Source organism: Rhinopithecus bieti, unplaced genomic scaffold, assembly GCF_001698545.2.
Source record: "Rhinopithecus bieti isolate Rb0 unplaced genomic scaffold, ASM169854v2 scaffold_53, whole genome shotgun sequence".
Taxonomy (NCBI): Eukaryota; Metazoa; Chordata; class Mammalia; order Primates; family Cercopithecidae; genus Rhinopithecus; species Rhinopithecus bieti.
The window spans coordinates 81,037-185,192 of NW_016803161.1; the positions used below are offsets into that span (position 1 = coordinate 81,037).

Consider the following 104,156-nt stretch of genomic DNA (forward strand, 5'->3'; position numbering starts at 1 on the left):
CTATATTTTAAAATATAAATATATGTAAATAAAATTACTATAACATATGTAAGTAGCATATATTTTGTGTTCTTCCATAATTCCTTTTTTTAACCCAGAGTGAAGATTTTACATTTTTCACAATTCGATTATATTTTATGAGACTTCTTATGTTTTCAAAGCATAAAGAACTATTTGGAGCCTGTCTTTGTAATTTTATATTTTTGGTTAATATTCCAAACTCATATACCATTGCCAGGTCTTCCAGGTCTGAAGCAAAATACAGCAGCGTTTTACTTGTGTGGCCCTGGGGAAATTGCTTAACCTCTCTTTGCCTCTGCTTCCTATCACAGATGTTTATTGTAAGGATTAAATCAGCTAAACCAGGAAAAGCCCCAAACTGCACGCTGTTAATACATGTTACTGGACCCTTCTCCACACCTCCTTGCCACACTAAAGCAGAGAGAATTATCTCCTGAATCATGTTTGCAGACCTTCTGGACACAATGACTCAACTCCTATCTATTCTTGTCACGGATTTTATCTCTTGGAGTCAATCCAGCCATGGAGATCACTGGTCTTGTGATTTATTTTTTTCTCTTTCAGTATGAAATCATTAGAACTGAGAAAATGAAAACATTCTTGTTATTACTTCCTGAGAGAAAGAAACTGAGTAACATGTTTTGGTAGGAATTGTTCTTCTTTCTCCTGCTGTGACCCTCTTGCTGGTCCCATCAGGGCTCTTGGTCCTGAGCCTGATTTATACCAGGAGCATAATCTGATCAAAAAGAGGGAAACTGAAGAAAAGAGGCAGGATTATATGAGGGGTTCTCAAAATGGCAGTACATAATCCCTTATACCTCGCATTTATGTAGCCCTCTGTGTTTCCAAGTTACCTTTGTAATACAGGTAAGTGAGCATGAAACACTTAAAAAAAATACAAACAAAAACAAGAGGAGCACATTTACATAAGGAAAGAGTGCGGAGGGTTTCTTGTTTTTTGTTTTTTGTTTTTTTTAAAAAAAAACAACAACAGGCCGGGCGCGGTGGCTCAAGCCTGTAATCCCAGCACTTTGGGAGGCCGAGACGGGCGGATCACGAGGTCAGGAGATCGAGACCATCCTGGTGAACACGGTGAAACCCCGTCTCTACTAAAAAAATACAAAAAACTAGCCGGGCGAGGTGGCGGGCGCCTCCGGAGGCTGAGGCAGGAGAATGGCGTAAACCCGGGAGGCGGAGCTTGCAGTGAGCTGAGATCCGGCCACTGCACTCCAGCTTGGGCGACAGAGCAAGAATCTGTCTCAAAAAACAAAACAAAACAAAACAAAACAAAACAAAACAAAACAACAACAACAACAACATAGAGTAAAAGTCACTAGATAAGTTCAAATATAGTAGTACTTTGTTTTCTTGGAAGATGAATGAAAGAAGGCACCTTACTGCCTCCAATCCAGTCATATCTCTAAACCCAATCATGATCAGCAGAGGTTGTTCTAAATTGTTTCCTCCAATATAGAGATAATTGCCAATAATTTTTCAGTGGTTGTTCTCTCTGTGTTCTCTGTATTTTTCTGAATGACTGAGGAAAAATTTAGGGAAGCTGAACTCAGAAAACATACTTTGTCCATCCAGCCATCCATTTATCTTTATGGATCCATCTTTATTCATTCATTAATTCACTCAGTCAGTATATATTGAATTTCAACCATGTGTCAGACACTGTTCCATGCCTCTAATGTTCTGCGTATAATGCAAGTAAAAATAAAGATAGCTAACACTTATTGATCCCTACTGATGTGCCAGGAACTCTCTTAGGTATTCTACTTAAAATATGTGTTTAAACTCCGAAACAACTTTATGATATATATTGTGATTATCTCCTTTTTAAAGATGAGAAAACAGACTCAAAAGGATTATATAACTTGTATAAGATTGCACACTTGTAAGTAAAAATGCAGTAATGCAGAAATGCAATAATGCTATTTCCTCTTGTATTATAGCCACTCCACTCCCAGTGAACCTTCCTACTGCAGGCAGGCTTTATTCTTCCATCAGTTTCCTCCTCTGTTTCTAAATGACAGTTTCACCCCCATTTCCTTGATACTTTCTTGTTTTAATACACGGTAAGTTTATGTGACTGGTTTTGACATTCGTCTAATGAGACGGAGGGTTGAGACAGGGCTCTGGGGGCTAGGCTGCCTTCGTTCAACCCTAGACCTGCCACTCGCTAGCTCCTCTAGCCATTATTTAGTATTTCTGTTGCAGTTTCCTAATCTATCAAATGGGAATAATAATGGTAATTATTAATTAATTGACAATCTAATTTTCAATTAAAAATCTAATGGAGTTGTCAGGATTAAATGACTTTACACATGCAATCCACTTAGAATGACACTTTGCAGCCACTGAATATTAAATAACTGGCATATGTTATTATTATTAGATGGATCCTACCCTCAAATGCCTTACAGTTTAGTAGACAGAAAAATAAGTCTCTTCCAACAATACTGTTAAACTAATCAGAAACTTGGTTAAGGTCATTTGATCATCTAAGGCTCTATAGGAGTACAGTTTTACAGCTTTTATTTTAAAATGTTCCTGTCTAATCCATAAAGATATCTCAAGATAGGGCAATGACCTTCAGATGCCATTACTTGGTGTATTATAGTTAACCAATATTGTATGTGGAACGTAATGTGGTGTGATACTTTTGAATTAGTGTCTATCTGCTGTTAAAGAGCCCGGCTGCTAATTGAGTTTCTGGAAAAAGTTGAGCAATGTCTTAGCTCAGGCTGGTATAACAAAATAACAGAGGCTACAACTACAATCACAGTTGCAAGTAGAAGATCTTTGCTTCAAACCTAGTAGTCTGGCTCCAGAAATCAGGACTTGGATGAGGGTGAAGTGAGTGAGGGCCTAGGGCATAAAATTTAAGGAGACACTTATTCTGCGGTAATACAAGTGCTGACCCCACATTTGCAGGACATGATAGTGTCTCCTTAACGTGCATTAAGTGCCTTGCTTACCTTACCTATCTAGTCCCAGCCCTATCCAGAGCCTACCTTTTACAACTCTACCTTTTAAAGTTTAACATCCTCTACAAAATTACACTATGGAGTAGAAAGGTCATACTGTGACCTGAGCTGGCATTACTGTCACACAAGCTATGTACTTGAGCATCAAAGATAGTATAAAAATAGATGAAATCATAACATAATCTCTATACACTGCAGTTAGAAAGTTATTTATGAAGCATCTGGTATATCTGGACATGTAATCATCAAGTCACCTAATAGCCCTAGAGCTGGAATGAAATTTAAGAGAATCATTTGGTAAAAGGCATATACTTTAAAAAACTGAGGCTTAAAAAAGTAAAATAATTTTCACAAAGTGACAGAGCCAGAAGTGGCAGAAATGAAAGTAGATCACTAGTTTTCTAACTCTAGTTTCACTCAATATCTCTGATTATATATCAGTCAGGATTCAGCGACAGAAGCAGAACCACTGGAAGGAATATATACATGTTTCTTATGGGCATTTGATCTTACCCAATTGTGGGAACTGGCTAAGCAGGTTCTGTAAGGCTCTTATTTCATATCTGGTGCTGGAGCTTCAAGTACATCAGGCAGGTGGTAAAAATGGGAAGATGGATGGATGTCCAGTGAGCAGAACAAGGACAGGCTGGAACCACAATCATGAGCTGTAGTTCCACAAATATGGACTAGAACCCAAATCAGCTCTCACTGCCTCTAACCCTTCCTGCAGGAGAAGCAGGAGCCCTTCATCATGGAGCTAACTACATGCCTGGCCCAGGATTCAGAGATGCTGAAGGAGGATTCAGGGGAAGGTGGAATAGTTGCAGGTCTGATACACCAAGGAGTTAAGCCAGGAGATGGGCCATGGTGTTCTGTGAGTCACAAACACACCTGCTTGGACGTTCCAAGCATAAAAAGGCTAAATAGTTGCTTCTTTTCCACCCTCTAAATCACATGCATAAATGTCTACTGACTCATCCTGACTGGAAACACAAGAAAATTCTGGGAAATGCAGTTCAGCCTAATTGAGTTGACACAATATTTATTATAAAGCCCCTACAGTTTCAACTCTGCTTCTTTGCCTAGCTCAGACACTGTCATGCGAGCCTTTTGGCAGTGTCTCTTAAGATAGAATGCCTTTTCATTCTAAGAAAACATTAAAGAATAAAATGCATTCTTGACTTCTGCAATGATGGCAGAAGTCACAGCACCAGAACCCTCTTCTAATAATGCAGCAGCATCAATAAATTCATTCTGCATCTTTGTGTGTTCTAGGAGGAAGAAAACTCCAATAAAGTCTATCTCAACAGAGGTCACCTCCCTCCCATCAGACACAGAAATGCCAGTTCCTCCTGGGAGTCCTGGTGGCCATCCTTATCCCTAGTCTCTTGTCATTGTTCAAGGATTAGGGAAAATATCTCTCACTCTACTAGATTTCAGCAGCAATAAATGGGATTGTTTATTGGGTCAGTGGGCCCAGGATACTAAGGGACAGACATCAGTCAAAAGTATTTTCCCAAAAAAATCTTTTATATTCTAATCAAATCACTGTAAAGACATGATGTGTCCTAGTTTCTCAGATATTCAACACAGCAGTCTCTTTCTTTAACTTCTGGGCTGCCTTTCAGAACTGAGCAAAGTAGAGACTTGAAGATCTCCTCTTATAGGAGTATCCAACACAAAAGACTGCCTGGACTCAAGCACTGTAGACATACCCGGTCACTGCTTCTCTCCATTGAGGTAATCTGTTTCTTTCTCTAATCATCTCCAAATGATTGGTAATGTTGATATCCATGTATAAGCTTTTCTTTATCATTTGGATGTTAAAAGGTGAGTTTCCTGTGTTCCCTAAAAGAGACAATAGAAAGCAATCCTTTGCTCTACTTTAGACCTTTATTATTACTTAATTAAATTATATCTCACAGGAAATGTTGAATCATTTCAAATAACCAAAAAATCCCCCAGTGAGCTTTTGCACGTTTGTCCAAGGGTCCCTGGCACACAAACTCCAGTGGTTCCTATAGTTTCATGTGTTTCATGGATCCCAGAAGTGTGACTTATGTCTATAATGCTGTTCTATAGTGGAAGTGGCAAACTTTTTCTGTTAAGAGTTAAATAGTAAATATTTTCTTTGGCTTTGTGGGAAGTATGGTTTGTATATCAGCTACTCAACTCTGCTGTAAAAGTAGCATAAAAGCAATCATAGACAAAACAAATTCCAATAAAACTTTATTTACAAAAACAGGTGGCAGACTGGTTTAGGCCCATGAGCTATAGTGTGTTAACCTTTGCTCTCTGGCCCTATGAATTCTTCATGCTCACAGAGCATCTTGAAGAAATGAGGCCCAATAAAATACCTGGTTTTATTTCAAATCTGCCTTCTTGCTATAAATGACCGATAGGTCAGGAATATCTCAATGAATACCCACACATGCTATCTGTCTTTACATTGGCTAAATCCTTTGACTAGATTATGAGTAATGTCCTGTCAGCTGTGGCTTTCTTCTTTCCCTAGCAGGCTCCTCACAGTTCCCCACTTCACAATATTTTTCTCAGCACAACACTTTTCAGGGTGTCAAAAATGTTCTTAACCATCAGCTCTGTTTCCTCAGAGCCTTTGTTGATGCTTTACAGAAGCCTAGATAAATTGGGTTCCAGTCTCATGGTCTCCTGTGCTCCTGCTTCCCTGACTCTGTGTTTATGCTGCTTGTGTTGATCCAGATGTGAAATTAACTTCCCAGTACCCCCAAAATAGTCACACATAGTGCCACAAATGCTTCCTCTTTCTCATCCAGCTCCCCCTACCTCTGACTCCATTTTTCCAGAGGTCACCCAGCTCCTCCTCTCATCTTCTTCCTACAATGAGGGACAAAATGTTCCACTCTGACTCTAGAAAATGTATCAAGTTAATTTCTTTTACAAACAAAAAGAAAAATAAAAAAAGAATTCTTTATACTTCCCTCCCCTTCACCAAAAGAGGAATTCTGATGTTAACTGTTCAGTCTTCATTTCTGTGACAGGGCACAAGGTTGTAGCTAGTGTTTATAACTTCTTTCTTTTACCTATCTTCAGAGTGACCAGACAACCTACAGAATGGGAGAAACGTTTTGCAATCTATGCATCTGACAAAGGTCTAATATCCAGCATCTGTAAGGAACTTAAACAAATTTATAAGAAAAAACAACTCCATTAAAAAGTGGGCAAAGGACATGAACAAACACTTCTCAAAAGAAGACATACATGCAGACAACAGTCAAATGAAAAAAGTTCAACATTACTGTTCATTAGAGAAATGCAAATCAAAACCACAATGAAATGTCATCTCACACCAGTCAGAATGGCTGTTAATAAAAAGTCAAAAAATAATAGATGCTGGGGAGGTTGTAGAGAAAAAGGAAAACTTTTACACTGTTGGTGGGAGAGTAAATTAGTTTAGCTATTGTGGAAGACAGTGTGGTGATTCCTCAAAGACTTAAAGACAGAAATACCATTCAACCCAACATTCCCATTACCGGGTATGTACCCAGAGGAATATAAATCATTCTATTATAAAGACACATGCGCATATATGTTCATTGCAGTACTATTCACAATAGAAAAGACATGGAATCAACCTAAATGCCCATCTATCATAGATTAGATAAAGAAAATGTGGTAAACATACACTATAGAATACTATGCAGCGATAAAAAGGAATGTGATCATGTCTTTTGCAGGGACAAGGATGGAGCTGGAGGCCATTATCCTTAGCAAACTAACACAGGAATAGAAAACTAAATACCGCATGTTCTCACTTATAAGTGGGAGCTAAATGATGAGAACACATGGACGCATAGAGGGGAACAATGCACATTGGAGCTACTGGAGGGCAGGCGGTGGGAGGAGGGAGAGGATCAGGAAAAATAACTAATGGGTACTAGGCTTAATACCTGGGTGATGAAATAATCTGTACAACTAACCCCCATGACACACATTTACTTATGTAACAAACCTGAACATCGTGCACATGTGCCCCTGAACTTAAAACAAAAGTTTTTTTTGTTTTTTTTTTTTAATTTTCTTTTTTAAGACAGAGTCTCACTCTGTGTGCCCAGGCTGGAGTGCAGTGGTGCAGTCTTGGCTCACTGCAGCCTCAGCCTACCAGGCACAAGTGATCCTCCCACTCCAGCCTCCTGAGTAGCTGAGACTACAGGTGCATGCCAGTATATCTGGTTAGTTTTTGTGGGTTTTTTTTTTTTTTTTTTTTTTTTGTAGAGCTGGGGCTTCGATATGTTGCCCAGGCTGGTCTTGAACCCCTGAGGTTCAAATGATTTGCCTGCTTTGGCCTCCCAAACTGCTGGGATTACAAGTGTAAGCCACTGCGCCCAGCCTATAACTTCCTTCTTTTACTACCTATTCCATATTACACTAGCCCTTGGCAAACACCGCTTCTTGTCATGACTCCTTATCTGGTAAGTTGTCCCAGACCCTCATTCTTAAAGGGTCAGTGCCATTAGCAGTCCTCACTGCATTGAATTGTTTTCATTTTAATATTGATTTCAGGATATGGGAATACAAAGAGGCAGCCCAGAAGACCTCCTGCAAGCCACCATACTCCTTACACACACTGTGTGGTAGCAACCCCATTTTCCCTTCATAGCCAGGATAAATCACCCATCAGAACAATAATCACCTTTTCTAAACCTGTTGGTTAATTAGCATAAGGAGTACAAAGTGGCTGGGGACAGTTTTACCTTCCAGATTAATGGAGCCACAAATCAATGTAAATTCATCACTCTGGTCATCTCTCCTTCTAGGAACAATGAACATCCAGGTGAACCATTCAAAGCTCTTACCACTGGGGGAATGTCCCATAACCACTGTCTTCAGAACCATCCCTAAATGTGACAGGAGTACTGCATTGGCCATTTTTGGGTGATGCCAGTGTATTGTGCAGAACCATCTATAAAGTGTACCAAATAGTCTCTTCCTCAGTCAACTGGTTACATGGAACTCCCCATGAGAAGACAGATGAGAGGGAAGGGGCAATGTAGTATGCATAGGGGTCACGGGAATCGTGCTCATGTGACTTGTGCCTTCAGGACCTATGTAAGTCTAATTTAATTTACCACTTCCGTATGATGGAACGCTGCTGTGCACACTCAACTCTAAAGTTTGATGGGTCAGATAACATCCAATTCATAGCTCAGGTCTTGGGCCATCGTTAAACATTCAGTCTCTACTAGAGCCCCAAAGTAAGCTGACACTGTTCATCAAAAGAATAGTTATCTGCAGGGGATGACACAGCTGTGCTCTAAGATCCTAAGGGCATCTTCTGTGATTTACCTGCTAAAGGTGCCACAGAGATCCCTATCCATCCCTATCCATCACAGATACTTTGAGCACCATCAAATCTGTTGGGTCATATGATATGAGTAGCAGAGCAGCTTGCCTTTAGCTTACAGCTGTTGCATTCTCCTGTTCTGGGCTCTACTCAAAGCTGGCAGCCTTTCAGGTTATTCAGGAAGTGGGCTAGAGGAGCAGGCCCAAATGAGGTATATGTTGACCTCCAAAGAGGTCCACTAGCATTAGTGCCTCCTTTTCAGTGGTAGAAGAAAACAGATATAGAAATGTATCCTTCACATTGGAAAGGATATATCAACATGCTCCAGACAATGGATTTCTGGAAATCGCGATAAGGTGGCAGTCCTCTGAATTTATAAGGGGTTTATTTCCCTCCCACTTGTGTCTTGCCAAGGTGTCGAGAATGCATGCCATTTCCTGCTTACTTGGTCTAAATCAGCAAATACTATCAGTATCACATTGGACCACATGATGTATTGTGAAATGGAGAAGTGATAAGTTTTTGCAGGTAAAAATCTTTGTGGTTCTGGAGAATTACATATCCCTAAAACAGGACAATGAAGGTGGATTTCTGGCCCTGACTGGTGGAAGCAAACTGCTTCAGCTGATCTTTACCAACACAAATAGACAATATAACATTTGTCAAATATATTGTGGCACACCACATGCTAGGGAATGCGTCAATTATCTCCAAGAAAAAGACATTTAGAATAGTAGCTACATTGGAGTGACCACCTGATTCAGTTGATAATAATCCACAGCTATTCACCAAGATCCATCTGCACTTTGCACAGACATAACTGAGCAATCCTTCAAAGAGGAAGAAATTGGAGTAAAGGTCACACAACTTACGTCTGACCAAAAATCAAAGCAGTCTGTCTCCAAAGTCTAAGCCCACATACCCACAACTTAAGACCTTAGTGGCTCTGTAATCTCATCAAGTTGCCACCTACAAATCCGTACCTGCAGATTCATGGTTAAAATTAGTCTCACTTTTAGTAAAGAATAAAGTTTAAAAAAAAATTTCATCCTCCCCCAAATTTTAAATACAGCAAAGTATGGCGGGTCAGTTATAGGACATTAACCTTTGGTAAGGAAATTAATATTTTTGAAGCTACAATTGCATTGCTGTATTGTCAACGTATCACTTTATATTTCCCCAAAAGAGGAGCACGTAAGCTTCAGAAACTCCAGCCTCTCATGTACAAACTTTCATGTCATCTTAAAGGATTACATGATTGACTTCAGAGAAAAGTAATGATTATGTCATCAAAGTTTTATTTGTTGAATAAGTTGGAGCCTTTACACAATGTTGAAGAGAAGAATAAAATATTAATTAGAGCAAAAAAAAAATCTTTGAAGATATACCTATATTAGACCTACAAGTTTTGTTTTTAGGACATGATCCCAGTGAAATTACCATGGATATAGAGCTTATCCTGGCTTAAAAAATAGAAGTAAGCCAAACTTCTTAAAGTATTCTTTTTTTTTTTTTGTTGAGACGGAGTCTCGCTCTGTCGCCAGCTGGAGTGCAGTGGTGTGATCTTGGTTCACTGCAACCTCTGCTTCCTGGATTCAAGCGATTCTCCTGCTTCAGCCTCCTGAGTAGCTGGGACTACAGGCATGTGGCACCTACTTTTTTTGTATTTTTTAGTAGAGACGGGGTTTCACCGTGTTGGCCAGGATGGTCTTGATCTTTTGACCTCAGGTGATCCAACTGCCTCGGCCTCCCAAAGTGCCAGGATTAGAGGTGTGAACCACCATGCCTGACCCTAAGTATTTTGAAATAAAGTAAATCATTTAAAGTATTTTTACATAAAGTAAATCATTCAAATGATTTAAAGTATATCATTGTAACTCCAAATGACAAAATAATATATGCAACCATTAAAAATGATTTCAAAAAATGCTGAATGACATATTTAGATTTCTATTATTGAGTGGGAATAAAAGTGGATAACTAAATAATATATATAGCATGAGCCCATTTTTGTGAAATTAGGTATCAGAGGAAAACAAGTTTGAAAGTACATACCAAAATGGTAAGTATATTGAACCTACATAGTAACTAGAATCCATTAATAATCAGCAAATAATTTGGATTCATAAAAAAATTACTGTCAGGAAAAATATTTAAAAAAACACAATCAACTAACATTGATGGAGTGCAACGCACTATTCTAAGCACTTAACACATACTATCTTGTCCAAACTTTGAGATATCCCTAGACAATATTAATTCTATTTTACAGATGAGAAATCTGACTCAAGAAGAAGTTAAAAATCTTACACTAGTTTGCACAGCCAGCAAATTATAGATGTTGTCTTGAATGTGGGCAGCCTGACCCCTGAGTCTGCACTCCTAACTACAATCCTAGACCTCCTATTTTCCTCTTCCAAAGGAGAGTGAATAAAGATCATGTGAAGGATCTCTCACATGCAGCTGACATTGAGTATTTGGGGCACACATTACATGAACAGGAGGGTTGAAGATAATTTAAAAATAGATAATTTGTGGGAGTAGACTTGATGGTCATAAACAAAGATATTTTAAGCTTCATATTCATAGCCACCCACAGCTTATTCCCCATTTCTTATCTCCCCTGAGTTCCACTTTCCATCATTCTCCACCCTACCCTGTAAAGTGGGAGGCTTACAGCAGAGACTATACTTGCAGGTTCCAGTGTCCTCCAGCTACTGGTTGGGTTTTGTTCATAGGTGGCACCTGCAGGAGATTGAAAAGAAGGAAAAAGTGATGGTAGAGTATTTATTTCTTTGGTTCTCTCCCCGCTGGGACTGCCTGGAGCAGGCTGTGTCAGTCTACTGAGGAATACTTTTCCTTTCAAGGAGGCTTCTACGAGACTTTCTCCTTCCATTTTCCAGTAACAACCTCATCTTTTTGAGCCTAAGGGTGGTTAACAGCCGAACTGCTACTACCTGGGGCTACTGCATTATCTTATGATTCCCCTGCCCAACAACTGTTAAACAGTCTGTTTGCAAATCAGCTCTCTTTGAATCCTTCCATTTTGAATGCCTTGTTAGGATCCTGACATACAAGTTGTGATCCCTGTGTTCACAAAGCTGACGTTGAGTATTTTGGAAACACATCACATGAACAGGAGGGTTGAAGACAATATAAAAATAGATAATGTATGGGAGTAAACTTGATGGTTATAAACAAAGATATTTTATTTGACATTCATAGCCACCCACACCTTGTTCACCATTCCTGATTTCTCTGTCCTAGATAGGCTAGATACACTTTAGGAATGTTTGTAAAGCATGTTGCATGGTAATCTGGATGCACTCTACAGTTCTACAGATGCTGCTATCTCAGAATAATTACATAAAAGCAATTCTCTCTGCAGTTCTCAGGGCAATATACAGAGCTTCTGGCAAACACAGACATTAAGTCACAGAGCATTTTATAGACCACTCTTGCTCTGGAACATATTGACTCTCTTTAATTAGAAACTGGGAAATAGAAAATAGTCAGACATGAGTAAAACATTTTTTATAAAGTCCCTTTATTTTCTACTCAAGATAACATAAAGTACAGATTGAGTATCCCTTATCGCTTGGGACTAGAAGTGTATCAGATTTTGGAATATTTGCATATACATAATATTTCAGGCATGGGATCCAAGTCTAACTATGAAATTAATATGTATTTCATATACACCTTATACACATAGCCTGAAGGTAATTTTGTATAAGATTTTAGATAATTTTGTGCGTAAAACAAAGTTTCTGTACAGTGAACTATCATCAGAAAGTAAAGGTATCACTATCTCAGCCACACATGTGGACAATCTGTGGTTGTTTGGCATCACCATCATTCTTGACTCTGAATTTATATGTTACCAATACACAGTCATTTTCTTACATTAATTCACACATAAGAATTTTACAGTAAAAAGGATATATCATTAATACAGTGAGAAAGAATGTGTTTAGCGTAACTAAACAGCACCATAGCATCACTGGCATATCTGCATCAGCTGTTAAATGACAGCAACAACAAACAACAGCAGGCTTTCAGTCTCCACCAATGATGCTGTGTTTTGATCACAGCATCAAAGGTATTTTTTAATGTGAGAATTTTTTCTCACATTACTGTACAAGGTATTTTTTAATGTGAGAATCTGGGGATGTGTAGAAAACATATATCACAGCTGAAGCGGGCTGGGAGGTTGTTTCTTAGGGACGCTGAATAAACTGTCTGTTGTACACATGCATTTTGACTGCAGCCTGTCACATGAGGTCAGAAAGGAATTTTTCATGTTGGCCCAAAAATGCTTTGAATGCCAGAGCATTTTGGATTTGGGATTTTCAGATAATGAATGCTCCAACTGTAATAATAACATAGCATTTTCTTTGGTTTTTAGCCCTCTAATGTTGAGGTCTCTCTCATTAACTAGTGAGCTATTTTACAAGTCTGAACACAGCAAAGACTGGAGAACCTGCAATATAGGAGGAGCCAAAGAAAAGATTTGTCTATAGTCAAGCACCATGGACAACATCTTCTACGAGTTTCCAGTCTTTCCCAGTGGTAGACACTAGACTGCACATTATCAATACTCACTAGATATTAATTGGCCCTATGAGCAACGTTTAAAAATGGAAAAGAAAAGTAAAATAATTCCAATTCAAGTCCCAAAGAACAAAAGCATCTTTTCTGTATCACTTGTTTTATGTCGTTGAAAGCTACTTATACACTGTTCAAAAATGATTTTCCACAAAAGGATATGTTTACTGATTCTGATGGCAGCAGTGGCCCATCTGGAGTGGCCTCTGTGAAGATGCCAGCTGCACCAGGGGAGGTGTGACCAGGACTGTGTACTCCATGGAGCTGGTGGGAGCCCTGTCTCCTTCTGAGTTGGCAAGTCAGGGGCCCCACCCTCCCAGGCACAGCTACGGCTGCCCAGCTGTAGCTGCAGACCTGGTCATCCCTGCAGTTTGGGGGCCCAGGACCCCCAACCCTCCTGCATCCCACCCCTTGCCCCTTGCCCCTGAAGGCTCAGAAGTGCCTGCTCCTACTGCCTGGCCCCTCCCTGCTCCTGGCACCCACTCCAGAGCAACGTTGTGGCCAAGCCTGGGTGTTGTTGTGACCTGGTTAGATGTGGATGTGCTCAGGGTGGCACCAACATGCCAGCTCCCTGCTGCCTGGGCCTCCTCCAGAATTTGGGTGCCAATGAGCATGGGAGGGAGGCTGAGGAGGATGGTGCTGAGGGTTGCTTAGCATAGGCCTGCAGGGTCCCCTCAGTACAAACAACCCAGGTGCTGTGGATGACACGCAGATGGCAGCAGGAAGCAGATAGGCCCCTGGGCAGAAAGGAGCAGTCCCAGTGAAGCACCACCTTGAAGCCAGGAAGGACCTGAAGCCTGGGGGCCAACCTGTCAGTTCCAGGTGGTGTCCACAGCCCAGAGTTAGAACTTATGGTGCTTTTTCTGGGCCCACCCATGGCCACTCATGGGCCAATCAGCATGCACTTCCTCCCTTCTGAGCCCATAAAATTTCAGGACTCAGCAGGCTCAGACAGATGTCAGGATGACCTGCCTATGGATAGGAGCTACCCACTCTGGTGTCCTCTCTGCTGAGGGCTGCTGCCTACTTGTCAGGACAACCTGCCTGTGAATAGGAGCTAGCCACTCCAGGTTTCCTCCCTGCTGAGGGCTACACACTTGGGATTACCTGCTTGTGGATAGGAGCTACCCACTCCGGGTCTCCTCTCTACTGAGAGCTGCACAGTCATTGGGACAACCTGCCTGAAGATAGGAGCTACCCACGGGGGGTCTCCTCTCCACTGAGAGCTGATCACTTGTTGGGACGACCTACCTGTAGAAAGGAGCTACCCACTTTGGGTCTCCGAGAGCTGTACTGTTGCTCAGTAAAGGACCTCTTCACCTTGCTCACCCTCCAGTCGTCTGCATACCTCATTCTTCCTGGATGTGGGACAAGAACTCAGGATCCCCTGAATGGTGGGACTGAAAGAGCTATAACACAAATAGGGCTGAAACATGCCCCCACCACCCTGCCTGCTTGCCATGTTGCCGGCGATGAGGAGGAGAGAAGGGCAGCAGAGAAGAGCAGAGGCCCTTCCAGGAGCCCAAACCTAGGGGCTCCCCAAGCCAGGGCTGTGAGACCTTCTTTGGGGTTTTGTGGTTTCCGGCATCTCCAAGTTTCTGGAGGCCAGCACATTCCCCTCATCTAGACTTGGGTGCCCATAGCAGAAGCTGCTTGTGGTGCATCTTATCCAGCAGTAGGCTTGCACAGAGCTGGCATCTGTACTGGTGCCTGTAGCTGCCCACCCCACCAGAGCAACTGGCTTGCCTGACTCTCTGCAGTGGCTGGACCCCACACTCACTTGCTCATGCACCCCTTGCCACTGTACACCTGGCTTGCCCTTGGAAGGCACGGGATCTGGTCCGTTAGCATGAGCCAAGCACAGCCTGCCAGGCCGAGTGGGCAAAACAAGCCCAGCAGGCCTGAGTAAAGCTCAGGCAAAGATGCCAATAGCCACAAAGGCTTCTGGCTAGAAAAGTGACACCCTAAGTATTTTATGACAGTTCCATATGCTATCAGAACTTCTTTGAACTAAATCTATGCTTCTCAAGCAACTTTTGATTAATCATAACTTTCTGTGTAGGTTTTGTATTGCTTTTGCATGATACATTTGGTAGGGTTAGAGGATGAGAGAGTTTTTACCATGGCAAATAGAAAGGATCACAGAGATGAAGCTGTTTTCCTGAACATAAAACCAACCAAAGATGCAAGCATATTAAAAGTGTTATTTGTAGTTTTTGGTAGCAATCCACCAAAAGATCTCTGGTAATTTCCCACAAAATGGAGCACTTAGTAAGTAAAATCCAATACCACTAACACAACCTTCCATTGTTTTTATAATATTTCTAAAGTTGGAATAAGGTCACCAACCCTGGAGCAAGACCAAACCTGTTGTCATCCGGCAGGAATTCAGGATCTATTCATGGACCAATAGGCTTGCACTTCATTTAAGAAAGTTCACTGAGGGAGTCTTGGAGTTGGTGAAGGGCAATTAGGAGGAAGAGAAGTGAAAGTCAAAGCCAAATTGGCCCTGATACCCTGATATCTATTTTGTATGTGAAGAGAAGTTCCGGGAAGAAAGGAGTAAGGAATTCATGAAGACTTGATGGAATCTCTAGTTGCCGCTCCTCTTTGTTCTGCATCAGCTGCCAACAGCAACATGTTAGTATGTTTTAATAACTCCAACAACTGCACACGTGATTGGGCTTGGCAGTTTTTACTGTTCACTTCACAAAAAGTGATTGTCAACTGAGAGGAATCCTAGACAAGGGCCCACTAGGATTTCTGAGGAAACATGAGGAAAGGGTTTGGAATTGTTTTGATGAAATTTACTACAAATATGAAATATATAGAAGTAGAATCTTGTAAAGAGTGCTTCTCAAACATTCTTCATGGGAATCACCCCGGGATCTGAGAAATATGGGGACTCTGATTCAGTAGTTTGGAGGTGAGGCTGGAATTTTGGCATTTCTTACATACTCCCAGATGATCTCAAGGTGCTGGGCCAGGGACCATTCTTTGCATAACAAGGTTGTGAAAACGCTGGGATAGTCTGATGACATCTGCAGAGTGAAGATATAAAAATGTCAAGGTTTGCTTTGCAAAGCTGTGATTCAGACAGGAAGAAATATATTGAGTTTCCATGAATCTGTGCTCATTGTGGTGTCATTTAGGAGCCTTAGGTAGTAGGTATAGAGAGACAAAGAAAAGAGAGACGCCAACAAGTGCTGAATGGAAAACGTAGAGGCAAAGAGAAAGGTTTGTGAACAGACTCCAGGGATGACCTGTGGCCACTGAGGGAAGACTTACTAGACACTCAATGCTGTTTAATTCATGCCTCATTGCCCGCATAGTAGCTTGCCACTGTCAGATGTTATATTCTGATTTTTTGTTTTGGAAAGTTCAGTCCATTTGTGTGTGCTAAATGAGAGAACTAGGAATCGTATCCTTTCCCATAGGGAATACCAGCAGTTTACAAGTCCTCAGCACCAGTCAGGTGACAAGAAAAATCTCCTTTTCAATTGTCTCATCTTTCCCCAATACTAGCTTGAAGAAGCCAGCCGTAAGCATTGGGTAGGTGGGTAAGGAAAGACCTGGGAAAAGGGAAAGAACAGATCACATACCATTTCCCATGGCTGGACTTCATCTTAAGCAGGTCTGAAGTAAAAGAGGGGGAGCACTTTGAATTGAAAAATGAGATTGGAATTGGATTGGTTACGGCAAAAAATCAACAGGGCTGTTAAGGGACAGGGAGGGGAGCTCAGAAATAGCACATCGCAGGGCAGTCGTAGAGAGGCAGAATTTCTTAATGTATTCCAGCGAGTTCAGCCCATTCAATATAAACTAGTGTTAGATGCACAGGTCTGAACAAGGAAGAGGAAGAATAAACCACAGAAGGTACAGAATGAGACGAGTTCTATTCTCCTCTGCACTGACAGGGGGCTGGACTTGACCTATGCCAGTGAACTTTCCCACAGTTCTAAGACATTTATTTCATCTTGTAATCAAGAGCCAGCATTCTCTCTGTTTTTCAAGAGAAGCCAGGATTATATATTTTTATGTAAGCTCTTCTGATTTTTTAAATTTAAATATTTGTTTATTTATTTATTTATTTATTTATTGAGAAAGAGTCTCGCTCTGTCACCCCGGCTGGAGTGCAATGGCACGATCTCAGTTCACTGCAACCTCCGCCTCCCAGGTTCAAACGATTCTCCTGCCTCAGCCTCCCCAGTAGCTGGGATTACAGGCATCTGCCATCACACCTGGCTAATTTTTGCATTTTTAGTAGAGATGGGGTTTTGTCATGTTGGCCAGTCTGGTCTTGAGCTCTTCTGATTTTTAACTGTTGACAACTAATTCAAATTTCTAGAACACCCAGAGGGTCCAGCTATTTTGGCAAAGGATGCATATCTGAGGGCCTCTGGCTATGACTTCTGGACTAGGCATCACATCCAATTACTCACTTTATGTGGGAGGGCACTGAAAGCTTGGACTTAGTCATTTCTGTGTCCTCAGCTCCAGGCTAGTTCTTTAGTAGGTGTTCATACATGTTGTTAATAGGAATCAAAGGCTGGGGGCTGGAAATTGAAGACCCTTAGACAATAATTTCTAGAAATTCTTCTGGTGCTGGAATGTGTCACTACTAGCTACCTTTCACCTTTTGTGATGAAACTGACTGCGAAGCCCAGCATAGGAAGAGGAAGAGGAACCCTTGCTCACCATCGCGGGTCAAAGCCTGGAGCGTCCTGGATACCTGAACTCCATCTTCAAGTGCCTGTTAGTAAACCTTTTATCAACGCTTCCAAAGGAAACAAAACACAGTGGGACATGTTTAAATTGCCTTCCTTTGGGAGGCAGGGCAGTCTGCCCTGTAAAGCCTCCTTCCCTTTTACTGAACACATGGAGATGGAGGACCTTGGATTATTAAGTACTGAAACGTGTGTGGAGGTGGGGAAAACACAGCCAAAGGCCTTTGAGACTCAGAGGCCCCAAGTACCAGAATGTGTCGGCACCTCCCAGTAGGAGGCCCAAGCCTGCATGGGCCCAGACTCGGTCTTCCTGGGGAACTGCTGCCCCCTGCTGGCAATGAAGGGTGAGACAACATTCAGTTCTAATCGGCTCAGCCAATCTCCGCAGCTGCCCAACCTATTATCCACAAGCCAGGTGAGCTGGGCCTTCCTGTTTTGAGCCTCAGGTTCCCCATCTTCTTGCTTCCTCCACTAGGCACTGAGGGCAGGAGCCAGGTATCCTTGTTCAGCTCTGAATCTCCAACCTTCAAGAGAGTGGCCTGTCACTCAAAGAACTGCTGAATGAAAATGGGTTAAATTCTCGATAGTGAAGAAGAGCTGGATCTTTGGCGTTAAGCTACTTGAGTTTAAATATCATCTTCATGGCTTGAGTCTCTATATCATCACCTGAAGACAGGGAAAACACCTCTGTTGGGTGGTTACTGATTCAACAAGATAATGAATGTAAAGTACTAGGATTATATCTGTCGTATAGCGAAGGCTCAATAAATAGTGACTATTAGTATTTTTTAAAATAGGCTTATCAAAGTATGACAGATGAAGATTAAACTGCACATATTTATTTATTTATTTATTTTATTTTTTTCTTTTTTAATTTTTTTATTATACTTTAAGTTCTAGGGTACATGTGCATAACGAAACTGCACATATTTAAATTGTACATTTTGATGAGTTTTCACATCTGTATATACCTGTGAAACCATCACTACAGTGAAGACAGCAAATGTATTTATTCCCTCCAAGTTTCCCCATGCCTCTCTGTCATCCAGCCTCCTCTCCTTTCCAAAGAAAAATGTCCCCTCTCCAGGAAACCACTAATTTTCTATCACTGTAGATTAATTTACAATTTCTACATTTTTATGAAAATGAAATAAGACATGTACTGTTCTTGTCTGTCTTCATTCTCTCAGCATAATTATTTTGAGTCATTCATGTTGCTGTGTGCATCAGAAGATCACAATTCTTTTATTGCAGAGTAATATTCCATTGTATAGATATACAACAATTTGTTTATCCATTTACCTGTTGATGGACATTTGTGTTGTTTCCAGTTTATGGCTATTACAAATAAAACTGCTATGATCATTTGTGCACAAACACTTTCATTTCTCTTGAGTAAATACTTAAGAGTAGAATAGCTGGGTCATATGATAGATTTACTCATAATCTTTTATCTAAAGTGATTGTCCCATTTTACATTCCCATCAGCAACGAAAGAGATTCCCAGCTGCTTCACATCCTTGCCAACACTTTTTAATTTTAGCCATCCTGGTGGATAGAATAGTGTTATCTCATTGTGGCTTTCATTTGCATTTTCCTAATGATTAACGGTGTTGAGCATCTTTTCACATGTTTATTAATCATCCACATATCTTCTTTAGTGAAATGTCTGTCCAAATATTTTGCTAATTTTTGATTGGAGTTTTAGTTTTTAAGAAGCAGACCAAATCATTTTATAAAGTTAAAGAATACTTACTGAGATACAATCTGCATACCATTCAATTCACCATTTAAAGGGAAAAATGGCATTCAGTATATTTGCAGAACTGTGCAACTATCATCACAATTAACTTTAGAACATTTTCATCACCCTAACACCGTCTCCTCCCCATCTTTTAGCCATCAACCCACCATTATCCCTAGGTAACTGCTAATCTACTTTCTGTCTGCAGAGATTTGACTATTCTGTACATTCCTTGCAAGTGGAATGGTCTTTTGTGAGTGGCTTTTTAAATCTGGCATAATGTTTTCAAGATTCATCCATGTTGTAGTTTGTATCAGTACTTCATTTTTAAATTATGGAAGAATATTCCATTGTATGAACATATCAAATTTTATTTATTCATTTATTCATCAGTTGATGAACATACGGTTATTTCCACTTTTTGGCTATTCTGAGCGATGCTCCTATGAACATTCATGTACAAGTTTTTATGTAAACATCAGTTCTTATTTCTATTGGGTATATAGTTGAAAGTGCAGTTGATGGGTCATATGATAACTCTATGTTTACCCTTTTGAGGAACTTCCAGACAGACTGTTTTCCAAAGTGGCCACACCATTTCACATTTCCAGTAGCAGTGTGCAAGGGTTCACATTTCTCCACATCCTTATCAACACTTGTTATTACCTGTATTTTTTATTATAGCCATCCTAGTGGGTATGAAGTGGTATCTCATCATGGTTATAATGTGTCTTTTTTAGAGAAAAAAGTTATTTTACTTTGAAGGGGTCCAATTTGTTGATATTTTTTCTTTTATAGGTTATGCTTTTTGTGTTGTGTTTAAACAATCTTTGACAAAACACAAATTCCTTAAGATTTTCTTATCTTTTTTCTAGGAACTCCTGTAGTTTTAACTTTCAAATGTATGTATATAGTCCATTTTGAGTTAATTTTTCTATGACTTAAGGGTCTAGGTTCATTGTTTTGCATATACCTATTTAAGTGTTCTAGCACCATTGTTAAAAAGATTATTCTTTCCCCACTGAATTGTCATGGAACCTTGGTAAAAATCAGTTGGGGCTCTACTTCCCAGTATTCAGTATTCTTATTCTTATTCAGTATTCTTATTTTTAAAAGGCCAGCCTTAATTTAGGGCTGATCTTGCTCCAATACTGAGACAATAGTCTTATGAATTTTTTATTGAGTGAGTTGTGTATTACAATGTTTTCCCACTCTGGCTGGTTGTAACTGAAACCATTCCAAGTTCTATGTGAGCCTTGGGGATCTTACTGTTTGCAGGTGGTTTCTTTCACTAAACTGTGATCTAGCATTGTCTCTTCACATGCAGACTATTAGTTAAAGACCTGAAGGAACCCATCTGCAGCTTGCCACAGCCTCACTCTCTTCAGCTCTCTCTGCTCCAGTACTCTGCTCTGCAACTCTGCTGCCTTATGAGAATTCCTACTGCCAGATGAGAATGCCTTCTGAATTCTCATGTTTCTCCTCTATTCAGATCAACTGCTGGATTTTGCTTGGATTTGGCCTCCCTAAAGTACAGCCTGGAAAATCTCTCCAGGCAATTATCTGAGGCATTGCAGGGATCATTTCACTTGTTTTCCTCTTCTCAAGGATTGCTCTTTCTTTTGCACTATTTGTTGTCCAACGTCTGAAACTATTGTTTCATACTTTTTCCACCTTAGCTGTTTAAAGTAGGAGAGTAAATCAGGTCATTGTTACTCTATCTTTGCTGGAAGCAGAACTGCTATTAGTATTGTTTCTGTCTTTAATTCACCAGTCTGGCTTATGATATAAAGTGACCATCCCAAACACACATGTGCATATATGGACACACACACACGCCACTGCTACCTCCTGTTTTCTGTAAAACTTTCTTTTTATAGTTGTGAAAATTGTCAAAATCAAAATGAAGTCCTATATATTAAAGAACTGGCAAACGGACCCATGGAAGGCCATAAAGGGAGTGTTCTCACACATATACCTGAAAATCAGAACTATCACAAAAGACTGCCAAAAATGCAGCCTTGCACAGAAAATACTTCCGCAAGGATGTCCATTCAGCAACTGTCTGTCAGACCTTGGACCAATGCCACCCTTGTTATTGATCCTTGTAGCCAAGGACAATTGATTCAAAATAACTTACTTGTTCTTTCTCATTTTTCCTTTAAAAACTTCCCCTTGTCTTAACCTCTTTAAATATGCACATAGTATAATATGGCACACTTATTCCCATTGCAAACCTGAATCAATGTCATTTTCTTCTGTAGAGTCTCCTTTTCTCTTTCATTAAGTTTAACATGGAAAAGGTATGGGTCATCCACCAGTCATTGTGGATCACAATGACCCAAAGCAGGAAGTAGGAGAAATCTTCCCCTACCTGGGTGAAGGAACTTTGTGGTTATATTTTCATTCATTCACTCACAGATGACAACTTGGATTCAGTTTGCCTGGGTTGCATTTTGGGCTGCATCACTTTTTACTTTTGCGAAATTGTGCTAAGCCCTCTACATAGAGTGTCTCATTCAATCCTCAAAACTACCTTTATATCCCCATTTTACAAGTGAAGAAACTGAGGCTTAGAAAGGTTAACTATATTGCCCAATGTCTGACACACAGAAATGCTGCTCAATCTGTTGCTCATTTCTCGGTACTCACTTAACTTAAGCTATCATTGGCACTTGCCTGGGCTGATCATTTCCTCTTTCATGAAATTTCTTTCTTCACTTCATGTCAAGTACAACACACTCAGTTCTCCTCCAACCTCATTGTCTTCTCAGCTTTTATGTCTTCTGAATCTCTATGTGTGTTCTTTGCTACTTATGCTTGCTTTACAGGGGATCTCATCCAGCCTCATGTCTTTAAATACTGTTTCTAATATGATTAGTCACAAATCATATCTCTAGCCTGGAGCTTGAATACAACATCTATATTTCCTAGTCCCTACTCAACATCTCCATGTGGATGTTTTGCCAATCTTCTCCTTTTTGTCTCCAAATCCATTCCCTGTCATACCCCTGCTCTGTTCTGTCTTGTGGAGGATGGAGTGGTCTGACCTCTGCAAGCTCTTGTGTCAGCCAGCTTTAGCCCATCTAGGATCCTCAGAAGGGACTTGTGGAAGACTGAAGGAAGAAGGAAGGGAAGGTCCAGCTATTTCTAGCTCCTCTCTTTCTTGGCAAGGGGTGGTGTCTCTGACAGAGACTGCTGCTCAACTTCTGGTCTATGGTATGACACTTCCTTCATTCAATGATACTCCAGCTCTTCCCACTGTTGTTAATAATTTCTGCGGTGCCACCCGAACCCTGTTTGTCTTCTCAGCAATGCTGTCACCTGTGTAACCATGTCCTCTGTTTGCAATGCCTAGAGTGGCTTCTTTTTCCTGATATGGCCTGAGTTGATACAGGTCTCTAACAGGCATCTCAAAACCAACAAATCTAGAACAAACTCCTAATTTCCCTCTCAAGTTGCTCTTCCTGGTACTTTGTCCATTCAAATTCATGGCAACTCCATTAGTGCCATCCTTGATGCTACTGTCCCTCTCATATCTGTATTCAATCCACCAGCAAGTCCTGTTGGTTCAACGTTATAAACATACCTAGAGTTGACTATTTTTCTCCACTTTCACTGCTATCACCATCCTGGTCCAAGTTATTATTAACTCTCACTTGGACTATTGTGGTAGCCTTCTGATGTGGTTTGGCTGTGTCCCCACCCAAATCATTATCTTGAATTGTAGTTCCCATAATGCCCACATGTTGTGGGAGGGACCCAGTGGGAGATAATTAAATCATGGGGTCAGTTTTCCCCATACCTTTCCCGTGGTAGTGACTAGGTCTCATGAGATCCGATGGGTTTATAAGGGGAAACCCCTTTCACTTTGTTCTCATATCCTCTCACGTCTGCTGCCATGTAAGACATGCCTTTTGCCTTCTGCCATGATTGTGAGTCCACCCCAGCCATGTGGAACTGTGAGTCAATTAAATCTCTTTCCTTTACAAATTGCCTAGTCTTGGGTATGTCTTTATTAGCAGCATAAGAACTGACTGCAGTGAGCCAAGATCACGCCACTGTACACCAGCCTGGGTGACAGAGCAAGACTCCATCTCAAAAAAACAAAACAAAACAAAAAAACACAAGAACTGACTGACACAGTAAATTGATACCAGTAGAGTGGGGTGCTATTGTAAAGATACCTGAAAATGTGGAAGTGGCTTTGGAACTGGGTAACAGGCAGAGGTTGGAACAGTTTGGAGGGCTCAGAAGAAGACAGGAAGACATGGGAAAGTTTGGAACTTCTTAGAGAACTGTTGAATGACTTTGACCAAAATGCTGATGACATGGACAATGAAATTCAGGCTGAGATGGTCTCAGACAGAGATGAGGAACATGTTGGGAACCGTGGTAAAGGTGACTCTTGCTCTGTTTTAGCAAAGATACTGGGGGCATTTTGTCCCTGCCCTAGAGATTTGTGAAACTTTGAACTTGAGGGAGATGATTTAGGGTATCTGGGGGAAGAAATTTCTAAGCAGTAAAACATTGAGATGGTGACTTGGGTGCTGTTAAAAGAATTCAGTTTTAAAAGAGAAACAAAACATACAAGTTCAGAAAATTTGCAGCCTGACAACACGATAGAAAAGAAAAACCCATTTTCTGAGGAGAAATTCAAGCTGGCTGCAGACATTTGCATAAGTAATGAGGAGCCAAATGTTAATTGCCAAGACAATGGGGAAAATGTCTCCAGGGCATGTCAGAGACCTTTGAGGTAGCCCCTCTCATCACAGGCCTGGAGGCTTAGGAGGAAAAAATAGTTTCCTGGGTTGGCTCAGGTCCTCCCTGCTATGTGCAGCCTAGGGACTTGTGTCCCAGCCACTCTAACCATGGCTAAATGGGGTTAAAGTACAGCTCAGGCCATGACTTCAGAGGGTACAATCCCTAAGCCTTGGCAGTTTCCATGTAGTGTTGAGCCTGTGGGTGCACAGAAGTCAAGAACTGAGGTTTGAGAACCTCCACCTGTATTTCAGAGAGTGTATGGAAATGCCTGGATGTCCAGGCAGAAGTTTGCTGCAGGGGTGTGGCCCTTAACGAGAACCTGGGCTAGGGCATTGCAGAAGAGAAATGTGGGATTGGAGGCCCCACACAGAGTCCCCACTAGGGCACTGCCTAGTGGAGCTGTGAGAAGAGGACCACTGTCCTCCAGACCCCAGAATGGTAGATCCACTGACAGCTTGCTCTATGCACCTGGGAAAGCTGCAGACACTCAACACCAGCCTGTAAAAGCAGCCAGGAGGAAGGGTTGCCCCTGCAAAGCCACAGGGGCAGAGCTGCCCAAGACCATGGAAACCCACCTCTTGCATCAGTGTGACCTGGATGTGAGACATGGAGTCAAAGGAGATCATTTTGCAGCTTTAAGAATTGACTGCCTTGATGGATCTGGACTTGCATGGGGCTTTTAGCTCCTTCATTTTGGCCAGTTTCTCCCATTTGAAATGGGTGTATTTATCCCATGCCGGTATCTAAGAAGCAACTAACTTGCTTTTGATTTTACAGGCTAATAGGTGGAAGGGACTTGCCTTGTTTCACATGAGACTTTGGACTGTGGACTTTTGAGTTAATGCTGAAATGAGTTAAGACTTGGGGGGACTATTGGGACGGCATGATTGGTTTTTGAAATGTGAGGACATGAGATTTGGGAGTGGCCAGGGGCAGAACGATATGGTTTGGTTGTGTCCCCACCCAAATCTTATCTTGAATTTTAGCTCCCATAGTTCCCATGTGTTGTGGGAGGGAGCCGGTGGGAGATAATTGAATCATGGGGACAGTTTACCCCATACTGTTCTTGTGGTAGTAAATAAGTCTCACAAAGTCTGATGGTTTTATAAGAGGAAAACCCTTTCATTTGGTTCTTTCTCTCAGATCTGCCGCCATGTAAGACATGCCTTTTGCCTTCTGCCGTGATTGTGAGGCCTCCCCAGTCCTGTGGAACTGTGAGTCAATTAAACCTTTTTCCTTTATAAACTACCCAGTCTTGGGTATGTCTTTATTAGCAACATGAGAACAGACGAATACACCTTCTAATTAGTCTCCCTGCTTCTGTGGTTCAGAATGATCTTTCTAAACTAGATTATGCTGCCCTTCTATTGAAAATATTCCACTGGCTTCTCATCTTAGTCAGAAGATATGGTAAAATCTTGACAAGTGGCTCCCAAGGCACCAAACTTCTAGGACTTCATGTTCTACTACTTTCTACTATATACATTCTGTTTTAGCCTCAAAGACCTCACCACTCTGACTAGGACCCACCAGGAATATTCCTACCACAGGGCCTTTATACTTGCTATTTGCACCTGGAATGTGCTTTCTCCAGTATCTAAGGCTATTGACTACCTCCTTGCCTGTGCTTAGATGTCACTTCATCAGAGTCCTTTTCTGATTACCATATACATATCATCCTCCTTCTTATCCCTGTTTTGTTTTGTTTTGTTTTGTTTTTTTGAGATGGAGTCTCACTCTGTTGCCCAGGCTGGAGTGCAGTGGCATAATCTCCACTCACTGCAACCTCCACCTGCCTGGTTCAGGCAATTTTCCTACCTCAGCCTCCTAAGTAGCTGGGATTAAAGGCGCACACCACCACACCTGCTAATTTTGTATTTTTAGTAGAGGCGGAGTTTCCCCATGTTGGCCAGGCTGGTCTTGAACTCCTGTCCTCAGGTGATCTGCCCTCCTCAGCTTCCCAAAGTGCTGGGATTACAGGCATAAGCCATTGTGCCCAGCCCCTTGTTTTTTCTTTTGTTGTTGTTGTTTGTTTGTTTTTGTTGTTGTTCTTTATAGCACTTATCACCACCTCATGTATTATATAGTTATTCATGATGTGTCTCTTCCCATCAGAATATACACAAGAGAACAGGGACCTTGCTTAGTTCGTTTCTATATCTCCACTGTCTTACTACTGCCTGGCATTTAGTAGGTGCTCAATAAAATCTTTGTTTTAGAAAATGATTAATAAATAATATGTGCATATTGAATATTGTTTCCTCTTTTAACAAATCTTTAATAATAATAAAAAATTGAAAGCAGCAAGATTGCTTTGCATCAGGCACAATGATCAACCCTTTAAATAGAGCACATGATTCACTTTCATTTACAGAGCCCACATGCTCTCTGTCAGGCGCAGAGGGTGCCAGCCCTGCAGGAGCTTCGGGGGCGGAGCAGAAGGCCGCCTAAAAGAGCCTCTGCTAAGAGAGCATGCGTAGGCGGCGCGCTGGTAGAGCTGGGGACCTGCCAGCCTGGGAGGCGGAGGACGGGTCCCATCTTTTAGGACCGCCTACAGCGCATGCTCTGCAGGATCAACTGGTTAGCTGGCAAGCGGCCGAGCTGGGCTGGGGCGGAGTCTCCGCGGCACTTCCCGGTGGCTGGTGGCTGGCTGCTCTGATTGGCTGAACAAATAGCCCGAGGGTGGTGGGCACCCGCCCTCCCGACACTGCAGACCAGGCCCCCTGCAGGTACCCTATTCGTACCCCGGCCCCTGAGAGCCGGCACTGCGACTCGAGACAGCGGCCCGGCAGGACAGCTCTAGGTGAGTGTGCCGGCCCCGCGGCGCTGCCAGGTGCGGGTGCGGCGTGGAAGCTTGTGCCTCCACCAAGGGGAGGGTCGCGCCCTGAGGCTCTGCGTTTGGACCCGGCGAGTCTTGCCTGGGGTGCCTGCGGGTGCTTTTTCTGCGGGCGTTGGCTCAAGGCATCTGCCAGTCAACCTGGGCAACTTCAGAGAGCTGAAGTTGCCCATCTTCCCTGGGCGCTGTTCACTTTCCTGGACAGGCGCGGTCGCCGGTCAGTGAAGTTGCCCAGTGCTCCTGGACCGTGAGGACAGCAGGGATGTCTGAGTCCTCTCTCTGCATCCTCGTGCTCTCCTCCCATTAGCTCCTCCAGGCATCCCACCCTACCTCTCTTGTTAGCCAAAGGCGTGGTCGAAAGCAGACTTGGGCATCAATCCTGGTTAAAGTCCCAGCGATATTGCTTTTTAAACAGTTGACACTTTACTTCCAGTACTTAAGCTGGGTGAACCTCAGATTCCTGAAAAATGGAATTAATGGTACTGCCATAGGGTCGGTCGAGGAGTAATTGACATAGTAGATCAGAAGCGCTCCCTGCGGTGGCTGGCGCCTTGCGAGAGCTTAAATTTGAGTCGTAATAATTGTTGTTAGTAGAAAGCTAAATGGCGTGCTGCGTTGGGACCTTTTCTTCTGCCACTGAACTGTTGGACTGCTCCTATCTTTTTTCAGAATCTATGCTATGCATCTAATATATACATGACACTTCGCTTGGTTCTGGGGGTACAAAGCTGAGTCAGACTCAGGCTGTGCCCTGTGGCCTTGGGCTGGGGTGAAATGAGGGCAGACAAGTATCTAATTGGATTGTTACAAAGTCTAAAGAACTGAGATGAAGGTGTTAATAACAGCCCAGAAAAGCACACTGAATTCAGCCTGGAAGTTTTGTTTTTTTTTCCCCCCTCCTTCGAGATTTTCAGTTATCTCCTTTGTAAGAATTGCTTGGCTTTGTATGTTGAGAAAAATATACTAAGTATGTAGTGTTGTGTTGGAAGGAAAACTTAACTGGGTGAGATTTTCAGCTGAGTAGCTTTAGCTGTTACTCTCATGGACCTTCCTCTAGGCAGCTGGTGCAGGTTCTGTAGGAAAACTGCTGAATGAAAGCAGCGACTGCAGATGCTACTCTGTTTTAAATTGTGGTAATTCCTTTTATTTTTTCCCTTTCAGTTTACTCCTTATTCTCTAGTAATAATAGACTTTTGGGAGGTTGCGTTTATCATAAAAAATAGCCTGGGGCTGTACAATCCTTCCTATCATAAAGAAGTACAAAGTTGTAAGTAGAATCAGTGGCCTTGCTTTGCCAATGCACACTGAAGGGGATGACGTTTGCTCCTGTTTAGAATTTCAGAGTTCAAGGCCCGGCGCGGTGGCTCACGCCTGTAATCCTAGCATTTTTGGAGGCCGAGGCCAGCGGATCACGAGGTCAGGAGATCAAGACCATCCTGGCTAACACAGTGAAACCCCGTCTCTACTAAAATACAAAACAAAATTAGCCGGGCGTGGTGGCAGGCGCCTGTAGTTCCAGCTACTCGGGAGGCTGAGGCAGGAGAATGGCGTGAACTCATGAGGCGGAGCTTGCAGTGAGCCAAGATCTCACTATTGCACTCCAGCCTGGGCGACAAAGCAAGACTCTGTCTAAAAAAACAAAAAGAAAAAAAAAGAAAAAAAGAATTTCAGAGTTCACTACTTCTTGGAAAAAAATAATCCCAGGAGGAATTCCTTCAACAGAAGGGAGTCAGTTCACTTTTGCAATCTCCTGAGAATCAATTTCTTAAGACTTGTGGAATATTCAGTTTAAACACAAGACTAAAAACGAACAGCTGTAGTGGAGTATTATTGACATACGATAGCATGGCATATTTCAATTGTACAATTGTATAAGTTTTTACATGTGTACACACCTGTGAAACCATCAGTACATTCAATATTATGAACCTGTACATCACCCCCAAAAGATTCTTTGTGCATACTTCTTTGTAATCCTTTCTTACTGCCCCTTCTCTCCCCAGGAAACCACTGATCTGCTTTCTGTGAGTATAGATTAGACTGCATTTTGTGGAGTTTTATATGAAGGGAATCAGACAGTACTTTTTTTTTTCTTTATTTTGATCTGGCTTCTTTCAGCATAATTAGTTTGAGATTTATCTATATTGTTTTGTGTTCATTCTCTTTTATAGCTGAGTAGTAGGTATATACCATAATTTATCCAATCATCCATTTAAAGCATTTGGGTTTTTCCAGTTTTTGGCTATTACACCCAAAGCTGCTATAAACATTTATGTACAAGTCTTTGTATGGGCATACATGCCTGCATCTTTTTAAGTGATTCCATTTATTTTTTGAAAATACAGAAGTTCTGGACTATAGTCATAGGTTTTTCTCTAACCATTTGTGTTTTCTTAGGAGAGGCATTTAACTTTGCCTTCAGCATCCTCAAGGTCTTTGCTGTGATTTTGAGTCATCACTGCCAGAAACCAAGATGGTCTTTGTTGATTTGATGGTTAGAGAATTTCAGAAGGAGAGAAATGGGTCAAATTTTTCCTTTCTGTTTCTTTTGAAGGCTCTATTTTCTTTTGTTTCATTTTTTTCCCCATGAATGACAAATTTAATTGCTGACATATAATTGGGGCAAGAACAGAAGTGGTTGAATAAGTAGGAGAAAAGCTAATAGTGGCTGAACTTAAACATGTCTAAATCACAGGTGGAGGGCAAGAGGTGGGAAATAATCAAGCTCAGAAATTTTGTAGCTCTTTCTTTTTCTGAAACTATCCTCTTCTAAGTCTTGCCTTTTGTTATTTCTCCATGAACAATTTGTTTTTAACTTTGGGGTTAGGAGGTATGTGGGTATGCTGGACTCCAAAGGTCATATATTAATTGGAGGTGGTGGGTGGGAGGTTTCTTAGTTAAAAATAATTCCTTTGGGAGGTGGAGGCGGGCAGATCACTAGGTCAGGAGTTTGAGACCAGCCTTGCCAATATAGTGAAACCCCATCTCTACTAAAAATACAAAAATTAGCTGGGCATGGTGGCCCGCTCCTGTAGTCCCAGCTACTCTGGAGGCTGAGGCAGCAGAACCACTTGAACCCGGGAGGTGGAGGTTGTGGTGAGTGGAGATATCACGCCACTGCTCTCCAGCTTGGGTAACAGAGCAAGACTCAGTCTCAAAAAAAAAAAAAAAAAAAAAAAAAATTCCTGGCCAGGCACGGTGGCTCATGCCTGTAATCCCAGCACTTTGAGAATCTGAGGTGGGTGAATCATGAAGTCAGGAGTTTGAGACCAGTTTGGCCAATATGGTGAAACCCTGTCTCTACTAAAAATACAAAAATTAGCCTGGTGTGGTGGTGTGCGCCTGTTGTCCCAGCTACTCGGGAGGCTGAAGCAGAAGAATTGCTTGAACCCAGGAGGCGGAGGTTACAGTGAGCTGAGATTGCGCCACTACACTGCAGCCTGGGTGACAGAGTAAGACTCTGTCTCAAAAAAAAAAAAAAATAAAATAAAATAAAATAAAAATAAATAAAATAAAAAAATTCCTTATTTTCTCCTTTCAGATATGGCTGGAGTCATTTGTTTCATATTTTCCCTTCGCCTTTTACTTGCCCTAAATCTGGTTCAGAACTTTTTGTGGGAGCATTAATTTACCAGAATATTTTTGTGTAGTAAAATAAAAGCAAATAATAATAGACTGTTTTATTATACAGAATGAAAATGTGGTTCTTGGAGTTGGTGGTCTGTTTGGTTCTCTGGACCCTGCATTCTGAGGGGTCTGGAGGGAAACTGACAGCTGTGAATCCTGAAACAAACATGAATGTGGTAAGTTTCTCAAAGTTATGTACTTTTAAAATACATCTGTGACAAACGTTATTTTCTCAGATCCAGTTATGTGAGCTACATGAAACCATACTCATACATTCATCTCTTTATAACTCCTTTGCTTTTCAATTTCTCTGAATCTTTTTTTTTTGAGACAGAGTCTTACTCTGTCACCCGCCCACCCAGGCTGGAGTGCAGTGGTGCCATCTTGGCTCATTGCAATCTCTGCCTCAGGGGCTCACGCGATTCTCGAGCCTCAGCCTCCCAAGTAGCTGGGACTACAGGGATGCGTCACCACGCCTGGCTACCTTTTTTTGTATTTTAGTAGAGACAGGGTTTCACCATGTTGCCCAGGGTGGTCTTGAACTCCTAAGCTCAGGTAATCTGCCTGCCTCGGCCTCCCAAAGTGCTGGGATTACAGGCGTGAGCCATCACGATTGGCCCAATTTCTCTGAATCTTAGATTCAGTTTGCTAGCCTTTTCTTACCAGGTAATATGTAGTTAACAAACCTCAGTTTAATGTTATATATACTTCTTAATAAGCTAAATTATGATATTTATTAATTCATTTCATTTTTAAGTCTCAATAAGTTTGTTTAAACTATAAAAAAGTATTTAAACTTAACCGCTATTGAGTGCTGGTTTTAGAATACATGGAACAAAGATTGTGATTAAGAATGTCCGGGGAACATATTTCTATACAGAAGTCAAAGTATCTGAGCAAAATTTTGTTAGAACAAACATGCAAAAATAACCACTCGACTAATTAAAACGTCTGAAACTTATTAATCTTAAGTAAACAACAAAATCTGGAAATACCTCATTTAGGCACAAAATATCAGAAAAGTACAAATTATTAAAGAAAACAACAACTTTAAAATAGACGTTGCAGTGACCCAGCTGAAGAATCTGGCAAGCTTAGGGACTCGGAGAGAAATTCACAGTGAGCCAGGAGAGTATGACCTGATAGCAGGGTCTTACAGTTAAGTTTTACTTCTTAGCTCAAAGCTTTTCTTTTGCCTCCCAACTTTTCCAACTTTTAAAAGAATTTTTAAAATAAGAATGATAAAATTAAATTATTTCAAGTACTTACGGAAGAGAGGGTATGTGCGCTTATTTGCATTAAATCCTCTGGATACTTGAATTATCCATATCCCACTGAGCTCCTGATTAACAATTGTCCCATGCATCTTTTCCTATAGAGAAGTGAATGTGACCATAATTCCCTATTTTGTTCAACTTTTCTTCCATCCCACCTTGACATTCTATGTAATCTTTTTAGTCCATTGATAAAAACAGGTTAATATTTTTTATGCTTTATTGGCCAGGAGGGGATCTCTCAAAACAAAGGAAGTGTTTTATACCTTGACAGTTCTAGCTGGCATATTTAGAAAAGAAAGAAATAGCATTTATTTGTGCCTGGTAGGCAGGATGGAAACAAAGAGGCCCAAGCTGGGGTAAAGTTAGACACATTTGGTATAAACATGCTAGAATGATGAAACTGAAGTTTAACCAAACATCTGTAGGTAGAACACAAGCGTGAAGCAAGGGAGGATTTACTGTTGTGATGGGCTACTAGATTTAGCAGGCTAAAATTTCAATGACAAGTGCTTTCTTAAAGCCTGGAGAACATAGTTTATCTGCTCCTTTGCTTGTGAATGTGGGAGACTGTTTCAGATTCTGTCCACCCAATTTCCATTGTCCTTTTTCTCTACAGAGTGAAATTATCTCTTACTGGGGATTCCCTAGTGAGGAATACCTAGTTGAGACAGAAGATGGATATATTCTGTGCCTTAACCGAATTCCTCACGGGAGGAAGAACCATTCTGACAAAGGTATGGGAACGCTCTTAAAAGTAAAAACCAGAATTTGGCTGGGTTTTGTGTTAGTAACCAAGTTCAGATTTAACTTAAAAACATTGAAATGGGACTATTTTAGACCAAAGCACTAGCTGTGTTGCAGTTTTGCAGGCATAGACAAATAATTTTCTTTTAAAGAAGTAAGGACAAGAGTCATCCAATTTTTTGTTCAAAGGTCAGATTCATTTGAGGATATGCTGAAATCTCTGTGGCTTTGTTTTTTTAAGGAAGTATCTCGTTTAATGAAATGTTTTGAGCATTAAGTAGATGACTTTTGCTATCTAAAATTTATTTAATTTTTTTAAATTCATATAATCTAAAATCAGAGAATTAGAGGACATACAGTAAAATGCCTCCATTCTCGCTCACTCCCTACTTGCTGCTTTTTTGTATATCTTCCTAAAATAACTTCATTTTAAAATCTTTTATTTCCAAAATCTCATTAGAAATAAGTACAAACACAGCTTCTTATTTTTCCCTTGCCTCCATTTTAATGCAAAAGATGGCACTATTTTCTTCTTTGAATTTTTTACTTAGCACTTGGAGATCTTTCCATACAGTACATAAAGCACATCTTCCAGAGGTGCATGGTATTTCATTATATGGCTGTATCATGATTTATTTACCAAGTGTCCTATTAATGAGTATTTGTGCTATTTTCAGTCTTCTGTTAATAAATATTGCTGCTCTAAATAAGCCTTTGTGTATGCAAGTTTATGTATATGAGACATATCCAGAAATAGAATTTTTGGATCACAGGATATATGCATTTGTGATTTTGATATATATTGCCACGCTGATTTTCATGTGCACGTGTCCTGATAATAACTATCACTATGAATATATGAAAGTTCTTGTAGCTTTGGCTTAAAAAGTATATATGTACATGTATATGTATATCTTTTGTCTCTCATTTTATAACTCAAGCAAAACTGCAGTTTGCAGTACGGATAAAGGAATTTCTAGACAGACTGATTGAAATTATTAAGCAGGTATCAGAAGAAGGATCTAATCTTTATTCAATTAACTCTCCAAATGTAGCTTATTTATTTATTTATTTTTTTGAGACGGATTTTCGCTCTTGTTGCCCAGGCTGGAATGCAGTGGTGCAATCTTGGCTCACTGCAACCTCCGCCTCCCGGGTTCAAGTAAGATGTAGCTTATTCTATAACATTTTTTTGTTTCTGGAGACTTTTCTTAGGGAAAGTAAGGTTTAGATTAAGGTAGTTAGATAACTATTCTTTAACTTAAATGTTATACGGGCAGCAGAGCCATCTTTGCCTCAATTCCTGCCCAAATTGTTATTCAAAGCAAACTTAAAAACCCTCTGTGTTAGTGTGAGCATTGTATTATTATTTGCTTTGTTTTTTCTTAATTTATCCTAATTTAGCTTTTTTCTTCCATGTGTTCTAGCTATAATAAGATTTTAATAATGTTTAGGTGGCTATGACAGCTATTATTTTGAAATTTGATTTCTAACTCTTGAGATTTTATGGTTTACAGATATATACCATTAAGCTTCCTTTTTATAAATATGTTATAAAATGAGTGATAATTTATAGTGAGAGCTTTTAGTTTTTCCTGTGCTCAAAACACTCAAAACATATATTTTATGCTAGAGCAAGCATATAATCTTGGTTTCCTTCCTTTTTTCCCCCAAAGAATAACCTCTGTATACTGATTTCAGACACTGTATAAAGAAAAATGTTTTGTATTATCTTTCTTAAAATTATAGTTGATTAATTAGTAATGTGAATCACTGTTAAACGATGGTAAGAATTTCAATAAAACATGCTGAGAGCTCTCCTCCTATATCCACCTTAAGACTTCTTTCTCCATACAGTGGTTAAAACACTCAGAGTCACATGCTCTACCTGTGTGTATCACACTGTTGCAGGGGAAGGTGCAGTGCTCTGGAATATGAAGAAAGTGAGCATGAGTCTTGATATGCTCCCAGGTAATAGAAAGGAGACTTACGGGACCTTGGTGCTAGACCTGGGTCTGCCCCTGACTTCTTGTATGCTTTTGTTTTTCATTTTTTTGAACCTCTGTTGGATATATTATATATACTTTATTTTATTTTTGGCAGGAGGGTTGGGAATTGGGAGAGTGGAGAGTCTAGGTCTTTAGAATGGGGAATATAGACCGAAAGTACTTACTCTAAGCTAAATCTGTTCATAGCATTTGATCCTCATGTTCTTTCTGTATTCTGAAGAGGCCCTCCCTGTAGGGGATCACTGATAAGAATGTCATACCTGCCATGAGCTAACCTCAATGGGGAGTTTTCAAGGAAGTCTATGGTGAACAACTCAGTTCTCTAAAGGAATTGTGATTTTCCTAAGAACTGCATGGGTACTTTTCTGATGGTTTGCATTTCCACAGTCTAAAACAGAGCATGGACAGAGGCTCTTTACTGTCCTCCACTCGTATTCAAGAGCGAGGTTGTTGCCACTGGTGTTCTTTCGGCTGTTTAAAGACAAATAGATAAAAAGAATGGAGAAGGCCTTTCACACCCAAAGTGAAACGCGTCCTCTTCTCATGCATCCTACTTCCCCTCCTGACTTCCTCCTCTATTATTAATAGCACCAGCATCCTCCTAATGACCTAGCCTGGAATCTGCAGAATCATTCTTGACCACGGGTCCTCTCTAGGCCACCCACATTAAATTGCTTCAGTTCATATTTTTCTTCTGTTTCCCTGACCACCATCCTACATTAGGCTCTTGTTACCACTTAACTGGGTGCCTGAAATAAGCGCAGCAGCTGAGAGAGTCTTGAGCCATTTCCCTTTTCAAGGCTCCTTGTATGTTAACAAAAAGAAAGAATTTCCAAACAGGATTATGAAAATTCAGTTTGCTTATATAGTTTAAGAGATTAATGCTTTTAATACACACAAAAATACTGCTACACATTCATACTATTTCCAAGCAATTACAAAATATATTAAAACATTATTCATTTTTTGGTACCACATTCCTTGTGGAACCTGAGTCTACAGCTGAATGGTGAGCATCTTTCAGTCCTGTTGCCATGGGCCTCTTTGACTTACTGTGTAGCCTCACTTGGAGATTGGGTTTTTTTTATGAACACAGGGCTTGGCCACATGGCTTGTCTGCCCATGTTTGCTTAAAAGCTTTACCTAACTGCTCTTTTCTCTGCCAGCCTTCCTGTTCTCATTCATCCTACATGGTTTTGCAGGATTAAGTTTCTTAAAACTCAGCTATAATTATGTGAAATTGCCATTCAGCAAGCTTCAGAAGTCTCAGAAATGAAGATATACACTGTTCCGTAAATATTCCGTCCTAGCTGGTATTTGTACTTTTCACCTCCATTCTGTATAGTAGTGGCCCTTGGCTACTTGTGCAGTATGTGCATGTTGTTTCCCATCATTAAGCAACCTTCTTAGAAAGTGTTGAGTAACCCTTTGCTCCTGAAGGGAACTGAAATTCAGAAATTAATCCTTCACAGGGAAGTGGCTCTGTTTTCATCTGCTCAGCCTTATTTCAGAAAGTCATAGGGAGTTAGCACTAGAGGGATCTCAGATTCCTGCCTGGGCTAGGGATTTTTGGTTTTTTAACACACTTCACTGGTGGGTTCCTAGGTAGAATTCTTGGTTTTGGCAACCTGTGTTCTAGGTTGGATAAGACAGCCAGGTTCAAATAGGGAAAGGAATTTGCCGCAGGTCGGAGGGTCATGGGCTGGCCTGTCTAACTACAGATTCAGTGATCTTTGAACTGGAGAATGTGGCCTTACATACTAAATATTAACCAATTGATCCCATGATAGGCACAATATATATTTTATTAAGGAAATACATACTGGTCTTGCATTAAATACATAAAACAACAAGGCAGATTTACTTCTTGCCTGACTAGGAAATTGGCCAATCATCAAAACACCAAGAGTGGCACATTTGTATCTGAAAGGTACGCATCAGATTGCCAAGTAGACTGTGAAAGCCTGGAATGACTGCCTTCAGCATCCAAAAACAGGCTTTTCAACTGTGGCCTCAGCAAAGATTCCCCAGGGGTTGCCCATTGAGCTATCAAGAGTCATACCTGAAAATTCACAGCATGGCTTGTGAGTTAAGTCTTTAGAAGGAGACTATCAGCTTGTATTTTGCTTTGATTGTTTATTTTAGAATTCTGGTTGATTTCTAGATTTTTCTTTCTTTATAGAAAAATCCTTCACTTCTAAAGAAACTATTTTTTGAATCACTGCAGTGCTCTAACAGGCTATACATAGGCCTTGGTGATCGGGGATGTAATTCCTCACCCCTGATGGTGCTGAACAGATGTGGGTTCATTAATCAATGCCTGAGCTTGGTGACTTGAGCTGAGCTCAGGCTCATGTAGCACTCTGATGGTGCGTTGGGTAGGGGATTGCATTCAGAACCTTTGCCTAATGGAGCAGCATAAGTGAGGTCAGCCGTACAGTTTGTCTCATAGGCCCAGGATGGGATCAGAGCAGAGAGCCGAGTGGAAAGGAACACAGTGCTCTGCCCTGTCCCCTTCCCTCCTCTTCCTCCTGGTTACCGCTCTGACCTGTCCTCTGTCTTCAACCTAATTTTCACTCTTCAGGGAGGATTTCCTCAGCCTCTCACAACAGATCAGGCACCTGGCTACAGATTCTCATAGTTCTCTGTGTTTTTCTTCATTACAATTAAGACAATAAACAATATATTATTATGTAGATGATGATGTGTGTGACCTCTGTCATCCCCACCAGACTCTGTCGGGGTGAAGACTTTTCTGATTCTCTTTAAATGGTAAATTGCTTTAACTCCAGGCTGCAGTCTACCCAAGTATGCTCCTGCAACCCTCCTGTGACACTGCGATTTAATAGTGTCCCCTGCTCAAGGCCACACTGCATTAAGGATTTCCTACTCCTGGGCTCCTAGGAGTCCACGAACACAACTTGAAAGCTTCCTGTGGTGGGTAAAACTTGAAGCTGTATTGCCTCGTGATTAAGGTGAGCATGTGAAGAGCCACCAGTCATGGGTGTAAGTTCTGGCTCTACTATTTAACTAGCTGTGTGACTTGGCAATTTTCTTTACCTCTCGAAGTTTTGACTTATTCAATTATTAAACAGGAAGAATAATACTGGCTACTTCGTAGACTGTTGTGAAGATTTGATAAGGCCTGTGAAATATATTATAATAAGTGCAGGTGATACAGTTTCTTTTAAGACATTTATTTATTTAAAATATTTAAATGAATAAATAAATATTTTAAAAGTCTCGTCCTGTCTCCCAGGCTAGAGTGCAGTGGTACGATCATAGCTTACTGCAGCCTCAAATGATCCTCCCTCAGTCTCCCAAAGGGCTGGGATAACAGACATGAACCATGGTGCCCAGCCTCTGTTTTTAATTTTGAAATATCAATGTGGATTTGATGGTGGTCTTTGATATTGACTTCTTCAGGATTAAGCCCTCCATGACAGGGATGTATTCTAGATTGTATGCAAAGGAGGAAGATGCCTTTGTTTACAATGGACAGAAGTAAGAAAAGTAAGAAATGTCATAGAACTATGTCTGGGGGTCAGGTGACACGTGCTGTGTCATCTCTAGCCCTGTGTCCCCTGAAAGTGCTTTCTTCTGTGGACCCTCTGCTCCTTCTGTTGAGGGAGCATTTTGGATGAGAGCTGGATAATTTCCCAAAATTCAGTCAACTGTGAAACTCTGGAACTCAAGTTGCTGTGCTGCAAAGCTGTCTGAGGACAGGCCATGGTGACAGAGAGGGGCAGGGAAGACAGAAAGGCAATTTGGCATGGAGATGATGGGCACGTTTGTCACATGACCTGGGTTTGATTCCCAGCTCCATCATATACTAATTGTGTGTCCTGGGTCAAATGATTTATTCTCTCTAAGCCTCAGAGGCCCCAAAGGAGGAAGAATGATGTAGATGGCCCAGCACCATCCTGGGTGCATGGAAAACTCTAATTATGACAATGTCCTGGAAAGTTCTGCAGTGAACAAGACAGACCACATCACTGCTTTCATGTTGCCTGGTGATCAGAGTGACTATTGCTAGTGGTAGAGAAAACAGCATGGAACGGCATGGAACGGTTTTCTTCCCTGCTCTGTGATGCAGGGCGCTCCTGTTGTGTTCACTCTTGCAGGCCACCTGCTCCCTAGCAGGGTGACAGTGAAGTGTGAGTGCAGTGGACTGCACAGTGGCAAAGGCCATGTGACTCTCTGAATGTGTCCTGTGGACTGGTCAAGCGCTGTGCTCTGTGTGAATCATCAGGTGAACTCTCATACAATTCTAGGGTGTAAGAACTCCTATTACCTCCTGTTTTACAGATGAGGAAACCAAGGTTTATAGGGGTTAATTAACTTGCCCAAGATAAAGCAGCTGATGGGTAGTGAAGGTGGGAGTCACACAGCCGGTGACTGTTCCTGCCCACTTGGTCCTCTTCTCAGGCCAGAGAACAGCTATGATGTCCGTGATAAAGTCACACTATGGAAAGTATCTGACTTAGATGTCCTGTATCTGCTAGATGTCCTGCTTCTGCCTACTACACCAACTCAGAGAGCTGTTAGGTGACTTATTTGAGATAATACATGTAAAGCGCTTAAGTGCTTAGCATGGTGCCTGACACATTTTCAACATTTAGTACAGTCTTGCTGTTACTATGATTATATTACCTGGGCCAAAGAATACCACTTCACTTTATCCTTCTTCATAGTGGTTGTGTTCTAATAATATTTTATTACATTTACAGTTGACTCTTTAACAACATGGGGGTTAGGGGTGCTGGCCTCCAGAGCTATTGAAAACTGTATATAACTTTTACATTCCTGAAAATTTAACTAATAACCTACTGTTGACCGGAGGGCTTACCTATAATGTACCTAGCCGATTAACATATATTTTGTATGTTATATGTATTATATACTATATTCTTACAATAAGTAAACTAGAGAAAGAAAATGTTATAAGGAAATCATAAGGAAAAGAAAATGTATTTACTATTCATTAAGTGGAAGTGGATCATCATAAATGTCTTCATTCTCATGTTGGAACAGGCTAAGGAAGAGGAGGAAGAGGAGGAAGAGGAAGAGTTGGTCTTGGTGTCGTATAGCAGAGGTGGAAGAAGGGGAGGAAGTGGAAGGGCAGACAGGAGAAGTAGGCACATTCAGGGTAACTTTATAAAAATACATTGTAATTTCTGACCTTTTTTCATTTCCCTAGAAATGTTTCTATAGAATAGCAACTCTTCCATCATTCGCTTTAGTTTCAGTGCCTGTGTCGTAGAAGCGTCAATGTTGTAAAGGAAGTCTTGAATAATTGCAATTGCCACCCTTCTTCTGAACTGTCTAATATCAGTTTGTTTTCTGGCACTGCATCTCCCATGTCTTCTTCCCCATAGTCTGGTGCTGTTTTAGAAGCACTCATCTCCATCAAGTTATCTTCTGTAAATTCCTCTGGTGTGTATATTAGCTCTTGACTTTATTTAAGATGCATATCTTGAAACTCTACCTGCTCCCACCCTCCACCTTTTTGCCATATCCACAATCTTTTTCTTGATTTCCTTGATTGGCTAAGTCATGGTATGGATTCTGTGAAGTCATGTACAACATCTGGACACAATTTTCTCCAGCAGGAATTTATTGTTTCAGGCTTGATAACTTTAACAGCTTTTTCTGTAACAGCAGTGGCATCTTCAGTGGTATAATTCTTCCAGACCTTCATGATGTTCTCTCTGTTGGGGTTCTCCTCCATAACATTGTCCATCCTTTCCATAGTGTATGTGTGTAATGAGCCTTAAAGGACCTTATGACCTCCTGATTTAGAGACTGAATTAAAGATGTGTTTAGGGGCAAGTTGACCACTTTGATGACTTTGATATTGAATTCATGGGGTTCTGTGTGGCCAGAGGCATTGTCCAATATCAAAAGAACTTTGAAAGGCAGTCCCTTACTGGCAAGGTACTTCCTGACTTCAGGAAAAAAGCATCAATGGAACCAATCTGGAAAAATAGTTCTCATTGTGCAGACCTTCTTATTGTACAGCCAAAAGACTGACAGCTGATGTCTATATTTTCCCTTCAAGGCTCAGGGATTAGCAGATTTATAGATAGTGGCAGACCTGACCATCAACCCTACTGCATTTGCACAGAACAGTAGAGTTAGCCTATCCCTTCCTGCCTTAAGTCCTGGTGCTTGCTTCTCTTCCTTACTAATAAATGTCTTTTGTGGGATTTGTTTTTTTTCCAGAATGGAACACTTTCATCTGCATTAAAAACCTGTTCAGGCAGATACATTTTCCTCCAGGAGCTTATATGTGGCCTCTTGGCTGGCAGAAGCTGTTGCTTCTGTTATCTTGGCATATTTTTAAAGTTTTAAAATTTTAATTCTTAAAATTAATTAATTTTTGGCTTTTTAGAGATGACATCTTGCTCTGTCACCCAGCTGGAGTGCAGTGGCATCATTATAGCTCACTGTAACCTCAAACTCCTAGGCTCAAGCAGTCTTCTTACTTCAGCCTTCTAAGTAACTGGGACTACAAACACGTGCCAAACATAGTCGGCTAATTTTTAAAACAATTTTTGATAGAGATGGGATCTCATTGTGTTTTTCAGGCTGGTTTTGAACTCCTGGCCTCAAGACATCCTCCCACTTTGGCCTCCCAAAGTCTGGGATTACAAACATAAGCCACTGTGCCTGGTCTGTCTTGGCATTTTAAAAGCCAAACAAACCTCTTTGTAAAATTATCAAAGCATCTTTTATTGGCATTAAATTCTCCAACTTTAGATTCTTCGCCTTCTTTTTTCTTTAAGTTGTCATACAATGACTTTGCTTTTTCTGAATCTTAGAGTCTAGAATCTATTCTTGCTTTATCTTGAATATAAGAGTCTAGAATCATATTAGGGCAATTCTGCACCCACATAAAAGCTGCATTTTCAATATGAGATCAAAGGTATTTCAGAAAAAGTGCAAGGTTTTGGCACTTCCTGTCATAGCTACAATGACAAATGGCTTCACAAATTTTCTTTCCCTTTTTTTAACAGTTGTCTTTATGTGTCATTTATCTTGAAATGAAGATAATTGAAGCAGCAGACCTTAATCTATGACACATATCAAGCAATCCAACTTTTTCTTGTCTGGACTTTTCTCTGCTTTTTGGGGGCACTCCCAGACCACTATTAGTTCTTCGTATGGGTCCCATGGTGTTACTCAAGTTTTGTGATATTGCACTAAACATGATGGAAAGCATATGAGAACTGCAAGAGATCACTGTTTACTGCAATATGCATTTATTGGAGAGACGAACTGCTCACGTGGAGATGATTAGTGTCATGGGAAAAATTTAAGCAGATATTTACGACACTTGAGCTCACCACAAGAGCAACAGGAGGCGGCTACAAAATTATTATAGTAGTACACAATATACTCTAGTTAATTTTATGCAGTTATGATTTAATACCACATCTTTACATTTGTTTACATTTCTCTTAACTGTCAATGGCACCGTGTGTGGTCTGTAAGTGAGTGTCTAAGTTTCGAAAATATTAACTTTTTATACTTTGTGTATATTTATGGTAATAAATAAAAAATAGGCCAATATCTAAATATATTTTATATATTCATGACATACCTAACCTTTTAGTAACTTTTTATTATTTCTAGACTAGAGTTGGTCTGTTTTTCTCAAATTGTTGCAAATCTCCAACAAATCTTTCAATGTTTATTGAAAAAAAAATTCATGTATGAGTGGACCTGTGCAGTTCAAACCTGTATTGTTTAAGGACCAACTGTATAGATTTATTATTGTTACTATCAGGGGCCATTATTTATTCAGCTTTACTATGTATTAACTACTTCATCATTCTCACTTTAGAAAAGAACACCTATATTTCAGAGAGTCGAGCAAATCCTACGAAGTTTTGTAGCCAGTAAGAACTGAGGTCTGCTTCATGCTAATGCCGTGGTGTCTGACCTCCTCCTTGTTCTCTGTTTTGGTTCTGCCCTGGACCTCAGCTGGTTTCTCACATGTGTTTTGGAGTGTGACAGAGTCCTATTCGGACTCAGCATCCTGGCAGAGAAGGCCAGTGCCTTGGGAGGCAGGAGGAACTTCCCCACCCACCCGGTCATCTTCCTCCTGCGGAACTGTGGACTCAGCACATTCAGTTTCGGAGCCTGAGTAATCCCCTCCTGGCTTCCACCCACACTGGGAAGGCAGCGTCATGGTGGACTGGCACTGGGCTGCTTCTTTGTCAGTTTTGTCCTATAGGGCCATGATGAAATCACTTGCCATCTTCAGGCTGAGAAATGGTCCTTTAGTCTTTTCCCTTAATCCCCAGCCCTCCTAGAGCCACCCGTAGGGCACAGCTGGGGAAGGGAGTCCTTGATCTGTCATGCTGGTTTGTCACTCAGACAAACAGGGCTTCAGGGTGCCTGAGTGCATTGAGCAGGTTGGGCCTTGGAGGAGCTGCCTGAGCAGGCGAGGCTGAGTGGGTGCCTCTCCTTTCATTCCCTATCCCGTCCATCTACTAGAGATTACTTTCTTCAAGCACTTTGTCCATATCCTCTCAAAAATAGCTTCCTGCCTTCAGCCAGAAGCCCTCAGTGTGTTCTAGAGACTTCTGTCTTGTTAACCTTCTATCCCTAGCAAAGCAGTGAAAAGCATGGCCTGTGGTGTCAGACACACCTTGTTAGACTCCAACTCCCCCGCTTCCTAGCTCTTGTTCAGCCTTGGGCAAGTTACTTGACTTCTCTGCCACAATTCCCTGTTCTGTTAAATGGCAGTAGTGCCAACTTCAAAAGATTTTCAGTACAGTACCTACAGCATATAAGCATGCAGTCGGCGCTAGCTATCATTTCAATCAGCTATTCTCAGCAAGGTGAAGTGAAATCTGAAATAGTTCACTGGAAGATGTGAGCGGCAATAGATTTTACCTTCCCAGAGAGAAACATCCTTTGCCAGTAAATCCTTAAATCCTTGTTTGGTGGTGGGATGGGAAAGAACCACGTTGTACCTTCCTTTCTTCCCCCTGCTGGGAGCAGGTGAGAGAAGTTGGCAGACAGTTGGCTGGGCCTGCTTCCAGCGTCCAGTCAATTCCATTCCCTTTTGTATTCACCCAGTGCCAGAGGGAAGGGGCAAGCAGTTTAGCAGCCATTTTTAAAGGTTTCCCATGCTAAGATTTGATACTATTTTCTTTGTTGAGGATGCCTAATGGAACCGCCGTCTCTGGAAACTCAGTAAGTTATGTCCTCTGTATCTCCCTCCTCAGAAGAGACTTTTTTGTTCTCGGATGAAAGGAAACTGGCCCAGCCTGGAAAGATGTGCATCCCATGAAGTCCTTCCTATTCCCTGTGTTCCCAGGTCAGACAAGGCACTGGACTTTTCCTAGTTGTTCCCCAGACTGGCCGCGCATCAGAATCAGGCAGGGAGGCTTTCATGTGCGCACTGGTCCCACCTGGCCAAGGCCTGGGTGCAGTGTCAGCTCTCTATTCATCTGGCTCCTATGTTTTCTCCAGAACCCTTTGTGGAAACATCTGTCTCTTACTTAGAATCCAGGTCAAATGTTTGTCCCTCTGGCCAAGTAACTTTCTCCTCCTTCTGGGCCTTCCTGAGTGGTGTTCTAGCCTTCTTCTTCCTGGGCTAGACAGTCATTGTGTGTCTGTCTCCCTAGAGGATGCAGCTCCCTGTGGGAGGGAGCAGGGTTACCCATCTTTGCATTCCTAGCATCTATTAGGTTGGGGCAAAAGTATTTGTGGTTTTTGCCTTCCTTTTTTATGTCATGGGGGTGGGGGCTAATGGAATCCCTCTCTGTCACCTAGGCTAAAGTCCAGTGGTGCGATCTTGGCTGACCACAACCTCCACCTCTTGGGTTCCAACAATTCTCCTGCCTCAGCCTCCTGAGTAGCTGGGATTACAGGCACCCACCACTGAGGTTTTGCCATGTTGGCTAGGCAGGCCTCAAACTCTTGACCTCAGGTGATCCGCTCGCCTTGGCCTCCCAAAGTGCTGGGATTACAGGCGAGCCACCGCGCCCGGGACTGCCATTGCTTTTTAGGGGCAAAAACCGCAATGACTTTTGCAACAACCTAATAGCAGTGGCTGCTACTCAGTAGGCACCACTAAAGGTTTGCACAAAACGTAATGTGTGTTTTCAAGTCACCTCTTGATATTTTACCTTCTAGTGCACTGCTTAAGATATAGCAGATTTCCATTAAAAACTTTTCACCTGAATGTGGAGGACACAGCTGAGTGGCCTCCATTGCTCTAAAGCCATGCCATTTGTCAGACATTTACCTTTCTTCATCAGTCCCTTTCCTCATCTGCCAGCATTTCCCATGAGAAAACAGTGTGGTCTGCAGTACCCTTTGCAGTGCTTGGCCCTGATTCTCCAGATTTGAAAACATTTAGCTTGTAAAGAATAGATTCACTGTTTCCTTCCCATCTGGTGCATCTTTTGTGTCTGTTGTTAATTGAGCTTTTGTATTCAGCTTGAAGTAGGGGATGGAAGAACCCAAACAAACAAAAAAGGACAATTAGAAAAATAGTGGCTTTGACTTGTTCTTTAGAAGGCTCCTTCAAAGGATAAAGTAATTCCCTGAGAAAAGTGTTGTGCAGGTGTGAATTAGGTCTGGTGGAACAAGGTTATATACAGATGTTCTTAGAAGCTGCTCAGCTACCCTAGGCATGGTCTCCTGGGTAGCACATGCTCCAGCTGTCCACATGCCATTCCTTGCTTCACACTCACCTCCCAGGAAAACTGCAGTAGCTCCTCATTGCCCTTGGGAATCCAGGAGTTATTTACTGGGGATGTTTAAAGACTTTCCTGATATGTCTTCAACTTGTCAACTTCCACATTTCCCCATTCAAAGTTCCTGGAGGTTAGAGAGGGAAGTACAGGGACTTCATGGAAATTTTGAACATTCCCCATCGAGAGAAGGTGGGGAGCTGAGTCCTGGTCCCGTGCATTGGCCAACATCTCCCCTCCCAGCCTCTGTCCTGTCCTGGCCTGGCTGCCACACATCACCCTCCTCCTCCTCTCGCAATTATCCTTGCCCCAGGGCCCTCTCTGGTTTCAAACCATTCCTGCCTTTCTCTGGACACTCTCCCCTGAGGAGTGGACTAGGCAGCCCCGGGTTTTCCATGTTAACTGCAGAGGCACAGATTGGAACAAGTGCCAAGGAATTAGGCCACCTACCGAGCCTTCCTCTTGCCTCACTCTGACTCTCCATCCTGAGAGAAGACGATTGCAGTTGTTTTTGTTGGAAATGACCTGACCTGTGGGAGCATCCCGTTCCTGGCCTTTGAAAGTCAAGTCGCCTTCCTCATGACCTAGCCCCCGATCACTCTTGGTGGGTGAAAAGTGTCTCAACATACCTAAGGAGCTGTGGCGTGAGCAGGAAAGCCCCTCTTTCTAGAAAGTATTAGGCGCCATCAGTAGGGCAGAGCCACTGCATCGTACACCTCCCAGTCACCATTCTCACTGCATTGTACAGTTACCATGAGATGATGCTGCTGCCTGCAGTTACACATTTTTCAACTATAATTTAGTAATGAATTAATTTTGGTAATTATTATTGTCACACTGACTTTTATAATTTTGAATTTTTAATGATCATTTTACATATTTTCCCAGCTGGATTATCATCTTCTTCATTGAAGCCAAGAAGCCTGTGCATAAGATGCTGTATCTACCACAGTGCCTTCCACATACACTTTCATAGTAAATTTAGTCTTGTTACTATCACATTAAAATGAACCTTTGAAGGCAAAGATGAGCACATAAAGCAGCCTTAATATTGTCCTATTTGCTTTCTATTTTCTCCCCATGGGTAGAAGTTCATCTACATGGCCCTGGCATTTCTATTTTGTCATTAGAAAATCACAGCAGCCAGACATGATGGCTCACTTCTGTAATCCCCACACTTTGAGATGCCAAGGCAAGAGAATCACTTGAGGCCAGGAGTTTGAGACCAGCCCGGGCAACATAGTAAGACCTCACCTCTATGAAAATTTTTTTAAAAGATTGGCTGGATGTTGTGGTACACGCCTGTAATCCCAGTTCTTCAGGGACCTGAGGTGGGAGGATCACTTGAGTCCAGGAGTTTGAGGCTGCAGTGAGCAGTCATGCCACTGCACTCCCGTCTAGGTGATAAGACGAGACCTTGTCTCTCTTAAAAAAAAAAAAAAAAGTTGTAGGAATCATTTTATACTCTTGGCCTGGGGTCCTGCTATTTTAACAACATGAGGGTACAGCACCCCTAGGTTGTACAACTCCAGGGAGTACCATGTATATTTTCATGTATGTGAGCAGTGCCTTCCGGAATGGTCTACAGAAGCTACCTTGCAGCAGAACTGTCATTTAAAAACAATTTGCTAGTTACCAAATCTATATTAGGGCATTAGCAGAAATGAACGTTTGTCAATTCACTTATAGTCTTATCATCCAGACAAATCATTCTTCTCATTTTTCCTTGGTATTTTACACTCCTCTTTGGTGTACATTATTTTTGCATAGCTGTAATTCAGAGTAGTCTATAATTTTGGATTTTGCTTTCTCTTTTACCTTTTACAAGGTATGTTATAAGCTTTTCTATGCTGTCACTGTCCTTGTCATGGTTGATGGACAATTATTGTACCAAGTGGATTTCAATGAATTATTTGACCACTTGACAATTAGCTTATTTCCAGTTTTTCACTATTGTAAAGAATGAGCAGGGGACAAAGAAGCTCTCATTTCTTCACTGTGACCTGTGTGTCAGTCACTATGCTGGATACTTACTCACCTCACTTATTCCTCTTAATAATTATTTTTGGAACTGAGACGCAGACTGGTTAAGCAACTTAATTATATGAGTTGATGTATAGTCAACTCTTACTGTGTGTCAGACACTTTGCTACCTACTTTTCATATAATATCTCATATCTCACTATGTCCTATAAAATGTGTGTTGTCATTTCTACTCTTCAGGGAGTGATATTAATTTTAGGAGAAGTTTCCCCAAGGTGTCACGTCAGAACTTGGAGAGGACAGAGTTGAGCCTAGGTTTGTCTGAGCTGTCTAAAACTCATGGTCAGGCTGGGCGTGGTGGCTCACACCTGGGTGTAATCCCAGCATTTTGGGAAGCCGAGGTAGGCAGATCGCTTGAGTCAGGAGTTTAAGAACAGCCTGGGAACATGGTACTGTCTCTACAAAAAACACAAAAATTAGCTGGGTGTGGTGGTGCATGCCCAAAATCCCAGCTACTCAGGAGGTTGAGATGGAAGGATCAGTTGAGCCTAGGAGGTGGAGGTTGCTGTGAGGGGAGATCATGCCACTGCACTCCATCCTGGGCCACAGAGCAAGACCCTATCTCAATCAATCAATCAATCAATCAAATAAGTGAATAAAACTCATGGTCAGTATAATGTCAGCTCCATAGGGGTATTTTTCTTCCCTCTGTTTTTGTTCTCTGCTGTGTTCTCAGTGCTGAGAAGAATGCCTGGCACATAGTTGGTACTCAGTAAAGGCTTGTTTTGAATAACTGAATGGTCTCAGCATTAGGTAAGCAGCTTGAGGTCAGGTTTCTTTGGCTCCCACATCTTTGTTTTTTCTGCTGTATCACTGTCTCAGGTATAGGTGAGTAGAAAATAAATCCTCACAGGCAGACACAGACACATATATTTATGAATGTGTGTGTGTGAGTCTTTTTATCTATTTAACTTTTCTTCAGCTTTAAAAATTTTTATTAAATTTTATTTTTTAAAGCAGTTTTAAGTTCACAGCAAAATTGAGTGGAAGGTACAGAGATTTCCCATATACCTGCTGGTCCCCACACTCCCGTTATGAACATCCCCCACAGAGTGGAATTGTAATTGTTACAGCTGATGAACCTACATTCACACAAAGTCCATAGTTTATATTAGGGTTCACTTTTTTTTTTTTGAGACTGAGTCTCGCTCTGTTCCCTAGGCTGGAGTGCAGCGGTGCAATCTTGGCTCACTGCAACCTCTGCCTCCTGGGTTCAAGCAATTCTCCTGCCTCAGCTTCCTGAATAGCTGGGATTACAGGCATGCACCACCACACCCAGCTATTTTTTTGTATTTTTAGTAGAGACAGGATTTTGCCATGTTGGCCAGGCTAATCTCAAACTACTGACCTCAAGTGATCCACCCGCCTCAGCCTCCCAAAGTGCTGGGATTACAGACGTGAGCCACCATACCCGGCCATTACAGTTCACTCTTGATGCTATATGTTCTATAGTTTTGGACAAATGTATGATGGCATGTATCTACCACTATAGTATCATACAGAGTAGTCTCACTGACCTAAAAAATCCTCTTTGCTCTGTCTATGAATGCCTTCCTCCCTCCTAACCCCTGGCAACCAGGATCTTTTTTACTGTCTCTATAGTTTTGTCTTTTCCAGCATGTCATGTAGAATGCAGCCTTTACAGATCTTAGTAATATGTATTTAAGGTGCCTCTATGTCTTTTGGTGACTTGATAGCTCAATTCCTTTTAGGGCTGAGTAACACTCCATTATCTGGATGTAGCACAGTTTAGTTACCCATTCATTTACTGGAGCACATCTTGGTTGCTTCTAAATTTTGGCAATTATAAGTAAAGCTACTATAGACATCTCTATGCAGGTTTTTGTGTAGATGTAAGTTTTCAACTCCTTTGGGTAAAATACCAAGGAACGTGATTGCTGAATTATGTGGTAAGAGTATGTTTAGTTTTGTAAGAAACTGCCAAACTTTTCCAATGTGATGCTACCAGTTTGCATTTCCACCAACAATGAATGAGACTTCCTATTCCTTCCCATCCTGTTCAGCAGTTGGTGTTTTCAGTGTTTTTAGATGTTGCTCATTCTGATACATGTATAGTGGTGTCTCATTATGTGTGATCTTTTTCTTTACTTTGGTTTAATTTGTTAGGAATTATTGTGAGAAATGCAATTATGAAAGCAAATTGTAAAAACATTTTACAAGTTCTTTTTGTTTTTTTTTTATTTTTTTTTTTGAGACGGGAGTCTCGCTCTGTCACGGCCAGACTGGAGTGCAGTGCAGATCTCAGGCTCCGACGCAAGCTCGCCTCGCCGGGTCTCACAGCCAGTTGCTCCTGCCTCAGCCTCCGAGGTAGCTGGACCTACAGGCGCCCGCACTCTGCCACCCGGCTAGTTTTTTTTTGGGTCTTTTTTAGTAGAGACGGTTCCACAGTTGAGCCAGGATTGTTCCTCGATTCTCGCCTGACTCGTGATCCGGCCGTGTCTCAGGGCCTCCTGCTGGGATTACAGGCTTGAGCCACCGCGCCCGGCCTTACAAGTTCTTAAAATATATTATATTGATTTTTGTTTTTGCTGCTTACATAAGTGTGTCTTATTAGTGGATATGCAAAAAATGGTCCAGTTTCACTGCTACCTTGCCAGTGCTGTTTTAAAAAAATTCTTTGCTAATGTTATATGGGAATACATCAACACCTCAATCTTTCAATTTATTTCTAGTTCATTATTTGCTTATGGATCTTTTACGAATGTTCTATTTAGCAAGATATCATATTTCTTTTGAAGCCTGGTGCCACTGCCTCCTAAACGTTGAATGTTTTTCAGGTCCCAAACCAGTTGTCTTCCTGCAACATGGCTTGCTGGCGGATTCTAGTAACTGGGTCACAAACCTTGCCAACAGCAGCCTGGGCTTCATTCTTGCTGATGCTGGTTTTGACGTGTGGATGGGCAACAGCCGAGGAAATACCTGGTCTCGGAAACATAAGACACTCTCAGTTACTCAGGATGAATTCTGGGCTTTCAGGTATATTTGAATTGATAATGGCATGGATGTATGTCCTTAGTACTCTTAAAGCAGGCAACAGGATTCCAGCAGAAGAGGCAGATAGGTGGGTAACTCTGAAGTTGTAGGAGAGGGGAAGTTGGTGTCTTTTGAAAAGTTTTAAACGTTGCTAGGAATTTAATGACTAGCAGTAAGGTAAATTTTAAGCAAATGATTACATTAAGATTTACATTTAGTTAGGAATTCTTAAGTTATTTTGGCATTTCTGGTGGTGTGGATGCTGCTGGGTAAATGTTGCTCCATAACTTTCCTCTTTTCTCCATAAATATATAATCCAGATGTTCACGTTTCTTCTTTCCAGAAATTATCCTTTCCTCCCTCTTACTTCTGCCTCTGCCAATTAATTGCTATATGACGTTGGACATCTTACATAAGTCTCCTGTGTCTCGGTTTCCTCATTTGTAAAATGGAGCATAAGAAACACCTACCTCGTAAGGTCACTGGGGGCTAAAGGAGAGGATGCAGAGAAGGAGCCTCCACAGAACCTGGCACATTGTATGAACTTGCTAGGGGTTGGCTCTTCTCCTGCCATGGCAACATGAGCACGCCTATACCCATATACACACTTGGCTTTTGGTCTATGTTTTGATACCAGGTATCAGAGAAAGTCTGCAGCACTATAGCAGCCTTCAGGCTGGCTTCCCATTTTTAAAACCAGAGGCACCCCTAAGGACATGAAATACAAGAATGAGAGCTTTTACCAAAAGGCATATACAAGAATAGGTTTATGGTCACGCTATTTGTAACAGTGGAAAACAGGAAACTACCCACATGCATGTCAGCAGTGAATGGATAAAGTGTTGTATATTTTTATAGTAGAATAAGAATGAACAACTTACAATTATATGCAGCAAAAAATGGATGAAGCCAGATACAGAAGAATACACGCTGTATAATTCTACTTACAGAAATATTTAAAAACAGGTGAAACTAATTTCTGGTGTGAAAAATGAGGACAATAGTTACCTTTGGTAGACACAACTGGAAGAGAGCCCAGGGGGGCTTCTGCGGTCCTGCTAGTGGTGTTTCCTGGACTCACTGCTGGTTTTCCCAGCTGTGTTTAGTTTGTGATAACTCATCAAACTGCGTACTCAGTATGGGTGTGCTATTCTATTTTATGTACTATTTCAATGAAAGAGTTCCTTCCTTGGATTACAGTTACGATGAGATGGCAAAATATGACCTACCAGCTTCCATTAACTTCATTCTGAATAAAACTGGCCAAGAACAAGTGTATTATGTGGGTCATTCTCAAGGCACCACAATAGGTATGTATGTAAATACAACTAGAAGTTGATATAAATTCTTCATTACAGAGTTTGTACTTTCCTTAAAAGTGACATATAAAAAGATGTTAGTTCAAATTCCATTTGTTTTTAAATGCCAAGCAGAAATAATGAATAAGATACGGAATTTTGGTAGCATTTAGTCTTCTGTGAAAATTCATGGTATATGGTTCTCTTGAAATTGAAGAAATTAATGTAAGCCACAATACATTATATGTTTTCCTAGATAAAGCAAGATAGGGATGTGAGAGGGTAGAAAACAAATAGTTTCTAAATTCAGAGGCTTATATAAAGAAAACAAGAAAATATACTGCCTTCTGAAGTTAAGTAGAATATAACTACAGTTACATTTGGTTTACAAAAAATTTTGAAAAGTTATATGATTTTAATTTATGCTGATTATATAAGTAATGCATATTCACTGTAGAAAAGCAGAAGAACAGAAGATTTAGCAAAATGAAAGAAAATAAAAATTGCCCATAATTCTAGCAAGCAAGAGTTTTTGTAATTAGGGGCTAGGAACCTATCCTATAATTTATTTAATTTCCCTTTTAATGTTTACTATGACTAACACCTTAGTGTTCCCATCACATGCTTTCCTTAGAACATTCCTAGAAGGAGCCTTACTATATGAAAGATACGAATGTTTTTAAGGGTCTCAAAACATGTGGTTATATTGCCAGAAAAGATGGAGTTAGGCATTTTCTTTATTTATATTTCTTCTTTCATGATTTGCCTGCTTGAGCCCTTTGCCCCACTGCTTCCTAAAGTGACATTCTGGGACCAGGTGGCAAGACGTCAGAGAGGGTTGTATTAATTCGTTCTCATGCTGCTAATAAAGACATACCCGAGACTGCGTAATATATAAAGAAAAAGAGGTTTAATGGACTCACAGTTTAATGGATTGTGAGCTAGGGAGGTCTTACAATCATGGCAGAAGAGCAAGGGCAGACAAGAGAGTGAGAGCCAAGCGAAAAGGGGTTTCCCCTTATAAAACCATCAAACCTCCGCTGGGCGCAGTGGCTCATGGCTGTAATCCCAGCACTTTGGGAGGCCGAAGCGGGCGGATCATGAGGTCTGGAGATCGAGACCATCCTGGCTAACACAGTGAAACCCCGTCTCTACTAAAAATACAAAAAATTAGCCGGGCGCAGTGGCGGGTGCCTGTAGTCCCAGCTACTCGGGAGGCTGAGGCAAGAGAATGGCATGAACCCGGGAGGCGGAGTTTGCAGTGAGCCGAGATCGCGCCACTGCACTCCGGCCTGGGCGACAGAGCCAGACTCCGTCTGAAAATAAAAAACACAAAAAACAAAAAAACAACAAAAAATCACAATCAAATCTCTTGAGACTTATTCACTACCACAAGAACAGTACTGGGGAAACCGCCTCCATGGTTCAATTATCTCCCACCAGGTCCCTCCCACAACACATGGGAATTATGGGAACTACAATTAGAGATGAGATTTGGTTGGGGACACAGTCAAACCACAGCAAGGGTTAAAATATATTTTAAAGCTAGGGGATTCTAAATGTGTGAGTTCCTTTGAAATCATTGGTGGTTTATTTGAAAGTGGTGTCTGTAAATTGTTCTTTGGAGGAGGGGCATGGGGGGATAAAGGTGATGGGGTGAGGCTCTTGGAAATACAGTCTGTTATTTACATTGTAAAAGGAACTGGGAAGATTTTCTGGTTCCCCCAGCCTGGATTTCTTACAGTGCTTATCTAGGTTGAGATTTGGAACAAGCATTAACAAATGCTTGATTTACTAGTATAACCAAATTCAGTGTTAGGGCACACGGCAGTTCAGAGGGCCCCATGTCAAGTGTTTTGCCTCCTGCCGGTGGTGGTGCTTGCGTGGGTCTCAGGCCGCCACGAGAGGGCGGGCCTTTGTGTTTTCTGAGAAGGAAATCCCAGAAGATGGAATTCCTGTTTTCTTCCCTTTGTTCTCACAGGTTTTATAGCATTTTCACAGATCCCTGAGCTGGCCAAAAGGATTAAAATATTTTTTGCCCTGGCTCCTGTGGTTTCAGTCGACTTCTGTACTAGCCCTATGGCCAAATTAGGGCGATTTCCAGATCTTCTCATTAAGGTACTTGGACCCCTCCCATCCCTCTCCTCTCCCCACAGATTTCCTCCTAGATCTGAAGAACTGGCAAGTGGAGGGAGAATCTCTGCCTTCTTCTCCTGCATTTTTTTTTTTTTTTTTTTTTTTTTTTGAGATGGAGTCTCGCTCTGTAGCCCGGGCTGGAGTGCAGTGGCCGGATCTCAGCTCACTGCAAGCTCCGCCTCCCGGGTTTACGCCATTCTCCTGCCTCAGCCTCCCGAGTAGCTGGGACTACAGGCGCCCGCCACCTCGCCCGGCTAGATTTTGTATTTTTTAGTAGAGACGGGGTTTCACCGTGTTAGCCAGGATGGTCTCGATCTCCTGACCTCGTGATCCGCCTGTCTCGGCCTCCCAAAGTGCTGGGATTACAGGCTTGAGCCACCGCGCCCGGCCTTTCTCCTGCATTTTGATATCAGTGGAGCAGTGGGCTTTTCTTCTTCCGTTTACCCCTCCTTCCAGACCCGAGGAGGCCGGGGACGCCTGTCGTTCCCTGCACACTGGTGCCACGTGTACTCATGGTTAGCATGTGTCAGTACAGCTCTGCCCACCTCACAGGGAGAGCAAGGAGAGTCTGGGAGAAAATAATTTAAGCATTGGTGGAGTTGCCCTTTATCCCATGAGGGGAGCCTGTGCACAGAGGATGTAGGAGGTGGCAGGTAGGAAATGTTCCCAAAAGCCCATCCCTAGCTACACTCAGGGTGACCTAACAACACTATCATTATTGTATTTTATAATACGGCTCCTAAACACAGCCAGTAACTTTGTCAGGGCTCTGCCCTAAAGCTGTGGCACCTGAACCTCTGTTCAAGGAGGAAATAGATTTCATGAAAAAGAGTTTTAAGCCAGGTAAGAGCAGATGGTCTATTATGCATGCATTATATGTCTTTTATGAAATATATGTTTGCACACACACATATGAAATCCTGTATAGAAATATATATATGAAATCAGTATAACATCTCTCATGGGCCACTTAGAAGACTTTGATAGGAAAGATGGAAACTCAAGGCAGTCCTCCTGCCTTGGCCTCCCAAAGTGCTGGGATTACAGGTGTGAGCCACCATGCCTGGCCAATAAAAAAAATTTTTAAAACAAAATGAAACAAAAAACAAGTGATGGGCTGGATTTGGCCTGCTGGCCAATAGCATTGAATTAGATGGACACACCTCCAGCAGACATTACTGATCAATCATAGTCTTGACTGTTTCTTAGAAGTAACCACCGATCCATCAGTCACATGAAAACTACTTGGGATGGCCCTGGGAAGGGTGATCATTAAGGCTCTTTCCCATTGTAGAAGTCTGCTGTAAACTTATTTTTCTCCCTCCATCTCTTCATTTGGAGAATTTAAATACACCTCTGTAGTGTGTGAATTTTGCTTTGGTAAACTTCTGCAAAAGCATCCTGGTTTGATGTCCACTGGCTGCCATTCTCTCCTGAGACCATTTGTGGAGACATTGGGTACTTGTCTCTGCTTCTGAGGTGAGTCATGGAGACCTATGCACCAGCATGAAATGCTGAAATGTTCTTGGGTTTCTTTTTATTTTGTAGGACTTATTTGGAGACAAAGAATTTCTTCCCCAGAGTGCGTTTTTGAAGTGGCTGGGTACCCACGTTTGCACTCATGTCATACTGAAGGAGCTCTGTGGAAATCTCTGTTTTCTTCTGTGTGGATTTAATGAGAGAAATTTAAATATGGTATGCATGTTTATAGTAAGACTTGATTTTCTTTTATCTGTGAATGTGCTTATTTGTGTTGAATGATGTGGGAGAGGCAGGAATGACCTCATCAGAACTCTGACGGGTCTTTCATTTGAGAGGCACAAGCATGAACTTCGGCCAATGCCTAGAATATGGTACCACCTGCTGCTATCCTCAGGCTGGCTGTGGTCACCTTCTTATGTTGTACCTAGATGGAGTCTATTGAATGAGGAGATCTGTCACAAATTAAGTTGTAATATTTGTATTTACTCTAGTGATTTGTTTCTTTTAGAAATTATTATAAGTGGTAGACTTAAAGATGGGAACAGTAGACACCGGGGACTCCAAAAGGAAGGAGGGAGAGGGACAAGGGCTGAAGAACTTCCAGTTGAGTACTATAGCCAATATTGAGTACTGTGGTTATGGGATCAATAGAAGCCTGCATCTCAACATCATGCAAGCTATACTTGTAACAAACCTGCACATGTACCCCCCGAAAAAAAATTACTCTAAGTATTTAAATTTCGAATGGCCATTTACATACACATATGTGTATGCTTGCAGTGTGTGTGTATTTATAAAAATACATTTTATAAAATGTAAATCCATTTTATTTTATAAAATGTAAACCCTTGGCCCCGGGCGCGGTGGGTGGCTCAAGCCCTGTTAATCCCAGCACTTTGGGAAGGGCGAGGACGGGCGGATCACGAGGTCAGGAGATCGAGGACCATCCTGGCTAACATGGTGAAACCCCGTCTCTATAAAAATTACAAAAACTAGCCGGCGAAGGTGGCAGGCGCCTGTTAGTCCCCCAAGGCTACTCGGAGGCTGAGGCAGAGAGAAATGGCGTAACCCAGGAGGCGGCAGATTGCAGTGAGGCTGAGATACGGGCCTGCACTCCAGCCACCAGCACTGGGCGACAGAGCGAGACTCCGTCTCAAAAAAAAAAAAAAAAAAAAAAAAAATGTAAACCCTTGGCCGATACTATGCTCGTGTTTCTAAATGTATTTGTTTGTCATGTGGCATTTTGAAAAAAAAGGGTTACAATCCTGGAATAAAGGCCCTAAGGAATTTAAGTGCCATTTTTCTTTTGTCTGATAATTAAAGCAAGGTGTGATTGTTATATGAAATTTGGGAAATTCAGGAAAGCGTGAAGAAGAAAATGAAAATGCTCTGTAAACGCAACCCACGCAGTCCCGTGCTTACCATATTGTTGCACCTCCTCCTTATGGACTCTGTGTGTGGTTGTATGTATTTTTATAGGACAGATTTTTAGTCAAATCATTTTTTTCTACCTCTGATCTCATATACTTGAGATTATGGCTCTAGTTTTTAGTGCTTTGAAGGGCAAAATACAATGTTTATTATCAATGTCACCTTAATGCTGTTTTCATTCTTCATTTCAATGTATTTATTTTGCAGTCTAGAGTGGATGTATATACAACACATTCTCCTGCTGGAACTTCTGTGCAAAACATGTTACACTGGAGCCAGGTAGGCATTCCGGGAGTGCATTTGGGGCTCATGTAAAATCAACATCAGAAAGGTCTGGGCATGAAAACCCTTCCCAAATAGAAAGACAACCTGCTTACAAATCTGATCCGGTTTTCTTCCGCAGAGTCCTGGGTTTTTGTCATCGTACTTGTGTTGCTTTTGATACCTGTAGTGGGGCACACTGTGTTATATGTGGGTTCACAAATAGCTACTGGGGTTGACATTTTTCTTTTCCCTCCTCTCCCTTCCTCAAATCTCAGGTTAATATATTCTCTCCCTTTCCCTCTCCCCGCCTTTCTTTTCTTCCCCGTTTCCTCCCCTCCATCTTTTTCTCATTGAGTCCTAGATTTGTTTTATTTCTGTGTTGCTTCATAAAGAGTGATTTTAAAGCCGTTTCGAAGATAGAAACCGCTGTTTCAACATTAACCCCTGATCGCAATATGCTTGGAACAGCAGTGAATAAACTGGAGCTAAACCAATGATAGATGTGAATGGGGGCCCCTGACTTTTGAAATGCAGTTTTGATTATTTTGTCACTTAAATAAGTCATGTTCATTCTAGAAAATTTAGAAACTGCATGTAGAAAAAAATTATCTTAAAATAAAAATAGAATCATTCTATAACCCTAGACAGAGAGGAAATGCATATCCATAGATATTGAATGTCTCTGCATTCTATTCTATACCTCTTTTCAAAAAGATGCTGTTAAAGACATGGATAGAAATAGTAGATGTAGAAAGAGATTGATTTTTCTTCTGCTTACTGTTTTATAGCTTGCTTTTGTTTTTTCACCTGACAATATGTCAGGGACTTCTTTCTACCTCAGGACATAATTTTGTGCCATTTATTTTTCAGCTAACTTCATTTTGAATATGAAACAACTCACCATTTAAGCCCCAAACCAAGATACTGTAGGTGTCTTGAATAGTAATTTCAAAAAACACCTGGCAGTCACTGCTTGCATCAGAATCACCAAATTGCTTTAGAAAGTACACCCTTTAATAAATCATTGCTTAAAAAAGTAATGGGAGTTGGGATTATAGTGGAACTCTTGGATTGGCTACCCTCCAGGCTTATAAAACAAAGACTTCTGTGTCCCAATCATTTGGACTAGAGAATCTGTACTTTTTTTTTTTGTTTTATTTTAATTTTTTGAGACGGAGTCTCACTCTGTCGCTAGGCTGGAGTGTAGTGGTGCGATCTCGGCTCACTGCAACCTCCGCCTCCTAGGTTCATGTAATTCTCCTGCCTCAGCCTCCCGAGTAGTTTTATTATTTTTTTAAAAAAAATTTTATTGAGGTATAAGTGACACACAGTATTTAAAGTGTACAATTTGATATATTTCAGTGTTTATATACACCTGTGAAACCATCACCATAATCGACACAGCAAATATATCATCATCCTAAAAGGTCCCTGCTGCCCCTTTGTGACACCTCCCCCATCCCTCCCCTCCATCCCACTGATCTGCTTCCTGTCGCTGTAGCTTAGTTTGCATTTCCTAGAGCTTGTAGGAGAACAGTCATGCAGTTTATACTTGTTTTTGTCCAGCTTCTTCCACTCAGAATACTTGTTTTGAAATTTACCTGTGTTGTGTATGTCAGTATTCATTCCTTTTTATTTCTGAGAATCTGTACTTTTAAAAAATCTGCCTGGTAGATTCTTTTGCTCAACCAGGTTTGGGAGCAAACCTGGTCGGCACATCCTGATACTTTCATCTCCTTCTTCAGTTGCCCCAGGAACTCTGACGGTGCTATAGTTCTCCTCTCCCTGGGGCTCATCGCTAAGGAACTAGGAAGAGCCTGGCCTTAGGCTCTTGGCCCTTTATAGTAACTAGAAGGCTGAGAGTTAAATGTCAGTCCCTCAGGGGCAGTTTGTTGTGGCCTAAAAGAGGGGCATCTGGAATGCAAATAGTTCATGACATGCTGAACAGCACACGCTTACCACTTATGGAATGCCCCCAAACCTTCAAAAATCCTCAAATTCACAGAGATTGAGGATTTGGGTTCTTGGTTCAGGTCTCTGCTTTTCTCCTTGGTCACATTTATGCTTATAGTCACTTGTTTTCTTCATATACCCTGTCACTAGAATCCCCTACATTTTGAGGATTCCTAGAACCTCTTACCTAATGGACATTTTCCTAAAAGGCCCAATGTCTGTCACCTCAGCAGTTTTTGCATCCCCAGAGATGATGGAGGGTGACTGAGCTGCCTGGAGGCAGATCCTGAGCTTTCCCACCGCTTAGTGACTGCCAGCAGCCCACGTGCAGTACACGCCAGGCCGCAGCAAAGGACAAATGGCCACCAGACCTGGGATGTCAGAGGCCCTTGGGAATGTTGAAACCAAGGCTGTCCTAGACCAACTCTATTTTATATTACAGACCTGTGTTGCTTCGCCCTTCTGTGTCTTGGGCCTCCACTGAACATGGGGCTTGCAGTAGAGACGTTGGATTGGCTATCATCCAGGCTACTGCTCTTGTTCCAGCCCTCTTATCCAGCAGCTAGCCAGGGTCAAAGGCTGCAGGCTAAGGACCGAGCACTGCTCTGTGCCCCATTTGTGACCTGGTAACTTTAGATTCTAGATACCATGGAATATACCTCCAGAATATTTGCAAAGCCCAGATTTGCGGTAGGAGGCAGCCTGGTCCTTTGCTCTTCTGCCCACTGTACCATCTTTTGTCAATAAAATGGTTGGTTGCTTTGTGCAGCCGTTGTGTCAGATCTTCCCTTTGGCCCTCCCTCCTCTGGGCTGTTGACTAGGGGCTGCCACTGGTGCAGGCTGCAGGCTCCAAGAGGCAGTGCAGGAAAGGGCTTCTGTGGAAGGTAAGCAGGCCTGGATGCCGGGCAGGCTGGGGCTAGAATTCAGATGTGGCATTAGAGGGCTCTTATGGTATGAGTTTGGGGTTGACCTTAAAGGCCATTTTGTTTACAGTACATTCAGAAATTTTTGTTTAAATAATTAGTATTAACTTGTTAATAAATTCCATACCTCATTCTTTAGTGGGCTTTTAAATTTAGTGTACGCATCTTTCCATTCTCCTTATAAACCTGATGAATATCAAAGCTCCCCAGGGCGAAGGCTTGATATTACTGCTCACTTTCTCACTGGCCCTGCCCAGAGCCCAGGTACTCTTGCCTGTGTGAAGAAGGCCATCCCAACATAGCTTTCCAGTGTTGTGCTGAACTACCTAAGGTGCTACTAAAAATACAGGTTCTTGGCCGGGCGTGGTGGCTCAAGCCTGTAATCCCAGCACTTTGGGAGGCCAAGACGGGCGGATCACGGGGTCAGGAGATCGAGACCATCCTGGCTAACATGGTGAAACCCCTTCTCCACTAAAAAATTCAGAAAACTAGCCGGGCGAGGTGGCGGGCGCCTGTAGTCCCAGCTACTCGGGAGGCTGAGGCAGGAGAATGGCGTGAACCTGGGAGGCGGAGCTTGCAGTGAGCTGAGATCCGGCCACTGCACTCCAGCCTGGGCGACAGAGTGAAACTCCGTCTCAAAAAAAAAAAAAAAAAAAAAAAAAAAAATACAGGTTCTTGGGCCTGCCTGAGACCCGTGGAGACTCTGAATTCCTAGGACTGTGACCCTGGGATCTATGTTTGAATAAGTACCTTAGATGATTATGATGTGCTCTTGTTTTTTTGTTTTCTTTAAAGGGAAAAAACATACTTTTGGTAGGCTTTTAAAGAACACTGTAAAAGGATATTCATTATTATTTTGTTATACATGTAATATGTTTTATGAAATTTTAGAAAATATGTGAGTGAAAGAAAATGACTTGTACATCTAGCACCCAGGAATAGCCACTATTAATATTTTGGTATAATCTTACAATTTTGTAATATGATCATTTCCATTACAAAAATCAGATCATACTACATCTGCTTTTAAGTAAATTATCATTTAATGAAATGCCATTATATTTGTTAGATACACATTTAGCTGTTGTATTAGAGACCCCAAAATACAGCTGATAAATAAAGAGTTTCTTTCTTTCTCATAATAAAGTTCAGAGAGCGGTGGCCCAGACTGATGACAGTGGGGGTTTTGGCTATGTTCCATGAGGCCGTGCACGGACCCAGTTCCCTCCAGACTATAGCTCTGCCATCCTTGGGGTGCTGTCCTCTTCTGCCTGGTTGCACCTGGGTCACCTCCATGTCCCTTCCAACTCACAGGAAGGCAGGGGAGAGGGAGCTCAGGGCAAGTGACTTTGTGTGAAGGAGACAGCTCAGAAGTGAGCGTTATGGCCATAGCCTGGCTGCTCGCAGGAGGATGAGGATGTGGTTTCTATCCTGGCAGCCATGTGCTTAGGGAAAGCTTTGGGGATTGTTACTGAAAATAAGAAGGCAAGAATGGGCATGGGGACAGTCTCTGCCACAATTAAAAATGCCTTTCCAGGTCAGTAACTAAATTTTTAAAATATTTGTCATAAACGGCAGTTTTCTGTTGCTTGAATTTTATTATCTTTTTTTTTTTTTACAGCGATAGTTGTTTTGCAGTCATAAGTCATCTGTCCTTATATGTTAGTCAGAATATTTTCTTAGGATGATACATTCATAGTAGTAGACTTAGTAGGGAGAGGGTAGGCATAGCTTTAACACTTCTGATACATATTGTACTTTAGAAAAGTTGAACCTGTTTACATTTTTATTGCCATTCAAGACCTAAATATAATTTTTTAAATTTCATTTTAAAAGCATTTGTCCTAATACTATTAAGTGTTTCCTCCTGATCATTATCTACATATACTCTGTGATATGATGATCACAGAAGTATAACCTTAGTGTATATTCAGTTTCATTTTCTTTTTCCACTTAGTCTTGTTTATGAGATTATTTATAAGCCATTTTGTTTCTATGTTATTTATATTTATGACAGTGGCATACTCCTTGTATATATTTATGTAACATATTTACCCAAACATCTATTATTGGGCTTTAGTTTATTTCCAGGTTTTTGTTACTGTAAATCATCTTAATACTTTTCTTTTGAAATACCCTTTCAAGTGGATAGCTTGATGTCCTAAGTGACTCTGAGCACAAAGTCAAATTTAGAACTACAGTCTGAGCTATAGGCAAGTTTCAGCTTTGTATTCTGTGCTCTCGCTGGTGCTTCATATAAATGCTGAAGGACATGTGACAAAGTGATGAACTGCTGTCTGTGTTCAGTGGCAGAATAGTTTGCATCAATATATTTTCACTGACAAAGATGGGGAACAGATGTACCAACAGGTGCTGTGAATCCAAATTTTGTTTTGCTTGTTAAATATGCCACAGGTATTTAATATCTGTCATTTGCAAAGGCAAAAACAGATGCCAAATATTTCTCCTGTAACAATCCCTGTAGTATATCATCTCACTCTGTCTTTTATTACATCAAACAGTAGAATTGTATGTAGTTGATAAGAACAGACTTCACATAAATCAAAAGCAGTTTTGACAAGGAATGTCTGGGCATTTTTTTTTACCAGGCGCCACCTTGTGACCAAAACTTACTATTTCCAATTCATTAGGCTTGCCAATTTTTGGGTTTAATTCTTGACATACATTTAATTTGAGAGTGTAGAGGAAATATGGATTTGCACTGTTTTGAATTTTAAAAATAAGTGACTTTTGCTAATATTTTATATTATACTGTTTTAAATATGAATAAATGTAAATTTCAATACAATTTCAATTTCATGGCTCTTGTATTCCTAACTAGTTAGAATTGTGCTGGCATGCAGTACTACTTGGTGATTATACTGGTACCAATGCTCAAGAAAAAGTGTTTAATCAATACGATCATTAAAATTTGACTAAGTAATATAACTAGACAAGTAGAATAGGTACATAGAAAATATACAGTTGTCCCTCAAGTATCTTTGGGGACTGGCTGCAGACATCACCCCTAAACCAAAATTCAGAGATACTCAAGTCCCTTATATAAAATGGTGTAGTATTTGCATATAGCCTATGCACATCCTTTCATGTGCTTTAAATCATCTCTAGATTACTTATGATGCTTAATACAATGTAAATGCTATGTAAGTAGGTGTTATACTATGTTTTAAAATTTGTATTTTTTATTGTTTTATTGTTATCTTTTATTGTTTTTTTCTAAATATTTTCAATCTGCAAAATATCACTTGGTTGAATCCACAGATGCAAAACTGTGGATATGGAGGGCCAATTGTATATTACAATTATTTTATCTATATATATCCATCTCTCTCTCTATATATATATATGTATATAGATATGTATCTATCTATCTGTCTACCTATATTTCTCAAGTAAAATCACTAACTCTTTGAAAAAGCTTAGGATGCAAATTTCAGCAGAAAATGTCAGCCTAAAGTTCCCCTAGCAGGAGCAACTGTTGATCTAGTATAATTGACAGCATATGTGCATAGCTGCTTTCTTGTGTCAGGTGGTAGCTGCTTAACAACCCTATAATGAGAAATTGAGTCAATTCAGTAAAGCAGAACAAAACCATGCCATTTCATTTAAAATAATGCCTTGGAAATCAAGAGTAAATCTGGATATTGGTATAAAGTTGATTTCCGAGGTCGTGGCTAGCTCCAGCGACCTAGGATGTTATCTCTAACTTCGGTGTCAGATAACTCTTTCCTAAATTATCTTCTTTTTAGGCTGTTAAATTCCAAAAGTTTCAAGCCTTTGACTGGGGAAGCAGTGCCAAGAATTATTTTCATTACAACCAGGTAAAGTTTTTAGTCTTTTCGTTAAAGGGGGCCCAGAAAACTCATCAAGAAAGCCAACCTGGCCTATCAGGATTCTGGCTAGGCTTGGGTGCTGTGGGAAATGTTTGGGGGAGTTGACTAGTGTTTGTTTTTCATCAGTCCATTCAGAACAATCCTAGCTTTGTAGCTGATATTGTGGACTGGGCCTCCTCTCTGTCTTGTCCCCAGCTCTAAATAAGAGTCATCACTGTTATGCATTATTCAGAGTAATCACGAACACAGCCTGTAGAGTCAGACAGCCCTAGGTCTGTTATCTGGTAGCTGTGGGGCCTTGGCCAGATTACATTGCTTAAGCCTCTTCTTCCCTGTACTAATAAAGTTAGCATTTTTGAGCACACTAAATGCACGGAAGTGTGAGACACTTCGCTCTGTTTTTTAAATTTAATTCCCAGAACATCTCTGTGACATAAACATGATTATCTCTGACTTAAACATGAGGACAATGAGGCTTAGAGAATTTGTGTGCCTTGTCTTACACCCAAAGGGAGGAAGTAGGAGGGCATGACTCCAAACTCTTTCTAGCCACTTGGTTCTGTTGCCTTGCGTCTACTACCTGTGGAGTACAACACCTTCCTTGCCGGGGATTAAACACTCATTTTGGTGCCCAGCCTAGGGTAGCAGCTCCACAGCTAGTGGCGATTATAATTAGCATTCTTTCATTTGGGGTTAGATTTCTTTTTTTTGTGCTGGTAATGGTAACTTGAAAAGATACTCAAAGGGATTTTAAAAATTTAGTTTGTTATTCTTAGTCAAACTTATTAGACAATGTTTAATGGAGATTGTGCTTATTGTCATTTTGAAAATTAACAACAACGAGGCTTTCTGTGGTTCCTTTTCATTGTAGAGTTACCCTCCCACATACAACGTGAAGGACATGCTTGTGCCGACTGCAGTCTGGAGTGGGGGTCACGACTGGCTTGCGGATGTCTACGACGTCAATATCTTACTGACTCAGATCACCAACTTGGTGTTCCATGAGAGCATTCCGGAGTGGGAGCATCTTGACTTCATCTGGGGCCTGGATGCCCCTTGGAGGCTTTATAATAAAATTATTAATCTAATGAGGAAATATCAGTGAAAGCTGAATGTGAGCTGTGTACCACCAAGTCAATGATTATGTCTTGTGAAAATGTGTTTGCTTAATTTCTGTAAAACACTCGTTTTTCTTTCCCAGGCCTTTTGTATTTTTATATCCGAGAAAATGATAACTTTGAAGATGCCCAGTTCTCTCTAGTTACAGTTAGACACATACTAGCTATTTTTTCTTTGATTAGGACTGGAATAGGAAGTCAGTGTCTGAACCATAGTATTGTCTCTTTAAGTCTTTTAAATATCATTGATGTATGAAAAGGTCATTATATCCATTCTATTTTAAAAATTTAAAATATACTATATTGACTTTTTGCCCTTCATAGGACAAAGTAATACAAGTGTTGGAATTTTAAAATTGTGTTATTGGTAAATCTGTCACTGACTTGAGCTAGGTGTAAAATTATGCAGTTTTCATGTCCTTGCCTTAAAGAGTGCTCCAGTCTAATGGTCTTGTAGTTAGAGAGCTAAATGACGTATTATTATGTTTTCCTGCAGTAGGTGCATAGTCAAATCCAGAAATATCACAGCTGTGCCAGTAATAAGGATTCTACAATTAATTTTATCAAACCTAACTGTGACAGCTGTGATTTGACACGTTTTAATTGCTCAGGTTAAATGAAATAGTTTTCTGGAGTCTTCAAAAACAAATTGCACTGACAAAAAACCAAAAAACTATGTTTGAAATGCTTGAAGACTGATACACTCAACCATCTATGCTCATGAACTCTCAATTTCATGGCAGGCCATAATTCTACTTATCTGAGAAGCAAATCCCTGTGGAGACTATACCACTATTTTTTCTGAGATTAATGTACTCTTGGAGCCGGCTACTGTCATTACTGATCACATCTGTGTGAAACCAAAGCCCCGTGGTTGCCCATGAGAAGTGTCCTAGTTCATTTTCACCCAAATGAAGTGTGAACGTGATGTTTTCAGATGAAAGCTCAGCTCAGGGATTCATTTTGTGTCTTAGTTTTATATGTGTCCTTATTTTTAATACCCCTGCTTCACGTCTCTATGTTGGGAAGTCCATATTTGTCTGCTTTTCTTGCAGCATCATTTCCTTACAATAATGTCCAGTGGACAAAATGACAATTAATATGTTTTTCTGATACAGTTACTTTGGCTGCAGTGACAATACAGTGCTTGTTATTGGCTAATATAGGCAGGCAGAATACTACTTTGTAACTTTTAAAGTCTTACTTAAACTTTTCAATAAAATTGAGTGAGCCTTATAGGCCCAAAGAATTGTGTGTATGTTTTTTCTCTTTTATTTAATAGCCGTCTAGTTCTCCCCTTTCTCTCGTGGCAGGACTTGGAACTCTTCTCTAAGTTAATGTGTTTACTCCGGGAAATGAAGGGCTACCAAGTAACTAGTGATTTTTAAGAATCATTTTTTTGTTTGCCACAAGAGGGCACTCTTGGCTTTGCTTGCAAATCTTCCCATGCTCCCTTCCCTCACTATTTCTAAGATTTTCTCCAGCGTTTTTCCTCTAGGAAAGGTAGAGGACTTTGTTGCTTTATGAGCTGGTAGGTAATTTAATGGCCAGCCATGGTAGTATTATTTCTGTTCAGGAGTATGATTAACTATTGCCTAGTGGATAACATCTGGCAAACGTTCTCAAGGAATAGTTGCCCCTCAAATGTAAACTGAAAATAAAAATTTGCCTAATAGGTAAATGAGTGATCAGAACTTTAGATGTGGTTGGGGGATGGGTGGCAGGAAAAGGTTTTAACTCAGGCCTCACACATATATAGGACTGAAATTTAGACTAGTGACATCCCCAAATAATGATTATTTTGTGTTTGTGGGTATTAAAGGTGTTAATCTGTTAAATGTAAACATTAAAAATATACTGTAATTTGATCTTTTGTCATTTATTTTTTAATGTATTAAGAGATTTTCAAAAGATAAGTCACCCTGATCTGTTGTGACACTAAAAGTCACCTTTGAATAGTAATTCTGATTTTTTAAAAGTTACTCAACCAGTACTTCATTATGTTGTCCCAGGTGCAGATTTCAAGTTCAATTCCAAATTAAGTAAGCAAAACTCTTTCTCTGTCAAATTGTCTTAGCACTACTAAAAATAATACTTTGTATTTTCCATTATGCCTTGCAGGGTTTCAAAGCCTTTTCATAAGGCTTTGATATTTGCAATAACCCCTTTGACAGGTGAGGCGAGTATTTGCTTCTCTACAGGCAAGGGAATGCCTTTTTAATGGGGATGATTTTATATGCCTTAAATGTTTCAGAGAGGTTGATGAGAGTTTCAACAGTATAAGTGAGTAGAAGCGTCCACTTATATGCGACATGTAAATGGATCAAAATATGAAGTGTTTAAAACCAAATATGCACCAGTATTTGGACTAATAGGAGCATCAAGGGAGTGTCTGGAGGAAGCTGACATCCCCATGTTCTTCATCAGCATCTCCTATTGTTTTTGGCATGGCTAATTAATGTTTTCTGAGTCTTTTGTAAGGTGTCACACAAAAGCAGCTTCAATGACCCCTTCCAACACCAAACTCCTCCTGAAGAGATACTTACCTTGGAACCAACACTGGCCCTTCTCTGCTCCGTTTGGCTGTAACTTGCTTTTTAACCCTAGTTAGTCTTGTCTTGACTTTTCCAAGACTGCATTTTTAATCTTTGGTCCTTAAAATGAAGGATTAGATTTTGATATTTGAGATCATTCCACCTCTATGAGTCTTCCCTGTTACACAACACTATACATCTCTAATCTCCAGGAACAGTTTTGGTTAGACAGATGCCCAAATGACTTTACCTAATCTGAGAAAGAAAAAGAAATCATAAAGGTCATTTTAAAAAAGGGATGATGTGATTGGTGACAGGCTTTGCTACCTACATGTTCTATTTGCTGGGGGAAGGGGAGCAGTATCCACAGTCTTTTGGTAAGTTGGTGCCATATAACTTTGAGATTGTGATTAGTGTGCACAGACTTGATTGTGGTACTCTCAGAAAAGTGATTTGACTCCTGTGATAAGCAGAAAATAAAGGATTCCTGTCCTCCAACCCTGCCAGAAAAACCATGCCAATACAAAAATGATATGCAGGAAGCCATGATCAACTGGAGAAGAGATGGCATGGCCAAAGTTCTAATGCTACCTGTCAGAAAACACCCCCTTTTGTGGAAAACCATCAGTTGGACAAGAAATGGTGTGGGCCAAAGTTCTAATCAGAAAACACCCTGTTTTAGGGAAGACCATCTTTATAGGTGAGTAGATCCAAACTACATCAAGCAGTACTCCAGAAAAAAAAAAAAAAGATTTTATTTTTTAATCTCAATTTACAGCTAATATCCTTTAAAATGAGTCCACAAATATCTTTTGAACACTCATTATATAAAAGATGCAATGCTTGGCACTGTGAGAAGTCCTAGAAGATACACCCTGTGCTCTAAAAAGACCTATTCATCTAGCAAGCTATTACATGTTTGTGCAAATAAAAACTGTTCAAAGGTGCAAGTGTGCCAAATTCAAGAAATGATACCATCTTTGTCAGCACTTGATAGTGTTCAATTTTATTTTGGTCCATTAAGTGATACTGTTTTTGGTTACCTGACATATTGTTCAGCATTCCACCTGATATAGAGTGGAGAACTAATACGACTGTAATTCACCAATTCCCCCAGGACGTTTGCGTTTGTGTGTTAGACAAAACTTCTGTCCTGGTCAGCTGCAAGTGCAGAGATGGCAGAGAAACTTAGTTGCAATTCTTCAAAATGCCACAAAGTCAGTGGGAAGAGTCCGGACAAAGCAGGCTGAAGCCAGAGCTCTCAAGTTTTACTGCCCACAGCTTTCTGTAATCAGCACATGGACACTATTCTAACAGCAATAGATGATGGATGCACCAAAGCAGAAAATGAATGGGTTGGTTCGGGCTGGGGGCTCAAAGGAGACAGTCTTGACAGCAAATCTAGCAGCTAAATCCAAATTAAGCAAACCTGCCAATCCCACTCACTTAAAAAAAATCTGCAAGAGCAACCAAAGCACCCAAGCATGATAACTGAGACCACAAGAAAAGGACAATGTGTGCTGAAAGGAAATTTGAGGGCTAACTTCCGTTGAGGGTAAATTTGAGTGACATTTTACTTATGAGCAGAAACCCAATTTTAAGGCTGAGAAAGTGAGCTCTAATCGTCCCTTTGGAGCAGTGAGAAGGACGCTCTTCTCTGAAACACTGCATCAAGGACAAGACCACATCTAGCAGGAATGAGAAAGAAAAGCTTCTGGGTTGCCCTAAAAGTGAACTGAAAACAGAACTGGGGAAGGGAGAGGATGGGGTGGTGGTGGTGCGGTGGAGGTGGACAGCCTAGCAAGGACAGGTTGTTTAATTGGAAGAAACCAGGGGCCTACATTATACCTATTTTCTGCTATCATATAGAAATCAAAGCAGCAGCATTAGCAAAATTCATCCTCGTTCCCTTTTTGCATTGACAGTCAAGAAACTCAATGCTGCTTCTGGACCTTTATCTCATCAACAGCAAATATGTCAGCAGAATATAATAATATTTTCATGGCACACTGGGTTAAATAAAAAGGCTGCTGTAGGGCTGGAGGCTACTGCTGAGGGCTCCTGGGAATGAGCATCTAAGGAATGTCAGTATTCCATCAGTGGCAGTTGGTGGACACACACCAGTTAGGAGATTCTGAATTGCAAATTGGCCTATTATATGTATCTATATCCTATATATTATATATTATGAATTGGCCTATTATATATATCATACGTATGCATATATACCATCTATTATCATAGTTTTAGGTCCATATATGGGTTCATATTTTTGTAGTATTTGTTCTTTCCTCATAATAGATTGCTTTATATCTTTTATTTCTCTTTACGTAATCTTACTTGATTTTAATTTCAAATTTCTCAGTTATTCTTTAGGTAACGTGTGGAGTACAAATTTAAAATACCATGCATATTACTTCGTGTGTTTTCTGTGTGCTAGTGCCTATGATTTTACTCCTGTAAACCCACAGCAATGACAATAATCCTACTTCTTGGCAGGGTGGGGAAGCCAGCTCTTTTGAGGATTGGATACAATCTATTCAAATAAAACATTCAGCCAATCTGTGGCACCTAGTAGGTGGGTTTTACACGGTAGACATTATTTTTCCATTTAATACTCTCAATTTCCCTTTGTGGGGAATCGGGGAGAATAAGAAAATGCAAGCTTCAAGGAGTGAAGGGCTGGACCCAACCACATAGATACAAGACACTAAGCAAGAATCAGGAGTGCTCCTCGGCTTCAAAGCTGGTGTCCAAAACATCTATCCTCTAAGGCACCCTTGTGTCCTGTCATGTGTCAGACCCTGGGTTGAACGCGACGATTTTTGTGCTGTTCCCAGGGTCTCCCAGGAGCTCTCCATGTACCGACCTCCTTGTGCTGGGTGGCCCCTGGCCCGAGGACCCCAGTTGGGTGGCGGAGAAACGCCCGGGATAGAGGCGAGCCCCGTAGCCCGGCTCTGTGGGCCCGGAGTGGACTCAAGGAAGGGAGGCGGAGGGCGAGGGCCAGTTGGCCCCGCAAAGCCAACAAGGGGAAGGGCAGGGTAGTGGCGACATCACCTGTTCCTTCAACAGCCTCCCGGGAGGCTTCAGTAACGCACATCTCTTTCCCTTGACGAACAACGCAGGTGGTTTGCTGAATTAAGTGTTCCCACTCCAAATTGAGATACAACGGCTTTTTAGCCAGATTGGCGCAGACTGGGCATTAAATCCAGCATTTGGGCGTTAAATCCAGCTTTTCCCCGGCAAAGCGGAGCCTGGCTGCCGCGAAGCCCTCTTTCCGCTGTGTGGTGCCTCCCGGCTCCGATCGTTGGCCTAGCGCCCCGGAACGCGCCGCCCAGGGTAGCTCAGCGGCCGGGCTGCGGCCCCTCGAGGAGAGCCTGTGTGCGGGGTCTCTCCAGCTTGCTGCCCGCCGGCCAGGAAAACTCTCCGGAGAAGATAGAGCTGGTGGAGGTTCCCATCTGGCCACCCGTCACGTCTGATTTCCTGAGCTGACGGCCACCTCCGGCGGTCGGGAACCAGCGGTTCCCTGTGCGAAGGGCTTGTTTCCCGATCGCCGCTAGACAGACCGCAACCAGGTTCGCAGACAGAAAACACCCGAGCTACAGACTGCATGTCGTTTTAAAGTTTTTAAAAATGCGATTATGCTTGCGTCTTTATGAAAGCACATGGATGCAGTTATACGTATGCATTAAAAAATACAAACTATTCTGCACTGATTGCAAAGGAGCGCTTTCTGGTGGCAATGGAAACGGTCTAGCTTGGGACCTGTGATGATACACGTGAACTGAGTTGCCAAACTCATAGAAACTCCACAGGGCAAATCTGTACATTAACATATTATCATGTGTTAATTGTAGTCAACTGAAAAATCAGAACTTACGTGAAAAGTACTAAGTGCCACTGCATACACGCACATCTAAAACCCGATAAGATGTCGTTATAGATGAGCATATTTACAGCAATCAAGCGCCACTCTGCCGGGTTGCTTTCTTATTCAAGCTTCGCATCGCCGGGAAAGGCATGGAAAGACAGCTGACATCACTTGGGGCGGGGCCGCGAGTCTTGTGAAAAGTCGGTGGAACGCGATCAGCAGCCGCAGCTGCCTGCACAGCCTCGCCATGAGCTACCAGAACTCCTCCGACCCCCAGGTCCTTTGCAGCTCCGAGCAGCTGTTCCTGCAGCCCCTGTGGGACCACCTGAGGAGCTGGGAGGCTCTCATACAGTCGCCCTTCTTCCCGGTCATCTTCTCCATCACCACATACGTGGCCTTTTGCCTGCCCTTCGTGGTCCTGGACATCCTGTGCTCCTGGGTGCCCGCCCTGCGGCGCTACAAGATCCACCCCGACTTCTCGCCGTCAGCGAGGCAGCTGCTACCCTGCCTGGGGCAGACCCTCTACCAGCATGTGATGTTTGTGTTCCCCGTGACGCTGCTGCATTGGGCCAGCAGGCCGGCCCTCCTGCCCCACGAAGCCCCCGAGCTGCTCCTGCTGCTGAACCACATCCTGTTCTGCCTGCTACTCTTCGACACGGAGTTCTTCGTGTGGCACCTGCTGCACCACAAGGTGCCCTGGCTGTACCGCACCTTCCACAAAGTGCACCACCAGAACCCGTCCTCGTTCGCGCTGGCCACGCAGTATATGAGCGTCTGGGAACTGTTTTCTTTGGGCTTCTTCGACATGATGAACGTCACGCTGCTCGGGTGCCATCCGCTCACCTCCCTGACCTTCCACGTGGTCAACATCTGGCTGTCCGTGGAGGACCACTCCGGCTACAACTTCCCTTGGTCCACTCACAGACTGGTGCCGTTCGGGTGGTACGGGGGTGTGGTGCACCACGACCTGCATCACTCTCACTTTAACTGCAACTTCGCTCCGTACTTTACACACTGGGACAAAATATTGGGAACGCTGCGGACTGCATCTGTCCCAGCGCGGTGATGTGGCTGCGGTGGGTGCCCCTAAGACATGGGACTGCTGTGCCTTTCACACTTGAATCAAGAGAAATGCCTGAGCTATATATATTTTTTTACGGCAACTAACTTATTAACCGATGAAAACCATAGATAAAACTTGATGTATTTTTGTAATCTGACAAAGTAATTTACATACTGTTTATGTATCAATACAATTTTGTGTTCTTGGTATTCTTAGTCTAGCTCACCTCAATAGCCTTGAATCCTGGATATGAATTAGACATTCATCACTGGCATATTTAGAGTATCTCTAAAAGGACTTGTTTGTAGAATAAGGAATTTTCTATGTTTCAAAGTGTTCTAAAACCTGGTTTAAAGAACGTATTTTTATGGATGGTGTTGACTTCTAACTCTAAAAACAATCAAACATGTTTCTGCTGGACAGTGACCAAGATTATAGTACCTTTTATATTTTTTATAGAACTGTATAGTTATTTTGAAAGAAATGTTTTCGTGCTTCAAAAAAGAAAAAAAAAAAGAACGTGAATCAAATAAGTATTGACCCCATTTCACTGGCATTTTGACTGACAAAAAGGGAAGAGGGAGTGGGCATACCAAATGTGCTTCTAGGCCTCCATCAGCCTTACCATGGAAAGAGAGGAATCTGGTTGTAGGGTGTTCTGTTGGGGGTTATTGGAGAAAAGGAGGCAGGAGAAGGGGATCTGTTTGTCGTTGTTCTCTAGCAATTTCATGGAGAAAAAAACGCTAATGCTCTTAATGCTTTTCAGCTGATTTCTGCATAATGGGCAAATGATAGGATTACTCTGTAAAGTTTCATAAAGAGATTAACACTAAACAATCAATCATTTTATTATTTGTAGGAAAGGACTGGGGGAGGAACAGAATTGGAGGTGTGCCTTGCTTTGCAGAACTGGTGAGTCAATTGCATACACTAGAGCAGCTGATAGATGCAGAAGGCGATTCTGAGGAGGCTCCTGTTTTGTGAAGCCATCCGTAGCTACTGCAAATGAACCTCAAAGCATTGCTTCTGAAATCTGGAATTTTTGTATATTCAGTTTTCTTAATTAAAACACACATGCAGCAGGTACAGCCCTTTCTAAAAGAAAGATAAAGTGAAATTTGGCCCTGGATCCCTGGTTCCTCATCTGGAAAAGGAGGAGGTGTCCCAGATGTTCTTGCAGATGACAGTAAATATTCCTATTACTAACCACACATCCATCACCCATCACGTGCCCCATCTAACTCCTGCCTATTCATTTTAATTTTGTTTTTGGAGTATAGTTTATATAAAGTTAAAAATTAAGGCAAGTTAGACAAAATATAAAGAATGGCAGCTTTGTGTATAATTCTTGGCTCATTATTTTTGAATCAAACTGTCATGTTTAAAGGTAAAACATCTATTTAGAGACCTGGTCTCCACAGTCTGCCAAATGAGACTCCCAAGAAATATGGTTAGGCCCTCCAAATGTTTGGCAGAATGCCCCATTGTGTGGAGTCTCACAACCAGTTTTCCCGTGTTCCCTTCAACGTGTGTATTCCTTTAGCTTCTTGACTGAAGTTACCTCCTCCTCTGTCTGTATCAGGACCAGATCGGGATTTAAAGATGGTATTGATTTATAAAAGTGAAATCCATGAAAAGAGTAAGTGAGATGTGAGGAGAAACTGCTACATTGACGGTAGTATATTATTATCATGATGCACGTGGCGCCTGGAGTAAGAAGAGAAGAATAAACAGGCAGGTGTGGAGTCTGTGGTGCAACTATTAGTCGTAAGCAGCTGTAGGCATGCAAAAGCTGTCCTGTAAATCATGGATAATGACAATTTATCACAGCTTATCCTCAGAGAATTGTAAAAATGTATCATGTTGCATCACTGCATAAGGGAATTTTAGATTTGGGTCAAATTATACACATGGAAAGTGCACAATTTGGATTTAGAAACACTTTCTCACAATCGAATGTCTTAACAGTTTTTAATGCCTTGGAAGGTAGAACTGGGGAAGTGGAGAGGGTGAGCAGTTTTTCAGATAGCTTGAGAACCTGTTAATAAAAATAGTAAAGAAAAAGTTCATATGCATGTGAGCTTTCACACAATTTCTCACTTGCTCCATACAACAACACCATAGGGATGTAGAATAATAATAATTATTATTCTCATCATCACCCCATGTTACGGATAGAGGATTGGTACCCACACAGGTTAAGTACATTTTTCCAGGTTACAAAATACGAGGAGTGGGAGCCAGTTCTACTAAACTTAGGTCTGGTAGTGTATACTGTGCATCTCTTCTAATAACATAACTGCCAGAGAGCTGCAAACCCTGCAACACCAACAAAGGGCCTCCCTCTGTTGTTCCTCCTTTGTTACTACCCCTAAAACAGTGTCACCCTGGCCCACTACTTCACTTCCACAAGGCTGCCAAAGCCTGTGCCTGGGTAGGGGAGAAAGCCAGGGGAGGTAGATCAAGGCCAGTCTAAGCAGGCACTGGGAGAGCAGGAGGCAGGTCAATGACTGTGTTTTCTGCATCCTTCATTGCACCTGTGCTACAAACGCAACTACTGCAGCCAGATTACCTGGGTGGTAATCTGGGTTCTGGGACTCACTAGCTGAGTGACTTTGGATAAGTTGCTTAACCTCTCTGTGCCTTAGCTTCCTTATCTGTTGATCATAGACCGTCCCTTGCTGAGTTGTTGTGAAGGATTTTTGAGTTACTAGACGCAAAGTGCTAGATGAATCCAAAATCCTGGCTGTAGTCGTGTTTGCAGTGACTGATGCTTCCCAACGTGAGTGCTAGGACTGCAGTTCAGAATGCTAAAAGCTTTTGTTCACAAACATGCTTGTGCTCTCTCATCTTCGGGGAATCAAATAAAGCCAAGTTGTTGGTTCTGCTTCCATCACGAGGTACTTCTCCCATCATCCTTTCAAGGCAAAAGTTTTAGAAAGAGACAGAAATCTAAGTTTGTTTGATTCTACTTCCTTACCTCTGAGTCATTCTACTCCCACTCCTCCGGAAACTTTTGCTCTGGGTTGCCTACTAATTTCCTAATTATCAAATCCAGTGACATTTCCCCCCTTGGGTTTCCATTTCCTTGGCTTTCTTTCTTCTTCTTCTTCTTTGTTTTTTTCTGAGGAATTTGATTTTTAAACCAGTTCATCTTAGAATGTGGTTCTTGCTTGGCTTTAATGAGGTTTCTCTCAACTCCTTTCTATTTTCATTCTCCAGCTGTTTCTTCTCTCTTCAATGGCTCCTCTTTCGCCACAATAGAGAGGCAAGCCTCAAGGTGCTTCTCATTTTACTAAAATACACCTGTATTGTTTATAATTAATATCCTCCCTACCATCTCCTAATATACTCTATAAATGTCCTACTGCATTGCATTCTAGTAGATACACACAATGTGTGTACGCATGTATATTCACATACACCGTGTATATGTGCATATGCATGTAACATGTAAAAGCGCTGTATATGTACACATTATACAACAAAAAACTCTATGCCCTATGTGCTATATGTGGTAGCAGCCATAGATACTGTGTACATATGCTGTATATATGCACACAGGTATAAACACACTATATACTATATATGTGTATACATTATATGTACACACACTATATATGTAAACATGTACAAACTTGCTATTTTGTACTAGATGTGTACACACACACGCTATTTCTCCTCTTCTCTCTCTCTTCACATACATAAACATAAACACACAACTATTTTTGCCCTATCTACTATTTATCTCTGCCTCTTATGCCTAGTTCTTAATAAACATTGGTTCAGTGTTGCATGAATCCTGGAAGAACTAGAAACACACCTTTGCCATTAATCATGCATTTCTCAAACATTCCTTCTTGTTCTTCTCCATCTTCCATCACTAGTCAATCCCAGATTTCTAACTCAGGCCATGATCACCACTCATAATCTCTGTTCTAGAGGAGGTCACAGTCTATTGGGAGAGAGAGTCAGGCAAGCGAATGCATTTAATCTAATGTGGCCAGTGCTGTAATGGAGGATGTTAACAGGTTATCAAGGGAGTTCAAAAAGAGATGGGACATTTGAGCTAAATCCTGAAGGATTTTTGTGTCTTCACTAAGCAGGGTAAAGGCATACCTGGCAGAAGAAACAGCAGTTGCAAAATTTGAGAGGGATGAAAGAATTTGACATTCTTGAAACATGGCAGGAAGCTCTGAGCACTGAATGAACAAGGAAGAAATGTGTCTGACACTCAAGGCATATGTCTAACAAGGCAGTTAGGGCCTGGGATTGGGTCCCAGCAACAAACATTTGCTGTCTTGCCTATTCACGAGCCATTGAAACTTTTTAGAACTGTTGACTCACCTGCTTATGTCCCAGGGTTTTTGAGAGATGTAAAATTGCTTTGAAACAAACATTACAGCTTCTTGTTATCTGTTGATTTATAATGAATAGACAGATAAATACATTGAAACCTGAACTTGGGCAATTGAGGGACTGGGAAGGGTGGTCCACAGATTTCAAGCAAGGAAGTGATATTAGATCTGGTTCAAGAAGTTCACTGGCAGCAGCGAACAGCAGCAGTGATTCCAGTTAGGCGACTGTTGCAAGTTCTGCCTGGATTCCAATCCTGGCTCCACTGCTTATAAACTTTTTGACCCTGAACAAGTTACTTACTGTCTCTTGCTGAGTATTAAGAATGCAGTTGTGGGACACTACTTAGAAAATGCTGCAATCAATATTCTTTGCTAATCATTTGCATAAACCCAATATAAATAGCTCTGCCGACCTGTAGCAACTTAAGTGAAGTGTTTATTTCCAAGTTTGCTAAGATCTACCCTGCCACATATTTTTGTGGGTACTTAGTGTGAACTTTTTTTTATATCTGTGAACTCTGAAAAGTTTTGTTTAAAAAATGTTTAAAAAAGCATTCACACAGTGGAATATGACTCAGTAATAAACAGAAAAAGATGATTAATACATGCGGTAATAAGGTTGTGTCCTAATTATGCTGAGTAAAAGAAGCCAGACAAAAAAGATTATTTACTATATAGTTCAATTAATATAAAACTCCAGAAAATGCAAATGAATTAATAGGGACAGAAAGTAGACCAGTAGTTGTCTGGTGAAGGGAAGGGCAGCAAACATGAATTACCTAATGGGTCTGAGAAAACATAGTAATGAGGGATATGTTCACTATCTTGATTGTGGGGATGGTTTTACAGGTGTACGCAAATGCCAATAATTACCGAATTGTATACTTTAAATATGTGTGGTATATAGTATGTCAATTAGACCAAATGTTGATGGTGATGACAATTTAATCTAGGACCTCATGTTCTGAGTTTTAGCTTTAAAGCTAGTTTACCATGAACACACACACACATACACAAACACTCATACACACACACACACACACACATACACGGAGTCTATAATCCATCCTTTGCTCATCCTTTCTCCTGACCTACTGGAGAAAGCCTCTCAGGAAGAAGAAGGTATGCATGTCTGGGAGCCTGCAAAACCCAGATCCCTTTCTTTAATAACTTCCTCAACCCCCATTATGCACATGCACAAACACAGATTGGGTCCCTGTATCTATTGTTATATTATATGATCCCTACATCATGGCCACAGCTTTCTGTACCATAGTTGGAAATCTGATCCACCTAGGAAGAATTAGGCTGTTTTCCAGGCATTTAGGATATGTAAACCAGCAGTTCCAGGTGACCATTTTGGGGCTGCCATTCGTACTGTGTGAATAATGATGCCAAGAAAGCCCATCTGTACAGAGAATGAAAGGAGGATGAGCAGATTTTCAGGGAAGGGGAAATGAGAGACAGATACCCCTAGAAGGAGTGGAAAGGGGAATGGCAGTTCTGGGAGTAGACCACTGACCTGGTTTCTGGAAGAAGCTCTATAGGCCCAGGTTCTCGACCCTAAACCTGCTACACTTTTTGCCTTTGGGTTCCGTGACTTTCTAATAGATTCCTCTTCTCGGGCTCGTTAAATACCTTTCTGTTTCTTGTATGTAAAGAGGACATTGGTTAAAACCTAAGGGTTCTGTGGTGTCCTTTTGCCTTTAGATTGTAGGAGGAAACCCTTTAGCGCAAACCACTGTAGGAGGTTTTTTGTGGTTGTCATCAGTGGACAATGAATAGCCACATCCTAATTGACAGGCAGAGTCTGTGGTGCCCCACAGGCCAGGAAGGGAAACTGACTATGTGTGGTTGTTAGGGGCCAATGTGAAGAACAAAATGAGTGTTCTGACATGATTTAGTACCAGCCAACCCCATCTTGACCCTCTATTACCCAAGGTGAGCAAGTGCTATTTTATAGCAATTTGAGTACAGAGTTTATTCCAAATGTTTGCTAAAGACATCTCAAGTCTCATAAAAAAGACTTTGAACCAAAGCCTAATTGGAAGCCCAAACTTTACCTCAATCCTCTCCTTCCTATAGAAGGCATATCCTTATTTCCTAACAGGCCTCTTATGGGTAACGGGTCCTATAGTGCCACATTGTGTTCCCCATGGATTTGAGGTCCCGGCTGATGCTAGCAGCTTCCTAACACACACCTTGACCTCCTCTGTTGGGCTAACTTTCCATTTGACACATCTTGATGCTGCTTGGTATTTTTCCTATCTCTGTGTGTTTGTTTCCAGCTGTGTCTCTTTTGCTGCCTTGTTCTTTTGTTTTGTTCTTGGCTGACATTTATCAAATGCTTACTAGGTATGAGATTCTCTCAACTCATTTTATGTCTAGTAACTCATTTAATTCCTAACAGCAACCCATGAATGACAAAGAGACATTCAGAAACTCATCTCGTATCTTTTAGCTAGTAAGTGGCCGAGCCATGGTACACACCAGGCTCATCCTTCTAGAACCTGCCTTTATCACTTGTCATCACTGGACTCTGCCATCCCCTCAGAAGCTCAGTTTTTCTTTGTCTCATTTTCTTCTCATGATCTCATAGAAAAATGAGCCAAAGTTTGCTTAGAAGAGTTTTGTCTTTGAGAACTTGTTCCTTTTCTGCAAGGAAAAGGTGAGTTGCTACAAGCGCAGATTATATTTTCATAAAAAGAAGCTAGACTGTGAATCAATCCATTCAAGGGGATATGTCCATAGGCAGCTTTTTCCATATAACCCACTATGTACTTGCTCATGGGGATTTTATGAGATTGGATGGAAGGACTAGTGTTCATTAATGAAAGAAAAAAGTGGACCATAAATAAAAAACGTTTGCAAAGAACAATTTGTATACAGTGCAGGTATAACATGCATTATTCTGGTGAGATGGGGTGGAGACCTCCTGAAGGGCAATGAAGAGGTATGGAAAAGGGACTGCAGAGGTGGGTTTCAGATCTGGTAGCTGAGCAGCCAGCCAGTTGTGCATCCAGCCAGGAGCTGTGGTCTGGTTGTCAAAGGTTGGGACTTCTTTCTGGTTTGACCCTCCTAGTAGGCTGCTCTGATTGAGGCTTTGACCACGTTACCAGCACAGAGCTCAGCACATCAGTCTACTCAAGACTACTCTATGTTGCCTCCCTGGCATAATACTCAGCAAAATCATAATGGCGTGATTTTGGCTCACTGCAACCTCCGCCTCACAGGTTCAAGTGATTCTCCTGTCTCAGCCTGCCAAGTAGTTGGGGATTACAGGTGCCCAAAACCACACCTGTCTAATTTTTGTATTTTTAGTAAAGACAGGGTTTCACCAGGTTGGCCAGCCTGGTATCAAACTCCTGACCTCAGAGGATCCACCCGCCTAGGCCTCCCAAAGTGCTGGAATTACAGGCATGAACCACTGCCTATTTATGTTCTTACTGATAAAATAGTGTGGAACTTCAAATATAATGTAGAATAGAAGTGATGAGATTAGACATCCTTGTCTTATTATTAGGGAGAGCACTTACAGTCTTTCACCATGGAGTGTGATGTTATCTGTGGGGTCAATTTAACCAACAGCTTAATGAGCACCTACAGTGTGATAATAAATAATCATGATAACCGTAACAAGAATAATGATAATAATGGCTATTATATAACAATTGCTGACTATGGCTCAGGTGTTGTGCTAAATGCTTTGCACGTATGATTCCTTTCTATCCTTAAAGCAACCTTTTTTTCCTTTTTTTTTTTTTTTGAGATAGAATCTTACTCTGTCAACCAGGCTGGAGTGCAGTGTCATGATCTTGGCTTACTGCAACCTCTGCCTTCTGGGTTCAAGCAATTCTCCTGCCTCAGTCTCCTAAGTAGCTGGGATTACAGACATGCACCACCACGCCCGACTAATTTTTGTATTTTTAGTAGAGATGGGGTTTCACTATATTGGCCAGGGTGGTCTTGACCTCCTGATTTCAGGTGATCTGCCTGCCTTGGCCTCCCAAAATGTTGGGATTACAGGTGTGAGCCACCGTGCCCGGCCAAAACAACCTCATTTTCAAAGCCAACAATCTGCTTGGTTAAGTAATACCTTTATTAACTCACCTCAAAGATCCACCTCAGATGATAAACAAATACATAAATTAATTTCAGATTATGTTAATCCTATGAAAAACAATGAACTGGTTTGATATGACAGAGAGGACCTGGGAGGTGGGGAGGGTTCCTGCAGAAGGGGGATAAGGGAAGGCCTCTTTGAGAAAGTGATGTTTAAGAGGAGACCTGAATGACAAGAGGGAGCCAGCCAGGTGAAGTACGTTGTGTGTTCATTCCTATTTCACAGACAAGAAGGAAAGTTTAAAGTAATTGCCTAAGATCAAATAGCTGTATGGTAAAACCCAGAGTTGGGGCCCAGGCTGGTCCTATCATTTTGCTCCAGTCTCTTCCAATGTGTCCACTCAGCATGTCATGCTCTCTTTCAGCTGCCATTGTTTCACCTGTCCAAGGGTTCTTCATTGTTTCTGACTCTTGCCATTCAAATTCCTTTCCTGTTATCCATTTCTCTCTGACCTCTGATTTTCCAGGTTCAAGCTCATTAGCCAGTTGTTAAGGCAGGTTTTAACCTTAGATAAAGATTATCTTCTAAAGTGGTATCCGGCCTCCGTAGTAATTGTGGGCTAGGGTTGTACATGCCTTGTGCAGAGGCAGTGTGTCTGTAGGATGCCCTTGGGGCTGAAGAGTTTCCATTCCATCCCAGATCCCAGCCTGCAGAATAAAGATAACTAAACTCTGACAGGTTGGGATATGGAATGGAGTGGAAGTAAATGGGATATGGAGTGCAAATAAAGTGTATATGCAGATAACGACATTTTACTCTTCCTTTTCGAACTAGATGCTCTTTTTTTTTTTTTTTTTTTTTTTCCTTTTCTTGTTTTCTTGCTCTGGCTAGAAGGCTAGAACCTACAGTAAAAATTGAATAGAAGTAACATAAGAGAGGATATCCTTGCCTTGTTCTTAATCTTAGAGAAAAAACACTCATGGTTTCACTGTTATGTATGAAATTATCTCTAAATTTTTTGTACATGCCCTCCATCAGATTGAAGAATTCCCTTTTATTCCTAGCTTTCTGAGAGTTTCAAATAAAAAATGGATATAATGTTAAAAATAAAATTTTCTTATTATCCTTGTAGTATCTGTAGAATGTATGTTTATCTCACCTACCCACACCTAACATAGATAAGTTGTGTCTTTTTTCACTCATCACTTTAAATAGAGGCTTATCAATTTTACTGGTCTTCTCAAAGAACGTGCTTTTGCTTTCATTTACTTTTTATATTGTTTTTCTTTTTATACTTCACTTATTTCTATTTTCATCTATAGTATTCCCTGCATTCAGCTTACTTTGAGTTGAATTTGCTCTTCTTTCTGTAGGTTCTTAAAACATGNATGGATATAATGTTAAAATAAAATTTTCTTATTATCCTTGTAGTATCTGTAGAATGTATGTTTATCTCACCTACCCACACCTAACATAGATAAGTTGTGTCTTTTTTCACTCATCACTTTAAATAGAGGCTTATCAATTTTACTGGTCTTCTCAAAGAACGTGCTTTTGCTTTCATTTACTTTTATATTGTTTTCTTTTATACTTCACTTATTTCTATTTTCATCTATAGTATTCCCTGCATTCAGCTTACTTTGAGTTGAATTTGCTCTTCTTTCTGTAGGTTCTTAAAACATGAACTGGGTTGATGTATGGAGAAGAATTGGGAGGTTAGGGAGAGTTCCTGCCCAAAGGGTAAGAGGGAAGTCCTCTTCCAGGAAGTGCTATTTAAGAGAAGAGTGAAAGTTGATGTCATTGCTTTAATATTTTCTTTTCTAATGATATAGATATTTTAATGCTATAAAGTTTCCTACAAGCACTGCTTTGGCTATAATGTAAAAATTTTGTTACGTTAATTTAATATAATTTTGTTACGTTGTGTTTTCATTTTAATATGATTTCATTTTAATATAATTCATTTTAATATAATATAATATGTAAAAATTTAATATAATTTCACTTTTTTTTGGTCCCATAACCATGTCAAGAATGTTATTTAGTTTCCAACATTTGGAGAGCTTCCAAATATCTTTCTGTTACTGATTTCTAATTTAATTCCATTTTGTTCAGAGACCATACTTTGTATGTTTTTTTAAAAAAATGAGATAAAATTTACATAACATAAAATTCACCATTTCAATTACTTTAACGTGCCCAACTCAGTAGATGTTAGTATATTCACAAAGTTGTGTAACTGTCACCACTATCGAATTCCAGAGGATTTTCATCACTCCCACCCAAAAATCGTACTCCTTACCAGTTACTCCTCATTCACTGCTCCTGATAGTTTCTAGTAGGGAACACGAATCTACTTCCTATCTCTATTGCTTTATTTTCCTGCCATTTTATTAAAAATATTATAATTTAAATATTATAGCTATTTTGATGGGGCAATAGTATCTCATTGTGATTTTGATTTGCATTTTCTAATGACTAATGATGTTGAGCATCTATTGTGTGTTTTTTTTTTTTTTGAGACGGAGTTTCGCTCTGTCATCCAGGCTGGAGTGCAATGGCGTGATTTTGGCTCACTGCAACCTCCGCCTCACAGGTTCAAGTGATTCTCCTGTCTCAGCCTGCCAAGTAGTTGGGGATTACAGGTGCCCAAAACCACACCTGTCTAATTTTTGTATTTTTAGTAAAGACAGGGTTTCACCAGGTTGGCCAGCCTGGTATCGAACTCCTGACCTCAGAGGATCCACCCGCCTAGGCCTCCCAAAGTGCTGGAATTACAGGCATGAACCACTGCCTATTTATGTTCTTACTGATAAAATAGTGTGGAACTTCAAATATAATGTAGAATAGAAGTGATGAGATTAGACATCCTTGTCTTATTATTAGGGAGAGCACTTACAGTCTTTCGCCATGGAGTGTGATGTTATCTGTGGGGTTTTTATGCTACTTATCATGGTGAAGAAGGTCCCTCTGTTCCTAATTTGTTGTGTGTTTTTGACAGGAAAGGGTGTTTGATTTTTGCCAAATGCTTTCTCTGTATATATGGAGATGATCATGTAGGATTTTTCCCTTTTATTCTATCAATTTAATCTGATTGAGGTTGAAGTACACTGGAATAAATCCCACTTTGTCATGATGCATAATCATCCTTTTAATATGCTGCTGGATTTGGTTACTTAGTATTTTGTGGTGTATGTTTACATCTATACTTTTAAGGGATTTTGACTTGCAGTTTTCTGTATTGACTTTGGTATCAGGGTAATTATGCTGTCTTTCTAGATTGAGTTAGAACATGTTCTCTCCTCATCTATGTTTCGGAATAGTTTGAGAAGGTTTGGTGTTAATTATTCTCTGAATGTTTGATAGAATTCACAAGTGAAGCAATTAGAACCTGGACTTTTCTTTATTGGGGTATTTTGATTACTAATTCATTATCTTCACTTGTTAAAGGTTTATTCAGATTTTCTATTTCTTCTTGAGTTAGTTTTGGTAGTTTGTATGATTCTAGAACATAGTTCATGTCATCTAGGTCATCTAATTTGTTGTCATAAAATTTTTCATTGTATTCTCCTATAATCATTTTATTTCTGTAAGGTTGGCTGTAATATCTTCATTTTATTTCTTATTTTACTTATTTTAGTCTTCTCTTTTTTATTGATCAACAGAGCTCAAGATTTTCAATTTTATTAATTTTCAAAGATTCATCTTTTGGTTTCATCAGTTTCCATTTTTTTTGTTCTTTTTTAATTCTCTATTTCATTTACCTCTATTCTAATTTTTATTACTTCTTGTCTTCTGCTGGCTTTGAGTTTTGTTTGCTCCTCTTTTTCTTGTTCTTGAAGGTGTAAAGTTCTTGATTTGAAGTCTTTCTCCTTTTATTTTATTTTCTATTTTTTTATTTTTGGAGACAGAGTCTTTTTCTGTCACCCTGGCTGGAGTGCAGTGACACGATCTCGGCTCACTGCAACCTCCACCTCCTGGGTTCAAGCAATTCTCCTGCCTCAGCCTCCCAAGTAGCTGGGACTACAAGCGCATACCACCATGCCCGGCTAGTCTTTCTATTTTTAAAATGTAGAAACTTACAGGTATAATTTTCCCTATGAGCACTCTTGCTGCCTCTGATAACTTTGGCATGTCATGTTTCCATTTTTTTTTTTTCCATCTCAATTAATTTTCTAGTTCCCATGTGGTTTTTTCTTTGACCTACTGGTAATTTATAAACATTATTTAATTTCCACATATTTGTGAATTTTTAAATTTTTTTGTTATTGGTTTCTAATTTAATTCTTTTGTGGGGAGAAAATATATTTCACATAACTTTAATCCTTGGAAGGTAGAGGGAGGGAAAGAGACATTCTATGCAAATGTACACCAAAAGCGAGCAGGAGTAGCTCTTCTTAGACGAAACAAACTTCAAAGCAACAGCAGTTAAAAAAGACAAAGAGAGACATTATATAATGATAAAAGGCCTTGTCCAACACAAAAATATCACAATCCTAAATATATATGCACCTAACACTGGAGCTCCCAAATTTATAAAACAATTACTACTAGACCTAAGAAATGAGATTGACAGCAACCTAATAACAGTGGGGGACTTTAATACTCTACTGACAGCACTAGACAGGTCATCAATACAAAAAGTCAACAAAGAAACAATGGATTTAAACTACAACCTGAAACAAATGGACTTAACAGATATTTACAGAACATTCTACCCAACAACTGAAGAATATCCATTCTATTCATCAGTGCATGGAACTTTCTCCAAGATAGACTATATGATAGGCCACAAAATAAACCTCAATAAATTTAAGAAAATTGAAATTACATCAAATACTCTCTCAGACCACAGGGAATAAAACTGAAAATCAACTCCAGAAGGAACCTCCAAAACCATGCTAATACATGGAAATTAAATAACCTGTTCCTGAATGATCATTGGGTCAACAATGAAACCCAGATGGAAATTAAAAAATTCTTCCAGCTGAACAATAATAGTGACAAAACCTATCAAAACCTCTGGGATACAGCAAAGCAGTGCTAAGAGGAATGTTCATAGCCTTACATGCCTACATCAAAAAGTCTGAAAGAGCACAAATAGACAATCTAAGGTCACATCACAAGGAACTAGAGAAACAAAAACAAACCAAACTCAAACCCAGCAGAAGAAAGGAAATAACCAACATCAGAACATAACTAAATGAAACGGAAACAAACAAACAAATACAAAAGACAAATGAAACAAAAAGCTGGTTCTTTGAAAAGATAACGAAAATTGATAGACCATTAGCAAGGTTAGCCAAGAAAAGAAGAGAGAAGATCCAAATAAGCTCAATTAGAAATGAAACGGGAGATATTACAACTGACACCACAGAAATACAAAATATCATTTAAGGCTACTATGAACAACTTTATGCACCTAAGCTAAAAAACTTAGAGGTGATGGATAAATTCTTGGAAAGATACAATCCTCCTAGCTTAAATCAGGAAGAGTTAGAAATCTTGAACAAACCAACAACTAGCAGTGAGATTGAAATGGTAATAAAAAAATTACCAACAAAAAAAGTTCAGGACCAGATAGATTCACAGCTAAATTCTACTAGACATTCAACGATGAATTGCTACCAATACTACTGACACTACTCCACAAGATAGAGAAAGAAGGAATTCTCCCTAAATTATTCTATGAAGCCAGTATCACCCTAATGCCTAAGGACATAGCAAAAAAAGAAAACTACAGACCAATATCCCTGATGAACATAGATGCACAAATTCTTAACAAAATGCTAGCTAACTGAATCCAGCAGCATATCAAAAAGATAATCCACCATGATCAAGTGGATTTCATACCAGAGATGCAGGGATGGTTTAACGTACACAAGTCAATCATTGTGATATACCACATAAACAGAATTAAAAACAAAAATCACATGATCATCTCAATAGATACGGAAAAAGTATTAGACAAAATCTAGCATCCTTTTCTCTAGAGGGACAGAACTAATATATATGTTAGTTTATATATAAACTTCCCTTTATATATATACACACACACACATATATACATATACACATATATGTACTTTATATACATATATACAAAGATAAGTAAAATTGATAGACCATTAGCAAGATTAACCAAGAAAAGAAGAGAGAAGATCCAAATAAGCTCAATTAGAAAAGAAACAGGAGACATTATAAGATATTACAACGGGAGAAAGATGTAGGCTGAGAGGCTAAGCCAGTCTAGTTTTTTCACATTCTTCTGCCTGCGTTTTATTCTGGCTGTGCTGGCAGCTGATTAGATTGTGCCCACTCAGATTAAGGTTAGATCTGCTTTTCCCAGCCCACTGACTCAAATGTTAATCTCCTTTGGCAATACCCTCAAAGACACACCCAGGATCAACATGTTGTATCCTTCAATCCAATCAAGTTGACGCTCAGTATTAACTATCACAGTTTATGACTGAAATCCTCAGCAAAATCAGCATACAAGGGACATCCCTCAATGTAATAAATGCCATCTATGACAAACCAATAGCCAACATAATACTGAATGGGAAAAAGTTAAAATCATTCCTTCTGAGAACAGGAACAAGACAAGGATGCCCACTCTCACCACTTCTATTCAACATCATACTGGAAGTCCTAGCCAGAGCAATCAGACAAGAGAAAGAAATCAGGGGTATCCAAATCAGTAAAGAGGAAGTCAAATTGTCGCTGTTTGCTGATTATATGATTGTATACCTAGAAAACCCTGAAGACTCCTCCAAAAAGCTCCTTGAACAGATAAATAAATTCAGTAAAGTTTCAGGATACAAAATTAATATACAAATCAGTACAAATCAGTATCTCTGCTACACACCAACAGCAACCAAGCTGAGAATCAAATCAAGAACTCAACCCCTTTTACAATAGCTGCAAAAGAATAAAATACTTAGGAATATACCTAACCAAGGAGGTGGAAGACCTCTACAAGGAAAATTACAAAACACTGCTGAAAGAAATCATAGATGACACAAACAAATGGAAACACATCCAATACTCATTGATGGGTAGAATCGATATTGTGAAAATGATCATACTGCCAAAAGCAAGCTACAAATTCAATGCAATTCCCATCAAAATACCACTATCATTCTTCACAGAACTAGAAAAAACAATACCAAAATTCATATGGAAGCACAAAAGATGTTGCATAACCAAAGCAAGATTTAGCAAAAAGAACAAATCTGGATGCCGAGACCAGCTCGGTCGGGGAGACCCTAACCCAGTGGCACTAGAGGAATTAAAGACACACACAGAAATATAGAGATGTGAAGTAGGGAATCAGGGGTCTCACAGCCTTCAGAGCTGAGAGCCCCAAACAGNACACTGCTGAAAGAAATCATAGATGACACAAACAAATGGAAACACATCCAATACTCATTGATGGGTAGAATCGATATTGTGAAAATGATCATACTGCCAAAAGCAAGCTACAAATTCAATGCAATTCCCATCAAAATACCACTATCATTCTTCACAGAACTAGAAAAAACAATACCAAAATTCATATGGAAGCACAAAAGATGTTGCATAACCAAAGCAAGATTTAGCAAAAGAACAAATCTGGATGCCGAGACCAGCTCGGTCGGGGAGACCCTAACCCAGTGGCACTAGAGGAATTAAAGACACACACAGAAATATAGAGATGTGAAGTAGGGAATCAGGGGTCTCACAGCCTTCAGAGCTGAGAGCCCCAAACAGAGATTTACCCATATATTTATTAACAGTAAACCAGTCATTAGCATTGTTTCTATAGATATTAAATTAACTAAAAGTATCCCTGATGGGAAATGAAGGGATGGGCTGAATTAACTGCAGCAGGAACATGCCCTTAAGACACAGATTGCTCATGCTAATTGTTTGTGGCTTAAGAATGTCTTTAAGCATCTTCCACCCTGGGCAGGCCAGGTGTTCCTTGCCCTCATTCCTGTAAACCCACAACCTTCCAGCTTGGGCGTTAGGACCATTAAGAACAGGTTATAGTGCTGCAGAGATTTTATTTATGGCCAGTTTTGGGGCCAGTTTATGGCCAGACTTGGGGGGCTTGCTCCCAACATCTGGAGGCATCACATTACCCAATTTCAAATTATACTATAAGGGCATAGTCACCAAACAGCATGGTACTGGCATAAAAATAGGCACATAGGCCAATGGAACAAAATAAGAGAATCCAGAAATAAACGCAAATATTTACAGCCAACTGATCTTTGACAAAGCAAGCAAAAACAAAATAGGGAAAGGACACCCTAGTCAACAAATAGTGCTGAGATAATTGGCAAGCCACATGTAGGGAATGAAACTGGATCCTCATCTCTCACCTTAAAAAAAATCAACTGAAGATGGATCAAGGACTTAAATTTGAGGCCTGAAACTATAAACATTCTAGAAGATAACATGGAAAAACCCTTCTAGACATTGGCTTAGGCAAAGATTTCATGATGAAGAACCCAAAAACAAATGCAATAAAAACAAAGATAAATAGGTGCAACTTAATTAAACTAAAGAGCTTCTGCATGGCCAAAGGAACAGTCATCAGAGTCAATGGACAACCCACAGAGTGGGGGAAAATTTATTCATAATCTATACATCCGACAAAGGACTAATATCCAGAATCTACAAGGAACTCAAATAAGCAAGAAAAAAACAAACAATCCCATCAAAAAGTGGGCTAAGGACATAGACAATTCTCAAAAGAAGATATACAAATGGCCAACAAACATGAAAACATGCTCAGCATCAGGAATGATCAGTGAAAAGCAAGTCAAAACCATAATGCAATACCACCTTACTTCTGCAAAGATGGCCATAATAAAAATAAAAAAAAAGAAAAAAAAGATGCTAGCATGAATGAGGTGAAAAAGGAACACTTCTGCATTGCTGGTGGGAATGTAGACTAGTACAACAACGAACTAAAAGTAGAACTACCATTTGATTCAGCAGTCCCACTACTGGTTATCTGCCCAGAGGACAAGAAGTCATGCAGAAAAGATACTTGCACATGCATGTTTATAGCAGTACAATTGCAAAAATGTGGAACAAGCCCAAATGCCCATCAATCAATTAGTGGATAAAGAAACTGTGATATATATATATATATGTGTGTGTGTGTGTGTGTGTGTGTATCTATATATAGATATAGATATATTTAATGGAACACTACTCAGCCAGAAAAAAGAATGAGTTAATGACATTCACAGCAACTTGGATGGCATTGGAGACTGTTATTCTAAGTAAAGTAACTCAGGAATGGAAAACCCAGCATTGTATGTTCTCACTCATAAGTGGGTGCTAAGCTATGGGAATGCAAAGGCATAAGACTGATACAAGGGACTTTGGGGACTGTGGGAGGGGGAAAGGGTGGGAAGGGGGTGAGGGATAAAAGACTACAAATTGGGTTCAGTGTATACTGTTCAGGTGATGGGTGTATCAAAATCTCATAAATCACCACTAAAGAACTTAGTCATGTAACCAAATACCACCTTTTCCCCCCAAAACCTATGGAAATAATTTTTTTTTACAAGGTAATAAACCCTGCAACATATTAAAAAAGTCTTCTATTTCCTTGCTGATCTTCCTTCTAATTATTCCGTCCATTATCTAAAGTGGGGTTTTGAAGTTATTGCTAAACTGTTTCTCTCTTCAATTCTGTCAGTTTTTGCTTCACACGTTTTGGGGATCTGTGCTAGGTGCATATGTGTGCTGAATAGCTATATCTTCTTGATAAATTGAATCTTTTATCACAATACAATCATTTTGTCTCTTATAAAATATTTGTGTGTGTTTGTTTTTTGAGACAGCTTCTCCTAAGCTTTTCCTTTCAATTCTTTCCTCCCAAGGTTTTGGTTAGTTAATTGCTTGCCCAATTGCTATCTAATGCCCAAGCAGCAGCACTGGGTGAGTTCAAATCAGATTACATAAAGGTAGGTTTTTTGGGCTTATCCTCCAGGTGGACACCAAAGTGGTCATAACAAATGACCAAAGTTCTTTGGAAACGAAGTGCATTCTGCTCCTGCCAGTACCAGTACCTGTAATAGGAATGCAGAATGTTATCTTTAAGGCAACTGTTGAGACAGGAAGTGGGGCATGAAGCCAGGGTAAATTAAAAAGACAAAAAGTTCTCTGTTCTTACTGAGAGTCAGCCAAATTTTATTCATTAAGCATTTTCGTGGTTCTTGCAAGCTTTTGTTTAGTTTCCAATGTTCCAATAAGAGTTGATTCTGATAGTTTTTGATAGTTTTTCCGGTACCTTTAAGAAGGGATAATTTTTTCAAGTTTCTTACCCTCCATTTCAACTCCTACTTTGTATGTTTTGAATAATTTAAAATTTCTGAAGGCTGTTTGTGGTTGAGAATATGATCTATCTTGGAAAATGTTTCACATGTGCCTGTATGAGTCAGCTTGGGCTGCTATAACAAGATACTACAGACTGGCTGGCTTAAACAACAGACATTTATTTCTCATAGTTCTGGAGGCTATGAGGTGCTAGACAATTCAGTTTCTGGTGAGGGTCCCCTTCCTGGCTTGCAGACAACCACTCTCTCACATGATGCTGAGATGGCAAGCAATGGTCACTCTTCCTCTTCTTAGAACACAAATTCCATCATGGGAGCCCCACTCTCATGACCTCATCTAAACCTAATTATTTCCCAGAGGTCCCACCTCCAAATACTATCACACTGGGGGTTAGCACTTCAATATTTAGGGTTCCAAAATAATTATTTTTTTGTAGTGGAAACAAACATTCAATCTATAATAATATTTGCAAAGAATATGCATTCTCTTCTTGGATGATGTGTTCTATAGTTGTTAAGTACATCAAGTTGATTGAAGTGTATTCCACATTTCTTATATCCATATTTTCTTTCTACTTGTTCTATCAATTATTGAAAGTGGGTTTTGGAAATCTCTGATTATAATTGTAGATGTGTCTGTTTCTTCTTTTAGTTTTATCAATTTTTGCTTCATTTATTTTGAACTCTATAAGGTATATTTTATATGAGGCATACAAAATTTAGGATCATAATGCACTCCTGATTTACCAAGCAACTACTGTGTGACAAACATTCTTCTACTTGCTTTTTACATGTAAACTCCTTCACTGTTAAAAGCTTATTCAGTAAATGCCATCTTATTTTTAAAGAGGAGAAAAAAACGGAGGCACAAAGTGGTGAAGAACCTCACACAAAGTTTTATATAGCAGAATAAAAACCTAAACATGAGGCTGCAGTGCTCTCAATTTAAACTAGTATGTTATTTTAGGTGTGGAGGGGGGATTTGAACTTAGAGTAAGATCAAGCAGAGGAATATGATTAAATTGCAAGCTTCCCTGGAAACTGAGTCTTTGTTGTAGTAGTTGTTGAACTGGTTCAAATCATAGCATATCAAGTACTTCTATTACTAGATGAAATCACAAAACATATTTTCTTGCAAAATAAAAGTAATTTAGCTTGGGGCCATCATTTAAATTTCACATGTTTCTGTTTCTCTTTTGGTAGGTACATGTGATCTTAGAGCTGATCTCTCCCTTCCTATCCCTGGGTTATACCAAAGCAGTCCCAAGGTGGCCGATGAGAAGAAAGGATATATCTTAAAAAAATTTTAGCCCTGTAAAAGCCATTGTCAAGGAAGCTCAGTAGTCAACCCCAGTTGGCCAATAGGGCTTTATTCAAATGCCTCCCACAACCTCCTCTGTTTCTTGCTAAATCATTTAGAGATAGGACACTGGACTTCTAATGAAAATAAGAGATTTGAGTTTTAGCTTTTTCACCTACTAACTTTGTGACTATGAAAAAGTGACTTAACTAATCTCTACCATCAATCTACTATAGCACCTACAAACAAAATGGTTATTTTGATGGTAATACATAAAGCACTATTTAAATATGGGGCATTTTCCTTATTCTTATTTTTCTTCTTTTAAATAAAGGATGCCTGCTTCCTCCAGTATCTGCTTGGTGGTCTGTAAGTCATTACAAATAAATATTATTTAATAAGTTCCTTCCATTTATCAGGCACTTTCATCTACATCACCTCATTTAGCCCTCATTAACCCATCAACCTTATAGAATCTTTTTCGCAATGCCAGAGGAGGAAATTGAGGTTCAGAGAGATTACATGACTTACCCATAACCACCCAGAGTGTATGTGGAAAACCAGGATACAAATTCAGTTTGTAAGTAAAGCCTTTTTCCCCCACCCATTCCCTTCTCTCCCCTCCCTCCAATAATATGCTCTCTGGGTCAGCCATGTACAGCCATACAGGTTGTACATTGAACAGCTCCAGGGAGTGTCATTTCTTTAGGTGGTAACGTGAATGCCACCCCCTAGAGGTGTGGAGTGCTCAACTTGCAGAGCTGTATAAGGAGGCCCTGGAGCCTGTAGTGTGTTTTGTTCAGAGTTAAGATTTTATTGACAACCATATCTTTACCCCAGCCTTCTTTCAATCATTCTGGAGTTGCTTTCAACGCTTTTATAAGTCTGAGTAAATAACCTAAAGGAATCTATCTGATCACACCACCTCTCACTATGTGGTGGGACTTTGTCAATGTTGCGGTAATTCATATGCCTGCATTTGTTCTATTATTTGAGTATTTGCTTTCCACATGTTTCTACCTGCCTGCCAGCTTCCAAAAATTACCGTGAAAGAAATTGGCTAGATTTGGCAGGAAGAGGCCAAAACAGGCAAAAAGTGAACTATTGCCTTTGAGTTTGTTTTGACAGGTTGCCTTAATGCACTTGTGAGTGTTTAAACCATTAAAAGACTTAGAGGCACTGTTCAAAAAAAGAAGCCCTTTCATGTTTTATTTTCCAGAAAATGCAGATTAGCACCACTCTGTGCTTTTGGCTGTGAGATATGACTTCATCTATATATGAGAGGAAATATGAATTAAGGGATAAATTAGAGAACATGAATACTTATCATCTGGGCATATTTCTTTCCTTTCTAGGACAGCTCCCTAAATATTGTGGTATAGAGGCCCTTCCTACCAGCTAGGTTTTAATAAAGGTGTTTGTACTCAAGGGAGTGCAGGCAGTAGAAACACTTTTGGTGCAACTGAGAAGGGTCTAGGGTCTGGGTTGGGCCCAGTTAATGATTTGATTTAATTACCTCAGTAGTAGTTACAGAAATATTATATTTCCCTTACCTTTGTAAAGGGTTTTATAGAATGCTTTCCAGTCAGGAATGTTTATATATATTATAACCTTGTGAGTTGGGATTGATAGACAGTTTTTCATCTAGCAAACAAGTCATCTGGAGCCTGAAGCTGGAGATGTCAAACAAGATGTCCAAGTTCACAAAACATTTTCACTTTCTCTCCAGGATCCCCATAGCAACTGCTGTATCCATTTGGAGGTTATGGAGATTTAAATCCTTTGCTTTCTCTAGTCCTAAACCCAAAGATGGATAACGTTTAAAACCTCTCCAAATTATTACAGTGATTCTAGACTAATTACAGTTGAGTGACCATAACAGCATAAATCCATAACAGCGTAAGCAGCTTTATCCAGAAACAGCCTCTTCTATAATAACAGCCCTTTATCTCAACAGCAAGTGCCAACACAAACAGTAAGTGGGAGGAACTCCAGTCATTGTCTATTAATAATTGCTTCAACAAGGACTACCTCAAGACCAAGCAGATATTCATACCCCAATGTAAACATGGGGTGTTTACATTGTTACCCTGGGATATAAATAGAGGTGTGATAGGAGCCCAATGTAAACTTTACATTGCACTCCTGTAAACTTTACATTGGCCTCCTATTGGCCTATGGAGTTACAGGTAGCTAGAATGAAGACAGCCCAGCCTGTTGGTTGTCATGCAGCCAGATTATGATGCTATTTTCATCCACTGGGATTTGGAAATAACCATCCTCTCCAGGAAACCTGTGTTTACAACCCCGATTGGTCTCCTCTACTACTCCTATCTTAAACTGTGGTCTCCCAGGAAGCACGGGTCTTCTGTGTCTAAATGTGTATGTTGATAGAAGCATACATATTTATACATGATTCATTGATGCCAAAGAGGCTTTCATTCTTTTTCAACATCTAGGTTCCTGTGAACAGTTGAACAAACTTGAAGCTAGGCTCTTGATGTGAAAGGCAAACATTATTTTGGAAAATGGAAGTTGGTGTTGATTCACAGTTCAATACAGAGTTAAGCAAAGAGATTGGCCTAGAAGTTGGAAGGAGAGAAATAATTCAGGACATGGGAAAATTAACGTTGGTAGCTTCAAATATCATCTGTGTGGCTTGACATGGTTCCAAAAACAACTTCTTCCAAGTAATGTAACATAGGACAGTCTTTTCCCTGAAAGTTAAGATTTCTATTGTTTCCAGCTCACTCAAGGGCAAATACCTTTATAAAGCTTAGCTGGTGGGGAAAGAGGTTTTGCACGTAAGCACCAATTTGAGGCATATTTTCTCCGATTTGCCAGAAACACTGAAAGAAGGCAAGAAGGGGAGGGCTGAATACAGAGTTGGAAACTTTGTTGGAGATAAATATTTGAAAATGTGTCAATTCTACACTGTTGTTTTATAAACTTTTTATCTTGTCTTAGCTGAAATCTTGTGTGGAAATGTAATAAAAATAAATCTAGAAAACCGGAGCTGTTGTGGTTGAATGGGAAGTAGTTGTACAGAGTCTGCTTGACCTGCCACCCACACATCCCCAGGGGAACATTGAGGCTCCTCAGAACTCTAAGGAACACAGTGAAAAACCAGTGAACTAGGAGATTTCTAGAATTTCTTTGTTTGGAATAAAGTGCTTGTTGTCCAGCCATTGCTGGAGTGGGGACCAGGAAGAAAGGATCTGATTCTAAACTCTTTGATGGGAAGCATCCAATTTCATTAATCTCTATGCTGTTGTTGACAAGTGCAAGATCCAGGTCTTGTCAGGGAAATTCTGAATTATTTCAAGCATCAGAAATTTCCTTCACATTTTACCATCTTATTCCTCTTTTTTTCAACCTAGAATATCAAGAGATTAATCTTTTGAGCAAATGACAAGAAAATGATTCTCAGATTCATTCTCATTTGTCAGGACTTTTAGATGGCCTAAGAGGCTGGCTGAAAATTAATGAATGTGACAAAATTAGTTATTTTCCCAAACATTTTTATTTTGAGTTTTCTTGTGAGTTACCTCTCCCTTTCTAAAAGGAGAGAACTCACATACTTTTCATTGAATAACAGTTCTTTTGACATGTTCTGTTTAATGGAAGCCTTATTATATTTCTTACGGGAGAGAAGTCAATGAGATATTTATACACAAAGGTGATATTAAAAATATCTAACATCAAACACAGCATAGGTACTAAGCAATCAGAATGGTGGTCTTCCACATTTTAGAGGCCCCTCCTGGGCCTTCAGCTGATAGACAATGGAGAGGTCTAGGAGGGTGCATGGCTAGAAGGCAGAGGATAGGGCAGCCAAGGCAATGGGAAGACACTCATCATGGGTAGGACTAGTAGCTACTTACTAAGGAGCGTGGAAGTACATTTGGTTATTGTTATTCATAATGGTATGTTCTATAAAGTTGCTACAAGCACTGAATTAGTAAATCCTGAACCATTGCTCCTAGGGGAAATACAGGATTGGGTTCCTGAGAGCTTCTGATTAGAAGATTTTTATGTCAACTGATCAATAGATAACATTGTTTTATGTGTGTTTCTGTTTAAAACCACCTTAGTTGGGACATTTTATTGATTAGTTAACATTAAACATAGCCAATAGCACTATAACTCATATCTGAAGTAAGCTTTTCTAATACATGTATTTTTTCCATAAGGCAGAGCATAGCCTCCTTGTGTTTAGGATCACCAGAAAGCACTTCGGCATTATGCTTGGGGCAATTTTTAAACAGCAAAATCACCAGCAAAAACACAAAAGTGTGAAAAACATGGCACTACATAGACCATAGCAAGGACATGTGTTTACAGAAAGAGAGCTAATGCAAGAAGATAGAACATTGCTTTGTTTGACCTCAGCTGGGAATGTGCCCAGTGGGTGACTCAAACATTTTGCTGCTCTGAGCGTGTCCACAAATGACAATGAACATGCCACAATTATTGATTTTTGAGGTTACATATACATTTCAGCAAGTATGTGAAGAATGAGAATGACTGATTTCAATATTTTAATATCCAGTAAAGCCATACTTGTGTACTGAGCTAAAGATCAGCCATGGCATAGGATTCCATGGCCTTAGACAGTTTAGCTGTGCTCTGTGAGGCTGACTTTCACCCTCAGACCTTAGACCATCATCTATGCCTCCAGTCTGGCAAATTACTCCTTCCTTTTCCCCATTTAAACTAATCTTAAAAGCCCGTCAAAAATTAAACTTCCTCCATCAGGTCACCCTTGAAAATTTCATTTTAACCCTCTAACTCCCATCATAAATACCACTCTAAAGATATTTTGCTTCTTAGCACTGGAACTCCTTCTTCTATGTCTACTCAAGGGTTACTCAGTAGAGTTAATTTTTGGGGACTGTTAATTTTTGGCCTCTCATTTCATGTCTCCCTTACCCCCACCAAAATTCACCCTTCTTCCACAAAGTTCAGTAAAACAAATTTTTAGGCAGCCATAGAATGCAAAAGCTCTTATAGGCTGCTGGGTTAAAACTTACATTCATAGATTAAAGCTTCATTGAGTTCATTTAGCATAAAACTTTAATCCATAAATCTCTTTCTTTTCTTTTCTTTTCTTTTCTTTTCTTTTCTTTTTTTTTTTGAGACGGAGTTTTGCTCTTGTTGCCCAGGCTGGAGTGCAATGGTGCAATCTCGGCTCACTGCAACCTCCACATCGCGGGTTTGAGCGATTCTCTTGCCTCAGCCTCCCGAGTAGCTGGGATTACAGTCATGCGTCACTATGCCCGGCTAATTTTGAATTTCTAGTAGAGACGGGGTTTCTCCATGTTGATTAGACTGGTCTCGAACTCCCGACTTCAGGTGATCCTCCCACCTCGGCATCCCAAAGTGCTGGGATTACAGGTGTGAGCCACCACACCCGGTCTCATAAATCTTTCTTAACAGATTTAATTGAATTCTGCTGCCGACTTCATAGTTCCTTAAACTCTGAATTTTAATTTGGATGCTTACATTGACATCTCGAATCCACTTCAAAACCACTTTTCTCTCTAACTTGGCTGTAAACCTCATTGTAGGGGAAGGACCATGTGTGCCATCTTTACCATGGAATCTCCAGCGACTTGTACAAAACAAACGAATGTAGTCACTTAAACTTCAGTGTAAAGATTCTATTCTCAGGTCATTCCCAGACTGGTTAAGCAAATCTGAATCTGCCTTCCTTGACACAAAGTGGTTACTCGTCACACATTCTGAGTCTTCTCAATCCAATCCACCTTGAGATTTTTATTATTCCCTGTCCGCCCCTTGTCATAGCACTTAATACACAATGTTTTGTGTTATTGTGATTTGTGTTCACTTAGCATCTCCTCTTCAGTACTATTAACACCTCAAAGGCAGGAATCGTGTTTCAGTGGCCTTCCACTCCCATGATAGTCTTCAATGCCTAGAATGTATGTAGGTATATTTTCACTAATTTATTAATTCATTCACCAAATCAGCACCTACCATGGGCCAGACACTGTTCTAAACACTGTAATATAGTTGTGAATTAAAAAACATTCCAGCCTTCACAGAACTTACATCATAGTGGGGGAGACAGGCAATAACCAAGATGAATGTGTACATTTCACACTGTGTTACAGACTACCTAGTGTTAAGGGGAATAAATAGCAAGGGAGGAGTAGAGGACTGGTTGGCCACGGTGGTGGGGTAGTCACGCAATTTCATGTAAGGAGCGAGGGAGGGAAAGCTTCCCTAAGCAGGTAATATTTAAATAATACCTAAAAGAAGTGAGGGAACCATGAAATTACAGGAGGAAATCCTAGTTAGAGGGATCCCAAGGGTAATAGTTTCTGAGGGGAACACATGCTCAGTGGTGTGAGGAACAGAAAGGCTGAAGTACACAGAAGGGGTGTACAGAAGAAGAGTTCAGAGAGGCCAGATCATATAGATCCTTGTAGATATTATGAGGACATTAAGGTTCATCCTTGAAAAGCCATGGAGGGGTTTATGCAAAGACATGTCATACTCTGACTCTTTAACATGCTCACTCTGGCTGCTGGGTGGAGAATAGACTACAGAGGCAAGGTTGGAATTAAGTAGAGAGTTGGGAGATGGCTTGCACCAGGGTATAGCTGTGAAGATGGTGAGAAATATTGTGATTCTAGATAAAATTTGAAGGTAGAACAAACAGAATTACAGGGTAGACTGAATGTAAGGTATGAGCGAAATTGACGAGTTTGTCATGAGAAGGTGGAAGAATAGGATTTTGGGTTACTAAGATGGGAACATCTATAGAAGGAACAGAATTTGGGAGAGGTGAAGATACAGAAGCTCAGCTTTTGATATATTAGGTTTAAGATGTCTGTAGAAACCCAGATGAAGATTTCATTTAGGCAGATGAATACATAAATCTAGGATTCAAGGGAGAAGTGTAGACACAGAAATACAAATTTGAGACTAATTAACATATAGAAAGCATTAGAATCTATGAAACTCAATGTGATTCACAAAGGAAAGAACATAAATAGAAAAGAGAAGACTTCATTTTAATATTTACTTGAGGAATGAACAAAAGAAACTGAAAAGGAATAGATGGAGAGGCGGGAAGAAAACCAGGCGTGAGTGGTATCTTCAAAGCCAAGTGAAGAGAAAGTTGCCAGAAGGAGTAGGGGAGCTGACAGCCAAATGCTACTGATAGTTTGAGAAGGAAGGCAATTGAGCACTGACTGGATTTCATGGTATTGAGACTCTGGTGATCAGCAAGAGCCATTTTGGCTGAGTGGTCAGAGTGAAATTCTGATTGGAGTGAGTCCAAAGGATAAGAGGAGAAGACAAATTACAGACAATTTTCACAGACACTTTTCCTGTAAAAGGAGAGAAATGAGAAAAGTGAAGTGACAATTTTTTAAAAGATAGGTAAAGCAACAGCAGATGGCACGGTGATGGGAATTGTTGGTGGAGGAAAGTGAAGAGTTGTTAGAGCTGTATCCGTGAGGAGATGGGACGAGGTGGGACCCAGTGCACTAGTGGATGTGCTGGTCTTTGCTAGAAGCATGGGAAATTCTTCCCACAATAACGGGGAGAAGGAAGCAGTATGTATATCCATGCAGATCAGTGGGTAGAGGTGGTAGTGGGTACTTGTGGAAGTTTATGATTGCTCCTATTTTCTCAGTGAAATAGCAATCAAAATTATTAGCTGAAGGAGAACATAAGGGAAAAGGGATTGGGAGTTCAGGGAAAGAGGAGAGGGAATAAAATAATCATCTAGGAGAGTGGGAAAATGAATGAACTATGGGAATAAAAGAGTGTGAGTGCCAAGCAACATTACAGTCCCACCTAGAGTGAGTGGCCATGAGTTTAAAGCATAGGCAGTCAGCATGATTGTGTTTTTTCTTCAGTTCAAGCAGTTGTGTGGGGGCAGGTACAAAATAGGTGGAGAGCTGGATTTAACAAGGCTTAGGGTTTTGCCAAGCAGCTATATCAAACAATAGAGGGTAATAAAGATGGGGGAATAATTATAATAACTAACCATGACATTCAACCTTGGAAAGGAGGAAAGTGAGAATACAACTAGTGAGGCCACTGAAAAGTGAGAAGAATCTATGAGTTATAGGTTCTGGTGGGGGTGAGAAGATTGATGAAGCTGGAATATTAGGGAGAATGAGGTGCAAAGATAGGTAGTGAGGTGGTCAAAAGTGAAATGGTTAAAATAATATTCTGGTTGGAAGCAGTTATTGATAATGACAATATCTTGGTACGACTATGAGAGTGAGTGACTCAGATTGATCTTGTGGTGGACAAGATCATTGGAGCACAGCAAGTAATAAAATTCAAAGATCCGGGAATTGGAAAGATCTTTTTTTGGTGAATATTAAAATCATCAAGAATTTCTGAGAGAATGACAGTAAGCCGGGAGCTAAAATCTTCAAGCAATGAGAGGAATACTAACTCAGGCATCTTTAGAAGACTGAAACAAGGATGGATGGAGAATGTTATAATCTGATGACATGATAATCAAAGCTAGGAGATTTTAAGGAGGAGGAAGGGAAAATGGTTGGAAGAAGCATTAAAGAGCAAGAAAGACTCCTACTTACTCATCTTCAGATCCAGTGTACAGTGTGGGTGAGACAGGATGGCATTTAAGAGGCCTATGGGGGAAGCAGTATCCTCAGTAGGGAGCCAAGTTTCAGGTAGGACATGGAGGTGAAAGGAATCCTCACAAAAATATTGCAGATAGGGGAGATTTTGCTGATCTGTCTTAGACAATGAGTCTGGGAGCTGATTTTCATTTTGGTTACCGGAGATGGAGGGAGGTAGGAGATGGGATCAGAATAGGCAGTGGGGATTAGAGCACATCATTTTTTTTTTTTTTTTGAGACGGAGTCTCGCTCTGTTGCCCAGCCTGGAGTGCAGTGGCCGGATCTCGGCTCACTGCAAGCTCCGCCTCCCAGGTTTACGCCATTCTCCTGCCTCAGACTCTCCAGCAGCTGGGACTACAGGCGCCCGCCACCTCGCCCGGCTAGTTTTTTTGTATTTTTTAAGTAGAGACGGGGTTTCACCGTGTTCGCCAGGATGGTCTCGATCTCCTGACCTCATGATCCGCCCGTCTCGGCCTCCCAAAGTGCTGGGATTACAGGCTTGAGCCACCGCGCCCAGCCGAGCACATCATTTTTAAGGCATGAGTAACTTGCTTCTTTTTGGATTATCCCTAAAGTTCTCCATCTTGCAACATACCATTTAGTCCTGTTTTGATCAAAGTCTCCTGCTGCCTATTCAGCACACAAAGCTAGAACTTCAGTCTCTACATTAACAAGGTAGCCATCAGAAACAGCACGAGGGAGTTGTGGCTGCAACGCTTTTCCTCTACCCCGAATCTATGTTCTAAATTTCCCCTCTGTGGGAGGAGACTTCTGCTTTCTGACGTGATAAGATACTCATTCAATTCAAATATTAGTATGTTTTGACTACCACCAAGTGTCAGGCACTCAGTTAGACACCATGTGGGATGCACACCAGCCAAGGACACTTATATTTTATACTTAAATGATACGCTTTCTAGAAAATTACCCATTTCGTATTTTCTTAGAATTCTACTAATTTTGGCGACAGTTGCAAATTTACTTGCACAAAATTTAGCAAAAGTCTCTCATGATTGTTTTAATTTATTGTTTCTGAGTTTATTTTCTCTTATTTTATATTTTGTCTATTACATATGAATTTGTCTATTAAACACTCCTTTTCCCTATGCCCATACTTTTTGTAGAGTAGATTTGTTGGTGGTTTATTTTATTTATTTTTCCTATTTTCCTAAAATAACTAGCTTATATATTTATTATTTCTATCTTTTTTGGTTTTCTAATTTATAGATTTCTGGATTTATCTTTATTATTTCCTCCTGCTTTCCTTTGATTTATTATGTTGTTATTTTTTCTAAACTTTTATGGTAGAGGCTTTATTTGGTCTGATTTTTTACTATTTTGTGTTTTGGAAATTTGGGGTTTTGGCAATAGTAAATTGTGACTATCCTAAGGACTCTTGAAAATAAAGAATGTTCTCTAATTTTAGAATATATGTATATACAATCAACATTATTGGTTACTGTTTAGATCTTATACATGTTGTCTTACTTTGTATCCACTTATTTCTCATGTACTGAAAGAGATGAATTAATGTTTCTCACATCTATCAAATTCCTATTTCTTATATTTCCTATATCTTTGATTTATGAATGTTCCTATATTACTTACAGATATTTGTGATTATTATATATTAATTATGAATTATACTTTTTAGCATTATAAAGTATTATTTTAGTGTCTCCTTTTGTATTTTTCTTTTTTTTTTTTTTTTTTTTTTGAGGCGGAGTCTCGCTCTGTCGCCCGGACTGGAGTGCCGTGGCCGGATCTCAGCTCACTGCAAGCTCTGGTTCCTGGGTTCACGCGATTCTGCTGCCTTAGCCTCCCGAGTAGCTGGGACTACAGGCGTCCGCCACCTCGCCCGGCTAGTTTTGTATTTTAGTAGAGACGGGGTTTCACCGTGTTAGCCAGGATGGTCTCGATCTCCTGACCTCGTGATCCGCCCGTCTCGGCCTCCCAAAGTGCTGGGATTACAGGCTTGAGCCACCGCGCCCGGCCTTTAGTATTTTTCAACCTGAATTCCACCAGGCTTGATATTAAAATAATTACCTCTACTTTCTTTTCATTTACATTTCCTTGGTATTACATGGTTCATATACTTATTTTCAGTCTTTCTTTTTTTTTTTGATCCTTCCCTCCCTGCCCCCTCCCCACAATAGGCCCCAATGTGTGATGTTCCCCTTCCTGTGTCCAAGTGATCTCATTGTTCAATTCCCATCTATGAGTGAGAACATGCGGTGTTTGGTTTTCTGTTCTTGCGATAGTTTGCTGAGAATGATGGTTTCCAGCTGCATCCATGCCCCTACAAAGGACATGAACTCATCCTTTTTTATGACTGCATAGTATTCCATGGTGTATATTTGCCACATTTTCTTAATCCAGTCTGTCACTGATGGACATTTGGGTTGATTCGAAGTCTTTGCTATTGTGAATAGTGCCACAATAAACATACGTGCGCATGTGTCTTTATAGCAGCATGATTTATAATCCTTTGGGTATATACCCAGTAATGGGATGGCCGGGTCAAATGGTATTTCTAGTTCTAGATCCTTGAGGAATTGCCACACTGTCTCCACAATGGTTGAACTACTTTACAGTTCCACCAACAATGTAAAAGTGTTCCTATTTCTCCACATCCTCTCCAGCATATGTTCCTTCCTGACTTTTTCAATGGTTGCCATTCTAACTGGTTTTGTGGTTTTGATTTGCATTTCTCTGATGGCGAGTGATGATGAGCATTTTTTCATGTGTCTGTTGGCTGTATAAATGTCTTCTTTTGAGAAATGTCTGTTCATATCCTTTGCCCACTTTTTGATGGGGTTGTTTGTTTTTTTCTTGTAAATTTTTTTGAGTTCTTTGTAGGTTCTGGATATTAGCCTTTTGTCAGATGAATAGATTGCAACAATTTTCTCCCATTCTGTAGGTTACCTGTTCACTCTGATGGTAGTTTCTTTTGCTGTGCAGAAGCTCTTTAGTTTAATTAGATCCCATTTGTCAATTTTGGCTTTTGTTGCCGTTGCTTTTGGTGTTTTAGACATGAAGTTCTTGCCCATGCCTATGTCCTGAATGGTATTCCCTAGGTTTTCTTCTAGGGTTTTTATGGT

The 104,156-nt window shown here is 40.6% G+C and overlaps 2 protein-coding genes across 2 annotated transcripts; both read left to right on the forward strand.

Annotated features, from left to right (window-relative positions):
• The first annotated feature begins 26,654 nt into the window (after positions 1-26,654).
• LIPA (lipase A, lysosomal acid type) lies at positions 26,655-66,136 on the forward strand. Its single transcript, XM_017867402.1, has 10 exons — positions 26,655-26,983; positions 30,708-30,819; positions 32,537-32,654; positions 50,233-50,431; positions 51,629-51,738; positions 53,708-53,844; positions 55,411-55,557; positions 56,983-57,054; positions 63,686-63,757; positions 64,641-66,136. Exons 2-10 carry the CDS (start codon positions 30,709-30,711, stop codon positions 64,872-64,874), a joined length of 1,200 nt encoding a protein of 399 aa, XP_017722891.1. The 5' UTR covers positions 26,655-26,983; position 30,708; the 3' UTR covers positions 64,875-66,136.
• Positions 66,137-71,523: 5,387 nt separating this feature from the next.
• Positions 71,524-72,895, forward strand: CH25H (cholesterol 25-hydroxylase). The gene has a single exon (XM_017867415.1). The coding sequence runs from the start codon at positions 71,540-71,542 to the stop codon at positions 72,356-72,358; it is 819 nt and encodes a 272-aa protein (XP_017722904.1). The 5' UTR covers positions 71,524-71,539; the 3' UTR covers positions 72,359-72,895.
• The last annotated feature ends 31,261 nt before the right edge of the window (positions 72,896-104,156 follow it).

What these genes read in the sequence shown, in the direction of transcription:
- LIPA (XM_017867402.1), top strand. Translation starts at nt 30,709, where the DNA reads ATGAAAATGTGGTTCTTGGAGTTGGTGGTCTGTTTGGTTCTCTGGACC. An exon ending in CTGAAACAAACATGAATGTG is followed by an intron (nt 30,820 to 32,536) that starts GTAAGTTTCTCA and finishes TTTTCTCTACAG; the next exon opens with AGTGAAATTATCTCTTACTG. An exon ending in ATTATTTTCATTACAACCAG is followed by an intron (nt 63,758 to 64,640) that starts GTAAAGTTTTTA and finishes TTTTCATTGTAG; the next exon opens with AGTTACCCTCCCACATACAA.
- CH25H (XM_017867415.1), top strand. Translation starts at nt 71,540, where the DNA reads ATGAGCTACCAGAACTCCTCCGACCCCCAGGTCCTTTGCAGCTCCGAG.